Source organism: Camelus dromedarius, chromosome 18 (assembly GCF_036321535.1).
Source record: "Camelus dromedarius isolate mCamDro1 chromosome 18, mCamDro1.pat, whole genome shotgun sequence".
Taxonomy (NCBI): domain Eukaryota; kingdom Metazoa; phylum Chordata; class Mammalia; order Artiodactyla; family Camelidae; genus Camelus; species Camelus dromedarius.
This window is the reverse complement of record NC_087453.1, coordinates 12,009,174-12,147,473: the sequence shown is the minus strand read 5'-3', so window position 1 is coordinate 12,147,473 and position 138,300 is coordinate 12,009,174. Positions and strand designations below refer to the sequence as shown.

The 138,300-nt window shown below is 49.0% G+C and overlaps 9 protein-coding genes across 17 annotated transcripts in view; 4 read left to right on the top strand and 5 right to left on the bottom strand.

The window, feature by feature from the left end:
- Positions 1-9,387, bottom strand: part of MATN4 (matrilin 4) — a 13,360-nt gene extending 3,973 nt beyond the window's left edge. For 2 of the 3 annotated variants that reach the window (XM_064475638.1, XM_064475639.1), the window contains exons 1-8: positions 7,014-7,422; positions 6,740-6,853; positions 5,459-6,028; positions 4,607-4,729; positions 2,558-2,680; positions 2,337-2,459; positions 369-782; positions 115-267 (exon numbers count right to left, since the gene is read on the bottom strand). In XM_064475638.1, coding sequence (XP_064331708.1) covers positions 115-267; positions 369-782; positions 2,337-2,459; positions 2,558-2,680; positions 4,607-4,729; positions 5,459-6,028; positions 6,740-6,853; positions 7,014-7,221 — 1,828 coding nt within the window. In that variant the 5' untranslated portion in view covers positions 7,222-7,422. Of the gene's footprint in view, positions 1-114; positions 268-368; positions 783-2,336; positions 2,460-2,557; positions 2,681-4,606; positions 4,730-5,458; positions 6,029-6,739; positions 6,854-7,013; positions 7,423-9,045 lie in introns of those variants that run through there. The other variant, XM_064475640.1, reaches the window with a different exon arrangement.
- Positions 7,777-19,450, top strand: RBPJL (recombination signal binding protein for immunoglobulin kappa J region like). 2 transcript variants are annotated; one of them, XM_064475646.1, is made up of 12 exons: positions 7,777-7,803; positions 9,014-9,122; positions 10,414-10,539; positions 11,696-11,766; positions 11,937-12,052; positions 12,312-12,486; positions 14,265-14,402; positions 14,790-14,899; positions 15,175-15,327; positions 16,050-16,205; positions 16,342-16,445; positions 16,563-19,450. In XM_064475646.1, the coding sequence occupies exons 1-12, from the start codon at positions 7,785-7,787 to the stop codon at positions 16,834-16,836; spliced, it is 1,551 nt and encodes a 516-aa protein (XP_064331716.1). In that variant the 5' UTR covers positions 7,777-7,784; the 3' UTR covers positions 16,837-19,450. The 2 variants fall into 2 exon arrangements, with proteins under 2 accessions (XP_064331716.1, XP_064331717.1); XM_064475647.1 differs by having other exon boundaries at positions 16,342-16,458; positions 16,566-16,824.
- Positions 19,451-22,798: 3,348 nt separating this feature from the next.
- Positions 22,799-43,104, bottom strand: SDC4 (syndecan 4). Its single transcript, XM_031433737.2, has 5 exons — positions 43,009-43,104; positions 30,832-30,970; positions 29,652-29,698; positions 28,440-28,638; positions 22,799-24,888 (listed from the first exon to the last, which is right to left on the bottom strand). Exons 1-5 carry the CDS (start codon positions 43,075-43,077, stop codon positions 24,737-24,739), a joined length of 606 nt encoding a protein of 201 aa, XP_031289597.1. The 5' UTR covers positions 43,078-43,104; the 3' UTR covers positions 22,799-24,736.
- A 12,280-nt stretch (positions 43,105-55,384) lies between these two features.
- On the top strand, positions 55,385-81,027 carry SYS1 (SYS1 golgi trafficking protein). 4 transcript variants are annotated; one of them, XM_064475643.1, is made up of 4 exons: positions 55,385-55,522; positions 55,735-55,976; positions 57,586-57,653; positions 80,547-80,683. In XM_064475643.1, the coding sequence occupies exons 2-4, from the start codon at positions 55,815-55,817 to the stop codon at positions 80,551-80,553; spliced, it is 237 nt and encodes a 78-aa protein (XP_064331713.1). In that variant the 5' UTR covers positions 55,385-55,522; positions 55,735-55,814; the 3' UTR covers positions 80,554-80,683. The 4 variants fall into 4 exon arrangements, with proteins under 4 accessions (XP_064331713.1, XP_064331714.1, XP_010976887.1 ...); XM_064475644.1 differs by lacking the exon at positions 80,547-80,683 and adding an exon at positions 74,368-74,759; XM_010978585.3 differs by lacking the exon at positions 80,547-80,683 and adding an exon at positions 58,833-60,076.
- TP53TG5 (TP53 target 5) lies at positions 66,586-73,718 on the bottom strand. Its single transcript, XM_064475968.1, has 4 exons — positions 73,701-73,718; positions 68,844-68,939; positions 68,516-68,646; positions 66,586-67,063 (listed from the first exon to the last, which is right to left on the bottom strand). The coding sequence occupies exons 1-4, from the start codon at positions 73,716-73,718 to the stop codon at positions 66,586-66,588; spliced, it is 723 nt and encodes a 240-aa protein (XP_064332038.1).
- Positions 81,028-88,213: 7,186 nt separating the features above from the next.
- Positions 88,214-99,459, top strand: PIGT (phosphatidylinositol glycan anchor biosynthesis class T). 3 transcript variants are annotated; one of them, XM_010978587.3, is made up of 12 exons: positions 88,217-88,440; positions 89,015-89,192; positions 90,931-91,058; positions 91,348-91,448; positions 91,620-91,706; positions 92,227-92,314; positions 92,434-92,531; positions 92,624-92,789; positions 93,445-93,645; positions 97,576-97,741; positions 97,870-97,953; positions 98,644-99,459. In XM_010978587.3, the coding sequence occupies exons 1-12, from the start codon at positions 88,254-88,256 to the stop codon at positions 98,894-98,896; spliced, it is 1,737 nt and encodes a 578-aa protein (XP_010976889.1). In that variant the 5' UTR covers positions 88,217-88,253; the 3' UTR covers positions 98,897-99,459. The 3 variants fall into 3 exon arrangements, with proteins under 3 accessions (XP_031289591.1, XP_010976889.1, XP_064331711.1); XM_031433731.2 differs by lacking the exon at positions 90,931-91,058 and having other exon boundaries at positions 88,214-88,440; positions 89,015-89,152; XM_064475641.1 differs by lacking the exon at positions 88,217-88,440 and having other exon boundaries at positions 89,032-89,152.
- Positions 99,460-101,962: 2,503 nt separating this feature from the next.
- On the bottom strand, positions 101,963-104,717 carry LOC105087824 (early lactation protein). Its single transcript, XM_010978588.3, has 3 exons — positions 104,528-104,717; positions 102,724-102,939; positions 101,963-102,191 (listed from the first exon to the last, which is right to left on the bottom strand). Exons 1-3 carry the CDS (start codon positions 104,715-104,717, stop codon positions 102,169-102,171), a joined length of 429 nt encoding a protein of 142 aa, XP_010976890.2. The 3' UTR covers positions 101,963-102,168.
- A 9,496-nt stretch (positions 104,718-114,213) lies between these two features.
- Positions 114,214-118,894, bottom strand: LOC105087826 (serum basic protease inhibitor). The gene is made up of 3 exons (XM_010978589.3): positions 118,721-118,894; positions 115,256-115,448; positions 114,214-114,795 (listed from the first exon to the last, which is right to left on the bottom strand). Exons 1-3 carry the CDS (start codon positions 118,818-118,820, stop codon positions 114,777-114,779), a joined length of 312 nt encoding a protein of 103 aa, XP_010976891.1. The 5' UTR covers positions 118,821-118,894; the 3' UTR covers positions 114,214-114,776.
- Positions 118,895-134,848: 15,954 nt separating this feature from the next.
- Positions 134,849-138,300, top strand: part of LOC105087827 (serum basic protease inhibitor-like) — a 16,427-nt gene continuing 12,975 nt past the window's right edge. The window contains exon 1 of the mRNA XM_064475979.1: positions 134,849-134,990. The gene's annotated coding sequence lies outside the window, so the exon portion shown is untranslated. The remainder of the gene's footprint in view (positions 134,991-138,300) is intronic.

Genomic DNA, 138,300 nt, shown 5'->3' with positions numbered 1-138,300 from the left:
TGACAGGAGCCCATCCCCTGGCTGTCACTCAATAAAGGGGGCGGGAGCGAATAGGAAAGGGAGCTATGGGAGGTTGGGCAGTGAGAGGAGGGGTCCCGAGACAGATGTGCTCACCCGGGCAGATGCTGCCTTTGAGGTTCTCCAGCAGGTGCGTCATGGTGCTGAAGTCGGGGGAGTAGGACACGTGCAGCTCGGCTGGCTCTGAGGCGATCTCTCGCAGCTCCTCCTCCACCGCCTTCCCCACACCCACGGCGTACATGACGATGCCTACAGGGTCGAGGGACACAGGGGGCGCCCTAGGCCTCAGGAAAGCCGCCTCCCCCGCGTCCAGCCCAACCTCAGGCCAGTGCGGCCCGCGCCCAGCCCACCTTCCTCCTTGGCGCGTGCTGCCCACACTGAGATGTCATCCTGGGACCGGCCGTCGGTGAAGACCAGGCCGACGCGGGGCACGTTGAGGGCGCGAGGCCGTGCGCCCTGCGCCTCGGAGAAGCTGTGCTCCACCATGTGACGCAGCGCCAGCCCGGTCATGGTACCACGCTCCATGTACTCCACGGCCAGGACCGCCTGCTTCACCTCGGCCGCGGTGCCGTAGCGGCCCAGCGGGAACTCGGTGCGCACGCGGCTCGAGAACTGCACCAGCCCCACGCGCGTGCCCTCGGGGGACACGTCCAGGAAGTCCACGATCTGGTTCACGAAGCGCTTCACTAGCTCGAAGTTCTGAGGACGCACACTCTTGGAGCCGTCGACGAGCAGAACCAGGTCCACGTGGCCTTCCCGGCACCCTAGGCGGTGAGCAGAGCTGGGATTGAGGGACCAGATTCTTGGCTGGCAGGAGCCAACTGCTCATCTATTTATTCACATTTATTATGTAACAGATACTTTGTGTGAAGTCCTTCCTATGCCAAGCTATGCTAAATAATAATAATGTTATCATCAGCAGCATCATTATAACTTTTGCCATTTATTGAGTGCTTAGCACAAGTCAACTTGCTAACAGCATCTTTTAAATCATCATTATCATCATCATCATCATCATCATAGCTACCATTTATTGATCATCTACTACATATCAGACAGAATTCTAAACACTTGACCACTACTGACAGTAATAAATAAAAGCACAAACCTTACTATTTGACAGCTTACCATGTGCCAGGCACTGAGCTAGATGATTTATATATTTTTTCTCAGTCCTCCTAATAACCTTGGGTATTATCCACATTTTCTAATAATCTGAGGTTCTGAAAGATAGGCATTTATTTGTTCCAGATTCCACTAGTAGTGGCTGAGCAAGGATGTGAAGCCAGGTCTACCTGACCCCAAAACTCAAGGTCCTAGTCATGCTATAAGGATGCCTCCCCTATTCTGAGCTAGGGACTTTGCTAGACCCTGAAGGAGGTTCAACAATAAATGAAACAGAATCCTGATCCACAAAGAAATCAGGATAGAACAGAGCAATCAGATATGCCATGGCTACCCTCAAGGAGAGTGCTAGAATAGAGGGGGGTGCAGGGAGCAAAGTAGGAATAATTCATTCTTCCTGGAGTTGGTGAGGAAGGCTGCATGGAGGTGGTGACATTCGATTTAGTCTTCAGGGATGAGTAGGAGTTCTCCAAGGCAGGAAGGGACATTCCAGATGGTGAGGGCAGCATGTGCGGAGGCACAGAAGCTGGGAGCTTTTGACAGGTTCAGAAATGGGCAGGCCAGCATGGCTAAAACGTACAAGTTTGGCAGGAGACAGGTTGATGGGGTTGGCTGACACTACTAAACTGTGATGACTTAAGGTGGTGGTTTCAAAATTGTGACCACAACCCACAGTAAAATAATAATGATAACAGTAATAACAACAACAATAATAACAATAATACATCATGATGCACTTATATATAATTAACATTAAGTTTCATGAACAATACTTGCTCTTTCTACATGCAGTGAACTCTATTTTCTCTCTCTCTCTCTTTAAAATTCTGAATTTTAACCCACTAATTTGATTTCACTGTCCACTGTGGTTACACCCATCATTTGTGCTTCAAATGCAGTTCCATTCACCATTTGAAAAACTTAGGGGTAAGACATTTGATCTTTATTTTGTAAGCACTGGTGAGCCACAGAAGGCTTTCAAGCAAGGAGAAGTGTGATCAAATATGTATTTTTTAAATTAACCTTGGCAGCAGGGTAGAAGATTGAGGGAAAGAGATGGAGGCAGGGCAATGCCACCAATACACACACATTCATACCACACCCTTAGACCATGGCAAGGACAAAGTCAAGGATGCTCAGAATGTGGGCAGTGGGGCAGAGGCAGACAGCACCCCCTCCCACCCATAACTCACGGTTGCAGCTCTTGCCATCTGCCTGGAGCTGCCGCCCCTCAGGGCATAGGCAGCGGTAGGAGAGGCCCTCGCTCACGCACTGGAACTCGCATCCGTGGTCTACACCATTGCAGAGGTCCCGGGCTTAAAGGAGAGACAAGTCAGGATGAGATGAGTCAGGGTGGACTCCACCGGCTAAGATCCCTTGCTCCTCTGCACAAACGCAGGAGACCCCTCCTCACCCTGACAGCTCCTCCCATCGGGCAGCAAGTCGTGGCCCTCTCTGCAGCGGCACCGTGGCCCACCAAAGGTGCTAACACACTCATGCTGGCAGCTGTGGTTCCCGAAGCTGCAGTGGTCAACGGCTGGTGGGAAGAACAGATAGCAAGATGGCACTTCGGATTGGAACCATCAGAGCTCTTGGTCCAGCGTGCTCACTGGGGGGCTCTCTCACCCCTGCAGCTCCTCTGGACCTGCTGGAGTACAAACCCTGCCCGACAGCGACAGAAATAGGAGCCCGGGGAGCTGACACAGTAATGCTCACAGCCATGGGTCCCTTCAGTGCACAGGTCGATGGCTGAGAAAGAGGTGAGGTCAGCATATGCCTGGGGATGCACTTCTCAGCCCTGACAGCACAGCCCCCTGGGGAGCTTTTTAAAAACACCTATGCCTGGACCCCAACCCCCACAGATCCTGACCTAATTAGCCTGGGCTTTACCCAGGCATCTCTGATTTCTCTAAGTGTACACCTTCCCACTGGGCCAACTCAAGCCCCAGATGTATCCCAGCATGCCTGTTACTAAGCCATGCATGAAAACGGGAATCTACAGTTGTAGAAGACAAGACTCCTGCCCTCCAGATGCTCACTAACTCACAGGGAAGGAGAAGGCTCTGCCACTTTACCTGTCTGAGCCTCCATTTCCCCATCTGTAAAATGGATATATAATGGAAGAGAGCAATTGCTGTTTACAACTGCCTTCTGAGGAGACAGAACTATTGCCCTGTTGAGGATCTTGATGGTTTAGATGTGCATATATGGCCAAGAGCTGAGCTGGGGAATAGGGACTGAGGAGAGGTGAGTTGTCCTGCACAAGGTGTGAGAATTTAGGGTTCTTAGAAAAGAGACGGTGTGAAGGTGAGTAATTGTGGACTGAGTTTGCCAGTGAAAAGTTCCCTGTAGCAGGGTGACTAAGGACTTTCAGGATCAAGGGTGTCTAATATTCAGTTATACATAACGGGCGTTTCTTTTTCTGTGTGTGCGTTTGACTTCACTCAAAGTGTCAACTCACACCCCTTTCCACCCTCATCTTTAGTAAAATAGGCATATGTGCAATTTACATACACACACATGCTTTTGCGTGCACAAGTGTGGAAACCAAGGAAGAGACTAATTTACAGGCATGAATGAGAATAGTGGGGACTGAGAAATTGAGAAATTTACGGGGCCCGTAAATTAAACAAGTTCAGCAGAAGCCACAGATGTAAGCACTTGAGGAATGCTCAGAGTTATTGGGGAGGGTTTTGAATGTTCACAGGTCATCAAATGGGGCTTCCAGCCAGCCTCTTCTAGGCTCCAGAAATAAGAAGACCCCAGCTGACATCTGGGTTATTAGAAACACAGGACCTATTTTTCCAGAATGTTGTAAGGTTGCGAGATGATGTTATGTAACACTCCTAGGGCAATGTCTGACACTAACTTGGCATTCAATAAACAGTAGCTGCCATTATGATCAAAGGATTGAGCACACATATACATGAGAAAAAAAAAAAAATCCCAATGGCTTTAGCAAGGCACTGTGTGTGACAGCTTTTCAGAAGGCAAAAATGAAAAACCAGGCCTTGTGAGATTTGCAGGTGCAGAAAGGAACAGCAAAGGCAGCCCAGGTGAGCAGCCCAGAAAGAACTGAGATGCAGAAGCAGCATATACGGAGGTGGGGAATGTAAGGGATATATGGAGACCCCAACTGAAGACCCCAACAGTGTCTAAGTAACAGAAACAGTAAAGATGTGCCTATGAAAAGACACAAGTTTGGGAGGTGTATTCGAGTCAGATAGAAGGCAAATCTGAAAGAGTGAGGAGAGAAGGCCGTAGAAAGCACACTTAACTGTGGGGTCAAGATTTCTAGCCCTGGTGCCACCAAGGACTTGTGTGGTCCCAGGCAATACCTTCCCTTTCTTAGACCTGTAAAGTGTGGGAGTTGGACTTTTACTTCATTGGATTGATGCCGAGCCAATAGGGAGCCACAGAAGGCTCAGGATCAGTGAGACTGCAGGGCAGGTATAGCTCTCACCTGAACAGCTCTTGTTATCTGCTGCTAGCTGGTAGCCAGGGTTGCAGGCACAATGAAATGTGCCCGGGGCGCTGACACATTGGTGCTGGCAGCCGTGTCCCCCCTCAGCACACAGGTCCTTTCCTGAGGACATGCAAGAGTAGAATCAGCAGGGGACAAATGGGCAGAACCCTCCACAAGAGAGCTGAATGGGGTCAGAGGGAGCTACCATGCTTAAGGATGTCTTTAGATGGAATATGACTCGTTTCAGAGGGGCCAATCCAGGCGGGAGGGCTTAGGGAAAGTATAGGGTCTCTGTAGTCCCTGTGAATAGGCTCAGAAGACCAGGGCACCGGGCCAGATGTGTCAGTGGGATAAGGGAGGACTACATGGAGTAAGGCATAGGAGGTGGAGAGATGCTAAATCAAGGTGAAGAGAGTAACTCAAGGTGTGATCGAACAGCTCTTGGAGCACTGTGGGAGGAGCTAAAATGAGAGTGGGCTGAGTAATGTTCAGGTGGGCGGGGTGTTCGGAGTGGGCGATTGCTCTCAGCTTTGAAGGGCAGTGCTCCGTGCATAGAGGGGCGGTTTTGGAGTTAGACATTAAGCCTGTGGCAAACCAAAACAGCTCATCAAGGTGGGCGGGGGCACTCTAAACTTTGCTCCTTGAGAGCGAAGCCTTAAGCAAAAGTGGGCAGAGCTGGATGGAATTCGACAGAGCCTGCGGTAGGCCAGGGAAACGCAACGGCCTGGTGGGCGGGGCTAAAGATAAAACGAGCAAGGCCACCAGGGATGGGATGGATTCCCTGTGGTGGGAATAGAAATCTAAGCAGTTGGAGAATTCGAGACTAGCTCCAACGCTCCCCTCACTCACGACACAGCCGGCCCTGGAACTGCAGGCCAAACTCCCGGATAAGGTCGAAGGACTCAACGAGGAAGACGTGCTCGTCCAGCGGGGGAGACGCCATGGCGCGCAGGGAACCCACGTCGGCGCGCTGCACCCCCACCGCGTAGATCTCGATGCCGCGGGCGCGCGCCTGCGCCGCCACCTCGGCCACACGGTCCTGGGGCCGCCCATCGGTCACGATGACGGCGACGCGCGGCACGCGTTCCTCAGGCGGGCGGGCGCCCTCGCCCACGCTGAAGGCCACATTCATGGCGTACTGGATTGCCAGTCCGGTCATGGTGCCCTGCGCCAGCGGTACTAAAGCCCAGATGGCGCGCTCCATATCCTCGCGGCGCGAGAAGGCGCCGAGCGGGAAAACCCTCTGCACTTGACTCGAATACTGGATCACGCCGACGCGCGTGGCGTTGGGCCCCACGTCCAAGCTGCGGAGGAGGCCCACCAGGAACTGCCGCATCGTCTCGAACTCGAAGGGGCGCACACTGCGCGAGCTGTCAACCACGAACACCAAATCCAGGGGCCCAGTACGGCACCTGGGACCTGTGAGGAAATCAGGGAGGACTTTCCTAGGTTAGCAAAGCCTAACTTCCCATTAGACACCTCTGCCGCCACCAGGGAAACCGAGGGCATAACAGCGCCCAGCACAGAATTAATCTAGCAAATGCAGGTTAGATCCATTCACTACCCCATCATTTGCTGAGGGCCTGGGCTGTCAGACTACCAAATCTCTATCCTACAGCTCTGAGGGCTATTCTCAGGAGGTATTTATCCATTCAGGAGGGGGCGAGGGGATGTCACAAACTCAAATGCCTATAGGAGCCATGCAGGCAACATGAATGAGTGAACGGGCTGGTTAGGATGATGGACACCCAGAGAGCCCGTATCCCTCCTAAAGTGGGTGGCTGCAGCCAAATGTTGCCTTGCAGCCGTGAGGACCTCATGTTAGCAGATCTTTGGACTTTTCAAGAGAACCCCCAAGAGTTTTTATGTGACATCTGCTTTTTTTTTCAATGATTTTTTTTTAATTAAACACCGACTGGGCAGTTCTACATGAGCCCAACTTGCTTACATCCAAGTCACATTCTTTCGATGGGGACACTGAGGCCCAGAGAAGTGAAGCAGTGAACTGGAACTCTGCCCCTTATGGTTCCAAAGCTCTTGCTTTTCTCTCCCTAGCAGGCAGTTGGCTGTAGATGGAGAATTGGCTTTTGCTTCCCTCCCCCTGCTGGTGAAGGCTGGACTCTGGCTCACCTGCGAACTGGAACTGGGTTTCCCAGGGCTGGAGAAGGAGCAGCAACGTGGGCAGCAGCGAACGTAGGAGCCCCCTCATGGCGCTTGGGGAACGGTGAACGGAGGTATCAGAGCCTGAAGGGAGGAAGGAAAAATAGCAAAGCAATGGTATTTACAGAGTTCTTATTCTAGGTGATGGGCGTTTTGAGGGAGAGGTGGGTCATGGATTTATTTTATTAATCTCTCTACTTTTGTACATGTTTGAAATTTTTCATAGTAAAAAAAATTTCATTACGGCGAGATTGCTGGAGACACAAGGAACTCCACTTTGCAGAACTGCAAAATAGTAAACAAACAGAAAGTAGATTAAAAAATATACAAAATTTAAAAAGCAAAAAGCCTTTCCTAAATGCCAGGCACGGTGTAAAACGCTTTTTATGCTTTGCGGCAGTCACTGAATCCTCTCCACAATTCTGTGAGTCTAAGACTGTTGCTGTTTCCATTGCACAGATGAGGAAACAAGCTCAGAAAAGTTCAGCGCTGGTAAGAAAGTGACTGCGCCAGGAGTCAGTCCTATGCCGGTGAGATTCCGAGGACTAGCCCAGGTGAACCTTTGCAGACTGAAGCCATTTCCCACCTCCGCTCCTCCCTTTGTACACAAGGCGCCTCTGTGCGGCTGTCCTCCCTCCTACAGCGACCCACCGCATTCAGACAGGCACCGCCCCAACTTCAGGTCCGCATCACATTGGCCAAAACCCACCACTCAGATGAACTCGGAATTTGGTACCGCCCTTCCCGGCTGCTCTCAGGAAAGGCCGCCAGGGGGCGCCTTCCCGAGTATGGCTGTGTAGGCTAGGTGGCCGTGGGAAGCCCACATCTGCCCAGCAGGTGCCCCTGCCCAGAGCAAACATGGGGCCGGGAGCCCCAGGGCCTTGGAGATAAGGCTTGGGCAGGATATATCTGGCGCTAGGGCCGAGGAGCAGAAGTGCGCAGGGTTCCCGGGACATTGGCATTGGACGCGCCTTGAAGGCGGCGAGCGAGCCGTCCAGGGCCTCAGAGAGCGATCATGGACCCTGTAGGGGCAGGTGAGCACTCATCCTCCCGCGGCCCTTGGCGACGCCCTTTGAGAATCACGAAGGATTCCCATTGTACAGGTGGGAAAAGTGAGGCCCAAGATGGTGGCCCACAGAGCTGCAAAGGAACCTAGGATTCCTGGCTGCCCTTCTCCCTTCTGAGCTGCCTGGCAACTTCGCGTTTAGGCGTCACCTCTTTTCCTTCCATTCACTCCCTTGGCTCCCTACCCCACCCCATCGCGCCTCCCCCCTCCCCCCCCCCCCGCGCCTTTTGCTGAAGCTGCATTAGCCATTTTTCTGTTTCTGTTTCTTGGCAGAGGGGGCCTGCTGCCCCTAATCCAACCGCAGCCCCGCCCCCCTCCCCAATTCCGTGAATGGTCCTATTCTGAGCAAGATATGGTGCCTGTCGCTCCCTCCAGGAGCCCTTCCCATCCCGGATCCCCACTGCCTTCGCCTTCCAGGCCTGGTAGAGGAGCAAAAATCCCTCCGGCAGGGCCAGTCGTGGGAGAGTGACCAAGCCATATGTGCTGGGGGTGGGAGGTGCAGAATGCCACAGTCGAGGGAGGCCAGCACCCCTGGAGAGCATGGGGGTAAAGGCACAGGGGGCCTTCGCCGCCTCGCTTCCTTTCCTACCTTCAGAAGCCCTGGGGCTCCTAAATCTTGATCAAGGTCCCCCCTATCCTGCTCTTGGCCTGAGCCAACATCTCGCCTGGAGCCCCACCTCCACCCAGTCCTAGAAAGTCAAAATAGCACTTGCTTCCAAGTTCATCGCCTTTTCAATCCCTCATTCTGCAGAGGAAGGAACCAGGTCCAGAGAGGGGAATGTCTTGCCCAGGTCACACAGCAACGTGGCAACGTGACCGGGCTGACGCTAGAACCCGGAGCTCCTCAGAGGGGTTAATCCTTGCATTAAAAAGAAAGATTCGGAAAAGCCCTTAGGGCAGGGAAAGTGGACCCTCGAGGGAGGAGAACGAATAATTCCTCAAAAGTTGGCTGAAGAACAAACACCTGGAGGACATTCCTGGGGGTTCCTGGAGAGGGGAGATTAGGGGGAAAGTCCCCCCTCTCTATTTTGGAGACCGTGCTAGTGGGGGCTTAATTTGGAAGGGACCCTGCAGAGGTGGGGAAGGGCACTGCAGGTCAGATGGGGGCACCGTAGGCGGTGCAGCCTTGGTTAAATACCGTCGGTAGCCTGGTCTGGCTAGATGCCTGCTCCCTGCAGACCCCTCAGCACCCCCAGGCCCTTTGACTCACCTGAGCCTGCCGGAGAGCTCGGAGGCGCGACCGCAGAGCGGAGCCGACGGGCGGAGCCTCCCGGGCAGTTGGACCAGGTAACGGCGCGGGCGGCTTGCCCGAGGTGGGGACGGCCAGGCAGCTGGAACGAGCAGCGGCGGCGGCCGCATTTAACCCGGAGGGGGCTGGAGGGTGGGGAGGGGGAGGCCGGCCAGGACCCCTCCCACTAGCAGGGAGTGATCTCCCCTTCCTCCGAGGGCTGGGGCGGGGCCAGAGCGGCGCCCCCCGCTCCCACCACCCCTGGAGCCGCAGGCTTGGGCTGCGGGGCCGGAATCCGGCAACAGCGGGAGGCTGGGCGGCTACGCTCTCCGCAGCCGGAATGCGTTGGAAGCCTCCGAGGCACTTCCCCGAGGAGAGCCCCAAGGGGCGGAGCGGGGCCTGGCTCGGCCGCCGGCTGCCTGGCCCGGCTTCCGAGGGCGCGGCCGGGCTCTTGCCCCCCGCCGCCCCCTCCAGGGATGGGGAGAGGGCTCGGACTCTGGTCCTGAGAAGAGGGTAAAGGGTTCAGACGGGCAGCCTCAGAGGTTCATGGCACTCCCCAGGCCCCATCTGATGATGCCTCAAATCTCTCCCATCACAGATGCCATTTCCCTGTTGTCTGTAGTTACTTAGGTCTTGGGCCCTCCCACCCTCACCCATCAAAACGCCAAGGCGGAGAACCACCAGGCCCCTAGGCTCTCACTGGCCCACTACACAGGGCCGGTGGAGGCCTTGTAATCAGGGCAGGGAAAGCTCAGATAGCAACAGGCCCCTTCTCTGGGAGAGAAGGGGTTGGGAGTGTCTCTTTGACCCAGAAAAGACTCAGATGTTCCCCCAGGATCCTGGGGACACGGTTTGGGGGCCCTTCCATGTTTCCAGGCATCTGCAGGCAGGCAAGAGAGAAGTCTGGTCCAGGGGTCCAGCAAAAGCTCTTCCCCTCTGGCATCAAGACTTTGCTGGGGTGGGTCCCCTCAGGGTGCAGGGAAGCCATGCGCCCTCACAAACTCTGTCTCTATCCCGAGGCTGGCACAAGCACGGCCTTTGTGCCGCTGGGGCCTCTCCCCAATGCCCCAGGCTGCAATGGGCGTAGAGCCAGACCTGCGGAGTGGCACCTGGGTGGTCCTGGTGGGCTCCCTATAGGCCTTATTGAGCACCCCGCAGCCCAAATATTTAACCCATGGCTTGAACCCAAGTCCCTTCCCTTCTTTATCACTTCTCTTTGACTGCGAGCTGGTAGAACTAGAACGGCCCCTTCCTTCAGTTCATTTCATTCAACCTGCCCTGCTTTGGGCTCTTTACTACCTTGCCCCTTAACACTCCCTGCTGTGGGGACCGGCCTGTCCCCACTCCCAGGTCATCCCCAGAGCCGGCTGCAGTCCTGAGGGAAGGTGTGCGCAGGTGCCTGCAGCAACAGTGCGAGCAGACGGTGCGGATCCTGCACGCCAAGGTGGCCCAGAAATCCTACGGAAATGAGAAGCGGTAGGTCCCTCAGCGGCCCCTCCAAGGTTGCTGCAGCCCAACCTTCAGCCCTATGTGCCTGTTTAGTGCCTTTTAGAACCTGGGGAGGACTCAGGGCTCAGATATAGGCCAATCAGGGCCTTTTCCTTCAGGGGCCATTGGCCCCAACTTTGATCTATAGCAGAACTTCCTTGTAAATCTATGGTCCCCACTCATTCACTCATTCATTCATTCTTTCATTCCTCAACTGCCTACTGAGTGCTTATCATGTGCTGGGCTCTCTGGCACTGCTGGGCACCAGACATTCGGCTGAACAAGACAGATACAGTCCCTGCCCTCATGGCATCTTCACTCTAGTGTGGCACAGTGAAGTCCGCACAAAATCAGTGAACAAGATGCTTCCAGAATGTGATGAGAGCTAGAAGGAAACAGAACAGGGAATGGGACAGAAAGTGAGGAGTGAGGGTGTACTTCAGCTAGCAAGGTAAGGTGGTAGAAAGGCCTTTTAAGGAGGTGACATCTGAACTGAGACTTGAATGTGAAAATGGAGCCAGACATCAGAAAATCTGGGGGAAGCGTGTTCCCATTAGAAGGAACAGAAAATGCAAAGACATAGGCACTGGACTAACTTGGCCTGTTCCAGGACAAAAGAAGTCAGAGTGGCTGGAATAAGAGAAGGAGAGGGGACATCATAGGAAATAAATTTGGAGAGGTAAGCGGGGGCCAGATCATGTGAGGACTTTGAATTTAAACCACTGGAGAATTTTAAGATGAGTAACATATGTTAAAAAAATTTTTTTAAATGAAAACATTCTGGCTGCTGTGTGAAAAACAGGTTGAAGGGGGTAGGAGTGGAAGCAGAGAAGCCAGTTGGAAGGCTGATGCAGTGGTCCAGGAAAAGAGATGGCAGCTGAGACTAAGGTGGAGGTGGTAAGAAGCCAATGGATTCTGGATGTGTTTTAAAGGTGGTGGATAGGACTTACTAATGGATTGAATGAGGAATGTGAGAAAGGGACGATTCGGATGTTAATGGGGTTCACAGAGAAGCCTAGGGAGGGCAGTGAGAAATGTGGAGGGGGAATCAAAAATTCTGTCGGGTTTTTGCTACCTTTGAGATGCCTACAGGACAGTCAAGTGGAGATGGATATACGAGCTCAGCGCTTACGTGTCTCCGCAGGTTCTTCTGCCCCCCACCCTGTGTCTACCTCGCAGGTCCTGGCTGGAGGGTGAAGTCGGCGCAGGGCCAAGGTGAGGGTGGACTCCAGGGCTGCCGGATGCCTCCCTCTGTAGGGGGACCATTCAGTAGGGCCAGGGAGCGGGGCGGTTCTTCAATGCAGTCTCGCCGCGCCCTCTGGCGGCGAGAACTAGGCTTGCCTGACACTCGAGTCGGTCCAGAGCCTGCTCGCGTCCCTTTCCAGCCCACCAGGCAGGGGAGACCGGGCCCACGGTGTGTGGTTACATGGGACTGGATGGCGCATCCAGCAGCGCCGCCGAGACGCAGAAGTTGAATTTCGAGGAGCAGCAGGACTCCAGGGTGAGAGCATGGGAGTGGGTCCGATTCCTGCTCCGATCCTTGCCTCTCCCTTGGAGAGTTGGGGCTCCTTTACTGCCCTGCCAAAAGATAGGTGGGGATGCCGAGAGACCGGGGTTCTGCCTTGAGGGTGAGCCAAGAGCTTGGGCATGCGGCTTCATGTCACATCCGACGGGGCGGACGTCAGATAACTAGGGGAGGTGGGTTCATCTGGGGGCGGGGGGCTGGTATGAGAGGACCCCCATCCCCGGGAACCCCGTAGGAATTCGGTTGCGCCAAGACCCTGTACATCTCGGACGCAGACAAGAGGAAGCACTTCCGGCTGGTGCTGCGGCTAGTGCTCCGAGGGGGCCGGGAGCTGGGCACTTTCCATAGTCGCCTCATCAAGGTCATCTCGAAGCCGTCGCAGAAGAAGCAGTCGTTGAAAAACACCGACCGTGAGTGGGGCGGGGCCCGGCCGCGGGGCAGGTTGGGGAGGTGCCAGCAGGTCTGGAGCTGCTAGATTTGGGGGTGGGTGGGGGCCTGGATTGTAAGGGTGGGGTCAGAGTGAGAGAGGTGGAGTCTGAGCCGAAAGAGGGGCGGAGTCTGGGTGAGTAGATCCGGCTTAAGTCTGGGAATGAGAAGGGTTAGGCAGGAGCAGAGAAAAAGGGCAGATACCCGACTTGAGGTTGGGGGCTCCAAAACGGCCGGCAGGTGCTGAACTGAAGACAGATTAAAAATGAGAATAAAAGGGCAGAAGAAATTCAGTTAAAAATATGTATTCAGTGCCTAATGTATATGCAAGTGACTGTTGGAGGAACGCACAGCCCAGCAGAGAGAAACACACAGAGCTGATCAAAGAGACAGTTTGAGAAAAGTACTGCCCTGGATGTTAAGTGACAAATCTCAGAGCTGGTGGCTTTGAAAATATCAGGGGAAAAAAAGCCTGAATGAGAATGACAATGCCACCGCTACCCTCGCTGGAAGTGGGGAAGAAGAAGTAGGGCAAGGGGGGCTTTCTCGGCAGGTGTGTACATACATCACCCTATCTGATGCTCACCAACCTTGTGAGGTGGGTGCTGTCATTGTTACTCATAGATGAGGAAAATGAGGTTTGGAATATTCATCCATTCACTTAAGAAACATTTGGGCCCCTTAGATTCCAGATGCCTTGCCTAAGAGTGCCCAGTTAGGAAGTGGCCCAGCCAGGATTTGAACTTGAGTCAATGTGAATTCGGAGCCCAGCTCCCACCCCTACACCATACTTACTTTCTGTCTGTTAAGAACCCTGAAGGGTGTCTCAGATCCAGGCAGTGCTCTGGCTGGCCTTGGTATCAGGAAAGAGCCAGGTAGGGGTAAGTAGCATAGTGTGATGGTTTTGAGTGCAGATTCTGAAACCAGGTGGCCTGGGTTGGAATCCTGGCTCTGCCATTGGCTAGCTGTGTGATCTTGAGCCAGTTGCTCCTTTGAGTAGAGATAATATTATCTACCTCAGAGGGTTGAGAGAAGCAAAAGAACTAAGACACGTAAAGCATTTAAAACAGTCCCTGAAACACAATCCCCATTAACTATCATCATCATGTAATGGATGGGAACTTGGGGCATACATTGAGCCCTACAGTGTGGCCTGCACTGTAAGGGGAGAGAGGGCAGGAACCCAGTGCGTTCTCCCCAGGGGGTCAAAGTCCACTTAGAAAACGAAATGGTGGCTCTGAGTCTGCACTACAGGCTGGGAGAGGTCAGTGTCAAGCCCTAGGAATGTTACACTGCTGCTTCACACCACGGGGCCTCTGCTTATGCAGCCCCCTGAGGAACCCCTACCTACTTCCTGCTCCCCCGTGGAGGGTATAACCTCCTCCAGGAAGCCCTCCCGAGGCCAGCCCTCACCACATCATGTTGAAATTTTATACGTATTCCCTCTCTCCCCTCTGAGACTGTGAACTCCCTCCAGAGTGAAACTGGCTCTAACTTTTGGTACCCAGTACCCAGCTCAGTGCCAGCCACCAAGTAGGCACTTAGTGACTACTTGATAAAAGTCTGTTTATTGGGCTGCCCAGGCAGCAAAAAAGGACAAAGGTACAGAAGCAGGACTATAGCTGTGACGTATACGTGCCCAGTGTGTCTAGGCCAGTGGGTATTTGAGCCAGACCGTCTCAGGGGGCAGAGGATGGGAACTTCTCTGGCACGTCCAAGGGACCAAGCCAGGCAGGGGCACTGATTCTGCCTCCTCTCACAGTGTGCATATCCTCGGGCTCAAAGGTCTCCCTCTTCAACCGCCTGCGATCCCAGACGGTCTCCACGCGCTACCTCTCTGTGGAGGACGGGGACTTTGTGGCCAGCGCGCGCCAGTGGGCTGCCTTCACTCTCCACCTGGGTAATCCCATCGGGAGGCCAGGGGCTGGGCCTCATGTGCATTCACTTGTTTCATCTTCACCACAACTCCTCGAGGAAAATCAATTTTGCCCCATGGCACTAAGGCTCAGAAACAAAAACATTTGCAAAGGTCCCAGTGAGTCAGTGACTGATCCTAAACTAATCTGACTCCAGTCTCCAGCCCTGTCCTCATGCCAGGGGACAGACATTTGCAAGGATGGTCACAAGTGACTTCTCCGCTGAGAATCTACAGCCTTAACTGCCTTCCTGCATGCCAGCCCTGCCCATAAGACCCATGTGTGATGTGAGGAGCCAAAGGCAAGAAGGGTGGGATTTGGGCAGATGCTTGGGATGCCTGAAGCCTTCGCTTCCTTCTTTTTACCTCCAGCTGATGAACACTGTTCTCAGGGGGACTTCCCGCCTCGAGAGGGCTACGTCCGCTATGGCTCCCTGGTGCAGCTTGTCTGCACTGTCACGGGCCTCACACTACCTCCGATGGTATGGGAAGGGAAGGTACACCTGGGGGGGGCCCAGGTCCTCCATGCAGAAGGTGTGACCCACGAGGGCAGGGCTGGAGGGTGAGAGCCCAAAGCATAATGACACCTATCCTTACTCGGGAAACTCAGTGCTTTGTGGGGCTGGATGGAGGTCAAGGGCTGGCATGGGGAGGGGATATGCCAATGTCCCGCATGGCTGTTGGAGTAGCAGAAAGCTGGCGGAGGGCAGCCTGTGAGCACCCAGGCACCTTGCTGCCACACTTCCTTCCGCTGTAGATCATCCGCAAAGTAGCCAAACAGTGCGCACTCCTCGACGTGGACGAGCCCATCTCCCAACTGCACAAGTGTGCATTCCAGTTTCCGGGTGGTCCTCCAGGAGGGGGTGGCACATACTTATGTCTCGCCACAGAGAAGGTGGTGCAGTTTCAGGTGAGAAGCAGAGAATTCCTGTCCCAAGCATCCCAGAAAGTCAGAATGCAGAGAACCCTAGACTGTAGGATCCTCATCGTGGCTGCTACTTACTGAGCAATGCTGCCTCACACAGAATGTTAGAACCATAGACTATCAAGACAAATGGGAACAAATACTAGTAATAGTATTGATCAATACTCCTTCTCAAAGAATATTAAAGTCAGAATATGCTGGGATATAAGATTGTAGAATGTAAATAAAAATAATAATAAGTAATAGTATTGTGTTGTTGAACAAAGACTATTAGAATCATAGAATCTGAAGACAGAATTATAGAAGGTGGAAAATTATCATTATTAAGCAATACTACCCCCCAGAGAATATTATCATAGGATGTTGAGATAAAATCATAACATGTAGAAAATAGCATTGTTATTGAGCAATAATCCCTTCCAAAGAATTTTACAATGATGGAATGTTAGAGCATAGAATTGCACAATGTTTAAGGGGGAAAAAAAAAGAATTCTAAGAAGATAGACCTTTAGAAACCAGCTAGTCCAGCGAGCTTATTTAACTCTAAATAGGAGAACTTAAGGATCTTGTTCGAGCTCACCAGGCAGGTAAACTTCAGAGCTAGGACTGGAACGCTAGGAATGCGGAAGCCCCGGCCCTGTGCGGGCTGGTCCCGCTGATGGCCACCATCAGTAGCTTCTGTCTCATTCCCTCGGGTCTCCTCCCAGGCCTCCCCCTGCCCCAAGGAGGCGAACAGGGCGCTGCTCAATGACAGCTCCTGCTGGACCATCATCGGCACGGAGTCGGTGGAATTCTCCTTCAGCACCAGCCTGGCCTGCACCCGGGAGCCTGTCACTCCAGTGCCTCTCATTAGCACCCTCGAGGTGAATCCAGGCTCTATGGGGCGCTGGCGGGCGTGGCTCCTGATTGCGCTGGCCCGGGGTGGGGGTGCCGGTGAGGGCGGGCTGCAGGTGCTCGGCCACCGCTTCTCCCACACCCTCTGGTCTCACCCTCCCCCAGCTGAGTGGCGGGGGCGATGTGGCCACGCTGGAGCTCCACGGTGAGAACTTCCACGCCGGGCTCAAGGTGTGGTTCGGGGACGTGGAAGCCGAAACCATGTACAGGTATGGGGTGGGGGTGGGGGGCGCTTCCACGGATTCCAGGGAACAGAGAGGGTGCGGGGGGTGGGGTATACAGGCTATCAGCGTCCCTGCAGCCCTAACCTCGATGCCCGCCCCCAGGAGCCCGCGGTCCCTGGTGTGCGTGGTACCCGACGTGGCCGCCTTCGGCAGCGACTGGCGCTGGCTGCGCACACCCATCACCATACCCGTGAGCCTCGTGCGCGCCGACGGCCTCTTCTACCCCAGCGCCTTCTCCTTCACCTACACCCCCGAGTACAACGCGCGGCCCGGTCCCCCGGGCGTCCCCGCGCCGGCCGCGGACGCTGACGCGCTCCTGGAGAGCATCCACCACGAGTTCACGCGCACCAACTTCCACCTCTTCATCCAGACGTAGTCAGCGCGGCCTGGACGCTGAGGCTGCCGCCGCTGAGGGGCGTGCCGGGGCCTAGCACCAGGGCCGGTTTTCTGGGTCCTAGGCCCTGCCCCCTGCCACTTTGCTGCGGAAGTGAAGCATGCAGCCAGAGCAGCAGCAGGCGCTCACCCTAGAAACCCAGCCCTGCGGATCTTACAGGTCTTTTTCAGCCTAAGAAGACACGACCTGAGTGATGCTCCCTTTGTGACCAGTTAGGAATGTGGCTTTCCCTGTCTTTGCCTCTGTTTCATTCTCTAAATCAATCACACACTCTCTCTCTCCCTCTAACTTTGTAGATCTCTCTTATTCCTGCATCCCTATCCCTCCATCTTTCTCTTTCTCCTTCCATGTGTCTTGCATGCAGTTTCACACACCATGAAAAGCCAAGCCCAGCGCATCTACCCTCCAGGCAGCTGTGTCTCCCCTTGAAGAGAAAACACACAGTTTCACACACCCAAGTGTGGGGCACAGGCTCATGAGGTGTGGCCTGCTTGCTCTGAAGCACCAGGTCCTGCCCGGAATATGAGGTATGACCTACTGTGCCGGGTTCCACCTGGAGCACCAGGTCCCTTCTGGAACACTGGATCCCACCCAAAGCACTGAGTACCCCCTGGAGTGTGGAGGGCTTGCCCTGGAGTACTGGGTTCCACCCTGGAATACAAAGCCCTAACCCCTCCTTGGACTTCCTGTGGCTGCTGTGAAGCCCAGGACCTGCACTGGCGTTTGCTTTCCTGCCCATAACTTTGGTGGCTGGGCAGGTGCCTGGGGCCGTGGCCAGGTCTTTCCATCTTAACTGAACGGAGCCAAATCTCTGGAAGGCCCAGTAAGATGCAGTCCTGAGGGTCTGAGATTGCTCTCTTGTGCTAGCATCAACCTCTGTCCAAGGCAGCGCCTGATCTGTATGATGCAACTCACCACCGAGGGAGGTTACCCAGGGTACTTCTACCCAGACACACAGAGAAAAGACCACATGAGTGATGGAGCAGGGAGCTTACATTTCTGACCTCTTCTGGAGGAGGAACGGGATTCAGACGCAGCCAGCATCCCTGAGCCCCCGTCCTTGCCCTGGAAGCCACCTGTTGCCTCTGAGGACTTTACCCTACTAGGCTTCTCTCCACCTGAAGCAAAGATGCACCTGAGGCCCGGGGCAACCACAGGATGCAAAACAAAACTTTCCCAGGACAACTCCAGGCAGAATTCTTGGGGCTGACTGGGCGATAACCCAGCAGAGAGAGGAGCTTTGCATGGTGCTCAGGGACCAAATCCTAACCATCCCTGGCCGGCCTTCCCACCCTCAGCTAAATCCGTGCTCTACAGGGAGGGTCCTGGCTCTGGCTGTTGGAACTGTGGGCACAGATATTATAGGTGCCATGTCCCTGTACCAGCCCCTTGGGGTGCCAAATGGGGAAACCTGGTCTGAAGAGTGAGTTCAGAGTTCTCATCCCTCTGGGCCCGTCTTTGTACTCTTGAGTAAGTTCATTTCCTGTGAAACTCCTCCCCTAGCAGGTGGGAACCACGACTCCCCACAGTGAGAAAGAAGAAAGTGACATTTCCCAAGGGAACGAAAAGGGGTTTGCTCTTTAAGCTCCCCAAAGTCTTGACTAAGTTCTGCCCTCAGCAGCCCAAAACCCACAATGATGGGAAAAGAGAAGCTTGTTCAAAGCCGGTCATGACTCCTGAGAGTGGCTCCTGGCTGAGGAAGGCAGGGAACAAGTTGATGGGAAATGTCTCCGACAAGAGTGCCCCCCACCAGGAGAGTTTGAGCTCACTGCCCCATGACGCTGTTGAAGCGAGAAGCCACTTGTAAAGCGGCTGAGAGGAGTTTCATAACATGAGGAGTTGGGGGCTCAAGGGCCCTTCCTGCCCTCAAGAACTTCCTCCGCCACTCCACAAGGCAGCAGTCCCAGAAGCCAAGGACCCAGGTTGGCCAGAAAGCCCAACCATGCAGCTCTTTTTTTTTTTTTTTTTTTCCCCCACACCCCTCAGGGCATCCCAGGACCCTTCATCTCACCTACATACCCACCTGAAAGTCTATGTCTTCTGATTTCCAGCTGCTGGGTTGGAGGTCTTCCCAGCCCCCAGGCTGAATCCATCCAACATCAAACTCCCCTCCTCCCTCCCTCCCTCCCTCTCTCCTTCCTCCTCTCCTCTTCCTCCACTACTGCTCTGCTCTCCAAACCCAGCTCTCCAAACCTTCTTCGAGATTTCCCCCAAGAAAATCTGGCTGCATAATTTGTGGGGCCCAGGGCTAAAAGGAAATGTATGACCCCCTTGTTAAAAAATCATTATGAATTTCAAGACAGCGATAGCAGAGCATGAAATCAAGGCAGGGCCCCGCTAAGCACGGGGCTTTGTGTGACTGCCCAGATCACAAGGCCAAGAAGCCAGCCCTGGCCCCAGGATTCCCACCTCATGTTCCCATAGAACCCCACCATGTACTGCCCACCGTGGATCAAAGGGCTTTATGTACATGCCAGTTGTCCCATCTAGACTGTGAGTTTTGGGTGGAAAGGAGCTCGTCGCTGCGTGCCCTAGGAGGTGCATTACAATGCTCTGAACCTTGGTTGGCGCTCAATAAACAGCAAATTGCCTTGCACTGCCTTGGCAGGTATTTGGATTTTGCAAGTGCAAAGTGAAACCAGCAGGTGGCACTGTTCTCCTTCAAGAATTGGCGTTTTCATTTATAGTTGAACAGCTAGGGTCCTTAAAGATAATCTTAACTTTTTCATGCTCTCAGCATCAGAACCCTATTGGGTTGAGAATCATTGCTCTAGTCCATATTTCCTCCTCATTTTACAGATGGGGAAACAGGCTCTGAGAGAGAAGGTCCATGAAGCACTGAGAGCAGGTTGATGGCAGAGCCAGATTTGAATGCTGTACTTTTAATGCTGTCTGGGGGCTCTGAGATTCTTTTAATCTACATTATACTCTTTAACACTCTTCTTTCAGTTCCTTGCTAGGTGTAGGTAGAGTGTGTGTGGACTGAGGAAAAGCTGGTCTTCTGGTTTAAACATTGACTTTTGGGTTTCTCTCTCTCTCTTCTGTTGAGTTTTCTCAACTTAAAAGAAACCCGTTATAACCACAGTGTGGCTAAAATTCTCAGACATCTTACTCTCTGGGGAGGATGCTGAGGGCACAGACCGTGAAGATGGCAGGGGAGAGGAAGTGGCTTTAAGTGTAATGAAACTAGTAAGACATATATACTAAGTTCTGCTAGGGTCAGCCTGACCATATACACCCAGAAACGCCCCCACCAGTTAGACTTGGCTCTGTTCCAGACCCCAAGGGACAAAGGCAGGTAGGGCAGCTGAGCCACAATAACACTTTCAGTGGTAAAGTGGTAAACACCTGTTACAGCCAGCTGCTCGCCTCCCGGTTGGATAGGAGGGGCAGGTGACGTTCAGGAGGGAAGGCAGAGCCTTGTGACCAAGTTCTTTATGGACTCACTCTGGTTATAGAGTGTTAAGGTGGGGCTCACTCTGCCAAGCTCATCGCCAAGCCCCCATCTGGTTCAAAACATCCTCCTTCTGACCCTGCATCACTAGCGCCTTATCCAGGGTCGGAATCTCTGTGTGTGGCTGGTTTTGTCCATATACCCACAGACAGATGGTCCCCAAATGACCATAGTTCAACTTACGATTTTCCCACTTCACGCTGGTGCGAAAGCGATGTGCGTTCAGTGGAAACCGTACTTGGAATTTTGAATTTTGATATTTTTCCCGGGCCAGTGATATGCCGTCTGACCCTCCCTCCCGATCCTGGGCAGCGGTGGGGAGCCTCAGTTCCCGGCCAGCAGCCAACCACCCGACTGATCGTGAGGGTGAAGAGTTGACACCCTTACAACCCTGCTGTGCCCAGACAACCACTCTGCTTCTCACTCTCAGTACAGCATCAATAAATTACACGAGATGTTCAGCACTTCATTACAAACTAAGCTTTGTGTTAACGACTGCCTGACTGTAGGCGAACGTCAGTGTTCTGAGGACATTTAAGGTGGGCAGGGCTAGGCAATGATGTTCGGGAGGTTAGGCGTATTAAATGCGTTTTCAAGCTAACTATGTTTTCAACTTATGGTGGGTTTATCTGGACATATCCCTATTGTAAGTCAAGAAAGATCCAGATATACATACACTGTATACATGTACATACATTCCCTTCTCCTCACACTCATATGTATTTTCAGAAGGGTCACCTTTAAATGAAGGAATGCGGATCGAATGGTGGCTTTTCAGACAACAGCCAAGCTGTACGGACTAGCTGGGTGAGTTCGGCAAGCTCAGGTCACCTAACCTCTCTGGGCCTCAGCTTCCTCTTCTGTAAGTGGGAAAAATAGTGTTTGTTTCATAAGATGCCATTAAGAATAAAATAATATATGTAAAGAAAGCACTTTCAACACTGGCCCAGAGTTAGCCAATCTCTATGGGCTGCTTGCCGCCACTGTTACTCCAGAAGCGCTTTCAGAGGTGATCCGGTACCGCAGTCTTCCTCCCATTTCAATGAGGAATTTGATGGCCCAGCGGAGGTACGTGGCCCTCCTGTATTGGTTTTCTATGTTACATAACTAATTGCCACAAACATAGCAGGTTAAAACAACACCGTTTATTGTCCCAAAGTTTCCGTGGGTTAGGAGTCCACACACAGTTTAGCTGGGTCTTCTGCTGAGGGGCTCCCAAGATTGTCATCAAGGTGTAAGCCAGGGATGGCTGCAGTCTCCCTTGAGCACAGGGTCCTTTGCCAACTTCATGAGGGTGTTGGCAAAATCCATGTCCTTGTAGCTGCAGAACTCATGGCAGCTTGTGTCTTCAGGGCCAACAGGAGAGCATCACTCTTATCAGGAAGGTTCCAGATCCCTGTCTCCATATTTTCAACTGATTAAGCCTGGCCCACCCAGGATACTCTCCCTTGTTATTAGTTCAAAACCCAGCTAATGTGGGACCTTGATTACCTCTGCAAAATTCCTTCAACTGTGCTGTCCCAGGTAACCTTACCATGGGAGTGACATCCATTCATCATACTGACAAGTCCCATTCACAATCAAGGGGACGGAATATATGGGATGCCTGCACCATGGGGCAGACATCTTGGGGGCCATCTTAGAATTCTGACTATCCCACTCTCCGAAACCACATAGCAAACTATTGGCAAGGAGGACATCTCTTTGGCCTGTAGGCATCCCCGTGCTCAATGGAGGAATTGCCCCATATAGGGGACAGTGCTTCTGCTGCCTCAGAATTGGCAGGATCATGAAAAAAACTGTCATTGCGACTAGTTCCCATTGGTCACACTAGTCAGTCTTCATTGTGAGGGAGGACTACAGAAGGGCAGGAGTCCCCGGGGGCAAGACTCCTTAGAAGCCATCTTAAAGGCTGGTTACTGTCACCCCATTGCTGGTCAACTCTGAACAGGGGTTAATGTATCTGGAGAGCTAACTCCGAGTGGAACTTGGGATAACATTATTTCTGAGAATTGGGCAGGGGATGCAAAGTGGTTTTGGACAATACTGGTCCAGCAGGTGACATGAGTGAAGCAGGTGGACAAACTGTGGCAAAGCAGAGAACTTGCCTCCTGATGGGGACCCGCCTGTCTGCAACTCCCAGTGGTTGCCATGCAGCCTGAGAGCTGTCAGAGCTTGACTCCACCCCTCTTAAGAAAAGTGGGGAATCCAGATTTTTGTGGGAAACATCCTTATTTCCATAGCTGGCAACGAATCCAAGGATTTTTGTTTGTTTTCGAAACACAGTGCCGCCTAAACAAAACTCCGAGGTGGTCACGACATGCCCCACAGGCCACCGTGTGCATGTCCTGACTTTCCTTCCTCCTTCCCGGGCTCTTTCTTGGCTTCTGACATCTCTATCTCCATCTGGCAGCAATTATCTCAGGCTCCACTAAGATCAAGGGAAAAGATGACATCTTACGAACTTTGAAATGATAGAGGCAGGCGATCTAGAAAGTACCAGATTTTATTGCTTTTATCAAAAAATCAGTAACAGACAACAGTGTGAGGTGCTCGCTCCCAACATGGCCAGAGGAACAGGACACTGGGGGAGGAGGAGGACCCAGCCAGCTGGGACCCTGGGTTGCGGTAGTAAAAGGTGAAGGAAGCAAGGGTAGGTTCCCCCAACCCCCACCCCAACGAATGGGATCAGGAAGAGACGTGGCCTGCCCAGGCTAAGCCCCTAGGCCTCTCCTCTCTGGAGAGGAAGGGTCGCAGATAAGAGGCTTCAGAGCCAGGGCCTGATCAGCCCTCCCCCATCCCCCTTTGTCCAAGGAGACAAAGGTTGTCCCAGCAAAGCTGGGGCTGTGACTTGTTAAACCAGTTTAGTTTTCTGGCTATGCTGTCCAACAGAGGCCAGTGGGCTCCACCTGCATGTTTGGTACAGCAGCCACCAGCTACACGTGGCCGCCGAGCAGTTGAAATGTAGTTAGCATAACTGAGGAATGATCGGTTCAATTTGTGTAATTTTAATTGATTTCAATAGCCCCACATGGCTAGGGGTCACTGTATTGGAGAGCACAGCTCTCCAATTTTCTCTTCAATTTGGAGACAGCAAATGAAGGAACCCCAGCTGAGCTCAAAGCAAAAGCTAGAAAGGTTTCCGGCCCAATCAGAAGAAGGCACCAGGAATAGGACATGAGAAAGAGGTAAAGATCCACTCAGTCACACGAAAATCCACTCACTCAACCATCCAGCTTGACTTCAAACGGGAATATCATATCACACTATTTCCTGAAAAAATATATTTATCTATTTTTCTAGAACCAAGGAAGAATAATAATATATTACATGAAAAGAGACACAAATATCCCACCATCCCCTAACTTATATTTTGGGATCTGCTAGAAAACTATGTTTCAGCAAAAGCTTCTTAGAGGAAGCAGCTTCAGAAAGGGCCAAGGTCATGAGCACGGGAGTAGGAAGAATAAAAAGGAACCCCCCAAAATGGGGAGAGGATTTAAAGAAAAAGAGGCAAGAAGGAAGGAGAGGCCCTGTCTGAAGCTATAAATAGTAAAAAAAAAAAAAAAAAAAAAAAAATTAATAAAAATTGTATCTCCAACTCTTCTCTCATTTTCGAGTAACAAAACAAACAAACAAAAAACCCATTAAATACAAACCTAGCAGGTTACTGTGGAAATGTGCAAGAGAACAGAGAACGCCTTGGTATCTGTGCACCCTTGCCCAGGTAGAGAGGCTCTGTACAAAGGAATGAACCCTTAAAAAAAAATACCCTACTAAAAATAGACTTATGAATATTCTACAAATCTCTTTCACGATGAACTTTCAGCTCTTCTCCCCACCTCCCCGAATAAAAAAGGCTGATTTCCATAAGTCACTTGGAAGAGCCTAGAATGGCCCAAGGGTGTACAAGAGACTCCCACAGTGTGGTTGCAGGTGCCCTGTGACGGACACATCTCAAGGTGCAGATAGATAGTTCTGGTTCCTTTTCCCAGCTCCTGGCAGAGAGGCAGGCTGTAGAGGGGAGGGAGGGAAGAAGGGAGGGAGGGTCCTCTGGAGCCCAGCCTCCAGCAGGATTCATACAATAGCTTAGAAAGGCTCTGGGTGAGGCCTGCCTGTTCAGTATAGACTCTAAGCTGGACCTTGATTCTAAACTGGAAGATGAAGAAACAATCCAATCCCAGACTTGCCTTCAGAAAGGCCAAGTTTAACCCCATTTTTCTGCTGGGACAATGGAGGCCCAGAGACTATCAAGAGGCAGGCAGGAAAAGTAGAAGATGATGTCTCTTCTGACACTGAGACCAGATCTGAGCTGGAGAGGCCGATAGGTCAGTATTGGGTTGCCCACCCCCTCCCTTAATGTCCACGCTTCAAAATCCTTCAGTGTTCCTCCCCCTCAAAGTCCAAGCAGGCGCTCCTGAGGAAGCTTCAGGCGTAGAACTCGTTGGTGGGGGCTTTTTTGTAGATGGGTTTCTTGCCCAGGTCGTAGCTGCCCTCGTCCTTCTTCTTCATGCGGTACACCAGCAGCAGGACCAGGAATATGGCAAAGAGGATGCCCACGACGCCGCCCACAATCAGAGCTGGAAGGAGAGAGGAGAGCGGAGAGGTGAGAGCTGCCGGTGGGACCTCGGGACATACCGGCCGCCTCCATCCCGGCGGTCCTCTTACAACTAGGCATCCTCGCCATCACCACCGCGGGGGTCAGGCACGCGAAGCTGATGCCAGCCTTAATTTGATTCTCACAGCCTCGTTAATGAGAAGGGGGTGACTGTAAGTCACTGAAGACCACAGAGCTAGAGTGACAGAGCCGACCTTTTCAACCCAAATCTGCTTGAGTCCAAAGCCAGGTTCTTTCCCAAACATCAGGCCAACTCCCCAGTGACAGCTTAGCACTGAGTCAGGAATAAGAAAAATTGCAGGCTGTGGAAATCCCCGAGACACCCTGACGCCCCCAGTCCCTAGTACAGCGTGCACTCTCCTTGACCCCGGGTGCACATACTTGCACGGGCCTACACTTCCACAGACAGGGACCCACTTGATACACACGGGCACATGCTACCATACACAGTCATGATCTACGAGTGTGTCCGCCCCACTGCTTTAAAGGTAATTGCACATGTGTTTTATGTTGGCACACACGTAGCTCAGTGGTTAAGGCCTAGGTTCCATTCCCACCTCTGCCACTTACAGGCTATGTGACCTAAAGTCCTTTCATCTCTCTCACTACAAAACGGAAATAAGAGTACTTTTCTTGCGGGAGGGTAGAGCTCAGTGGTAGAGCATGTGCTTAGCATGCACGTGGTCCTAAATTCAATCCCCAGTACCTCCATTAAAAACAAGTAAATAAATAAACCTAATTACTCCCCTGAATTTTTTTTATTAAAAAAGTATCTTTCTCATAGGTTTGTCCTAAGGATTAAATATATGAATCTACTCAAAGAGCTTAAAACAGTGCATAACATATGCTCGATACTCATTGTGAAACTTCATGGTTTATACCTGTGTCCCTAACACCCTGAACTGTTCTGGCACAACAGAACATGCTTGATTAAATGACACAGTTTGGCTGAGAGAGGAGCCCTGGCCGAGGGCACTGGGTTAGCGTCAGACAGACGTGGGTGTCCAGGCTCGGGTGAGCCTGTGTTCTCTGTGCTACGCCAGGCAGCCTGGATGGCTCCCTCCTGTTTGTTGAGGGGGCCAGGATATCTCACAGAATCCTTTCTGTGGCAGATTGAGTCCCCTAATTCGGTTTTACTCAGCCTAAGAAGATTAATTTTCCGTCCCTGCACACACTCCAAATCTCTGCACAGAATGGGGACAGAGGAACCAAGGAAGATTCGTTATTGGCTAAAACCAGGAAAAAGCAGGAACCGAGTGCCCCCAGGAAATACCAGGAAAAGGACACGGACTGTCAGGTATCAACCCCATTCCTGTTTCTATTGCTTCTCCCTCTGATGACTTCTCTGTGAGACGCTTAGTCTGCGCTGGGATTTCTGCACAAGGTCAAGGCTCAAATACAGTCCCAGAAGTGACTGTGGTCATAGGTTCAAGTGCCACTGTCTGGTTTTGTGACTTTGGACAAGTGATTAGGCGTCTCCAAGCCTCAGTTTCCTTATCTGTAAGAGTATAGGTAACCATACGTGTTGGGTAGAGTTGTGGTGGAGACTCCAAGAGGGGAGTGCATGAATTACAGGGCAAGCACCTGCTAAACTCCCAGGTGCTGTCTAAAAGCTACTAGAATGCAGGGCCCCGCCTTAGCTAGCTCAACAACACAACTTTGCACGTGAGGACCTTACACTTGTGTAACTCTCAATCGGAAGTATTAAGAGGTGACTTGGTCTCCCTTGCTAGGTGACCCAAAGCGGGTGGTTTTCTTTCTCTGGGCTTCAGTCTCTCAGTGGATAAGAAACAGTTATTTGGACCAGATCAGTGGGTTTTTTTTAATTTTTCTTTAAAAGCAGTAGAACCCTTAGTAAAAGCAAAAACCTTCTGCTAATCCCACATCCACCAGCTAGAAGTGAAACTCTGTGGTTGAAGAAAGATGGGGGAGGTTTACCTCTAAAAGACTTCCGCCAGAGAAGTCTGAAATTTACAAGACTAAAAGATGTCTAAGGGCCCCTCTTGTCCTGAAAGCATCCCTCACCCCACCCACATCACACAGAAAGTAGAGAAGACAAAGTTAAAAGAATGTTGACTCAGGTACCCGGAGGCCAGTGTCAGGGCTGAGCTGGACCCAGTGTCACCAGGGTCATACTCCTAAAGATGCAGGCGAGATTTTTCATTATTCCTTTTTTTTTTTTTTGGTGTGGGGAGGTAATTAGGTTTACTTATTTAAGTATTCTTAAAGGAGGTACTGGGGATTGAACCCAGGACCTCATTCATGCTAAGCATGCCCTCTACCACTTAAGCTATACCCTTCCCCTGAGATTCTTTATCTGTATTGGATGGAGGCAGGACACAGGGCTTTTTCCTGGTACCTCCAGCCTCCTTGGGGCTGCTGGCCTGATTGGTTCCCAGGAGACAGGAGTGACCTAGCCTGAACCCGGGGTGCCCCCTCACCAGGCTGGTTCATCTAGACTGGCCCTTGGCCTCTAAAATCTGGCCAGATAGGGAGTTCCCTCTGACAAAGCCCCCCAACCCTCTCCAGTTTTGGAGACCCCCAGAGCTGCCAGAGAAGAAGAGAAGGAGCCAGTTACTGCCCTGGCTAAAGGCCCCATAGCTGGGCTTGACAGAGCCAGTCTTGAAATCTTACCCTGGGACATCACTTCCCCGACAACGGCACATTACAGCCAAGACTCCTGCGGCTCTTGCCTGAGGCCAAACGTGCACTCTCTCTAGGCCTTAGTTTCTTAAATCTGACACTGAAGTTTCCCTGTGTGCCTACTACCATACTATACCATACTGCACTGTCCCACTACCACTGTGACCTATACTAACACATCAGAACAGCCCCTTACAGTTTACTAAGTTATTTCAGATTCTATTTTTCACGGCATCATGACACCGACCCCAGGAGGAGGAAACTGAGGCTGCAAATCTTCTCAGCCAAGGTCACGAGGCTGCCAATGGACAGAGCAGGCCGGAAGGGAAACCAGCCCAAGCCAAACAAGCCTCTGGACTTTCAGGGGAAATTTTCAAGGGAAGTTAAACTTTCAATAATTAACTCCCTGGGTACCAAACCCAGGCTGTGGAAGTGCTTTGCAAATAAGAGAAGGGGGAGGACAAAGCTCAGTGGCTGAGCATGTGCTTAGCATACACGAGGTCCTGGGTTAAATCCCCAGTACTTCCATTAACAATGAATAAATAAACCTAATTACCTACCCACCACCATCAAAAAAAAAAAAAAAGGAAAAAAAGGAAAGAAGAGAAGGACTGAAGCCCAGTGAATGACTCAACAACTGTTATTTTAGCCTCTGACATGCAATTCTTCCTCTCCACCCACCAAGCTGCACACGCAGTCAAAGCCACCTCTTAGGGGAAGTGTCACCCTTCAAGGCCCCAGGGTACCCACTAGCTATAAGGAAGGGGTACCAAGGAGACTAATGGGCTAGAGGCATCCTTGTTGGTAGCCCTGTCCCCCACTGAGCCCCCTCCCACTTCAAAATATCTTGTGGAGAGCGTAGGACCTTACCTGCCAGAACCTCTGTCCTCTCAAAGATATTGCTGCCCTGGGCTGTGCTGGACATGGACACCTTGTTGGACACATCCTCATCCCCATCAAAGGGTGACATCCTCTTAGGAATGACCTCATTCTCCCCCAGTTCCTCAGGTTCGGTGGGGACCCGGTTCCCAGGCCCGGTCTTCTCAGGGATGTGGTTATCGAGAGGCACCTGGATGGGGAGAAGGAGAAGAGACCAACACTCAGCGTGGTTTGGGGAGGGGTCCCAGGGCAGGGGACAGGGACATTCAACCAGGTGGGGAATTTGGTTCTGCATCTTGCCAGCCAAACTATGGGGTCCTGGAGCAGAAATCAGTTAACAATCTCTTAACAATTATGCTGCCAAATCCTTACCCTCCAGTTTTTTAGGAGATCTATCCCAAGTGGGGAATGAATTATGTGACCAAGAGCACAGGGAAGCAGGTGTTCCCCCTCACTACTGGCCAGTGGCTGTTCTCGAGTAATACTCTGAAGGGCGGTTTGGCAAAACTGCAGAAACAGCTTGCCCTCAAAGGCAGCAGTTTCGCCTCTGGAACTCTCTTAAGGAGCTAATCAGAGATTTGTGTCAAAGATGCTGTGGTAGTGTTGTAATTTAAGAATATCAAAAAATCGTAAACCACTTTTCATCAATAAGGGCAACTGGGTGAACTATGATTATATAGGCTATAAAAATGGGTAGGTAGATGGGGAGGAGGGTATAGCTCAGTGGTGGAGCACATGCTTAGCATGCACAAGGTCCTGGGTTCAATTCCCGGTACCTCCACTAAAAAAAAATTAATAAATAAACCTAATTCCCCCCCGCCAAATAAAAATAAAATAATTAATAAAAATGGGTAGGAAAAACATTTAATTAGGTGATGAAATACTCATGATCACTCTAAGTGAAAAATGCAAAAACCCAGAAATGTGTATGTAATGCGATATTAACATTGGCAAATACCTAAAAATGCACCAAAAAAGAGGCTGGAAATACATCTAAGTGTTTATCACGACATCTAAGTGTTTTATCATGTAGTGATTATCCCTGCAGAAAGGATGGCCTACCATGGCCCACAGCTGTGCCCATCCTAAGAGTTCAGAGCCACAGACAAAAACCTCCTTGCAGAGTGAGGTCAGACCCTCACTCATTCCGCCCCTCTCAACAGGTGCTAAGAGCAGGAGAGGCAAAGGAGTGTAGCTACTTACCAAGGGGTGGGTCACATCGGGGGTGATCTTGATGTTCTCTGAGTCATCTGTAAGGTCAGAAAAGCCGTGTGAATGTGAGATCAGTTTTCCCCAGGTCAAGGACCCCTTCAGCCACGGCTGGTGGGAGTTTCTAATTCACAATCAGCCCGCAACTGCTCAATGTCCAGCAAGTGATCAATCCTGCCCTAGCCTCAGTCATCTCATCTGTAAAATGGGGCTCCTAAGACCTGCCTCCCTGACTCTTTCACAGGAATGCTGAGCTGATAGCTGGGCAGATTGTCTGTCAGCTCCAAACCCGTGCTTCATAAAGTAAATCCCAGAACCAACAGCCTCACCTGGGAGCCAGTTAGAAATGCAGAATTTCAGGGCCCACTAATTCAGATTCTGTATTTCAACAAGATCTCTGGGGGGTTCATTTGAGAAGACACTAGATTGCAATAGTAAATATTAGAAATTGCCATATTGAAGTATTTACCGAGTGCTTGGTTTAAGTGTCGAGGGCTTTAACTTAGTCCAATCTCCACAACAGTGACACTGATGTACTGTCATCTCTACTCCCATTTTACAGATTAAGAAACTAAGGCTCAGAGGTCACAGAGCAGCAATTTGAACTCAGGGTTCTGTGACTCCAAAGCTCAAGCTTCAAATCGTTACACCACCCTGCACGTAGAATGGATGCTTCCAGCAGTTCTGTCTAGCCCAGCAGCCAGGGCCAGAAGTCACAGAAGACCAGGAAAGTCCCTGACTCCTGGTCCAGACCCAAGAGGCTTGGGCCCCTTCACTTACTCTCACCCCCTCTGAAGCAAGGGTTTGTTCTCGGTTCCCACCCACACCTCTCCCCCCCCCTTCCCCCAGGCTTCTGAACTGCTCCTTTTCCCTCTCAAAGGAGGAAAAATACTCCATCAGTCCTCCTTCTCACCCCCACCCACCCCAAACCCTCATTCGAAGGTGGACAGGTTCAGACTGGTGCAAAGAAAACCAGGAACTCTAAATGAACTCAAAGCAACAAACAACTCGCCCACAGAGGGTGTCAGGAATGGGCTGATCCAGTTACTTTTGTTTCCTTTTTTAAGGGGGAGGGGCACAATAGGAAAATCCAAGCCTCAAGGTGGGGTCACCATCCTAGGAGGAGAGGACATATTCCCTCCAGCCCGGAGCCTGCCCACCCCGCCCTCCGTACCCAGATCTCCAGAGCCAGACAGCTCAAAGTCATCGAGGTCCTGCCCAGGGCCTCCCACATCCTCATCGTCTGGTAGGTCTCCGGAAAAGTATCGGCCTTCTAGGAGGTCTTGAGGATCAATGACTTCGGTTTCTCGGATCTAGGGTGAAAACAGGAGACACATCAGCCAATAGCCCCCCAGAGCTCTACAGCACCCCCTGAATCCTGAAAGGCAGTGGAATGGGCATTCAGGAAGGTGAGCTGGAGTACTTGCAAGAGGATCAGGCTGGAGACCTGGATCCTGGCCCCCTCCTGGCCCCTAACTTGCTGTGTGACCTTACACAAATCTCTTTCCCATTCTGGGCTAATCAAAATAATAAAGGTGGTAATAATCAGAATATAAATATACTAGGTACCATTGACTAAGCACTTGCTATGTGTCAGGCCCTGTTCTTAATAACTCCAAAGGCCTGTCTTTAACTCCATTTTACAACCAAGGAAACTGGGCGTTAAAGACATTAAATCATTTTCTTTTGGTGACACGAGTTGCAGATGGAGGAGTGAGGATTCCACATGGAGCTGCCCAACTTCAGAGCCAGCGCTCCCCACGCACACGGGCTAGCCAGAGGATCCCCTGTCCCGGGGCGCTATGATGCTGTCACAGCTGATTCACCCGTCTCAGGGAGAGGGCCGCTGGCTCTGGTCTGGCCCTGTCCAGTACACCTTTCCCAGCTGAGTCAGACTGGGCTGGGACAGTCAAGGCTGGCTCACCCACACCCCAGGACAACCTCAGGTCAGGGCGCTGCCCTGACCTGGTGACTCAAAAAGTACATCAACACAGCCTTGCGTGTTAAGCCTTTCAAACATCGCCCACTGAGCCCACCTGCGGCAGAGCGGAGCAGAGCCCCACCCCCCCTCTCCTGGACCGTCCACTCTAGCACCCAAGAGTGTCACTCAGCTGCCACCCATTAGGGCCCCAGCTGGTCACAGCAGAATCTTAAGTCCACCCTCAATGAGAAGGTTTCAAAAGGAAAGTATGAAAGATCAGGGGAGGCAAAGAACCTTCCCTAGGCCCTACAGAACATCAGCTACCCTGCTCCCATCCCCTAGAGATCAGCCGAGAGGGAAAAAAGGCTCAAGAGAGAAGGAAACACTCGAGATGCCCACCACCCTTTCCTTTAGCTTCTGGGCTCCGCCTTCCTCCACCCACAGAACAGCAGCTCTAGGCAAAGTTATTCTTTCACTAATGAATTCAAATATTAAAGTGCCTCCTATTTCCCAGGAGTCCGGGTTCTCATTAAGTTTGTTTCTTTAGTTAGTTATTATTTTTTAATGGAGGTACTGGGGATTGAACCCAAGACCTCGTGCATGCTAAGCATGCGCTCTACCACTGAGCTCTACCCACCATGCCCTCCATTAAGTTGAATACGAACCCCTGCCTAAGACAATCTTCTTTCCCCAACCCTCTAACTGTAGGAGGTGGGGGTTTGCTCAGAACCATGGGACACCAGCTAGAGAGGCCAGGGAGATCCTGTCCTCCCGTTTCACAGAATCTCAAGAGAATCTGAGCAGGGCAGTGACTTGCCCAATGTCACACAGCAACTTAGCTGCACAGCTCAGAGTGGAGAGAGGCCAGGGCTCCGTTTCTGACGGCCCCAGGCTGTCCTTCACCCAGCGGAGACTGCCAGAAACACGAAGGGGAGCCTGAGAAGGAATATCCGTTCCTAAGACAGGGTTAGCAACTGTAGGAGGGGCCCAGATTCCTCCTGGACTCTCTCCACTGGCTTCCGGGGAGAGGTGGGAGGAACCTGACTACCACCTCCTCTTCCGCCCCCCTCCAGGGCAGCTGGATTCCCGGAAGGGAGCAGGGTCAGGCTGGGAGGAAGGCAGTGGGCAGGCATCCCCCTCCTCCCACCGCCAAGGGAAGAATCTCTGCTGAATGCTCGGTACACATGGGGGTGGGGAGCCAGAAGGGGTTAAGCCCTGGTTAGGGATGACTTCATGACTCGGGAATCAGGAGCTGTTGAGCTGCTGGCGCTGGAATTCCAGCCCCCGCACAGCCCCGTGCTTGCGGCTTTAGTTTGGCAGCTCTGGAGGAAGACTCCTCTGTGGTTGCGCAAGCTGCCTGTACCTAGGGCAGGGTTCCTGTGCTCCTACCCCCATCTCCTGCTGCAAATTCCCCTGGGGCCCAGAATCGGAAATAGCAGGACCTTAGTGGCTTACCAAACTAAGCACTTGGCATCAAGTAGGTCCTCTTAATAGCTCTTATTTGCAGAAGTGTTTTAAGGGGGTAGGGGCGGGTGCTCAGAAAATTAAAGTCACTTGCCCAAGATCACACAGGCAGAAAGTGGCCACACTGGACCAGAACCCAGGCATGAGTCACCTGAGCCTTTAGCCACATAGACCTAAACACATGCATGAACACACGTATACAGCGAGTGCCCGCCTACCTTGGCTAGGAGGGAGCCCTGTTAAGTGGAGGTCATATCCAGCCCAGGAGGGAAAGAAGGTACTTTGGCCACTTGTTTACCTAGCCTGGAGACCAGACTGGCCACCGCAGAGTTCAAAGTCCTCAAGATGGGGGCTGGGGTCCCAACCCTGGGCTGTTTCAGGCTGAGACCCTCCCCTACCTCCTCATCCCCAGGAGCTGAGGCTTGTTATTTACGAAGCCTGCCGTCTGTTACTGTGTGAAAGTGCTAAGGAGTGTTTCAAAACAACCCCCGGCATTAGCACACTGATTGGTTGGTGGCAGCTACCTCTGTTTCACACAAAGATTAACAGGGAACGTGGCATGACCGTCTTGCTGCCAAGTCAGCAGCAAAACCGAGGCTGAAACCCAAACTGATCCCCTGTTCAGCCCTCTTGGTGGTCCCTAACCCTTCGTTTTGATACCAGGCTCCTGGAGAAAGGTAAGTGACTTCTCTAAGGTCATACCAGGGGTCAGCAGCGTGGCCAGGACTAGAACCTGTCAGATATCTGTCCTAGCTCTAAAAGGAAGGGGTCCCTAAAGGCTGCATCAGAAGAGCCCAGGTGCCCTCCTAAAGCAAGTTAAGAGGCGTGGGAAGAGCCCTGTGCTTCATACTGATGGAGGACACAGGAAATCAAATTCTTCTCCAACTCCAGAAGTGCCCTCTCTGCCCCTCTCTGGCCAAGATCCCTGACAAGAGGGAAACTCCCAAGTGGGCAGGAGCCCTAAGACTAGGCCAGCAAGATGGAACCATGCTCCTTGGGATTGTGGGCAATCACCCCTTTGTGTATATGTTGAGGAGGGGGTGGTGCCAACAGCACCCTCTTTTCAGGCAAGGCCCATCCAGTCTGGGATGGCTTTGAAGAACCAGACCACCCAGCAGCCAGGCCCACCCCTGACCAGAGAAAGACCCTCCCCTGCTCCTGGCTCACCCCATCCCTGCCCAGGGAGCGTGTGTTCACATGTGTGTGAACGCACAGGCATCCTTCTCTGGGCCCTCAGGTCTCCCTGTATCTTTGTCCTTCTCACAGACACACAGCAAAAATCACCAGCTGAATAAAGCAGTGGGCCTGGGTCTCCCAGACCCTGGTGGACACCTGGATTTGGTGCCTGGAGGTTTACAGATGCTGGATGCGTCCCAGACTCTCCCTAGAAAAGAAGAGGGGTAGGCGCTATCCTGTGCTATAGGGAATAACGCCTACCAACAAAGGTATCTGAGGCCAGAGCCCAATTGCCTCATTTTATTACCCAGCAAACAGATTAAAAGATAAGGTAGTTTGCCAAGGTCACCCAAGCAGAACTGGACTTAGAACCTAGGTCTCCTGGCTCCTGGGCTGGACTTGTCTTCCCTCCCCATTTCTAGGGTTTTGGCTGCCCTGAAAGGTCTCAGCAAATCCACAGGCAGCAGCTGTCACTCCAGATATACCCCCCATCCAGTCCTTAGGCAAAAGGCATGAATAGGAAAGTCACCAACCCTATCGCAAAGCCCGACAGCTTCAGCCACCCAGGAAGAGCACGGGGTGGGGTGAGACGCGACCAGCAAGAGTATCCACTACGTGCCGGGCCTCAAGCTGGCTTCTTTTCGGGATGAGCTCATGCTATTGACACAACAGCCTTGTAAGGTGCTCTCCCCACTTTGCCGGAAAATGAGCTTCAGTTGAGTCATTCATGTGAAGTCACACAGCTAGAAAGCAACAGAGCTGGATTTCAACCCAGATCTTTCTCAAGACCATGTCTCAGCCACACCAGACTTTTCACTGCCACCCACGCTTTACCTCTCCACCCCAACGCCACAGCCCAAAACACACACTGCCAGGCCAGGGCGCCAGGGCTCCCCTTCCCCTGGCCAGGGAGTAAACAAAGGTAAAAGTGAAATTGCTTAAACAAAAGAAACAGAAACGTGGCTGGGGCACCAGGGAGAAGTTCAGGGTCAGGGCTTGCTTTACTGTGAACTGGTGCGAGGAAAAGAGAGGAGAGTCTTCCCCCAACTGGCTCTTCCCCAGAGGAAGAAGCTACCCCCAGGGGTCAGGGACACACTTGACCCTTCTTTCAGAAGGTGAAAGGAGAAGGGCAATTGGGCAAGCCAAATTTGGGGAGAAGTGAGGATGCTGAATACTCTGGGTCCAACTGCTGAACCCACCAGAGTGATCCCAGGCGGAGATCCCCGGATGGGGCCACTGATAGTCACTCTCTCCCCCAATCTACACTGATTCTGATCCTGAAGGGTCAGATATTCCCCTGAACAAGCAAAAACTGTGTGCCACAATCAGGACTCTACCCCTTGGCAGAAACCAAGGATCCTCCAGCAGAATGGATATCTGTAAAGTCAGCTCTACCAGCAAACCACAGCCCTGCCACTCCCTAACTATACTAGCCTGGGTGTTTATTTCACATCTTGAAACTCAGTTTCCACTTTTTGTAGCCAGGGCTAGTAGAACCTTGCAGGATGGTGAGGATTTAGTGAAATGCATGAGCAAGGGACGCAGCAGTGGCCTGGTACACAGCAGGTGCTCAATGAGTAGTGGCTATTATTAATCCTCATCTACCTTCCTGCTGGCTAAGGGGATTAGTGCTCAAAGGGTCAGAGAGACCTGGGAAAAGTTGTAGAAGCAGTTGCACTGCTAGAAAGAAGGTGGCTGGTGGATAGAGAGGTGCTTTGCAAAGTATGAAGGGACATACATCCCCTTATATGGGTATTTATTTTGCTTCTGAGACCAGAGACTTTTCAACAACCAATCAAGCCCCTTAAGAATGTGGAAGATAAAAACGCCCAGAGATGGGTAGATACCTACACACACAAGGTCACACAGCTTGGAGTACCTGTCCTAAGCAGACAGAGGCAAGGAAAGACCAGTTGTATTTTGCCAAAAAGGAGCAAACAGCAGTGATCAGAGACACCTGAAATTCTACTTGGGCATCTCTATCCTCAGAGTATTTCCTGATCTGCTTTGGGGATGAAAAACATATCTGAAAGGCCAAAAGGGACCACACACCAATCCATGAACTGGTGCGCTGGTACCGGAAGGGTTAAGCCAGGTCTGGGGGTGGGGGTGAGGGTGAGGGTGGGGTTGGGGGTTCGAATGTCGGCCCAGCCCACTCCAAGGTCGGGTTACTCTGAACACAATCAGTCAGGAGCGAAGCCAGGCCTGGCACTGCCAGCAGCCTGCTTTTCACCAACCCCGGTAGCCCCCGCAGCCCACGGGGCGGCCCATTCCCACAGCAAGGGCTCCAGGATCTAAGGGTGCCAGCTAGGAATAGAGGCAGGAGGGGGATGGGCAGGGGGTAGCTTCTGGAACCTCTGGCTAGCCCTCTGCCAGGAGCTGATGCTGCACCCTTGTCACTAACTTCGCTGGTGATCATGGGAGTTCCCCTCCCTGGGCCTCTGTTTCCCCATCTATAAAAGACGCTTCTCAAAGAGACAAGCCGCCCTCTGTCTTGAGGCCTGGTAACCAAGACGGGCACTGCTCCGATTACCGGTGGAGACAGCCGGGAAGGGGCTGGCTCCCTCAGGGCCACAGAGACAGAGGTGCATTGAAGTCGGGGCTTGTAATCTAGGCAGCAGATCCGAGGTCCCTGCTGGATCCCGGGCTGGAGCTAAACAAGCCTCCCGTGTTCTCTGGGGCAGAGTTGATAGAGTCTTGTCTTGGCTGATTAGATCAGCCCTGGGTCCTGGCTTCCCGCCCCTTCCCAGCCTCCCCCGCCACTTGGGGAAGCCACTGCTCCAGACCAGGTCATTCTGTCCCACAGATGTCTCCTGGCCGGGCTTCCCCAGGGCAAGGAGTGTCCCAGCCCTTGGTCACCCCTGCCCCCATGCCCCGAGGTTCCAGTAGTACAGCCAGTCCCTGCAGGCCTGGCCGCGACCGGCTGGGCCCCACCAAGTCACTGTTTCCACACATACCAGCCTCGCCCTGCCTCCCCTTTCCATTACCCCAGGTGTCACCTGACTAGCAGCCTCTGCTACTGTGCCAGGGAAAACTGGGGCAGCCGAACTGCTGGGGGAGGGGGAGATGCAGGGTAAAGAGGGGGAGGGGGCTGAGTAGGAGGACCCAGCCTGGGGGATGGGGGTGGTAAGTCACAAGAGTGGGTAGGAGGGACCACAGAATACTGAAGCTGGAAAGAACTGTTAAGATCAGAGTGATCTTTGGGAGACTCCTGGAGGGCTAGAAAGTTCTGGACCCCAAGAACCATAACCAGTGGTTTATATTTTCAATGTGCACACAGACACCACCTCCCCAAGCCAACTTCTGGCCAGGTTAAGAACCCTTGTCTAATAATAAACTAAATTAATAATAATAAACTAAATTTAAGCCAGAACTTTACAAGTTTGCCAAACACCCATTATGACCCTGAAGTGACACAAGTGTTTTATGGAGGACACTGGGACTCACACTGGCCAGGTGACTAATTAACTAGCTGCGTGTCCCTGGCTAAGTACAGAGCTGGGGTGGGAACTCAGGTTTCTCTGACTGTGAAATGTACTGACTTTCCAGTCACCCAGCCTCCAGTGGACAGGGAGTGTGGGACTGTGCCCAGAGGTCACCAGTGAATTAATAACAAATCAGCCCAAGAAGGCAGGTTTCTTGCACTCTGAGGGTTAAATCAGGCCCTTAACTGTTGACACACACATCCCTCGATGAAAATTTAAGAAAACTGGCTTTTCATAACACTGTACCTTTTCCGTCCACCATTGCACCCCCTCCCCCAGAGCCCAGAACGCTTTTTGCAATTTCTTCAGCCAAGACCCGGACTAGAAACTCTGGTCCTCCTCCTACATAACTATAGAACACTGCTCCTCCAACAAGGAGGCTGACCCCTAGGCCTGGGCAGCATCCTGGTGGTCCAGTCCCCCTACCCCGGCTCCCTCCAGGCAGAAAACTATTCAGCAGGGGGTTCCCACAGATCCTCACAGGAGGGGTGGGGCTGCTGGGAACTGGTTCCTGTTTAAATATAAACCCATCCGATAATTAGCAGACTAGCAAACGGCCCACTTCTAAGACAAACAAATAGGAGCTTTGGGCTCAGTCAGCCCCACCCGAGACTCCTCCCTTCCCACCTTGCAGCTGTTGTGGGGAGGGGAGAGAGCTTTCCAGGGGCTTTGGGGGTGGGATCCTCAAAAGTAAAGGACCATCTGGCATCAAGGCGGCCTGGGCAAAGCCGTCACTAAGAAGGCCTCCTGCCTACCAGGCGGGATCTGAAAAGCTTCTCTTGCATCTTCTGGAAGCCTCCCCATAGTCCAGATCTGCCTACAGACCAGAAAGCTGAGGCTCGGAGCGGTCCAGTGGTCTGTCCAAAGCCATGGAGCTAGTAAGAGCAAGACTTCACAACTCTGGAGTCAGGTCTGCTGAACTCCAAACCAGTGTTCCAACGCCCTCCAGCCAGCCCCAAGAAACAAGGGAGGGCACCAGAAAAATCAGAATCCTGGGGCCAAATCAAATCTGGACCGTTACCAGCTTTGCTCTAGGAACTCAGACCAATTGCAACCTCACTTTTGTTTTAAGGGATTTAAAAAACAAACAAACAAAAAAACCCCACTACCTGCTTGCAGAGATCAATTTTGAGAACTGGCTGAACTCTACCCCGTCAAAGTCCACACACAAGCAAGGCACTGTGAAGGTTTCGGAGCTAGGACTAGTATTTCCTGTCTGTCCCTTTGGGACCCTGGACACTGAGAGGCTGACCATCCTTAATAGGCCCGCAAAGGTCAAGGTAAAACTCTGGACCCCATTCCAATATCCCCACTAGCCAAGAGGCTGAAAGGAACTGGGTGACTCAGGAAGGCCAGCTATCACTCTCCTCCAGTGACTCACTGAGCCCTGTCCAGCCCCTTCTCCCAAGTTTAAGCAATCTCTTGGAAATCACGTCCACCAGTCCAGGAGGCTGAGGACCACGAGAAGCCAACTCCTCCCAAAAGGGACCTGGGGCGGGAAGCCCAGCCTGGCACTCCCAGCCCCTCATTCATGCCGGCTCAAGCACTCCAAGTCCTTGGAAGAGCCCTCTGTTTCCAAGAGCCCAGGATGGCAGGAGCTGAATGTCTCTACCACCCACCTCCCCCAGCGTCCCTTCTTGTGTACCAAGGAGGCCTAGAAAGCTCCCCTCCCCCCAGCAGAAAGGACTCTTGAGAGGGCTTTGGTCCAACCTCCTCATTATAGACTTGGGGACACTGAGCCCCAGAGGGCATGTTTCCTTCAGGTCACCCAGCGATTCAGAAGGAGGACCCAAGGCATCTACCTTCAAACCCAGCCAATTTCCTCATTTGGAACATGCTCCAAGGACACTCAAAACAGACACCTCATGCTATCTGAGAGACCTGGGTCTGACCCTGGCAAGCCCCTCCATCCCTCTGGCCATCCTTTTCCTGTAAAGATGGATATAATAATACATTCCTCACCGTATCACTGGGAGGCATTCGTATTAGTACTAAATAATCTCAGTGCACCTTTTAGAATGAAGCTATACTCACACATTTATTTGTTCATTCATGCAAATATTTCCTGAGAACTAACTACAGGGACAGGTATTTTACTAAGAATGAACAGAGCGGAGTTCCTGCCCTGGTGTGTGTGGGTGGGAGGGCCGTGGGGGAGGAAGGCTCTGAATTTGATGGGGTGTGTTAATGCCTTCAACTTTCTTCCAGAGAGGGAATGCCTTAGATGTCTTTATGGTTTCCACAGCCCTTTCAAAGAGTAGGTACTTAATTATTAATAGAATATCTGAACTGGAAAGGGCTCTCTATTCAATTCAAACTCCTTTTCACAGACTGGGGCTGTCAACCCAGAGAGAGAAAGGGACCCAGTCTTACAGAGCCCTCCCAAGTGTGGCCCAAATATTTTCCTTTGGTAGTTCTCTGGGCTTCTAAGAATTCCAAAGAGCTCTTGCTGGATGCTCAAGGGTCCTAGACCCCCTAAGCTTCCGCCCCTGCCCCTACTTCTGTGCAATCAAGGAGAAAATTCTCCAGAAGACCAGAAACATCTCTTAGCACCAGCTGGGTGGGGGATATCTCCCCGGAACTGACTGGGCCTGGTGCCATGTCTGTGCCCCTGGGCAGCAACACCTCTGGGGGGGGGGGCTCCCCAAACAAGGCTGCCTTTAATTGGCCAGGGAGGGAGTGGCAGGAAGGCAGATCAGGGGGAATGTTTCCAGCTGGACAGGAAGAACTGCTTTTAAGATGGCAAGCCCCGCCAGACAGAGAAAGGTCTGGCTCAGCCTGGGTTCCCTTCCCAAAACCTGTGGCACCAAGAGAGCAGGGGCGCACCACCCAAGGGGAGGGCAGGCCTTTGGCTCAAACCTAAAATTTGGGGAAGGGCCCCAATAGCACTATTGGAGGGGGCCTACAGGACAGAGATTCTGATGGCCTGGAAACTCTCTGCTACCCCAAGATGGTATCGTTTTACCTCAGTTCCCTCATCTGTAAAGTGGGCATAGTATAATTCCCATATGCTAGGCTTTTTGTGAGATTAAAATGCACCAGACCTGGTATATGTAAAGCGCTCAGTAAATGACAACTGCTATTAGCAAAACCCTCCCTGAGTCTCAGTTTTCTCCACCTGCAAAAAGAAAAAGGCAGACCGGATCACCTCCATGATCGAATCCAATTGTGACTAGGTCTGATTTTTCCGGCCACAACCTTGGGAGGAAAGGGGTGGGGGTGGGGGGACAAAAGGGGAAGCCCTGTGGCCCAGTTAGAGGTGGAAGGTCTGTAACATTAGCCAGGAAGGGGAGCGCTGAGGTCAGGATGAGAGAGAAGGACACCTCTCTGAGGAAGCAGCTGCCCAGGGCTGACTTCTCCCCCAGCTGATGAGTCCCCACATGTCCTCCCCCAAACCACATCCTCCTGGTCACCTCCAGGGCACAGCTGCCTGCTGCTTCCCCTGAAGCACCTGCAGGCTCTGCAGCCCCGAGCCAAGACTGGCATGTGACTGTCCATGCAGTGACAGCACAACCTCCAGGGTCTTTCCCCTTTTCCCCACACTGCCCAAGCTGACAGGACACGCCATGCCATTTCTTCGGATGCCTCCACAACAGTGTGAATCCGACACATTCTTCAGGGCCAAGTTTAGAGCACTGCACAGGGAGCAGTAAGCAGCAGGCTTGAGTTCAAGCCCTGGCTCAGCCACTAACCTTTTGGCAAGGTTGCCCTTATTAGTTTGGGCAAGTCATCACCTCACTCTGGGCCTCAGTCTCCTTCTACCTCCGAATTCCTTGATTCCAATTCCAGCCCTAAGTCTTTAGATTCTAAACTAGCTTGAGGGGACCTGAGGATGGGACAAGACAGCAGTTGCTCAGAGTAGCATCAGACTACAAGTTAAGATATGTGCAGAAGAAAGATAAAAAAAAAAAGGGACTTGGAGGCTGGCCTGCTGAAATTTGCATCTGACTCAGCCCCTTATCTGCTGTGTGACCTTGGGCAGGTTAGTTAACCTCTCTAGCCTCAGGACCAGTTTAAAAACAGTAAACAGAGGGTTGAGCTAAGCTAGTTGATAGAGCCATTAGAACAGCTATTAGAAAGCTATTAGAACAGTGCTAAGTACTAAAAGACAGCCATCACCACTGCAGGGCTGCAACTGTGTGTGTGTGGAGGGTGGTACAGCCCAGGGTCTCACTCCTACCTCAACTGAAGTCTGCCAGGCAGAAACCACTTCCTCTAAGTAATCCCAGAGAAATAGGAGCCCCGTAAAGAACTGACATTAATGATTAAACTCCACTGGACTTGTTTCCTACCAATCTGAGGTTTAAGGCCACCAAGGGGGCACAAAATCCAGGCTCTTGGGGTGGGGTGGGGGCAGGCTGCCTTTCTTTGCAATTCTGCCACCCCAGCTTCCCAGATAAAATTGCCTACTCCTCCCCTGGGATGAATGGAGCTTCGGGTGGGCCCAGGGCTTTATAAACTACAGCACAAACCAGAGCTGGTGCAAAGGAGAGGCTTCTCAGGGCTCACTGAGACCTTCTCTTCCCCTGGCCCTCATTCATCCCAATTAAAGTAGGTGCTTCGGATTTCCCGAATACAGAGCAGTGGAAATCAACGCTCTTCTGGTGAAAAGCAGAGGCTCAACTCTTGGTAAAGTGCTGAGTCTAAACCATCCCTCCCGTCTGCCCTTGAAAGATCAATCTCAACTTTGTAGGAGCCCTAAAGAAGCACTGGTCACCTCCTGCCCCAGTCCCCCATCCGCTTTGTGCTGATGAGGAAACCGAGACTCAGAAGGGGCAAGGTCTTCCCCGGAGCCACAGGCCAGTGGCAGGGCTGCGGCCAGAACTGAGGTCAGGGCTCAGTCCTCTCCCCCCGTGTGTGAAACAAGGCCCCCGCAGAACCTTAAACCCCTCCCCCTTCCGAGAACACGCAGCCCCCTTCATCCCCAGGTCATCTCGGATTCTGGAGGGCTAGAAGTGGGGTCAGGGCTCCGGGCCTGCCCCAGGATCACCAGCGAAGGGGCGAGAGGGTGAGGGAAGAAGAGGTGACACTGGCTTAGTCACGTCCCAGCCTGGAGCCCGCAGGGGGACTGAGGCCAGGGGGAGGCGGGAAGCGCAACAGGCTGGGGGCGCACGACGCGCGGAGGAGCCACCCGAAGTCCCAGCCCCGGAGCCTCCGTGGGATCCCGAAACCAAGTTTCCAACAAAGTTTCTCTGGCCTCGGCATCTAGTTGGGGCGGCGCAGTACCCCCAACTGCCCCTCATTGCAGGATTCCAGGAACAAAGGAGGCACCGGTCCGCCCCCACGGGGATCCTCAAGCACCTACCGACTCCGCCGCGGCGGCGGGGGCGCCCACGAGGAGCAGCAGCAGCGCGAGCAGGCGAGCGGGGGCCATCGTGCGGCTGTCCGGAGAGGGCGCGCAGGCGGGTGGCCGGGCCAGGCGCGCGGCCTTTCTTATAGGCGGTGATCGGCCCCGCCCCGGGCCCGCCCCCGCTCGCCCCCGCCGCCCGTACCCGCCCGGAATTCCCCCGCGAATGCCGGGCCTCCGGGGCGCTGCGCCCGCCTGCCTGCCCGGCTGGAAACCTGAGGGACCCGCCCGGTGCGCGCGGGCCGCTCTGTCCACCCGAATTCCTGGCCTCCGGGAGCCCGGATCTCCGATCCTCTGCTAGGCAGGTGACTCGAGATCACACTGCCTAACCCCATTTTACAGTTGGGGAAACTGAGGCTCACAGACAAGAAGGACTTGCCCAGGGTTGTGAATTTATACCAACGCCCTTCCAACTCCGTACGCTCCCCTCTGAAGGACAGAAGACTTTCCAAATGGGAAGTGAATTCGAGTTGTTTTAAGGCAGGGTCAGCCATCATTTTCTGTAAAGAGCTAAACATTTTAGGCTTTGCGGGCCAGACAGTCTCTGTCGCAATTACTCAAACTCTAACGATGTAGCTCAGGCAGCCTTAAATACTTCAAAGAGAGTAGCTATGTCCTAATAAAACACTATTATGGAGCCTGGCATTTGAATTTAATATAATTTTCACGTGTCACAAGATGTCATTCTTCTTTGGCTTTTTTCTTTTTGAACCATTTTTAAATGTAAAACCATTCTTAGTGGGCTGAACATAATAAGCAAGCTACCGCAGACTTTGGTTTTAGAGTGGCTGCCCGCTGTTCTCCAAAGGGATTTGTTTTCCAGATTTTGAACTTCTTAAAAAGTTTGATCTCTTTGAGCTTATCTTAATTCTCAGACCTGCTTCCACCCTTTGTAAAAGACAGTTTCGTGTCCGCCCTACTCCATATCCTCTTGTAGTGCATGTACGTGTGTTGTTGGGGGAACTGATAAAATCCTCTGAGGCCCCAAGTACAAGTAATGTTGGAATTTTTAGGGGGGATAGTGTACTATGATATCAATCAAAGTGCCAAAAGTACCTCAAACTCATCTCTTCCTGATTTATATATTTAAAAATATATATTATATATTTCATATATTTATATATATTTTATTGTGGCATAAGGATAACAAACTTGGCTTCAGAACTAGAGTATTTGGCCTCTGTTGGCATATTATGAATTCATATACTTCGTGAAGAGTTTGGGAGTGACTTCTTTTTCCACCTCTTAATTATTATCAAAGGATGAAAATCTTTTGAGTCAGAGAGCCTTGACAGTAAGGCAAGCTTCAAACGCTAATCATGTTTTTTCCCTCCAGATTTAAAGGTAAGCAATTATTTTCAGCTATTCCCCAGTACTCTTCCTTAGGATTTAGAAATAAACCGAGAAAAGGAATGAATTTCATGTCCGAATAAGAAATCCTTTTGCAAGTCAGATGGTTTTTGCCATCTTTGGTTTCCACAGAATTGAAGGAGAACCTAATCGTGTTGTCAGTAGAAAGATCTTTAAAAATACTTTTGGATGATAGGTCACTAGGCAGTTTCAGTTATCTGTCATCACATTGCTATAACAACAGTCCTTTTGTTCCCATCAACTTCATTAAGTGAAGGAGGTTTCTCAGCACCTACAGCCAGCCAGCCCAGTGCTGGGAAATGTGTAACAATAGGTTGGGGGAGGCAGGAAGTGCTAATTTGTACCATTTGCCAATTTCTGTGGTGTAAATACTCCCCCATGGCTGAGTTCAAGCTACTAATGTGATGCCATTGAACATGGAGCTGGTTATAGATGAGCCACCACGCAAATACAAGAGTTGCAAATAGTATCAAGAGCATAGATAACAGTTAAATGTAGGGAAATAATTGGTAAGTGATAAGTTTTGAATATTTATTTCTTTGTTTCTAATATAGTTTATTTAATTGTAAGTTTATATAATTTAATTTTTATTAATTGTTATGTTTAACAATTACCCACAAAATTCCTAAAAATTGAGCCAGCACAAGCTAGCTTCAGCACACCACTGTTTTGACAGCAATAAAAAAGCAAAATGGGAATAAAATTATTGCTAAAAACCCATCTCATTCTAGCACAAGCAATATTCATCCAGGGATATATGACTTACTTGGGGAGGAAAAACCTTATTTTTTTACTTTTTCTGTATAATAATCTTAGTTTGTCAGACTGGTTTACCATACATATGTTAAATTGTATGCCTTATATATGTCATTTATTTTATGTTGGCTGTATCTCAATAAAGGGTTAAAAATTTTGGTAGGACTTAAAAAATTGAAATATATATTGTTTTGATCAACTGCAATTGTATGACAATTGTAATGATGGAAAATTTTAATGCCTAGTGTTATGGTCACAGAAAGTTAAATATGGCAGAGAGTTATAGTAGAGTTATTGGTAAGCGGTTTAAGCATAAAAAAATACATTATGGTAAAATATTGTGGTGGGACATGGAGTGGAAATTTGAGTTCAAGTAGAAAAAGGAATGATGTGAAATTTCTGACTGTGAGGGAAGCCTATTCATTTATTTTTAAATTTTTTAAATTGAAGTATTGTCAGTTTACAATGTTGTGTCAATTTCTGGTGTACATATCAATTCAATTTCAGTCATACATATACTTACATATATTTGTTTTCATATTCTTTGTCATTATAGGTTACTACAAGATATTGAATATAGTTCCCTGTGCTATACAGAAGAAACTTGTTGTATAGCTATTTTATATATAGTAGTTAGTATCTGCAAATCTCGAAATCCCAATTTATCCCTTCCTAACCCCTTTCCCCCATGGTAACCAGAAGTTTGTTTTCTATGTCTGTGAGTCTGTTTCTGTTCATGTATTTTTTAAATGGCTAGTTGTAGGTTTCAAATTGCTAGGGTACTTAACTAAACTGGATACATTTAGAAGAATAATATAACCATTTACTTTTAAGTGTATGAATTAAAACATGTTAGAAATTACAACCTTTGTAGCTATTTAAACTTTTGATGAAAATGGTTAGCCATCAACTAAAAAATATGCCAGGAATTACATGGTTTCTCAATAATGATTAGAGAGTACACTAACAAACAATATTGAAGACTGCTAAATTGAGACAGTGGAACTATCTTCTGAAATTAAGGAATTAATTTCCCCTTCTCCAAGTTCTGAGAATCTCTCTAAAGGCATGAAAGATGTTTGAATATAGTTATTTCTGAATCAGTGGAGTTTTAACCTGTGCTCCTTGGATTGAGGGTAAGGGTACATGGACAGCCACCACTTCGGTTGGGTATATGTCTCCATGTAAAGTTTTCTGAGTCATGAAACTTCAGAGTCTCTCTTCAGATCCACAAAGAAGTACTGACCCCCAAAGGGTTAAAATCAACTTGATCAGACCCTGAGACCCTTTAAAAAGTTCTAATAGATCTTTTTTTTTTTTTTTTTTTTTGGCTCCCACAAAATAAAATACAGTAGTCCAAGTTTTGTAGAACTGAATTGAAGTCCCCAGTTCCCTGCCCCGGACTGAGACACCAAGCCCAAGAAGCTACAACCAATCCTGTCCTTGATGGCCCACTTCAAATGCCTCCTCCTCCAGGAAGCCTTCTCAGATCCCTCGTTCTCTCATTCTAGCTTTCATCTCTCCTTCCCCTGAGACCTCTTGTATTCCATCTGTCTATCTCCTTGGGCAGACATTTCTTTCTCTTATGTTAGAGTTAGATATTAAGAGTACAGGCTCAGGTTGAGAGAGACCTGAGCTGTAATCCTGGCTGTGTAACCTGGGGCAGAACACTCTCCCTCTCTGTGTCACAGTTTCCTCATTTATAACTTGGGAGTCATTAGAATTCTTATATCCTGAGTGTTGAGAGTATGGTTCTCAGCACATACTTTGCACATAAATGCTATCCGTTTTTGTGTTCACAGAGGTCTCCCTCTAAGAAATGTCCTCCGCAGCAACACACAGTAGATAATGGGTAATCATGTCACTATTTTCAGAACAGCTGACAGAGTGAGCCCTGGGGCCTTCTCTCTCCCAGAATGGCCACCAACCATCTCTAGTCTTTGCTCCATGCAAATTTCTCTTCAGTTCCAGATAATGACAGCCTGGAGTTTCCAGAAGCTGTGGAATGTCCAACCACTGCCTTGCATAACCACAGAAACCGGGAACACTGGGCTTAGAAGGACCCTCCCAGTTCATTCAATCCAACAGCACCCCCAATGTAAGATAGGCAAACCAAGGCTCACACAGTGAGTCAACATCCTCAAGGTATTTGAAAGAATTCTAAAAACTGTACTCACCTCTTCCAATCATTCTTTTTGCTTTATTTTTTGTTATAACACTTTCCTTACCTGATACCATATATTGGTTATTTTACTTGTTTATCATCTGCTTCTCCACCAGATACAAGCTCCAGGGGAGCAGGGACACTGTCTTGTGTGTAGATAGATCCCTAACACCTTGCCCAAGACCTGGCACAAGCAGATGTTCAGTAAATCCTTGTTATATGGATAAATGGATGTATGCCATTTGGATGCTTTTCCACAGGGGCTCAGACATAGAAATTCACTCATTTGGTCATTTATCCAATAAACATTTGATGAACATCTTCTATGTGAGAGGACTTCTGAAAAATCATGGTGGATGAGATCCCATCCCTGCTCTTAAGCAGCTCCCTGATTAGTGAACAAACCACTGGGGGCTAAGGACCTACTATATGCCAAGCTCTGGGCTGGCAACTGTATATGCATCTTCTCTGTGTTAGCGCAGTGTTTCCAAGTGCAAGGAGCAATGTCTCATTCAGTTCTCCTTAAGGAAAAAGGATGTGGGGGTTATTAGAAGGATATAGGTGGTTAAAGACTAAAACTGAGAGGAAGGTATCAATTGCTATGATAATTCCAAGAGCTGGGAGGCTTATCTCCAGCTCTTGAAGCTGCTTGGTCTTTATTTGAGGATATTTCTTCTTTCTGGATGTGTGCCTCTATCTCTTTTACTGACTTACTGGCTCTCTCTCTTCTAGTCTAAATTTGGGGGACAGCCAGTCTGATTGGTTTGGCCAATGGCCTTCATTGTCTCCTAGACTGAGAGCTTTCAGGTCAGACCACTTCTTGGATTACTAGTTGGCCTAGAGGGTGAACATCATCTAACTTCTAACATATCCTGAGCAGAGGGTATGTTTAGTTAAAAGGGAGTGTTGGACATCAGCCTCACTCTGACCCTGTGAACTATATTCTATTTTACAGATGAGAAAACAGGGTCAGAGAGGAGAAATAACAACAAAGCGGTGGCAAATCTGCCCTGGCTGACCTGCAAACACACAACTGAGAAATACATGATATTACTGTTTGCCACTGGGATTTGGAGGTTGGTTGTTATTCAGCAACAGCTGACTAATACAGGATTCAAATCAGGTTCCTTTGATTTTGTCTCTTGGTGTTGTCCCACTAAGTCTTCACCTCTCATTCTTGTTCTCCCCCCAAAAACATTTTGGAGTATCCTGTTTCCAAAGGAACAGTGAGGAAGATGCTGGAAAAGAGGTTGAGAGATTGGTCCCCAAGAAATTACTACATACTAAGTTTGTGCTTCCCCTGAGGTTTCCCATTCTGATAGCTGGAGAAAGACAGATATTAACAATTCCAACCATTCACAGAGTGCTATGTAGTTCTTCAAAGAGATTTTGTCTCAGTATTGCATTTATACATCCCACAGTCCCAGAGGGTAGCCGGGGCTAGTGTTATTGAAACCATTCTGTAGTTGAGAAAAATGAAAGCTCAGAGAGATGAAATTAGTTGCTCAGATTCCAAAGTTTAATTTAAACCCAGATCCCTTGGTTTCTAACCCTGGGCTCTTTCCACAACACCCTACTGCCTCTGAGTCTTGATAGAGGGCATCATCTGAGCACTTATACACGGTCCACATAGTGCCTGGGATTTGCATGCTGTGGAGCCAAAGGCTGAAGTGCAGCGCATGGGGCAGGGCACTTGGAAACTCAGCCCATCACCTCACTTCACTGATCATTCAGCTCAGCTTTCATTTTCCTACCAGCTTTCCTTGCTCCCTTGAGGTCCTTTTCCCCAGCCTCTAGCCACATCTGGTCAAGGTGGACATAGCACAATTCTTTTCTTTTTAACTTTTTTTTCCAACTATTTTTTTTAAAATTTTTTGGGGGGAGGTAACTAGGCTTATTCATTCATTTATTATTTTTTTAATGGAGGTACTGGGGATTGAATCCAGGACCTCAGGCATGCTAAGCACACACTCCACCACTAAGCTATATCCTTTCCCTCCCATAGGGCAATTATTTTCAAAATGCCACAGCAACCAGAAACTGCTCTTTGCAAATAGCAAAAGCTATTTGTTACTTTCTGTTACATTTTCTGGTTGCAACAGAAAATAACAGGGCCATGAGGTAAAAAACCTGGGTTGAAGCCTGGCTTGGCCGTTTGATTTATGTCATGGGTGAGTCACATTCCACATCTGGGGTCCGTTTTCTCCTTCAATAAATGAGAATCGTTGTGTGATGACACCAGGACTGTTATAAACGTGCTGACACATCCTTGCCCTGGCTAACTCCGCTCATCTTTCAGGTCTGCTACTTTCACTCTGCTTCCTCAAACAGACCTTCCCCTGAGGCCAAATTGTGTTCCTGCCCATATTCTTTTACTTCGTTTCCTTCATAGCATTCACTGCAATTTCTGTTTGTACAATTATTTCTTGATTTTCGTTCTTTATTGTGTATCTCTCCTGTTAGATCAGAAGCTCCCTGAAGAGAGGGGATATGTCCATTTTGGATACCCAGAGGCTAGCACAGTGCCTACTACATAGTAAAGCACTCAACAAATATTTGTGAATGAGTGAATCTGCACCCCCCCTCCTCTTCCCATCCCTCCCACCTACTCCCACCCAGCCACCCTCTCACCTCCCGGGGTGTTGTCAGGGATAATGAACTGTAAGCTGGCAATTCTTGGGCAGGGGTTGATGGTGCAGGCTCTTTTCTTCCTTCTCTTCTCAATTCCTACCACACTGGTTTCCTTGTCAGCCTGCGAATGTGCCAGTCTCATTCCTGCTTCGGGAATTTGCATTCAAGTTCTTTCTATCTGGAATATCCTCCCCAGACATCCAGTTGGCGTCATCCTTTGCTTCAGTCAGCTCTCTGCTTAAAAGCCACCTCTTCAGGGAGGTCTCTGCTGACTGCCACTTCTGAAGTGATTGCTCTCACCCTCCATCCTCTGTTAATGTCTTCCCCCGTCCCCATTTTTCTTCATAGCATTTCTCACTGCTTGATGTTAATTTTTACATTACTGGTTGACTTGTTTATCATCTGTCTCCTCCATGAGAAAATAAATCCTACAAGGTCAGAGATTTCCTCTTTATTCCCTTTATTCATTTGTATCTTTGCCACCCAGGCCAGTTCCTGGCACATAGTAAATGCTCGATGAATATTTATCAATTGAATGAATCAATGAAGATAAAAAGGAAGGCAAAGAAAACATCGTTTCTTCTTAAAATCAAAGTCCTGAATCCTCCAGGGTCAGAGAAAGGAGTAATTTCTAGGGAGAGGGCAGAGAGTACAGTGCCTGGTGGGGTCAGAAAACCTGAAGGGTCAGGGCAACTGTTTCAGAAAATCTCACTTCTCTCCAGAGTGTCTTTGACCTGGGTAGCCAATCCCTGAAAGAGTTCCTGATTCAAGAGAAACAACACTCTCTACTCAGAGACCCAGCCACCCGCTGGAATGCCTGGCATCATCCGCCCTCCACAGAGAGGCGATTTGTAGAAACCACTGAGCACTGAGCACAGAACACAGAACACCAGTTCCTCAACCCACCGTGGTGTAAAGAAGTGGGAGGCTGGCGTGGAAAGATGAAAGTTCCAGAGGGTTCCTAGCTCTGATCGTTCCAACTGACAAGACCAGCCACACCCCAGCTGTGTATTGAGTGGAGTTACTTCTTTATCTGAGCCTCAGTTTCCTTATCTGTAAAATGGGGGAAATACATGTACCTACATTCCCAGGGATGCTGGGATGATAAGATCATATAGGTGAAAGCTCTATGTAAACTGAAATGTCCAGTATAGTTTCTGCTGTGCACTGGGAAGAGGTCTGTGTGGAGTCAGACCGACCTGGGTTAGAGGTGGAGCTCTCATATACCACCACTCACTGGCAGAGTGGCCTTGGGTAAACAGTGTTCTTTCTCTCAGCCTCAGGCTCTTCATCTATTAAGTGGGACTGTTCATTTCACAAGCTTGTTTTAGAAAATAAATAAAGCCTAAATGAGATGGGAGGAGGGTATAGCTCAGTGGTAAAGCGCATGCTTAGCGTGCACTATGTATTGGGTTCAATCCCCAGTACCTCCATTAAAAATAAATAAGTAAGTAAGTAAATAAATAAAATTACCCCCCCGAATAAATAAAAATATTAAATGAGATAATAGAAGGGTCTGACACATAGTAGGTGCCCAGCAAACATCCTTCCCCCCAAACAGAAGCACACACAGCGCTTAAAACACTGGAGGTAACAAAGGGTTCTCAGTCCGGAGGAAAAAACAAGCAGGCAATAAAGGAACTCTCTCCGGTTTCCCTTCTAAGAGAGTGACTAACTGGCCAGAGCCCAGGATGATCACCGAGGCAGAGGACAGGCAGCCAAAAGCTAGCCTCCCACATGGAGTTTCCAAAAAATGTGAGCGCAGAGTTGCATAACCTGTCCCTGAGACACGTGTCTCCCTGAAGCGTTTTTCAGCAAACATTCCCTGAAAAAGATCACGTGAGCGAGCCTAGGCTGTAGGGCAGCTGAGGGGAGGAAGAAGGGAGAAAGCAAGGGGGTTGGAGAACTCAGGGAAGGGAGGGTGGGGGTGAGGTGGAATGAGGAAAAGAAAGTGCCACATTCGCTGTGCTCCTACTACGTGCCAGGCACCGGGCTCACTCTGATATCTACTGAGATTCTTGCTGTAAATCTGAGAGAACAGCTGTTACCACTCCCACATTCCAAGGGGAGAAATAACAAAAATAATTAATATTGCTAATGTTTACATAACACTGACATATCCTACATATCCAGCAGTGAGGTAAGCACACATTTGATTCTCAGGACAGCCCATGACACGGGTACTCTCTGACCGCCAGAGGAGGAAACTGAGACTCAGAAATATACAGTAACTTCTCCAAGGTCACCCAGCAAGACATTAGTATTCAAAGACAAGCAGGTTCCCAAAGTCCTTAGCCCTCTACGAGGGCATTTCCCAAGGGACTTATGGTGCTGGATCTGGAAAATGACCCTGGCCAGAGTTGTCCTTATATGCCCACAGTGGGAGCCCAGCATGGGAATGACGTAAATGACCAAGTGACCAGAGGCACTGCCCTCCTCTGCACTCAGAGGACAGTTTGTCCCAGCGTGTGGTTGTTTGTCATTCTGTCTCCGACCTAAAGTTTAAAATTTCATTCATAAGTTTGGGAACTACAAACTTGGCAGCGTGGGAAAGGTCCTTGGAGATCAGTTATTCTAGTCCAATCCCCACATATTACAAACGGGAGGGACAAAAACAAAAAACAAAAAACCCTGAGGTCCAAAGAGAGCCATGTGATATGGCAAGGTCACAGAGCAATTTTCTGTTAGGAGTTGGTTTGAGGTCAATTACAGATCATCTTGTTCTGTAATTACCCAATGTGGGTGTATGTACCTCTGAATCACTCAAGGAGCTCTTGAAATTTACACATCTCTGCACTCTGCTTCTGAGGATTCAGACTTCAGTTTGCAGCAAGTCTTGGGAATATGTACACGTTCCTCAAGTGATTCAGATGCATCTGGAAGTTGGAGTCCAATACCCATCTTTCGTTTTATAGTTTGGGATCCTAAGACCCAGCATGGGACTTGCCCAAGGTCACATGGCATGTCACTGGGTTCCTAGCACAGGCTTTGTGGTCTGAGCTCAAAGCTCATTCTTCTCTTCTAGGCTGCCGGTTGTCAAATTCTCAAAATGGGCCAAGAAGGCTGGGCAAGGAAGATTCTGTGGTTTTCCCCAGCTCTTAGTTTACTTCTTGTTCCCAAATTAAGACACAGGGTGGTGTCCATTTCTGGGGCTTGGAAAGGTAGGAATTCAAGAGCTGAAACTCTACAGGGAAAAGGAAACTGCAATAAGCTGTCCCGCAGGTCTGGGGGGGTTTCCCAAAGGCGAGCTCCAGGATCCAAGGATGACTCAGATGCTAGCTATCCTCTTGGCCCCAATGCCTCAGGCAATACCTGCGTTTTCCATTTTAGGAGAAAGGGGAGGGAACACTTCCCTCTTTGGGAGGAGATGGGGTAGAGAAGGCCCAGCTGTGACTTCAGGGGGTCTGACTCAGGAAAAGCCACACATCCCAGCACCTGGAAGGAAGAGGAAGCTGTCTGCCAAAAGTAAATTGAACCTCTCAAGCACTTTTCCTGAGCCTCTCCTCCAGCCACTCCTTCATCCTCCAGCCCAGAACTACTCTAGCCTAGGAATTCACTGCTCCTTTTTTACTTCCCACTATCCCACCATTTATTTCACTATCTCCTTCCTTCCTTCCTTCCTTCCTTCCTTCCTTCCTTCCTTCCTTCCTTCCTTCCTTCCTTCTTTCCTTCCTTCCTTCCTTTTTTTTTAAATTCTGGAATTGTATCTTGGTGTTTGGAGTCAGACATCCTGGGTTTGAATCCCAGCTCAGCTTCCTATGAGATCTCTGAACTAAGTAGAATCACATCCCCTCTCTGAGCCTCAGTTTCCTCACCTTTAAGAAATGTGTGGCAGTGGGTATAGTTCAGCAGTAGAGTGCATGCTTAGCATGCATGAGGTCCTGAGATCAATCCCCAGTACCTCCGTTTAAAAATAAATAAATAAATACAAAATAAATAAAAGGAGGGATGATATCTACCTTCTCAGATTGTGAGGATGAAACAAGATCACGTAGATACAATAAACAGATGTTTTCTCAGAAACATTAGATCCTGTGAGTCATCAATGGACCAGAGAGATTTGCTGAGCTGAACTGAGGGGCCTAAAAGAACAGTTGAACTGGAAATCACCTCAGAAATTTTGAAGGCCTTAATGACTTCCAAACTGGAGAACAAGTGAGTTGTTTACAATATTTCCCAATGATAAGGGAAATCACATACTTACTCTTGATAGAGTCTCAAGTTTCTTTACTTTTGTCTGGAACTGTATCAACTCAAAGGTGAACATGGTTATCACATACTGTTTAGAAATTTTGATTGACAAGTTACATGGATTTTTGATAGTTTTTTTTTTTTAATGGGAAGATAATTAGTGGAGGGCAAACTGAATGATGGAAAATGTTCATCTTGTCTAACTCCTCATTTTATAAACAGGGAAGCTGAGGTTTAAAGAAGGAAGTGTCTTGCTTGTCACACAACTGGAAGAGCAGGCTCTAAAACCTAGATTCTTTTACTGGAATTAGTTACTTCCCTTCCTTCCATTCCAGAGAAGGGGAACCTAGAATCAATGAAGTTGAGGAGTCTTGGTCGGCTGAGGCAGGAATGAAGTGACGCATCGATTTGCTGTTGCCCTTTCTCTATTCTTGACTCATTCAGCAAATATTTACTGACTGTCCACACTATTTCAACTCAGAAGAGAAGGCAGAGAGAAAACAGTTATGGCAGCAGGCAGAGTCAGGATCTGCTTCTAGGTAAGACTTCCAAATTATGAATATATAAATAAAAATGGACACACACATTACAAAACACCACTTAGTCAGCCTTCTAATATAGTTAGGTTGTGTGTGAGAGCAGGGACTGCCTCATTCGCACGTGTCCAGATCTGCCCGGCACTCAGCAGCCTCGAAATCAAGGCTGTGGTGTTGGAAACACCTGAATTCTAATTCTGACTGCCACCGACTCTATGTCTTTGAGACAGTATGTTGCTTTCCTTCTCTAGCCCTTAGCTTTATCATCTGTAAACCGGAAACTGACGGAAAATCATGTGTGGGATTGCTCACCGGTTCATTTCAAGTTATCCCAGACTAGGAAAAAGAAAACGCTGGGAATCTAGGCTGAAAACAGAGTCAACATGATCACCTCGTTAACTCCCAAACATCCTTCCTGCACTTTTGGCCACCTCTCTATCTTGTGCCCTAGCCACTCTCCTTTTCTTCAAGATTCCCCTCTAGAGGGCACGCAAGCTCTAGCGCTCTCATGCCTCACTTCCGTTCGCCTTCATTCTTCATTGTGCGCATGTGTGCACTTCGCTTCCGGGCTGTCCTACCCAGGTTTAAGTGGCTCCACCGACGATTGCACCCACTACGCCTGCGCACTCTCAGCCCCGCCCTTCCACCTCTGTCCCCGGAATCATTTCTTCCTACGCAGGCGCTACAGCCGCTGCAGCCGCTGGAGCTTTGCCTCTCTAGGCCGGTAGGGCCTCTCCTCCATGGTCCTGCCTGTCACCGTTTCGGGGGCCAGCGGGTGAGGCTGGGCCACGCTCGGACGCTTCGATCCTCGAGTCCGTCACCGGTGAGTGAACCCCAAAGGAGCTCTAGTACGAGCGGGACCCGCGCAGCCCGATTGGGCATGATTTCCCCTCACCCCGGGAATGGGTCTGTCCTCCCCGCCACCCCCAACTCCCGGAATGGGCTCGCCCCATCCGTCCCAGTCCCTCCTCCCGGGCGGGGCGACGTTGTCATAGTGACGGCCTGCTGGCTGAGGCCCGGCATGTGTCCTCGCAGGTGCCGGTGTGGCCCGGGGCCCATGGCGCGGCCGCGGCGCTGACCCAGGCCCGGGCGGTGGCCGGGCCGCGCGGGCCGGCATGGCGGGCCAGTTCCGCAGCTACGTGTGGGACCCGTTGCTGATCCTGTCGCAGATCGTCCTCATGCAGACCGTCTATTACGGCTCGCTGGGCCTTTGGCTGGCGCTGGTGGACGGGCTGGTGCGCAGCAGCCCCTCGCTGGACCAGATGTTCGACGCCGAGGTAGGGTCCCCTGGCCGGCGCGAGCGGGGTCTCGGCCTCACGGAGTGATATGACACTACTGGGCTCTAGGCCCAGCTGGGCCACCTTCTTGCGTTATGGTCCTGGAAAAGGGTATCACCTTTCTGAGTCTCGGCTGCCTCATCCACAAAACGGAATGACTGGTAACAGGGAGGCAGATTAGTACAAACAGGGTGTTGTAACAAACAGGCCTGCGTTCTAGGGAACCTAAAACACCTCCTTTCTGATACTGAGTAAGTGACTTCACTTCTCTGAGCCCCAGATTCTCAGGTGCCACACTGGGGAGAGGGGGATGGATAAAAGAGCATTCACGAAGGTATAATGGAGAATGCCTGGATTTTGGAGTCAGGCCTCTGTTTAATTTCCATGTACTAGCTGTGTGACCTGGTGCAAGTGTTGTCACCTCTGTGCACCTCAGTTTTCCTGTCTGCAAAATCACGACGAGATCAGTGGCGGAGAGGTCGTGGACTGCAACACACAGAACCTGTACTTTGGATTCAGAGACGCTTAGTGTCCAGTCGAGGCCCAAATATACTAGCTATGGGACTTTGGGCAAGTTGCTTCACCTTTCTGAGCCTGTTTTCTCTTCTGGAATAGAATAATTGTCCTCAGCAAAATGTTATGAGTCCCAGAGGGGCCCAGGAATAAGAAAGTGCTTTACAGAGTGTAAGGGAAGGCTCAGAGGTGATTGCTTCTCAGAGGCAGATGTGGTATATGGTAATGAACATAGATTTTGGAGCCAGGAGATCTGGGATGGAATCTTTCCTCCTGCTGCTCATTCTGTATGTATTATTTTTGGATAATAACTGCATAGCAAGTTATTAACCAAAAAGGGGTAAGAATAACGATAATAGTAATAGCTCTATGAGGTTGTTGTGAGGATGAGATTATGGATGTCAGCGGTCTCTGCAGGCTGAAAATGTACAGGTGTTTGGTGTTTGATAGTATTTTATTGTGGAAGTTGCACACCCACCAGGTGCCTAGCAGTACCCTCGTAGGTGCCTCTCTCCTTCTAGGAGGGACATGTGAGAATCCTGGGCTTTGTTGAGGAGCCATGTCATGCACACTACCTGAATTCTAAATCAGGGGCTGTAAACCTTTTCTTAAAGGGCAAGATCATAAAGATCTTAGGTCACGATGACTCAGTTCTGCCATTGTAGCACAAAAGCAGCCAGAGACAATACTAGGTGAATAGATGCTGCTGTGTTTCAATAAAACTTTATTTACAAAAATAAATGCCTGGCCCCTGGGGCCATAGTTCGCTGAACCCTATTCTAAACCTTATTCTTGTCATTTAGTTACTGTATCACTCTGGGCAAGTTTCTTAACTTCTCTGAGCTTTTATTCCTCTGTTGCAAACTGAGAATAATGATCCCTTCCTGGCTGCTGTGAGGGGTCAGATGAAATCCAGTGATGGATGTCTGTGAAAGCACCTTGTTGAAGCCAGTCCACCATGTAGGTGAAGGAGGCGTATTGGTTTCTGTTCCCCAGAGAAGAACACTTGTTCCTTAGGAGGGCTGCCTGGGTCCTGGAGCCTGGGTCTCTGCCAAGTCACTTCTCCAGCATATTTCCATTTGTGATTCCCCCTCAGATCCTGGGCTTTTCCACCCCTCCTGGCCGGCTTTCCACGATGTCCTTCGTCCTCAACGCCCTCACCTGGTGAGTATCACCAGTTTTGCTCTCCAGCTTTTGGGGTCTTAGCACTGGAACTAACTTCCAAAATTCGGGCATGAAACAGGCTGGTGCTTGTTTCTGGGGAGTGGTGGACTAACGTGGGTGACAGAAGCCAGTTCTGGGACCCGCTCCATCACAGGGCTTCTTCTGTCACGATTTTGACTTAGCTGGAAAGCTCTTGTGTCACTCTGTGCATGCTGCCTTGGGACAGCTTCCATCTCAGATCCCTTCCCTGGTGTGGAATGAAGTGAGGAGAGGATTGGAATGGGAATCAGGAGAACTGGGTTCTATTCTCAGCCCATATGCCTTTGGCCAAGTTCCTTCCTTTCTCTCTAGACCTGAGGTCCCCATCTGTACCCTAAGGGCTTTGACTGAGAGGCAGTTTAGTATAGTGATTAAGAGCTTAGGCTCTGGAGGCCGACTCACTTGGCTTTGAATCTCAGCTTTTCCACAAGTCTAGTGACTGTGGACAAGTTAATCTGTCTAAGCCCCAGTTTCCTCCTCATCAGTAAAGTGAGGCTGATCATACCACCCACTTCATAATTGTCAGGGTTATGTGACTTAATTCACAGGAGGTTCTTAGAACAGTGCCTTGCACGTTGCTGTTCTTGATCTCACGTTGGAGGTCGAAAACTGGTGGGGTAACTTTGACCTCAGTTTGGCTCCCAGATATCTGCTTGGTTTACACGGTTGTCAGCCCACATAGGATGTTTAAGATTTTTTTCACTTAGTTGGAAATCAGGATATTTTATGTTAAAAATCCAGATTTCTGGCTTCTCTTAAAAAAAAATGGGATGTGGGATGATCTTTTAACTCCAGGTCCACCTTCTAGCATGATGACTTGTCTAGCTGCAGGCCCTACTTCAGATGGAACCTGTATGCTTCTTGGTGCCACAAATCCCTGCCAATCTCTAGGCTCCCCTTGAGTGACATTTGCATCTGTCATCAAGTTCGTACTTTTGTTTTCCTTCTCCCCAGACTGATCCACTCTCAACATTACCTGCCAGGTTCCTCTAGGCATCTAATATTGTAACCCTCGCTTCCCACTTACCTCGCTCGCTTGTGACCACTATGCTGTCAGCCTCATTGTCCCCCACTCCCCAAATAATCAAATCTAAGGCCAGGACAACCCAGTGACAACTCACTGCTGTCCTCTCCCCACAGTGCCCTGGGCTTGCTGTACTTCATCCGGCGAGGGAAGCAGTGTCTGGATTTCACTGTCACTGTCCATTTCTTTCACCTCCTGGGCTGCTGGTTCTACAGCTCCCGTTTCCCCTCGGCGTTGACCTGGTGGTTGGTCCAGGCCGTGTGCATTGCGCTCATGGCTGTCATCGGGGAGTACCTGTGCATGCGGTCGGAGCTCAAGGAGATCCCTCTCAACTCAGCCCCTAAGTCCAATGTCTAGAGTTGGGTCCTTTGGACACCCTGGTGGGCACTTGACACCCCCCTGCCCCAACACCTTGGTCTCCTCAGACCATCCAGATGAGGTCCAGCCCAGGTCTGAGAGGAACCCGGGAAATGGGAAGCCTCTGTTGGTGTGGGAGAGAGAGTGAGGCCCTGTTAAGAAGGCGGGTAGCAGTCAAGATCACAGCTACAAGAAGGGCCTCTGTCTGCTGAAACCTTGGTTTCTGGGAGGTCAGCGAGGGGACCTCTTTCAGAGTAATAACAGAATCGAAACCATGTTACTCTTGAGCCATCATACCTGTCACCAGCCTGTTATTTTAAAAAGGAAAAAAAAAAATCAAGGATATCTGATTGGAGCAAACCACTCTTGTAGTCATCTGTCGTTCCTCCCTGGGACAGCTGCTACCTGGGCCATGTTGCTGAACTGCAGCTATTCTGTCTGGAGAAACACTTGGCTTCCGGACCCAGAGCCACAGTTAGAGAGACTTCGGCGCAAAGTAGCAGACTGCCGACAGGGAGAGGACGGCAGATGGAGGCATCAAGCACAAGGAGAACGCACAACCTGTGCCCTGCCACACGCCTGTGCGCGCGCACCCATGAACTCATGACAGACCGTCTTCTGGTTCTCTGCTGGGTCCCCACCCTGCTGCCAGCTTTCAACTCGCGGGCTGTAGGACCCAGAGAAGAATCCCAGCATCGCTCCCCATCAGACCCTCGCACTAGAGTCACTGCCTGTTCTCTAGGGATGACCAGGCACCCTGCCTCCCAATGACCCTCAGTTCAGGCAAGAGTTCCCTTCTGCTGCCTAATTTGGAATTCCATGGTGAGGAGGGAACGGTGGGTGCCCAGACACTGGAAGCCCAGCCTTCCAGCTTGAGGTGCACTGATTGTGCCACGGGAGACAGGAATTAGCTACTAAGATTTTTCTTTGGGGTGAAGTGTTCTCCATGGGGGGCTTGTAGCTGCCCTACCTGTGCACATAAATACAGTATTTTCCATGGTTCTGCCTGTGTTTACTTTGTAATGCCATGACTGGGGCTAGGAGAGGTTAGCACAGCCAGACAAAGGAGCTGCAAAGAATTATTAGGCCGCCTTCTTCTTTCCGAACCCCAGAGTGTTCCTCCATTTGGTTGAAACACTAAGTGCAGGGAATTCCTGTGTTCCACCCCTCCACCTGCAGCCTTCCCTGCTATGCCTTGGGTGAACCACCATGACTCTCAGGATTCCTTCCCCACTTGCCAGTGACTTTTGAATGTGCTCAGTGGAACCTGCTGGTCTAGACCCACTTCTGCCTTGAAGCCATTGCTGTTCCCCTTTGGGTCCTCCAGAGCCTGCCCAGAAGAGCTGTCAGTTTTCAGCTTTCAGTGTCAGGGCTACACAGATGAGGAGTTTTGCTATCTCCCCAGGAAGCCTTTCTAGCCTCCTGGCTCCCAGCCCTGTAGAACAGGGAGTTGAGGCCGACAGGATGAAGGTTTAAGAGTCGACTTGCCTGGACAGAGGCTGGGAACATGTTCAGTGAGGCATCTCAGTAACTCAGAGGGCTCTGGCCCAGTTGGAGGGAAGCGGGTTGTTGATGGGCCCCGGATCCTGGCTGCAGGGTCCAGGAGGTAAGACCAGCTGAGATAACTTCCCCTGGGTTGGTGGAGTCCCCCCGTAGACACCACAAACTCCAAAGTCATGGCCCTTTCTTTTGAGAAAAGCTTTGGGGCACACAAGTCCCATGTCTGTGGCCTCCCTCAGGCCTCCAGCTGCGTTGGCGCCCCTCTTTGGGAGTTTCCCCCAAGGGCTGGTGCCATTCTTCTGCACGTCTTCTCTGATGACAGATCTCTGCCCCATGAGTCTCAGTTGGGTTTTTGGAAACTGCCGAAGTTCAGGGGAGCCAAGTTTTTTCCTGTAGTGGGTAGTGACTAAGCTGAATGACAGTTGGGGGTCAAAAATTATGTGACTTGACTGAGACTTTTTGACTTTTAAAAGAACAAAGCAGTGTCTTGAGGCAAGTTGCAGCGAGGACTGGGCAATGGTGGTGACAAGGTTGTCATTTTAGTGCTGAATAACACCCACTGAGTGCTTGTGGACAGATGTCCAGCAGTAGACTAAGTGTTTTACACTCCCGTGCTCACTTGATCTTCACAGCAACCCCTGAAGTGGGGATATCATCACGTGTGTCTTACAGACAAGGAGGCTGTAAGGCCCTTGCCCAAGGTTCCATGACAGGAGTTGGCAGAGCCAAGATTTGGGTTCTGGTAGTGACATTAATAAACTCATTCTGAAGAAATTACTAGTTAAGGATGTTTACGTTCTTATTGGTTAAACAGTCTGCACCTTATAATCATACCTTCTCATCCTACTGTATTGTTTTAAATACTAAGGATGTACATAGTGCTTTATAAATATTACTAGTTTTCTAAGAAAGACTGATAGTACATTAATTGTGGCCACAGATTTCCAAGTGAACATAAGAATGTAGGAAATGTTTTTATTTCCAAAGGGTAAAGAAGAGTACCTAGGTGAGAAAGTTACCTCTACCCTACCACTGGGTTGGCATAGGGGTCTGAAATCCAGGCCCCGCCTTCATCCCATCCACTACCTGAACTCCAGCCATTTGGAGAGAGAGGTGGGGACTGGGGGATAGCTGGTGCTCAGAATAGTTTATAACCCGCAGACGGACGGGAAAGGCGAAAGGGATGTCTGGCTCACAGGGTTTCTCTAACCCCTAGTTCTAGGCAGGTCTGTCCAGATCAGAGCCAAATAGGGGCCAAGATGGCAGCCAGCATATACCAGTGGGGCAGCGCAGGAAACTCCGGGGGGCCAAGGATGGAGAGTGGGCACAGCTCAAACAGGTTCTTTGGAAGCAGTCTTAGACTCTAAAGTGACTTCCAGATCAGGGTAGCTTCCTTCTGGCAGTCCCAGAGAGTAGTCAGCTTGCAGGCTTGGAACTCCTCCCTGTGTCTGTAGCCCAGGGACCACAGAGCCTCAGGGGCAGGGGAGGTAGTGCCCGATTCTGGGCACAAGAGAGATCCTCGGTGGAGAGGGGATTAAAAGCCAGTCTTGCTTGAGATTTTCTGTAGGAAAGTAGCAGAGGGGGATGTAAAGAACTTTGAGACAAGAGGGGTTGGAGGGAGCTGAGAATTTTAATCCCTGTCCAGCCTACCTGGCCAAGCCAGTAAGAATTCTAGGGGTCCAGTGTTGGAGGGCTTCAGAGAGTTGCAGTGGAGTGCACGGTTAAGTCCTGGAGTCACGTTACTAGCTCTGAGACCTTGGATAAGCTACTTCACTGTCCCTGGGTTGAACTTACCTGTGTTGCTGTGAAGATTCAGTGAGATGTCATGTGTAAAGCACTTAGCGCTGTGCCTGGCACACAGGAAGTGATCCATGAATCTAAGCAGTTGTAGTTTTGGGGCCACCGCCCCCTCCCCATCTTACAGAGGAGACACCTTTCTTTGAAGCCTCAGCTGTTAGATGGGAGACAGGCTTGCCTGTGGTCCAGGTACAGCCATAGCTTCCATGTGCCACGCACTGCAAAGTGATTTAGATGGTTCTCACTTAATCAGTCAGATAGGCATCTTTATTTTCCCTATTTTGCAGACAAAGAAACTGAGGATTGGGAGTAAACAGCCTTCCCCAGCATCACCCAGCTGATAAGAAACTAGACCTGTCTGCTTCAACAACCTCACCTGCTTTTCATGTTCCAGTCATGTTTGAGTCAGAATGACTGAGGGACAGTCTTGGGGATCTAGCTTTTTTAGCAAAAGGTTGTGAATGTGACACTAAGATTGGTTTTTTTTTTTTTAAACAAGCAGCTGTTCCCCTAAAGGTGGGCAGTTAGGCAACTGCTCATAAGTGAGAAACAGGACTGGTACTGGCCTTAGAGCTTTATTATAGTGAGGAGGCCTGGAAAAAAGGTCAAACATGTCTGTTCAACACCCAACAAACTGGCTTCAACTATACCAAACCTGATTAGCTCAAAGCCCTCTGGAATGGCTGTTTTATAAACAATGAAATAGGGTCAGAGAGGTCATGTGACTTGTTAAAATCCACTCACACACTAAAATTTCTCCCAGTTAACTGTTCGGGAGCCATTTCTCTGGTGGTCCCTGATCCCCGATATCTGTTGCAGCATCCTGCCCTAATCAGGATCTAACTGTGCCCTGAAGAGGAGCCTCAGGCTGAAGTGGTAAAATGAAGGGAGAGTGGTTGTGGGCAGAACCCAGTTCTGGGATTATGAGAGGCAGGTTACCCTGAGCCTAAATGCCAGCAGGAGGGGATAAGGCTGGAAGGAGTGCCCTGCTGGGAATCATTCACATGGGTCCTGCATCTTTACTCCTCCAGCTGCATCCTTACTCCTCCAGTGGCACCCTGGCCTTGCTGGGTCCCAGTCTAGGCACACAGGCTCCTGTCTACTCACTTGATGGCATTGCCCGTGGGCAGCTGGGGCCCAGCTCTGGCTTCCAGTGGGACAAAGCGGAAATTGCCAATCTTACCAGGCTAACGCCTTTTTGGCCTCCACCTGGGGGTCCCCCTCCCCGCAGGTTCCCATGAAAACTAGTGCAGGGAGGGCCCTCACTTCACCCCACAGAGTTTGGTTTTGGGGTTGGGAGCGCGCTGCCCAGACAGTCCGCTGATAGAGTGTGCAGAACAGTTCACTTGAAGGTTGATGGAATGGAAGATGCTTGGGAGGAAAGGTCGAGTAGAGGTTATTTTATAAGGCTGATGGAATTAATGGGGTCTAGAAAGGGAATAGAAATGCAGACTACCCAGGAAATGGGCAGGAGTGCAAGATGAGCCGGAAGACAACGGCTTGAGGTGAAGGTTACAGGGTGGATGGAGGTTGCGCGAAGGAGGCAGGGGTGGGGTGCACCGGAGGGGAGCGCCGCACCTGGACGGAGGCTGGCGGCGGCAGGTAGGGAGCCCGCCGCCGAAGTGCCCAGCTGCCTTTCCCTGGCTGAGCAGCGCGGTGCAGCCCTCAGGCTATTGGCGCTGCCCCAAGGGAAGCGCGTTCCATTTTCCGCCGGCGCCCGCCCTGCGGATGCTCAGTCACGGTGCTGAGCCCCAGTGGGGAGGAGGGGTGCAAGCGGGAGGGTTCAGCGGGAGCCCCACCCATCCTTCTCCCTCGCTCCTAATCTGAGGATCTCTGTCACTGCCCTGGCTGGGGTGAGGGTGGGGGGACTCTGCGCCCCTCCGAGGCTCTGATGGCTTCCCTGTTTTCCCGAGGGCACCCACTGCCCCGCAGCTTGCCTCTAGGGGAATATGGAGGATTATAGTCTTTTTTTAAATTTTAATTTTATTGAAGTATAACTGATATACAATGTTGTGTTAGTTTCAGGGATACAGCAATGTGATACAGATACATATATATTTGTATATATTCTCTTTCAGATTCTTTTCCATCATACGTTATTATAAGATATTGAATATAGTTCCCTGTGCTATACCGTAGGTCCTTCTTGTTTATTTTATATATAGTTGTATGTATATGTTAACCCCAAACTCCTAATTTATCCTTCCCCACCACCCCTTTCCTCTTTGGTAACCATAGTTTGTTTTCTATGCCTATGAGTCTATTTCTGGTTTGTAAATAAGTTCATTTGTATCATTTTTTCTGGATTCCAGATATCAGTGATATCATATATTTGTCTTTGTCTGAATCACTTCACTTAATATGATAATCTCTAGGTCTATCCATTGGTACAAATGGCATTATTTCATTCTTATGGCTGAGTAATATTCCATTTATATATATATATATGTGTGTACACACACACACACACACACACACACACACACACACACATCTTTACTTATTCATCTGTTGATGGACGTTTAGGTTGCTTCCATGTCTTGGCTGTTGGAAATAGCCAAGGGGTGCATGTATCTTTTCAAATTAGAGTTTTCTCTGGATATATGCCCAGGAGTGGGATTGCTGGTTCATATGGTAACTATTGTTCATTTTTAAAGGAAGGATTGTAGTCTTTATCTGGAGAACGTTCTCGGTTTTCCTCTCCCCATGTGCACATTTCAGGACTCTGTGGCTCCTACCTACAGAAGGTGACCTCAGCCGGACTTGGGGTTGGAGGGTGGTTGTGCCTTGTCACCCGGGAGCGGGAGGACGAAGTACCAATTCCCTGCCTGACTCTGTGCTTTCGGTGACCCAGGAGGGGCACATTTCACATTCACAGCTAACATGTGTTGACAGCCGGCGCTGTGATAATCAGGGCGCAGCGCACGTGCGTGGCAGGCTGAGTGCTGCTTTGCGTCTGTTTCCTTTCTCCGGGAAATCAAACGGGGAGCAGCCAGGAGACCCAGATGAGAGTTCTTGCTGTGCCACTTCCTAGCGGTGTGAGCCTGTGCATGTCCTTCGTGCGGTTTCCTCCTTTCCTTGGCTTGCAGGGCTGTTGCAAGGCACCTGGCACCCAGGAAGCACACAACAAGCTTTCTCCTTCTATGACTTCATAGAGTGCACCCCTCAGGAGGCCGGCCTGTAGAGGTGGGGGAGAGGGGCAGCTCTCTGGCTTCTTTGTTTTGGGTTCCAGACTGACCTCAGGGGCCTGGGGATGGGGTGGAATTAGCCTGAAGCCGTGACTCCCACTCTCCCCCCTTACCTCCGCAGAGGGCCTCTTTCCTTCATCCTTCCCAGCCTCGGACAAACAGGCAGGGCCAGCGGTGGTATTCTTCAGTGCCATATGAGAGATTTTATTTGTAGACTCGCAAATTTCCCGCCCATCCCTCCCGTTCAGATGATTGCGCGATCTCCGCGGTAGCTTCACACCTCTGGCTTCCATCCAAGGTCACACCTGCGAGCAGAGACCTCATTGTCAGTTAGGAGCTAAGACTGCCCCCAGGGGGCTCTGCTGTCCGAGGAGAGGGCTCACAGACCAAGGCGCTGCAGCGTCTGGCTGGTTGGAGATGCTGGTTTTGCTGAAAGGGCAGCCACCCTTTCAGCTGGGCCCCTAGGCCCACCACCCCCTTCCTTTCTTGGGACTTCAGTGGAGGGGCTGGAGTATTTTGTTGTTGTTCTTCTTCCCCTACCCACCTAAGGAAGTTTTTGTTCATAATAAATGTTATTTGAAGCATGAGTAAATAAAACAAATGGAGAAATGACCTAAGAGGGGATGGGATGTGGCAGAGCCCTACTTGACCACTCTCCCTCCCCCCACATTTGGAAATCCCTAAACTCACTTTTACTTCTAACTGTGAGAGTCTGAGCCATAGCAGTGGTGGCCCCTCCTAAGGTGTCCAGGCAATGGGATGACCAACCTCAGAACCCACGCTCCCACTTGGACCCAGAGCTCCTACTTGGGTCCTGAGAGGTCCCAGACTAGCCCCTGCCCTGCTGTATGACCTTGGTCAATGGCTTCTGCCTCTCTGGGGTTCCCTGTCTGGACACAAAGATGCAGCCTCCCAGCACTGCCAGCCACAGCCCTGGGGACTCTGGATCCTAAGCCCTCCAACTCTGGGGCCCAGCTCAGGGCCTGGCTTGGGGCCTGCCTCTCACCCTGGCCTGGCAGTGGCATTGTCACACCTTGTATGGATGGACCATGGGCAGCTCAAGTGATGCTGAGCAGAAGCGGGTGCAGCAGCGCTTGACCCAGCGCAGGGCGGATGATCTGCACATCACCCGGGGCCCTGGGAGGTGGACTCGTGTGGGCAGCCCCTCAAACCAGATGCACTGGTCAGCTGCTTCCAGCTGCTTCTTGTCCCTCATGGGACCTCTGTACTGGTGGATCTTCAGGAAGATGACTCGGTTCCCAGTGGGTGGTTGCCTCCCCCGGGCTCCAGGGCCAGTGGTCAGGCCACAGCCCCTCGATGTCATTGGGACCTCAGGCTCTATCTGCTCCTCTTTCTGTGACACTGCTTCCTGTGCCGTGTGCTTCTCCCCTAATCCTGCCTTCGGTTTCAGTGACTCCCCTGTGGGCTCCAATTTCTTGTAGGGGCACCTAGCCTCCTGGAGCTCTTCGTCATTCTGTTCCACTTTATTCTGGATGCCGTCGTTTCTGGCAGGGAGAGGAATGGCTGTCAGCAGAGCGGGACTCAGGCCCTGGGCCTCCTGCCAGCCCCAAGATAGCTGCTGCGGCCAGTCCAGGGGAGCCTGTCAGGAAAGCTAGAGAGAGCCTGAAAAGAAGCTTCTCTACCACCCTTGTGCCTGGGGCAGGGGACGGATGAGTATTGGCAGAAGGGATGTGAGAGGTTGGAAGGCGTAAGGCAGTGTCTAGTAGTTAGGACACCTAGAGATATGTATTGTCTACATCGGCCGCTCAGTTAGGGTTCTGCCCCTCTGGGTTTCAGATGATGGGGTGGACTAGTCCAGTGTTGTTGTTTCAATTTATGTTCCAAGAAACCTTAGGGTTCTGAGGGACTAGCTCAAATCCCCCCAACCCACACACACACCTGGAAGGGCAGGGTGTGGGGCAGGATAAATTTTTGCCCCAACAACACAACTGGGGCTTGGGGACAGAGATTTGAAGAGAGGTCCTACTGCTTTGAAAAGGGTTAGAAAACTCTGGGACTAGGTGATCCTGACCCTTCTGGCTCAGTGTCTTCTGACTGCTTGCATCCAGAAGGGCAACTCTGAGAGAGGAGCCAGAGGGCTGGAGTTACGCAGAGGTGTTATGAGACTTCTCAAAGGGTGTCTCTTATAGGCTGAGTCCCCGCAGCGGGCAGCCCCATCCTAGTTGAGCGTGTGTACAGAGGGAGAGGCCTCAGGCTCGAGATGATCACCATCCTGAGGATAATAATGGCACCGCTGACTGGGTGCTGCTGTGTGTCTGGCCCAGGACCCTCACAACAGTCCTGCACAGCAGGATTTTCAAGACAAGCTGAGGTTCAAATTTGCCTCTGCCGCTTACCAGTCTGTGTGATTTAGGGCAGGAAATGTAACCTCTCAGAGCCTTAGCTTCCTCATCTGCAAAACTGGGAGAATTCTGTCTACCTAATAGGATTATTGCAAAGAATAAGGTAAATGGTGAGGGCTTTGCATAGTACCTGGCACTCAGCAGGTGCCTCAAATGTCAGCTTTCTTAATAACCTGATGTGACTTGTGGGGAAACTGAGCCTCAGCAAGAAGACTAGTCTGTAGGTGGGTCTCTGAGTGGTGTTGACCTGAGAGGGGCAGGAGGAGTGGCCCTTGCTGCTCAGAGCCCCAAGGGCGGGGGTTACTCTCATGATTAGATGATGATGACCATGATTATGATCAGAGCTCTGATATTAGCTGGGCACGGCTTCAAATCCTCTCTCTGCCACTTACCAGCTTTAACTGCAATTAACCAGACAAGTCACTCCATTTCTGAGCCTCAGCTCCCCATCAGTAACATAGGGCTAACGGATAAATACCTTTCTCACAGAGCCTTCATGAAAATGTGGTTTTCCAAATTCCTTAACACAGTGCCTGTTCCTAGTGGGGATAGCTATTGGGCCCACGGTGGGGGCCACGGGCAGGCTGAGCTCACCCAGAGGAGATCCTGAGCATCTTCGGAACTCTGAGCAGTGAATTCCAGCACCTTTTGGCTAGGTTATGCAGTTCTTGGATCCGAGGGTTCGAGCACTTGAGCAGCTTCAAGAGTGACAAGTTTTTTAACACCTGATGGGGCAAGAAGCCAGAAGAACAGAAGCTTTGGCTTTTTTGGGATAACCTCCCACCCCTCACCTGGACTTTGGCTCAGCTCAGCTCAGGGCTGGGTCGGGTGACTCCCTCTGGGTCCCTCAACCTGGCAGCCAGGAGCAGCTCTGCGTGGTGCTCAGGCTCTCCAAAGCAGGGACCAAAATGGGGCATCTCACCATTTTAAGTCGGTTCCGCTCAATTACTTTGCTGACAGGCTGCTGTATCTTGTCCTGTGGTTCCTCATCTTGTGTCTGACAGAGAGAAAGAGAGCGCTAACACAGGAGCATCCCCTGAATGCCTCCAATTGCCTTTCCATTTGTCTGAGCATGATTTGACCAACCCTAGACTGGGATTTGTCACCTTGGTTTGGGGGCCAAAATGGGGAGCCCATTCTAACTCTCCTGACCTCCCTTCACCCCTCACTTTTCCTTTCCCTCCCAGGCTGGAAGGCGCCTGCCCTGGGTGTGGTTGGGCTCTTTGTTGAGATCCCCATTAGGTCCAATCCTAAGTCCAACCTTGGAAACCACTCTATACTTGGGCCTCTTCTTTGCTGATGGACTCATGCTGGGGCTGTGAGGCCTCAGAGACAGATGGAGCAAGACTGGCACGAGGCACTGCCTACACCCTGCCCCTCTCAGCTCAGCCAGCACTCAGGCTGGGCATCAGGAGGGCTGTGCTGGAGCTCCCAGGGAGGGGGGCTGTGACATCACTGAAATGTGTGACAGCAGCAGGGCTGGGTCTCCAAGGGGTGTGTGAGTGTGGCGGGGGAGAGGGTGAGGAAACTCCTGTCTGTGGAGAAACCCAGTAGGTGCCAGACAGAGGCACATATTGTCACCACCTCCCGGTGCGGTAGGAGGATTATCCTCTCTTTTTTAACGGAGAAGCCAAGGTTCAAAGAAATTAAGTAATTTAATCAAGACCACACAGCTGGATGGATAATGGTGGAGCTGGAAATGTAACATCTGACAGCCAACCCAGGAAACCCGGGATGCCAGTTATGCTCATCTGTCTATTCATTCATGTCACATATGTTGACGGTGCACCTGCTACGTGCCAGGTGTTGTTCTAAGTGCTGGAATAAAGGAAAATTCCTACCGTCGAGGAACTTACATTCTAGTGGAGGGGAAACAAAACAGTGTGTGCGTCTGTAAATGTTTAATAATTGGCTCTCTGAAACAAAGTGTATAGGTATGTATGTTTATTATGCATTTTACTGATAGAAATCTAACATAATAAAATTATACAATACTCTTTTTGTAAGTTCTGTAAAGCCAGTTTATTCTTATAGCATACTTTTCTTGAATTTTGCCTAACTCTTGCATCCATAGTCAACCTCTCGTTGTAACTGATGAACACGTGTAGTTCCAACATGAATGCTGATATTTTCATTTACACTATAAAGAGTAAGAAGAAAGTGAAAAAGTGAAAATACAAAGATACTGGAATTCAGCTCATTTCTCAATGACCTGTTCGATTTATTTGCTGTACTGGATCATAGTTTTCAAATACCAGAAGTGTATTTTCTCCACTTTTTTCAGTATGTGTTATTTACAATGTACAGGCGTACTTTGGAGATATGGCAGGTTGGGTTCCAGACCACCGCAATAAAGTGAGTTACCCGAATCTTCTGGTTTCCCAGTGCGTATAAAAGTTATGTTTACACCTTACTGTAGTCCTTTCAGTGTGCAACAATAGCATTATGTCTAAAAGAATGTACATACCTTAATAACAAAACAGTTGCCAAAAAATGCTAATTATCATCTGAGCCTTCAGCAAGTCATAGTAAAAACATCAAAGGTCACAGATCACAGATCACCACAACTAGTATAATAATGAAAAAGCTTGAAATACTGCAAGAATTACCAAAATGTGACACAGAGACATGAAGTGAACACATGCTGTTAGAAAAATGGCTCCGGGAGACTTGTTTGACACAGGGTTTACACAAACATGCGGTTTGTAAAAAACACAGTATCTGTGAAGCACAGTAGAGCGAAGTGCAATAAAATGCGGTCTGCCTGGAACAGCTGTGGACGGGGCACAATCACAGTTCATCTGCATTATTGACAGTTCCTCCACTACATTCTTAAGACTAGACCAGGGGTTGGCAAATTTCTTCTGTAAAGGGTGAGATAGTGAACATGTTAGGATTTGCAGGCCACATAGTTGCAACTACTCAGCTGTTCCTGGGGTGAGAGAGCAGCCCGAGATACGTAAATGAGCGGGCCTGGCTGTGTTACAATTAAAGTTTATTTACAAAAATAGTTGGTGGGCTGGATTTAGCCAACTCCTGGTCTAGACAATCAACAAAATAATAAAGCGAAACCTGATTTTTCACGTTTACCTATCTCTGTGGTGTACATACTCCTATCGTGGCTGATTTCAAGCTACCAAGGTGACGCCTCTGAATGCAGAGTTGAACGGAAGCACACAGTAGCATACCATTATAGATTTCTACCATATTTCTACAGTTGTAAAGAGTCTCAAGAACACAGATAATAGCAAAAGGTAGTCAAAAATTAGAAAGTGATGAGTTTGAGCATTTTTCACCTTTGTTTTTAAAATCATTAACTTAATTAAGTTTGTATACTTTACTTGTTAATGATGGTGATGCTTAACAACCAGCCAGCAGAGTTCCTAAACATGTAATTGGCTTTTGTGGGCCCTGATGAGTCAGTTCCAGCACACCACTGTTAATGTTAGATGGAAATAAGTGTGTGGAGAAAAGTCAACAGGGCAGATGGGAAAGGGAGAATCAAGGTAGAAGATTTGCCATATTAAAAAGTGTGGAATGGGAACCATTCACCAACAAGATGAGATTTGAGGAGATGGTAGAGGAGGTTTGGGAAGGGGAGTGTGGCGGTGGCTGGAGATGAGGGCAGAGAGGGGTCATGCTGAAGGGTTGGGACAGATCACCGGAGACCTGAACAACTCAGGCTGCTCTGAGTAACCTGCTCAGCTGGCTGCCTCAGAATAATCAGAAGAGCTTGTGAAGAACAGCTTCTAGGGCACCACCCCATTCATTTGGCCAATCTGATACCCAACCGAGTGTGGGAACCAAATCCACATCATTCTGCTTCCAGGGCAGAGAGGTGTGCGTGCATCAGGAGGGCTGAGCTCTGCCTTTTAGGAGTGACCAAGCCCAGGCTGCTGAACAGCTTCTTACCTGTACATGCCCTTTGTTATTAGGGTGAAGATGAGGTGGGTGGTTAAACATGCTGTGGACCAGGGAAGAAACCGAGGCAGTGACTTGGGAGGGAGGACACGGAGGACACTCCCTCCCCTCTCTCCCTCTGTCTGCCCCAGGACTCCGTGGCTCCTCCATCTGCTCAGCCATCCCTCTCCTTGTCATGATGATTTCAGCTCCTCCTGGACTCTGCTGGACTCTGGTGGCTGCATCTGGAGCATCTACACCCACCACTGGGCCCCTGGGCACCAAGGGCTGGGGCCCTACCCTGTGCTAGGAACTGAAAACAGCACAGGCCCAGAGGAGACTTCCCTCTAGAGTTGAAAAGTGTTCCATCCTATTCCATTTTCTGAAAGAGATTGTATAGATAATTCCAGCACCACTGTGATCCACTGGCATCAGCTGATTGTCTTTTGTTGTCCAAGTTGAGACCTTCCTGGTTCTTGGTATGATGAATTATTTTCACTTATAACCTTGACATTTCAGAAATTATGTTACAAGACTGAATCTCATTTAAATCTTATTTTTTGTTTGTTTGTTGGAGAGTGGGAGGTAATTAGACTGATTGATCGATTCATTCATTCATTCAGGCTACCCACATGGCCCCACTGACCCCACTCTGCAGGGGAAGCGGAGGGTCAGTTGCCTCACTACAGCTAGGCAGAGGTGAACACTGAGGCTCCACACTTGGCCTCCTTTACATTGAGGGAAGGGAGTGTGGTGCCTCACTATTGTTGGATGGGGATGGCAGCCTAGGCCTCCACTGACTTCATGGAAATTGAGGGGCAGGGGTTCCCTGCGACTGCCAGGTAGTGATGACATCCAGGCTCTCTGTTCTGCCTCCTCTAACACCACCTAGAGGTGAGGGGGAGAGGTGCCTTGTTCTCAGGAGACAAAAATTAAAGTCTGGGCTTTCCCTTCTGTTTCTGCTAGTGGAGGTTGGGAGTGAGGTTTTTCCTCTAGTACTTTGCTGGAGGGGGCATTTAACGTCACAAGATTTCTGTCTTGTTCGGGTGCCTCTTTCTCAATCTTTTGACAAGAGAGAACAGGCTTTTCAAGGGCGCAATTTTTGTCTGGGCCTGTTTGGCATTTCCAGGTTGCAGGCTTCCTCTGCACCCCAGCAAAAGAAAACCCAGGAACTCACTGCTGTATCATTTGAGCCCTGGGGTTCACAGTTGGTCTGCCTTTTGATGTTTGTTTTATACATAATGCCCAGCATTTTAAGCTGCACTTAGTGGAAGGGATAGAGAGGAATGCACCTACTCTAACTTGTTCAGAACCAGAAATCCTTTTTTTTTTTTTTAATTTTATACTCTCTCTACCCCTCTAAGTCCAAGTGGAGATCTTTCTGGACATATAATCCTTTTAAAAACTTGTGGGTCACTCTGAATCTTGTTCAGGTCCACTCTGTTAGACCAAAGCCATGCCCACAACTTCTTTGAGATCAGCCCTTCTCTCCATGGGGCTTCTGCTGAAATGGGCAACAGCCTTAAGCTTTCGAGATGCCTTCCTGCTTCATTCAGAGGATCTGTGAGGCACACCTATCATTTCTTTATAGGTCTTTTATCTGACTGAAGACTAGTCTGATGCACTGTCTTAAATCTTTCTGTGATGCAAACGAAAGATTTGATAGTCACACTCTCAGTTTCATCTTGGAACTGGTTTTTTTGTTTGTTTGTTTGTTTTGTTTTGTTTTTTCTGGCAATGCCCTGGATTTGAGCTTTGCTAGGAAACCAGTTTTTAACTTTACTATCATTTGCCATTTAAGGAGGCTTAAAATTTTCTCCCATGAAGTCCTGGCTCCTTCTTATTTAACAGTCCTTCCTTTTAGTTCAGGGTTTCTCACCCTCAGCACTATTGACATTTTGGGCAGGATAATTCTTTGTTGTTGGGGGAGGAGGTGGTGGTGAGAGGGGTTTGTCTTGCACATTATAGGATGTTTTGCAGCATCTCTGGCTTCTACTGACGAGATGCCAGTAGCAACGTCTCCAGTTTTGATAACCAGGAATGTCTCCAAGACCTTGCCAGATGTCCCCTCAGGAGGCGACATCACTCTCACTTGAGAAATGCCACTTTAGTTTCACTCCCTCCTCTTGCGTTTTACTGTCAGCAGCAAGAAGACACCAGGTGGCACCTTCCAACTTGATTTGGAAATATCCTTAGCCAGATCCCAGCTCATTAGGCACGTTTTCTGCTTTCCTCTTTACCGCAGGCAACAGGGCTGCTAACCTTTGTGCCACAACATAACAAAAATTCCTCTTCCCTAGTGTTTACTTCACTTTCCTATGTACATATACACAATCTTATCAAAGGCCTGAGGCTTCTGTTAACAGTTTTTCCAAGGCACTTTGGGCTTTCAGTACACTCTTCCCGAGTCTGTTGCCAGTTTAATGCCACTCCCACATTTTAGATACGAAATACCCGATACCAGAATCTCTGTGTTATCTAGTGCTGCATAGCAAATCATCCCCACACAGAGCAGTTTAAAACAAGAAGTATTTATTATCTCAAAGGTTTTGAGCATCAGGAATCCAAGACTGCTCTCAGCTGGATGGTTTGGCCCGAGTCTCTCCCAAGATCGCAACCAAACTGCTGGTCAGGGCTGCCATCATCTCAAGGCTGTTTCCACGCTCGCGCATGGAGTTGCTGGCTGGCCTCTGTTCTTCACTGGCTGTTGGCTGGATTCTTCAGTTCCTTGCCACGTGGGCCTCTCTGTAGGGCTGTTGACAACATAGTCGCTTGCTTCCTCCAAAGTGAAGATCTCAAGCAACAGAGAGCACACCACACCCAAGATGGAAGCTGTGGTGTTTGTTTTTTTTTCAATCCTAATTTTGGACGTGATGTACCGTCATCTGCCATGTCCTATTGGCCACACAGATTCAGTGCTGAAGAAGACTAGACAAAGGTATGAATAAACAGAAGGGCAGGAACATTGGGAGCTTTTTCGGCGGCTGCTTGCTACATTTCAATTCTATTCAATCCAGGCGTTTTTCTAATTGCCTTTGGACCTCATCACTGATTCCTGGGTTACTTTGAAGTGTTGTCTTTTATTTCTGAGTATTGGGGTGTTTTCCAGCTCTTTTTCTGTTATTATTTGTATTTGAATTATTTTACAGTCATTAAACATGCTTTGTATGATTTAAATTCTTCTTAAATTTGTTGAGGTTTGGTTCACTTTCTTGAGGCCCAGAAGATGATGTATCCTAGTGAATGTTTTATACGCAGTTGAAAAGAGTGTTTATTCTGCTGGTAAAGTATTACAAACGTATCAGTCAGAAAAAGTTAGTTGATAGTGTTCGGAGTTTCTGTATCTTTGCTTTTTGTTTCTGTCTACTTGTTTTATTGATTACTGAGAGAGACATGCTGAAGTCTCTAACTGTATGATAGATTTTTCGCTTTATTTTAGGTCTATTGGTTTTTTTACCTCGTGTATTTTTGAAGCTCTGTTATTAGGTGTACATATACACATTCATGACTGTTAAGTCTTCTTGGTGAATTGAACAGCCTTTTATCATTATGTAATATCTCTCTTCATCCTTGGTAATAGTCTTTCTTTTGAAGCCTACTTTTTCTTATATTAATATCACTACTACAATTTACTTTAGTGTTTGCATGGTATACCTTATTCTAGCCTTTTACTTTTTAAAAAATATTTATTTATTTATTTATTTACTTATTTATTTATTTATTTATTTAAAGTATAGTCAGTTGTATCAATGACCATGTTGTATCAATTTCTGGTGTACAGCATAATGTTTCAGTCATAGATATACATACGTATATTCACTTTCATGTTCTTTTTCATTATAGGTTACTACAAAATATTGAATATAGTTCCCTGTGCTAATACGGAAGAAACTTGTTGTTTATCTATTTTATATATAGTAGTTAGTGTCTACAAATCTTGAACTCCCAATTAATCCCTTCCCACCCACTTCTCCCCGGTAACCGTAAGTTTGTTTTCTATGTCTGTGAGTCTGTTTCTGTCTTGTAAATAAGTTCATTTGTGTCTTTTTTTTTTTTTAGATTCCACATATAAGTGATATCATATGGTATTTTTCTTTCTCTTTCTGGCTTACTTCACTTAGAATGCCAGTCTCCAGGTCCATCCATGTTGCTGCAATTGGCATTATTTTATTCTTTTTTATGGCTGAGTAGTATTCCATTGTATAAATATATCACAACTTCTTTATCTAGTCATCTGTCAGTGAGCATCTAGGTTGTTTCCATGTCTTGGCTATTGTAAATAGTGCTGCTATGAACATTGGGGTGCATGTATCTTTTCAAATTAGGGTTCCCTCCAGATATATGCCCAGGAGTGGGATTGCTGGATCATACAAGTCTATTTTTAGTTTTTTGAGGAATTTCCGTACTGTTTTCCATAATGGCTGCACCAAACTACATCCCCACCAGCAGTATAGGAGGGTCCATCCTTTTACTTGTAACTCACTGTTCCTTTCAACTCCTTTGGCCATTCACTTGTGGGTCTTCTGCCTGGGTCTTTCTCTTATCTGACACCCTTCCAGCTTAGCCCCCTGAATTATTTCTAACTTGGATGCTCTTTCCCCCACCACCCTTATATGTAGCAAATATCTGGCAGAGAGAAGGGACAGAGAGGCTCCTGACTTGTCACCATCTTGAGGACAGCTCAGAATAATCCATGGAGTCCTGTTCTCACGGAGAAACCTGAAAAGGGAGAGGAGACTTTGGGATCTGAGCTCCCATCCACTGGCCTCTCTCCTCAGTGCTAGAACATGGGATTAAGTATCTGCTTTGCCCATTAATGATGAATAAGAATCAAACCAATCAAAACATTTCTTGGAAGATGAAAACTGCAACAGGATAAAAGGGAAATAGGCTGGGAGTAGTGGTTACAAGCACAGTCTCTGGAAGCAGCCTATCTTATCTGGGTTTGAATTTCTGCTCCATCCCTTAGTTGCTGTATGGCCTTGGACAAGTCCCTTCACCTCTCTGTATCTCAGTTTCTGTATCTATAAAATGGAAATAAAAATAGTCTTTATCTCACAGGATTGTTAAGAGCATTAAAAGAATTAACACATGCAAAGCACTTATAATAGTGACAAGCACATAATAAGCTCTGTAGAAGTATTAACTATTAGGGTGTATTTCCTATAATTGCAGAAATTTGTGGAAGAAAGCAGTTTCCTCCCTTTATCAGAACCCATTACAATCAAATCAGCTGATGTTTATTGAGCATCTCCAGAAAGCCCGAGTCCTGTACTAAGCATTTTATACGAATTATCTCATAGGAGGTAGGAATTAATTATTCCTACCGAACAGACAAAGAAACCAAGGATCAGCTGGCTAGGCACGGAGCTAGGTTTACAGCCCAAGAGGGTCTGACTCCCATGCCCATGCTCCTAACCACTGCACTTGTCACCTCCCACGAACTAGTTTCCTTGCTTGTAAAATAGTGGGAAAGCTGCTTGCTCTATTTATCTCACAGGATTGTTTTAAGATCTCAGTGACAATAGAAGAGGCAGAGCTTTAGGTATTTGTACACAGTGCAGGTCCCCTGACAGGGAAACATGGATATGTCACGACTTTTCACACCTCCATCCCTCTGTACCTGCCCTTCCCCCTCTTCTCTGCTAGTTGAACTCATTTCTTTAAGACTCAGCTCAGATCTCAGCACCCGGATTTCATTCTAACAATGGAGAGATTTAAGCGGGGGGGGGGGGGCACATCAGACTTGCGTTTTGAAATGACTGATGTGGGGTTCCATGCTTAGCACTCTCGACTCTGAAATGACTAACTGCTGTGGGCAATGGAGCCTAGCAGGACCAGGGTACAGAAAAGCCACATAGAAGGTTCTGTAGGAGCAAAGGGAGAGACGGTGATGGAAACGGGGAGGAACTGTGGATTGGAAAGATATTTAGGGTGATGTATTTTAATGTGAGCAGCGGAGAACAGTTAGGTGCCAAAGATGACTCCTAGTTCCTGGCTTGCTCGAGGATGTTTAATGAATGATTGAGTGGCCCTACGGCAGAATCGTCTCCGACAGATGCCCCCGACCCCAACTCCTTGGCTTCCGAAGCTACATACCGGCACAGGGTGGAAGGGAGGAGGAGGAGAACGGGCACAGGGTCTCGGTCCAGGAGACTCTTCTTTTGGGGCCGGGGGACGTTTCCTCTCACGGCCCACAGTTTCCGCCTTGCTCCTCCACCCCCGCCAGCCGGGATGCGCAGCTCCCCTCTTGGCACCCTGGAGGAGTTGGCTCCTCGCCAGCGTCCGGGGGCGCGGCGCAGCGGCCCACCCCTCCACCCGCAACCCGCCTGGTTCCGGCGCCCACCCCGCCCAGTGCGCTAGAAGGCTGGGCGGCGGCTCTGTCCGTCCCGGAGCCAGGAACCGGGGGCTGCTGGGTGAGTCCTAGGGTCGGGGGCCCCCAGCCGCAGTGCACCTGCCCCGATGGACGGCAGCGGGTCCCCAGCCTCTCTTCCCCGGCGTGCGCCTTCTCGAGAGGTGCGCGTCTAAGCGTGCCAAGCGTGGCCGAGGGTGCCGGGGAGTCAAAGTGCGGGTGCTTGTAGATTGCATCCGGGCTGCTCCGGAGTCGAGGAGTACCTGGGGTGCGGGGACCGAGAGCCTGCGTGTCCCCGCGGCGGGTCCGCGCGGGTCAGCAGGGCGCAGCAAGTGTAAGGGAGCGCGCGGAGCCCGGCGAAGCGCCGAGGGGCCGGGCGGGTCGCGGGAAGGAAGGATGCGCGCCGGGAACTTTTTGCCCGCCCTGGAAGTCCGAGCGATCGCGCCCGCAGGGACTCCCGGTCGCCGCCGGGCGACCGGAGAGGAGCGCGTGTGCCCGCTGCCGCCCCTCCCCCACTTCCGCCTCCCGCCTCTTCCTCGTCCCCGGCTCCCAGGGCCCGTTCGTCCCGAGGGAGACCCGGCGGCGCAGCCCCACCCCAGCCAGCGCGGCCCGCTCCCACGCCCCCGCCGCCGTCTCGCCGGAGCGGACAGACTGAGTCAGCCGGGGCGCCGGGCGCGGCAGGTAGGGGCTCGGCGGCGGCGGGCGCAGGTGCCGCGGGAGGGCGTGGGGACCGGAGCACGAGTGGGACCGCCGGGGGGGGCCCTCCGCCTCCCTCCCTTCCCCTGCGGTCGCGGCGTGTCCCCTTTTAGGGAATTCTTTCGCTCTCGCTGACTCCAGTGCGGGTGGGGCAGAGACTGAGAGGGAGCTCTCCATTCCACTAGCCCCGGCTGGCCGGGCCCCTGGCCGCCTCCTAAACCCCCACATCTCTTCAGATCTCTTCACCCCTCTTCCCTGCACCTTCAGTTACATAAACAACTCCCTTCTCTCCCCCGCACTCGGCTCCGCGGCTTCCCTGGGGGCAACCCCTTCAGTCGGGTGAGGTTGACGGGGTGAGGTGGGAGGAAAAGCGGTGTCCCGGAGCCCCTGGTCTCCTCCAACTCCCGAACCCTCTTTCTCGCCCTTCCCTGCCCCCTCTGCTAGAGCAGACAGCCTCAGGGGCCCTGGGTATTTTTAGCGTTGTGACCTGGGCGGCAGCACTAAAAGCCTTTCCCAGGAATCGGCGTCAGTGCCTCCCTCCTCCGCTGCCAGCCCCAGCCACATGGTTTCCCCACACTTCCTTGGCCCTGCCTGGCCCACTTGGGTCTAGGTCCCTTGCCGCCTGCCCCAGCACTGGTGGAGCTGGCCTGAGTGTCCCATACGCCGAATCCAGCGGAGGTGGGGAAGGCAGTCTGCGGAGGATGATGATCTGGTCCTCAAGCTAGATAGTCCCTTGACTCCAGTGATGGGCTCAGGAAAGGGATTGAGCGAATCCAGAATCCATCATGTTCTGGAAAGCTCCCAGCACAGGGGGCTAGGAGGCCTGGTCTGGATTGCACCCTTCCAATTGCTCCTTACTGACTACTAGGGAGATAAGACAGTGAGATGTATCAGAGGAGAGGAGCTCAAATAAAGAGCTGTGGGAGGCAGAGAAGAGATATGTCCTCTAAATAGCCCAGGGACCAGAGTTTTCCATTTTATAGAGCACCTTCACAAACAGTGTCTTGTGTTGGAGGCAGGTAGGAGGATTACGCCATTTTCAAATGGGGAGATTGAGGCTAGAAAGATGACTTCCTTAGAGGCAGAGCCAAGTCAATGGCTTCAGGGCAGGGTTAGGAGGGGATGGTGGTGATTGTGTGTGTATGTGTGTCTGTGTGTCTGTGTGTGTCTGTGTGTGTAGAGAGTAGGGGAGAGGGTGCTTTAGCCTTTGTGTGGGTTTTGAAGGATGGGCAGGAACCAGAGTTGCAACGCTGGAGGAAGGAGACTTTCCTTTCTGAGATTTCTATCCTGTCCTCCCCCCCCCCCCGCCCCCTGCCGTTTGAGGGGAGGATGGGTCCTCCCCATTTAAGCTGAACCAGTCCCTCCAACCCCTCTCAGAAGGGCATGATACTGAGACTTGGCCATTGGCTGCATTCCCTGAATACAGAGGAGCCTCTTTTGCTGTGCCTGGAACTGGCATCCCCTTTGTGGAGCTAGGGTCAGCCCTGCCTCTGTGTGAGACTTGAAGTTTGTGGTAAAGGACTTTGTTTCAGGGAAAGGAAGGAGGTAGTCAAGTCCAGAAGCCTCCAGGCAGCAACCAGAGGCCCCACTGCTGGGATGCTGGCTGCAGTGGAGCTCCCCAAGCCCAGGCCCCCCCAGTGCCCCCTCTTACCTTCATAGCTGTGCTTGCTCTTCCAGGAGCTGACATGGACCCAAATCCTCGGGCAGCCCTGGAGCGCCAGCAGCTCCGCCTTCGGGAGCGGCAGAAATTCTTTGAGGACATTTTACAGCCTGAGACAGAGTTTGTCTTCCCCTTATCCCACCTGCATCTCGAGTCGCACAGACGTAAGTTCTAAGTCCTGGGGAGAGGGACTCGGGTAGGGTAGGGAGGAAGTCCTGTAGGTCCTGAATCTTGGGAGGCCCCTCCCCTGTTGTTTTCTTGGCCCTCCAAACATCCACCTCCGGGCCTGACAGATATATCTGACCATCCTATCGGCTCCAGCCTGACTCCCTGACTTGCCCCTTCTTGATCTGCAGCCCCTATAGGCAGTATCTCGTCCATGGAAGTGAATGTGGATACGCTTGAGCAAGTGGAACTTATTGACCTTGGGGATCAGGATGGAGCAGATGTGTTCTTGCCTTGTGAAGATCCTCCCCCAACCCCCCAGACATCTGGTATGCCCCTCTGCTTCGGGCACTTGGGCCCCAGTGAGCCAGGGTTCTGCAGTGCGGCCGCAAGGTTGGACTGGGGAAGTGGACATGTCGGGGCTGGGAGCGGGCATTTCTACCAACAAAACAGCTGTCGATTCTGCTTTTAGGGAAGTTGACCTTGAGGGAAGCTGGGTTACAGATCCCTAATTCGAAACTCTCAGAATGCACAACCCCACTTAGCCTTTGTTAATTTTGCATGTGTGAAATTAAGGTAATTAATGAATATAATTGAATTAATGTGAAAAATACGATTTTTATACCAGACAGCTTAAGCAGTTTTAGTCATCTTGATATTAATGTTTATTTAGCACTTTGTTAGGTTTTAATACTGTGCTAAAGCATTTTACTTTACTGCTCTCTCAATCCCTACATGTCCTATTATGACAGGGGATATTAATATCATTTTATAAAGAAGGACATTAGACTCAGAGAAGTTGTCACATAGCCAGAAAGGGGAAAAGTTGGCTCTGAACCATGGGTGTCCAACTCCAAAGCCTATGTGCTTAATTTATAAGGTAGATATTCTCTTATTTAAAACTGCTACTATTTTTTGATGGCCTATTATGTGCTACACATTTTATAAGCATTCTCAGATATCATCCTCGAAACCCTTCTGGAATATAGGTGTCCCTTTTTTACAGAGGAGGAGCAAAGTTCCTGAGAGGGCAAAGCGACTTGCCCAAAGATGCTCAATAGCAAGGAAGTGATGTAGGTAGAACTTGAACTCTTGACTGATTGACTTGACTCTAGAGCCCAGATGTGGTGTAGTGAAGTGGGAGGAACTGGGAGTCAGGAGGCTGGCTGAGTGACTGGTCAAGTCCCTGCCCCTTTCTGGGCTTCAGTGTCTCCTGGCCAGATCATCTCTGTGGATCCTCTGAAGCCCTGTTTGTGGCTCTGACCAGCTCTTCTCTCCGGGCAGGGGTAGACGACCACCCAGAGGAGCTGAGCCTGCCAATGCCCACGCCAGACAGGACCACATCCCGCACTTCCTCCTCGTCTTCTGACTCCTCCATCAACCCGCACAGCCCAAATCCCAGTGACGGTGGAGCAGACACGCCCTTGGCACAGTCTGACGAGGAGGAGGATGGGGGTGATGGCGGCGCAGAGCCTGGAGCCTGCAGCTAGCAGTGGGCCCCCACCTACAGACTGACTGAGCTGGCTGTTCTCCACTTGAGACCCTAGATCCAGCCAGAGCCCTTCGGAGAAGACCAGATTCTACTTGCAGTAGGCACCTGAGGGAGGAAAGGATGGTGGGATGGTGTATCTTTCTAGGACTTAACCCACTCCTGCTTTATTGCTAACTTTTTCCTGCTGCACTCCCTCCCGCCAGTTTTTGGCTTCCTCCTGAGGTAGGGCTTGCCAGTGAGGAGATGGAAGATGAGATAGTACAAGAGGCCACTGCTTTTCTTAGCACTCCTCCCTCCCCCAAACTGTCCTGCAGTCTCCTGCTAGAGTCTCCTAAGCCAGTGTCTCTAAATGGACGTGAACTCCTTAACACTCCCAGTGAGATGGTACTCCAGCCATCCTGCTTCCTTAGATCCTTTTTGGAACAGGGCATGGTATAAATAATAAATAGATAATAATATACCAACCATTCCACTTCATTTTTCACATTGTACAGATCTCACACCCACTGTATTTCTTTAGCTCCTACCCAATACCATATTCTCATCACTCATTTACTCCATTTATTCAATAAATAATTATTGAACCCCTGTGCTGGACATTTGGAATACAGTTTTGAACAAGAGGCTGTATCCCTGCCTTCGTGGAGGAGAAAACCACGTAAATACCACAGTTCACAGTGTGATATGTAGTGTGGTGAGGAGTCGTTCTGTTACAAAACAGAGGCATCTTAACCTAGCTTGTACGGTCATTGAAGAGCTGATTTCTAAGCTGGGGTCCAAAGGATGAGCAGGAGTTACCCAGGTGGGATCTGTAATCCAGGCAGAAAGAGCAGCTTGGAGAGACTTTAAATGGAGAGAAATGTCCTGCAGAACTGAAAAACATTCAGCTTGGCTGAATTTTTGAATTTGAGCAGGAAATGAGGGGACAGGTAAGACTGACAAAGGTCAGGTCAGGACATGCTTTGAAGCCTGTATCAAGTTTCAGTTTGACTGCTAGCAAAGTATCAGTGACTTCAGATACAAATTTTATTTCCTCATATGAAAGAAGTCCAAAGTACAGGGCTATGTGGTCGCTCCACAGTTACTGGGCACCCAGGTCCTTTTGGCTCTTTTTGCTCAGCCACCTAAGGCGCATGGCTGGGTTCTCATTGATATCTCATATCCAGTATGGTTGTTGAGGCCCCAGCCATCATGTGGTTGAAACCAGTGGAAAGCAGGAGAAGAAATTGGGGATGGGCCAAAAAGGCACCGCCAGCTGTCTATTCCCACTTTGAGAAGCATTTTTGGACGTTCTAACCAATAGTATCCACTTCCATCTTATCGGCCGGAACTTGGTAACATGAGGAATGTTTTCCGGACATTTCATAGACATAGGGACACAGCATTATCTAGAAGAAAGGAGATTCTGGTCAAAAGCCACTTCCAAAGATTCTTTGGAGAGATAATAACCCTTTTGATTTCAGCTACCAATGCATCTGACTTCTCTGCTTCCTGCCAAACCTCTCAGAAGCACCCTGGCTGCTGAGGAGGCTGGGACCATCCTTTAGTAGGGCACACTGCTGTCTTGATAAAATCAGCTACATTACTAAGAAACAAGAGAATAGTAGTGATTGGGTAGATAACTAGCAGTTTCCATGTTAACAAATTTGAACTTTATTGGAAGTAATAAAGGATTACAAGTGGTTGAGTTGCTTGTTATAAAGATAATTCTGGCTGCAGTGTAAAGATACTGGAAGAGGACAGGAGCAGGACAGACGTAATAATCCATGCGAGAGGTAACGGTGGCCCAGAAGACGGTGGGGATGGTTAGCCTAGCTGGGCTGAGGCAGGATATAAACGATTAAATGACATTCAATAAATACGAAATGTCAGTGTTTAACGTGTGTAAGACACTGAACTTGGCCTTGGGAATGTGGTAGTGTCAAAAACAAAAAAAGACAGTCCTGCTCTTTGGGAGTTTAGGGTCTACTGGGGGCCCAAATGTCAAATTGCAACTAGGACTAGTGCTAGGAAGGAGTTAATAGCTTATTCAGAGAGGTCACGAGGTGCTTCCCTGGAGGAAGTGGCTTTTGAGCTGAGATCTGAAGGATGAGTAGGAGTAGACTGGGGGAGACTGGCTGGAAGGATTCCTTGTAGGGAGTACTGATTGGAGGGGACCAGAGTGGATGCCTGGAAACCAGGAGACAACTGCAGCCATATAGATGAGAGGTAATGGAAGATGGTGGAGGTAGGGGGGTGTGTGTGTGCATGTGGAAAAATGGAAGGGATAAAGAGATATTTAGGAGGCAAATTCCAAAATAGTGGATAGGTGGGTGTGAGAGAGGAAGAGGTCAAGGGTGCCACCATTGCTCCTGCCTTGTACAACAGGATGGTTTGGAAGGTTCTTCCCCTAGATGGGGGGTTTAAGGAGAGAACCAGGTTTGGGAAGAAGGTCATAAATTGGGTTTTGGATATGTTGAGTTTGAGATGTTTTTGAGACCAAGAGGACATTTTGAGTAGGTACTTGGACCCATTAGTGTGGGATGTAGATGAGAGGATTGGGCTGGAAAAATAAATAGATGAGTTATCAGTGTATAGGTGGCAAGTGTAGCCATGGGTGTGAGTGAGCTTGCCCAGGGAGAGTGTGGAATGAAGGGAGCGGGGGTTAAAGGACCTAGCCTTAAGGAACATCAAGTCATTTTTCACATCAGAAAAAATAAATCATTCCACTTCCTTTCATACATCAAACCACCCATGGGATGAGTGCCCTTCAGCCTAAATCTCAAAGCTCTTTGTGCCATCCAGGCTGAATGACAGGGCTGCAGTCTTCCCAATAGTCCCACTTTGCTTCCAGCCCTGCAGGAGGCCATTGTACGTGACAGTTCTTAAGGGCTTTTTCTAGCACTACTGAGAAACTTGTGGGAGTTTTGTGCCCCCTTTTCCCTGAAAGCCTCTGTGTTGAAGTTGAGATCATCCACTAAGCTGGGCCAAAGCTCAGTCTCATGTAAAATTCGGTGGTTTTGCTGGGTTACCACTGACTTTGCTGCACACAGAAGACATGGTCTCTGTCCTCTTGTGCTTTCTCCCTTCCTTTGGAGTAGCAAGCTCAACCTCCTGTCTGACTGTGGCTGAGCCTTCTCCTGGGCTGCACCCCATCATATCCACAGCTCTGCTTCTCAGCTCTTGGGATCACCCCACTCCCCTCCAAGGTCAATGATGGGAAGCTGGACTAGTGTGGTTGCCGTCAACATATCAATAACTCCAGGCACACAATGCTAAGATCGGTGGGCTGTGGGGCAAGAGCTTGCCTGGGGAGCAGGATCGACAGCCCTCTGGAGGGGGGAATTGTTCAGGAGCCTACAGGGAGCCTTCAGTTCAGCTGCAATGAGCCCCAGCCCTGCCTGGGAAAGCCTAGGGTCTGCTGAGACCCCAGGACCACTTCCTGTTTGGACAATGACCTTTTCTTCTGCCAAACCACAGGGGCTTGGCTGGCCTTCAGAGCCAGCGTCTCCAGCTGACTGTTTTTTTGAGGTCACACAGGGCTCCTGGAGATGGGGGGATGATTTGGAGCCAACTTTGAGGCAAGCAGCCCAGCTTTCAGTCTCCAGGCCACAGTGTGGTGTCTTCTGTCTGTTGCGTGGACTTGTCATAGACTCTGGAAAGGATGGAAGAAGACATCCTGTAGAATCCTGTGCTGTGGAGGAGATAGGAGGGACCACATCTCAGGGGAAGATTCCCTAGACAGCTCACACTCTAGCAGTCCCCAGGGTGCACAGAACTTGATACTGTGAACAGCACTGCAGTGTGGGGACAACATGGAGCTGTACAATGATGTTGTCTTGTTTGCTCATTCAAACATTCTGAGAACCCACTATGTGCTAGCCTCCTTGCTAAGGCAACTAAAATACTAGGCTGGCCAAGAGTTCTCCCAGGAAGAGACATGGCCACAGATAATGGAAATATAATGTCGGCTGTAGCACACTAGAGAGGGAGAAGGCTCTAGTCCTGGCTCCATCACCCACTGTGATCTTAGGCAATTAGCTGAATTTCTGTACCTCAGTTTACTCATCTGTAAAATGGAGATAATAGTACCTACCTCATAGACTTGTTTGAGTAAATGTTATTACTCAGTAGATGTTATCAAGCACTTACTACATTCCAGATTCTACTGTACCTAATCTGTGATCCTTACAGCAACCCTGAGAGCAGGTTTATCCATTTTACAGAGCAGGAAAAGTGACACTCGGGTTGCTCATGCTCGTATGGATTAAAGGTTGGTGTGGGGATTTGAACCTGACATCTAAGCTCATGGCCTTCCTTCTATTCTGTGTCTAGAGAGGCAGGAACACTGGATGTAAGTAGAATCAGGGCATAATGAGATAAAGACACCTTTTTGACACTTCCTCTCTGGTTAGTTAGGGCATATCTTGGCAGACCTGCCAGACACCAAGTTTGGCTCTTCAGAGAAGTATCATGAGTTTTACCAAGAGACTGTGCAAAAAGTCCTTCATGAATGTGTTTCCCATTGGGCAGGTGGAAAAATCAAAACAGAAACTGTTTGGAACTCTTACAACTCAATAATAAAAAGGTAAGGAAGTACAAAAGAGGAGAGGTGGGAAAGATTTTAAGACACTTCACAAAAGAAAATATATGAATAGCCGATAAGCACATGAAAAGATGTTCAACATCACTAGGTACCAAGGAGCTGCAAATTAAAACCACGGTAAGATACTACTACATACACAGCCATGTGATGAAAACTAAAAAGCCTCCCAGATTAAAAACAAACGTTGTGGAGCAATGGGAGCGTGGGGCTCATACATAGTTGGTGCAAGTATGAAATGATACATTTTGGAGAAAGATCTAGCAGTTTCTTATAAAATTAAACTTCAGCCTACTCTGACCACTCTTAAACATTTACCCAAAGGATATAATAAGCATATGCTTACAAAGTAACTTGTGTAGCAGCCTAGCTCATGAGAACTAAAAGCTTGAAAGAGCTCAGGTGTATATGGACAGGAAAATGGATAAACTATGGTATATTCATCCAACGTAATACTACACAGAAATGAAAAGAAACAAATATGCAAGCAAATGAATGATTCTCAAAACATTCTTCCCAGGAAAGAAGTCTTGCACAAAATAAACTTACCATATGATGCTTTCATTTATACGAAACTCTGAAACAGATTAATCTATTCTGTGGAGGAAAATCAGAACGGCGGTTGCCTCTGGAAGGCAGGGGGCACAAGGACTGGCAAGGGGCATTAGCCAACTTTCAGGGGTTTTACGAATCTTCTGTAACCTGATATGAGTTGCACAAGGGTATCCATTTGTTGGACTCAGTGAATGTGCGGAATGAACTTCGGAGTTGTGCATCTCATTGTATGTAAATTTTACACCGAAAGAAAAATGTAAATATTGGACTCTAATGATATGCATGCTGAAATATATAAGGGGAAGTGTACTTATGCCTGAAATTTCTTTGAAATGCATCAAAACATTAGATGAATTGAGGGAGTTATAGACTGATATATGATAAATTAGAGTAAAATGTTAATGGTGGAATCTAGTGACGGGGAAACAGGTGTTCATTCTTTTAACATTCCTGTATGTTAGAAATTTTTTCATAATAAAAACGCCAGTTATTTGAGGGTTTTGCGGGAAAGCCCTGCACCAGAGGGGCTAGGCGAGGCTTAGGACTGAGCAAACAGAGCGCTAGAAGCGGAGGGAAGCAAGAGCCCGGCCGTGTGACCTCGCAAAAGGAACCTTTTTCAGTATGTTTCTTCATCTATCAGGGAGGCACAATGACATTGACGCGCTTGGTATTATTAAGCATTTTCCATGGGGAAGGCGGGGGTCCTCAGTCTCGGCCCCTCCCACGCCTGTGCCCACAGCCCTTCAAGGTCTCTCAGCGCCTCTTTAGATCCATCAGCCCTGAACTGAAGGGCCTACCCAGGCAGTCCCTCTGGTAGACACACCCCGGCTTCCGTGACGGTACCGGAAGTCACTGCTTATACGCTCTTCCTATTGGAGGGTGGCCCCTCGAGGGGGGCGGGATCGCTGGGAGGCGGAAGCAGCCGGAGGCATGGCGGCGGTCGTGCCGCTTTTTCTGCTGGTATTGCTGCTTCTGGGGCCGAGCGGCTGGGGCTATGCAGAGCCCCCACGCGACAGCCTGCGGGAGGAGTTGGTCATCACCCCTCTGCCTTCTGGGGACGTAGCCGCCACATTCCAGTTCCGCACTCGCTGGGATTCGGAGCTGCCACGGGAAGAAGGTGAGAAGAGGGGACTGACCGGAGAAAGGTGTCTGTGGTACCTGCTGGCAGTGGGGTGGAGGCAAGCAAGCCTTGGCGAGCGGGGACTGCTCCCTGGATGAGGTTCTGGTCCCTGGGCTTGGGGCCCGACAAAGATGGTTCATACGGAAGAATGGGATACTTATTGGAGAATCCCATTGTGTCCATGGAGAAATCGAGGTCCGAAGAGGAGCAGTGACTCCTCCTTGGTTATACTCCAGTGCTCTTTTCCGCAGCTCCAGGCTGCCACTCCAAACCTTTATTTAGAACCCTCTGTCAGCAACACTGATGATTGGGCTGTTGTTGATGGTTACCATTTATCCTGTGTGCTGGGCACAGTGCTAAGTTCTGTGAGCGATTACAAGGAAGAAATTGGAGGTGTACAGAGTTAAAGGTACGTCTCCAAGATCACATGGCTAGTTAGTGACCCATTCTGGGCTGGAATTTAGATTCCTCTGACCCCAGAGCTGGGGTGTATTTTTTTTTTTTTTTGGATTGGGGGGTGGCTGAGAACTCTCCCTCTAGGATCATCGTTCACTTGCTCCCCCTTCTCCAGTGTCTCATTATAGGCTCTTCCCCAAAGCCCTGGGACAGCTGATCTCCAAGTATTCTCTACGCGAGCTGCACCTGTCGCTCACCCAAGGCTTCTGGAGGACTCGATACTGGGGGACACCCTTCCTGCAGGCCCCCTCAGGTGCAGAGCTCTGGGTCTGGTTCCAAGACACCGTCACTGAGTGAGTGCCCACCTTGAGGCCTGTGGCAGGCCACAGTGGGAATGTGGTAGGGGCAGATGTTGCCATCCTGCCACTACCCTTGAGGACAGCAGTTCCAAGGGGAGTAAACCTGGCATTGGAAGTAAGAAATGTTACGACTTAGTGGCATTCTTTACTTTTCTGAATACATTTCCTTCCCCTAATACTTTCAGGCCTGAGGGAGCATATTCGTCCAACTATAGAGGCAAATATTTGAAGTTTACTTGAATGTAAGGTGATAGAAAGTTGTGGCAAATTGGATAAACTTGGAAAGGACATTCATTCACATAATAATAATAATAAAAATGCCACGAGGGCCAAACAAAATACATGTGGGCTAGAATTGGCCTACAAAATGCCAGATCTCTGTATTAGAGGAATTGCTTTTATTTGGGAAAGGGTGGGTCTAGGCAGTTGGACTACAACAGCCTCTGCATCCCACTATGAGATATCTGAAGCACGTGGGTGATAAAAAAGATTTTAGAGTAATAGTAGGGAGTGGTGGGGCCTGCGGCAGTCTGGAGATCTTGAGAGGACAGCTGCCACTCAGCCCCTGTGGATTGTTGCCACGTGGGAATAGAGGTCTGCTGTCGCCAGATACTCTCATTTTTCGAGAGTTACCAGAAATCTGGATTTTAATGTGAAAATTGCAAATTTAAATCACAGCAAGTCGTGAAGAAATTCAGGAAATGCTATGTGGGTTAATGTTGTGCCCATCAAATGAAACATGACCATGGTTTGGGTAGAACTTTTGGATTTCCAGTTTGTAGCCTTTATTTGAGGCTTAGGGATTGGAGCAATTGGAAAACTCGGGACAGATTATTGAAAAACTCCAGGACAGCTCTAAGGCAATTTCAATGAGGAGCAAGCCCCTAGACTTTCTCTCTTGCCTGAACTCCAATTTCCTTGCCTCTTATCCCAAATCCTCTGCTGTCACTGTCTCCCCTCATAACTGCCGATAATACGGAGCTGCTATTCAGATTTCTAGTTTTATTCTGTTATTCGTATAAAGAGCACATCTCTCTAAGAAAAAATGTCTAATTTAATTTGATGTTTTGTGGGGCCCTAGAATGGTTGTTTTTCCTTGTTCAGTGAACCTTTGTATATGTAAGACTTCCCACCCTGGGGACAGATCCAGGACTTACCCAGGGTATTCAGCGGGAAGCATGTAGTTTTGCCCAGCTGAGCACACCTCGGGGTGGATCAGTGAGCTGATCTCGGCCTCTGAGGTGTGGGGCACTTTACATAGTGCTGTGGGATGTTCATAGGTGACCCAGACTAGCTCCCTGTCTTCAGGTTGCTCACAGACTAGATGGGGAGAAAAGATGCTTAGGATGAGATGCTGCTGCTACGCAGCATTCCTAGAGGGGCTGAGTGAGAGGTCTGGGTGGTCAGAATGTCAGCAGCCCAGGGAGGAGGCTGTGGTTGAGGAGGGCAGGAAGGCTTCCTGGTGGAGGGAGCCTCCTTGAAGAGGGCAGAGAGGAGTGAGGAGGCATTCCCAGGCAGGAGGAAGAACCCTAAGGCAAGAGCTGTGGGAATGCAGGGAGGTCCAGCGGAGAGTGAGGAAGGGGCTGATGGGGGAGACCCAGGAAGCAGGCTGAGCAGGGACAGTCCCAGCTCCAGCAGTAGCCAGCCTGATGGTTTGGCAGCCCGCTGCAGCCTTTAAGGGAGGGAGCAGAGGTGGCCCCAGGACAGTGAGTGGGTTTGTGTCTCCATCTAGTGTGGATAAGTCTTGGAAGGAGCTCAGTAACGTCCTCTCAGGGATCTTCTGCGCCTCTCTCAACTTCATCGACTCCACCAACACGGTCACGCCCACCGCCTCCTTCAAACCCCTGGGGCTGGCCAATGGTGAGACAGCCCTGCGGCCCTTTCTTTCTTCCTGTCACCTCTGACCCAGACCTTTGCCTCCTTTCCCCTCTACTTCATCCTTCCTCAGTGGGGCCAGATCACAGATCCCCTGGGTGTGCGGGCCCCAGTGGAAGGCTTCCTGAGACCCTGCTGTCTCTGCATTGCCTTCTCCCAAAGGGAGGAGGATGTCCCACCTGCAGCTGGGACTGTTAAGGTGGTGGTGCTAGAGAGCGTGGGTCCCGAGGAGTGGGGCCCCAAGGCGCCCCCGACAGGCTTCTGTCTCCCTCAGGCACGGATCACTACTTCCTGCGCTATGCCGTGCTGCCGCGGGAGGTTGTCTGCACTGAGAACCTCACCCCATGGAAGAAGCTCTTGCCCTGCAGTTCCAAGGTGAGGCCAGAGGGGCCTGAACGTGAGTGGGAGCCCCTAAGAGTGGATGGAGTTGACCGATGCCTCCTCACTGCCTGACAGCCAGGGTGTGTTTGCCCATAACCTCTGCCTCCTGCCTGGGTGCCCCACTGTGCAGGGCTCTGACCTTTCCTCTCTCCCCACCTCCTCTAGGCAGGCCTCTCTGTGCTGCTGAAGGCTGATCGCCTGTTCCACACAAGCTACCACTCCCAGGCTGTGCACATCCGCCCTGTGTGCAGAGTAAGTCATGGGGATCAGGGCTGGGGACCCTCCAGGGGGCTCTGAGAGAAGGTGCAGGCAAGGCACGTAGCCCAGTGTCTGTCGAGGGCTGAGCCAGTGGTTGGTGCGAGATGCGATGATGATTATTCAGCGCGTTGGCCACACACCAGGGAAATTGAGTGATTGCCTGGCAAGCGTTCACTTAAGTCTCTGTCCCAGGGCATAGTGGTTAAGAGCCATAGCAGTGCGCATGTAGCTGTTGACTCAGCCACGCACCAGCTGGCATGACCCTGAGTGAGTCATTTTATTTCCCTGAGCCAGGTTTTCTCATCTGTCAAATGAGAATAATAGTAGCATCTGGTTGTTGGCGGTGGTTCATCCCACTGATGCACAGAAAGCTGCTGGCACAGGGTTAAGTGCTCAGTAGTGGTGGATGGGAGGTACGTAATAGACAAGGGATTGAGTCCCGGTAGTAGTCCCTGGGACCCTGCGGTTGGGGGAGTGGGACATCCTCACTGCTGCCCTCTGGCCCCTGTGGTAGAATGCACGCTGTACCAGCATCTCCTGGGAGCTGAGGCAGACCCTTTCCGTTGTATTTGACGCCTTCGTCACCGGGCAGGGGAAGAAAGGTGAGCTACCTTGGCAACTCAGCTCCACCCACCCATCGCTAGCCCTGCCCTTCCTATGTGGAGAGGGCCTAGTCCTGCTCCCCACCCCCACCCCGCTCAACCCCCACTCTGCTCCTCAGACTGGTCCCTCTTCAGGATGTTCTCGCGAACCCTCACTGAGCCCTGCCCCCTGGCTTCAGAAAGCCGAGTCTATGTGGACATCACCAGCTACAACCAGGTACTGAGGTTTCCAGCCACACACATCTGCCCCTCTCTCCCCACCCCATCCTCCCTCCTGCTCACTTCTCAGCCCTACCGATGTGTCCCCAGGACAATGAGACCTTGGAAGTGAACCCGCCGCCCTTTACCACATACCAGGACGTCATCCTGGGCACCCGGAAGACCTATGCCGTCTATGACTTGTTGGACACGGCCGTGATCAACAACTCGCGTAGCCTCAACCTCCAGCTTAAGTGGAAGAGACCCCCAGAGAATGGTGAGTGGGGGATGGGCCGCCAGACCACCGCTCGCAGCCCTGACTCTTCCCCATGAGACAACAAGTGTGTGTTTCGACCCAGATTCCTGGAGTCAGATGGCCTGGTTCTCACCCCACCTCTTCTAAGCTCTGTGACCCTGGGCAGGTTCCTGACCTTCCTGCCTCGTCTTGAAAATGGGAGCAGTAATACCCAGCAGATTGGACGCGATAATTAATGTAAAATATGGAGTTCATTCAAGCATTCATTCATTCAATCAACAAATATTTCTTTTTGAAAACAGGAATACCCTGCTTTTGAAGAAATATAACATCTAGTAGTTGAAGCATGCATTGAGCAATCAGTTAATTGTGATTGTGTTCAGTGTTACCAAGGACAGTTTTGGAATATCGTGAGCATACTTGGTTTGGGTTGAAGGGGTGCAGAACGTGGCACATCTAACTACTTAGTAAATAATAGTAATTCTGTTGTCATCGCTGTGGGTAGGGGAAGGCAGGGATGATTCCAGAATGCGAGTTTCCTAGTTCTGCTGGTAGAGCATTTCCCCTCCCCTCCCTGGCTTTGAGACTCTGAAGCTGGCCCAGGGAGTGGGGGTGGGGAGTGACCCACCCTTTTTTTTTTTAAAGAGTGGTTAACCGTTGACTTTTCTCCACACAGAGGCCCCACCCGTGCCCTTCCTGTACGCCCAGCGGTATGTGAGCGGCTATGGGCTGCAGAGCGGGGAGCTGAGCACGCTGCTGTACAACACCCACCCGTTCCGGGCTTTCCCTGTGCTGCTGCTGGACACCGTGCCCTGGTACCTGCGGCTGTACGTGCACACCCTCTCCATCACCTCCAAGGGCAAGGAGAACAAACCGAGTGAGTCCCCCGACCAGCCCCCAACCCCCACTCCCTCTCCCTCCAGGTCCCCCCAACCCTCATTTCTCAGGATAATTCCAGAAGTACCTTGGAAATCTACACAGCCATCAGGAGTTAGGAATGGTTTGACAGCTGGAAAGGATGGCCTCACCAATGCCAGATCTGCAAAGTGTTTATAAAGCAAAAATAAGTAAAGCACATAGGATGAGTGATTCTTTTTTTTTTCTTTCTTCAATTAAACTTTTAAAAAAAATTTTATTTTCATTGAAGTATAGTTGATTTACAATGTTATGTTAGTTTCAAGTGTACAGTAAAGCGATTCAGTTACACACATAATTCCTTTTCAGATTCTTTTCCGTTATAGGTTATTACACAATATTGACTATAACTCCCTGTGCTATACAGTAGGTCCTTGTTGTTTACTTTATATATAGTAGTGTGTATCTGTTAATCCCAAACTCCTAATTTACCCCCCAACCCTCCCCGCCATGATTCTTAATAGGACTTGATGAGGGCAGATGTTTCCTTATCTTTTCCACTTATTTTCTCCTTCTTCCTGGTGCCCTGGGCACATTTGTTTTGTTTTTCTGATGATTCATAGACTCTTTCAGGTGGAGAAAGGGTTAACAAGAAAAGCAGAGTGTTGGAAATGAAACAGATAACAGAGTAAATGGTTTTGCTTCCTTGGGAGAGGTAAAAGGGTGTAGTTTAAAAAATTTTTTTTTATTTGTTTTTATCTCCTGCTATTTTTCTAAGGAGGAGTTAGTATTTACTGAGTGCTTTCTGTGAGATGCCGGGCATAGCATTAAAGCACTTGTTTTCCTTTGGACTGGAGGAAGACTTAGTAACACAGAAGCAAACTTCTTAGGAATTTTCCCTAAGAAGAGGGGATAGCACACCCCAAACAGACAGACCGAAAATCACCTGTCAACCCCTCTGTTGTTTCCCGTATTTTCTAGCCTGTGGTTAATAGTTTCACTTATTTTCAGCATCACTGTCTGTACCACCTTCAGAATCTCTACTTCGAACATCCTACCTGTGTATTTTGTAGGTTTTTCTGTTTTGTGTTTCTACCTTTTGCTCTGGAAAATTTCAAGCACATACTCAAATGGGATGGTGCCGTGAACTGCCGTGTTCCCATCACCTGGCCTCAGCAGTCTCCAGCTCCATATCCTTTTTTTGTTTGTTTGCTGTTGTTGCTGTTGATTTTTTTCTTCCCGTTTTACTGAGATGTCATTGGCATAGAGGACATTGTAAGTTTAAGATATTCAGCATAATGATTTGACTTATGTGCATTGTGGATTGATGACCATGGTAAGTTTAGGGAACATCCAACATCTCATATGGATACAAAATTAAAGACATAGAAAAAAAAGTGTTTTTCCTTGTGATGAAAACCCTCAGGATTTACTGTCTTAGCAACTTCCATGTGTCACGTACAGCAGTATTAATTATATCTTTCATGTTGTACATTACACCCCTACTACTTGCTTGCCTTCTAACTGGAAGTTTGTACCTTTTGACTACCTTTATCCAGTTTCTCCTCCCCCCACTTCTAGGAACCACAAATCTGATTTCTTTTTCTATGAGTTTAAATATAATTGACCTATAACACTATGTGAGTTCCCAGTACACAGCATAGTGATTCAGTATTTCTTTGCCTTTCAAAATGATCATCATGATAGGTCTAGTTACCACCTGTCATTATACAAATATAATACATAATTATTGGCTATATTCCCTACACTGTACCTTTCATACCTGTGACTCATTTATTTTGCAGCTAAAATTTTGTACTTCTTAATCTCGCTCACCTATTTCTCTCCTTCCCCCTCCCCTTCCCCTCTGGCAACCACCTGTTTGTTCTCTGTATCTATGACTGTTTCTGTTTGGTTATGTTTGTTCATTTGTTTTACTTTCTAGAGTCCTCATATAAGTGGTATACAGTATTTGTCTCTGTCTGACTTATCTCACTTAGCATAATAGCTTCCAGGTCCATCCACGTTGTTGCAAATGTCCTTAAGATTTCCTTCTTTTTTTTTATGGCTGAGAAATATACACCATATCCTTTTTATCCTTTTATCTGTTAGTCGGCACGTAGGTTGTTTCCATATCTTGGCTATTGTAAACAATGCAGCAGTGAACATTGGGTGCATATGTCGTTTTGAGTTAATGTTTTTGTTTTATTTAGGAGTGAAATTGCTGTGTATAATAGTTCTATTTTTAATTTTCTGAGAAATCTCCACACTGTTTTCCGTAGTGGCTGTACCAATTTACATTCCCAACACAGTGCACAGGGGCTCCCTTTTCTTTACATCCTCACCAGCACTTGTTATTTGTTGTCTTTTTGATGACAGCCATTCTGACAGGTGTGAGGTGGTATCTCGTGGTTTTGATTTGCATTTCCCTGATGATTAGTGATGTTGAGCATTGTTTTCATGTGTCTGTTGGCCACCTGTATGTGATCTTTGGAAAAATGTCTATTCAGGTCCTCTGCCCATTTTTTAATCTTTTTTTTATGAAAAGTTGTATGAGTTCTTTGTATATTTTGTACATTAACCCTTTATTGGATATACTGTTTGCAAATATCTTCCCCCATTTAATAGGCTGCCTTTTCATTTATTGATAGTTTCCTTCACTGTGCAAAAGCTTTTTAGTTTGATGTAACCCCATTTGTTTATTTTTGCTTTTGTTTTCCTTGCTGGAGGAGGCATATTCAAAAAAATATTGCTAAGTCACAGAGCATTCTGCCAATGCTTTCTTCCAGAAGCAGTATTATTTTAGGTTCTACATTTAAGTCTTTAATCCATTTTAAGTTTATTTTTGTACATGGTTATATTTTGTATATGGTGAGAAAGTAGTCCAATTTGATTCTTTTGCATGTAACTGTCCAATTTTCTCAACACCATTTATTGAAGAGGCTGTGTTTCCCCCATTGTATATTCTTGCCTCCTTTGCCATAGATTAATTGCCCATATAAGTGTGGGTTCATTTCTGGGCTCTCTGTTCTGTTCCACAGTTTCCTATCATTTTTGCTTCATCTCTCCCTTTATTGATTTTTTTGGCTTGGTTGTTTTTTCTGCTAGTGTATCTTAAAACAAATCGTAGACATCGTATCAAATCACATTTAACTACTTCAGTGTGCATCTCTAAGAGGCTTTAAAAATATATAACCTGTCATATCACTCCTGTTTCCGTAAGTGATCTCGAAAATAACTTTATAATTGGTTTGTTTGAATTGGATCAAAATAAGGTCCTCAGGGTACATGCTTCTTGATATACTCTTAAGTTTTTCTTTTAAAGTAATAGACTTTATTTTTTTAGAGCAGTTTTAGATTTACAGAAAAGTTGAGCAGAAGGTACAGAGAGTTCCCGTATACAGTCCCCCATGCCCATTACCCCTGTTACGTCTAGATGAGGGTGATACTTTCAAGTCTCAAAAATCTGCAAAACAGTTCCCAGTCTTTTTTTTTTTTTTTTTAATTTATTTGTTGGCAAAACTGGGTCATTTGTTGTATAGGATGTTCTACATTCTGGATTTGCCCGTGTTTAACATGTTCCTTCGTTCTTAGTGTATTCTTGAGCATTGGATTTAGAAACTTGATAAGATTCAGATCTTATATTTTTGACAAGAAAACTTCCCAGGTGGTTCTGTGGACTTCTGTTGCATCATGTGAGGCACCTGATATCCCCAGTTTTCATGTTGTGAAGATGGATTAGATCGAACCTGTCCTGGAACGGCTGTCCTGGAAACATCTTTTCTCTTTTCTGAGATCCTCCTCCCTCTCAGGAGTCTGCCTGGCTTCTGTGCTCCAGAGCCCTCCTTCTAGGCATCCTGATCCAGATCCCAAGGCCTCGCTAGGTAGGGACGAGAGGTACAGTTGGTCTGACCCCAGGAAAGAGCTGTGGGTGACCATTGCCTGTCTCCAGGTTACATCCACTACCAGCCTGCCCAGGACCGGCTGCAGCCCCACCTCCTGGAGATGCTGATTCAGCTGCCGGCCAACTCGGTCACCAAGGTCTCCATCCAGTTTGAGCGGGCGCTGCTTAAGTGGACCGAGTACACCCCGGACCCCAACCATGGCTTCTATGTCAGGTGGGCACCCCATTTCCTGACCCATCCTCTCTCCCCATTTCCTGACCCATCCTCTCTGCCACTTCCCTGCCTCACTGGAGGAGCTGGGAGGGACATGGCTCATGGAGCATCTGTCTGCTTCTCTGCAGCCCATCTGTCCTTAGCGCCCTTGTGCCCAGTGTGGTGGCAGCCAAACCCATGGACTGGGAAGAGAGCCCTCTGTTCAACACCCTGTAAGTGTGACTTCAGCTGCCAGCTTCTGGGGACACTAACCCAGGCGGTCAGGTTCCTGCAGGATGGGTTGGGGCTAGATGTTGCCTCTTCCAAACTAATGTGTAGATTTAACTCAATCCTAGTTAAAATCCTGGTGGTCTAGAATATTTGCACAGTCATCATGAAATGATTCTAAAGTGCTTCTGGGAGAATCAGTAGGTGAGAGGAATAGTACTGTAGCCCACATGTACTCACTGATTCTCTTAAGTATTTAACTGAGCACTTGTCAGGGGCCGCATACTTGAGAGCACCGAGTGTACAACCATGAACAAAACACACTTGCCCCGCCTTGCTCCTGCTCACAGCCTAGAGAGGAGATGCTGTGCTAGAGGGTTGGGGGGGTGCTGGGGAGTAATCTAGGTGAGGGGAGGTAATCCAGGAAGACTTCCTTGAGGAGACGGCCTTTAGGCTGAGACTAGAAGGCTAAAGAAGAGGCATCTAAGCGAAAGCAGAGTCCCTTTCCTCTCCCTCAGAGCAGTGTAGCTCTCCCTTGATCAGATTTATGTACTGTGATTTAAAAGGCTTTGAGGCTAAGAAAGCTTTGAAAACCCCCACCGTTGTAATTGGCCCAGCGCAGCTGGAGAGAGGGGCTGGGGCTGAGATGGGGAGGAGCAGCCGGTCCTGCCTCACCGCCCCGTCCTGACCCCCAGGTTCCCAGTCTCTGACAGCTCCAACCATTTCGTGCGGCTCTACACGGAGCCACTGCTGGTGAGCCTGCCGACGCCGGACTTCAGCATGCCGTACAACGTGATCTGCCTGACGTGCACGGTGGTGGCTGTGTGCTACGGCTCCTTCTACAATCTCCTCACGCGGACCTTCCACATCGAGGAGCCCAGCACGGGCGGCCTGGCCAAGAGGCTGGCTAACCTCATCCGGCGGGCTCGCGGCGTCCCCCCGCTCTGAGGCTCGCCCCACCCCCAACAGCTGGGCAGCTGTTTCTCCCTGGAGAGGGGCAGTGATGGTGACCCTGAAGGCTCTTGCTGCCACTTGCTCTCCCCAGAGGTGGCTTTTGAACCAAACTGCCCCCTGGATGAGACTAGGGCCTAGAGTAGCTGGCAGCCAGATGTGGCGTTTGAATGGAAATTAATTTAAATTGAAAATGCATTTCCTCCGCTGTACTAGCCCCATGTCAAGTGTTCAGTAACCGAAAGTGATTAGTGGCTTCTGTAGTGGGCAGCGCGGAGAAATGTTTCCACTGTTGCAGAAACTTCTGTGGGACAGCCCTGGCCTGGCTAGCAGGGTGTGCTGAAGACTTTGTCGTTGGCTGGTAGATGGAGTTTACGGGTTGTGGAATTAGAAAGTGTCTGCCCCGTTGGTTCTTGGCCTCCTGTCCTTGAGGCCTGTGGAGAGCTGGGGACTCGGGCTTGCTTGCTCGGTGCCTGAACAGGACCTCCTAACCCATCCACCCCACTCCTGCAAAAGAACCCCAACCAACCAACCAAATAAAACCTCCCTACATCCTCCCACTCCTGCCAGAAATTCCTTCTCATCTGCTTCCCTCCTCCCCCGCCATCCTCATCTGACTGTGCTTCTCAGAACTCACTGGGCTTGGCCGGGAGTGTTTATGTCAGCATCTCCATGACAGTGAATCATCCTGTGTCTTTTAGGAGCCCTGAGAACCAGTCCCCTAGCACCAAGGGTGGGGCTGGAGAGACAGAAGAGTTCCGGGTGATGGTTTTCTAACCAGGCTGTGCATTGGAATCATTTGGGGCTCTTGTGAAATAATGTAGATTCCTTGAGTCCAGACCCTGTGAGTTCAGTTGGTCTGGGTGTTGCCCAGTCTTGAGTTCTTATCTGTCTCCTCGGGAGCTTGTGTGGTGGGTGGTCCAGGACCACCCACAGGCGTTGCAGGCTTTGGATGGGAGCCTGCCCCTGGGGCCCCTCTCCTGGTTATATGACCCCGGATTCCTATAAAACAAGTCCTGAGGCAGATGTCTCCCCCACATCATCTCTGTTGGCCTCTGACACATGTGGCATCAACTGTATGTTACTTGTGGTCCGTCCCTCCCTCCCCCAGTTCTTCCATCATAGTGGTTCGGTGGACTGTCCATCAAACAGAATGCCCTGTTCCACCAACCACACACCTGACTGCGAGGTTCACTCGGACTTACAAAACCAGAAGAGATGTTTTTTCCTCTAGGAAGTCTTCCCTGGTACACCAAGCTGCTGTGGGTGCCCCTCCCCTCCCTGGACTGAGCTTTCCTGTTTCTTACCACCCTGGTTGTTACTGGAAAGCTCCTCTTGGAGCTTAATGATGAACAAACAAGTAAGACCCTCAGCATGATAGATGGTGGTTAGAGCTACAGAGGAAAACAAGACAGGCAAGTGGTGAGCTTGTAGCTGGAGTAGCAATTTAAAGCTGGGGTGGCCAGGAAGACCTCATCGATAACTTGATCGCGGAGGTGGTGGAACGGAGTTGGAGTCTGGATTTATTCTGAAGGGAGAGCAAACAGATTTGCTAATAGGACACAATGGGGAATGAGAGAAAAGGATCAAGGCTGAGCCCAAGGTTTCTGGCTGCGGAGCTGGGAGGACGAGAGTGGCCGTTAGCAGAGATGAGTGACTGGATGAGCGTGTTAGGGGTCAGGGCAGAGATTGTCCCAAGCTTGGTTTGGAGATGCTGAATTTGAGATGCCTTTAGACATCCAAGTGGAGATGGCAAGTAGGCAACTGGGTAATGAACCTGGAGTTCAGGGAGGAGGTCTAGACCAGAGAGCTACAGGATCTTGTCTGCGTAGATCACACAGGACACGGTAGTGAAGGGCATTTCTAGGTACTGACTTGGCTGGGGCGTGAAAGACAGCCAGGCCACCACTTCGAGCTCTTCCGACTTGGCAGACACCCCATTCTATGCAGGCTGCCAAGATGACCTCACTTTAGATAATCCACCCACCTGCGTTCTTATCTCACATACCCCCTGCTTATTTACCACTTGGAGGTAAACTCAAGTAAAAGCATTTTGACCCAATTGCTTTTGCCCATGGTCTAGGTGTGGACTAGCTCACCCACACCACCTCCCTTCCTACAGACGCACACACATCACTTGTATGTTCCAGGAGCTCTTGGAGAACCTTCAGAGGTAACCTGCGCAGTCCCACCCATGTGGGCTGTACAGACAGGACCAGGACTGCTGTGTTAAACACCCTGCACTCACTGGTGGGGTTTCTAGAGAGCCCCTCGCCCTTGCCATCTCCACCTCTAGACCCTAGATCCCAAGCTGGAATAGCCCACACCCATTCATACATTTACTTTTGCTGACTGAGCACTTACAACTTGTCCAGAGCCAGTCAGGTCCAAATGGAGGATGGCCCCTGTGTCTCCGGGAAGCTCCAAGTCTAATGGAAGTTAAGTTCCGTAAGGGCCCAGATTTTTGCCTCTTGGAGCTGAGGCATCTGGAACTGTGCTTGGCATGTCATCAAGGCTGCCCTCACTCAATCTTTCAGCTCGACCTCTGGGTAATAGTAGAGAACTTGAAAGGGAGTGGGGAATAAAGGGAAAAGCATGCCCTTTCTCTCAAATATGTGTGTGTGTATAAATAGACACACATATATTCATGTCTAATTTATGCACTTAATGCCACCAAATTGTACACTTTGAAATGGTTAAAATGGGAAATTTCAGGTTGTATATATTATTACCACAATTAAAAAAGCATAAAATTCTCATTTTTCCAGTATCCCTCTGGGAGGAGAGGGGAGTGCCACCCTGGCTGACCAAGAGTCCCTGAGTTTCCACCCATCTCCACACTCCTCCAGGACATGGCCCTTGCTGGACAGGAAGAACCTTCCAGCTCGTCCTGGAGCCCCGAGCAGGAGAGAGCAGCCGGCCAAGTTCTGGGGACAGACATGCAAGGTCCCCAAATTTCCATTCAGCCTGGCTTCCATGAGGACCCTCTGGTGATAGAGGACCTTGTGTCCTTTGTCCTTTATTTTGGGGACACAGGACAGTGAGGGCTTGAAGGAGGTAGGGGTAGGGTAACACTGGTTTGATTGCCCTGGTGGCTGTGAGCAACTTTGGGGGACAGGCCCAGGTCCCCTGTAGGAAGGCTTCAGGCCATGTCATCTTTGAATGCTTTATTGACCCAGTCCTGGAGGGTCCCAGGATGGGCTCAGAACGGGGTCTCCTCGCAGGAGTGGCAGCTTTCCATCAAGGCCTGGGACTGTGTGCTGTCATCTTCAGCTGCTGTTCACTCGGGTCTCTGTGACAGAGATAATAGTCAGATCCCCTCTTGGCTGGCTGCTTGGTGGCCTAAAGCCAGAGCCATCAAGCTGGCCTCCTTACCCAACCCCTCCAACATCTGCCACCCCGAGGGCTTCCTCATTTCCACCACCTCCCACGGTGACCGCTGCTACAGTCACATTCATCTTCTCTGTTGACATGATCACCCTCTTCTCTGTTGACATGATCACCCTCGTGAAGGATGCATTGCTGTCTTCACCTTTGCCAGCCCCACCACATATTTTAAAAGGGCTTACTCCAATAAACAATGTTCCTTTCATCTTTACTATCTACACCACCACCACCCACAGCCCAGCTCTCCACGCCTCCAGCACCTCGTTACCGCCACCATCACCACCACCCCTCTCATTCCTGTTATCTCAGCATCACCAACTCCTGTATTAACATCACACTCGGCTTCACTACCACCATCCTCAACATCACCCTCTCCCCTCACACGTCCATCATCCTGTCACCTCCATTACTCTTCCTGTTTCTATCAGAGGACTCACCCGGGGGTTTGCAGACCCTCAGACAGATCTCCATGGTCTCAAAATTGTTGGCATTGCCCTGACAGCCACCATAGATGAAGCACTCACACTCACTGGATGTAGAGTTGTAGGAGTACCGGCGCAGGAAGGCTTTGCAGGGGCCCCTCTCTGGGGGAAGCTGGCACAGGGCAGGGAGAGTCTGGGACGACTCCTGCGAAGCCTCTTGCCTGAGACTGGCTGCAAGGGTAAGGAGCATCGGTCACTTATGTGTCCTTTGTACAAACCGGTATTTCTTTTCTGAACACCTCTTCTACACCAAGCGCACTCCTCAATGTTTGCTATATGTGGCATTATTTAAACAACCTAATGGGAGGGTATTACTGTCCTCATTCACAAATGAAAAAACCGAGGCTCAGCTTTGATAATTTTCCAAAAATCCTAAAACCTATATGTTAAGGCCTGGGATTTAAACCCAGATCCAATTTCAAATCCAAAGCTCTGTATCCTACAGCCTCTCATGACTTGATACCAAGATGTTAGTTGTACCTTGCTTATAATTGCAGAACATTATAATTTGTAAAAAAACATTAACATTCACCAACAGGGGATTGACTGGCTGTTACGCAGTCACTACAAATCACAGAGCTGATCTACAAGCATCAACATGGAGAGAAGCCCATACTTTTGTCAAATAAAAAAATCAGATTACAAAGTAGGAGCCCTAGTGTGGCCCCGGGGAAGTAAAACATACATATAAATCCCCAGAGTGATGACATGAAGGTTGTTCCTCAATATATTTAGAGCAGTTCTCTCTGGGTAGTGGAATTTCAAGCGATGTTTATTTCCTAAAAATTCTTTTGCATATCATTTGAATGCCAATGACCAAGTGCCATTTTGCATAACTAGGAAAAAGATATTTACATGAAATAGTTTATAGTATCCATGAGTAATCAGCAGATAAAGAAACTGGCGTCTTCTACACGCACACACGCACATACATCTATCTCAACTATTAGCCTTGGACACTCAGGACCTCAGCGTATCTATTCACGGGCTGCAACAAACACCACTTTGATAATTACACTTCCCCTAAGAAGGGCAGCATCCCTCAGACAAATGAGCACATGGGGCAACTCAGTTGTATGGTACCATTTTGTGAACCCTCAATGTATATGACCCTGGCCAAGCTGAATATACTTGGGAGAAGCTTAACCTAGAATAGAGAAGAGGCCATTCTCGGAAGGAACTTCAAAGTCGTCTATTAGGGCAGCAGTTCTCCATCTTGGTTAGAATATTAGAACCTCTTGGGGGAACTATTGAAAAAATCATCCCAGACATCATCCCAGACCAATTAAATCAGGATTTCTGAGTGTGGGAACCAGAGAGTCCTCAGGGGACTCCAGTGTGCAGCTAAACTTGAGAAATATGGCCTCATTTTGAAAGCGGTATGAACATTTCTTTCCTTGCTTAGGAATTCGAGGGAGTAGGATGCTGGAGAGTAAGACTGTGGAAACTGTGTAAAATAGGGGACCCACTTTTCCACTTCACACATTTGCAGACTATCTTTTTAAGACAAAAGCGTATTGCTTTTTAATAAAAATTTAAATTTGGTGGAGATGTCAAATAGACACCTGGGAGGTCAGGCCCCAGATTTTCCCGAGACCAGATGGTGACCACAGGAGAGGTCCCTCCCAGAGCTGGGCCCTGGTCTCCCCCTGAGGTGGAAGTTACCAGATGGCCCGTAGGATCCAGCCCCCTCTCCCAACCACCCCACAGGCTACAGGTTACAGGTCTCAGGGCTCCTTTCCCCAACCCCTCAGCTCACCTGAGGCCTTTCCTGAGCTGGCCGTGCCCAACAGGCAGAGGGTGAGGCAAAGGGTAAGGAGGCGGCTGAACCTCATGGTGTGAGAAGCTGCGTGTTCTGGGCTGAGGCTGGGAGGCTGGAACTTATACCAGCGGTTGAAGGACAAGGGGCCCTCTTCCTCCAGGGCTGAGGGAAGTATCTCACTCCTCATTACTTGGAATAGGAAGCACCCTGGGCCAGGAATGTGGGCCCCGGAGGACGTGGCCTTCTTACCTGGAGGCAGTGCCACTGGCCTTGGAGGGGGTCTTGCTAGCTATTGAGCAAGTCCCCTAAGACGGTGCTCCTGCCACATCTGGGATGCAGTTCCCAGCCTCATCTCCTGCAGACTTGAGTCCCTGTGACCTTGAACTGGTCAGTGACCTTGTGGGGCCTCCGTTTCCCTGTCTGTAAAACAAGTGGGCAGGACAACGTGGTCCCTTGGGGGCCAGCACGGCTGTTCCCCACTTCTGTTATTATTGGTTCCCATCCAGAGCCTCCCAGCTACTCGCCTCAACATCCCGGGAGAGAGAACACAGCTCTTTGTTCATTGGCTTATTTATTTAATTTTGGAATAACGGGTTTATTGTTTCATATAAATCATCATACTTAGTTTTAAAAGTTTAAGCTACACTGAAGAGTCTAAACAAAAGGCAAAAATCACACCCCCCGCAAATACTACCATAGTGTTGTGCAACAGAAACATAATGCAAGCCCCAAATAGAATTTGCACTTTCCTAGTAGCTGCGTTTTTAAAAAGCAAAAGGAGGCAAAATTAGTTTTCGTAATAGTTTAACTCAATATATCCAAAATATTAGAATTTCAACATCAAATCAACATGTAATAAAAAAGATTAGTGCAATATTTAACTTTTATTCATACAAAGTCTTTGAAATCTGAGTGTATTTTGCACTTATGGTACCTCCCAAGTCAGACTAGCCACGTTTCCTGTGCTCAGTAGTCACGTGTTGGGGGGAGGGTATAGCTCAGTGGCAGAGTATGTGCTCAGCACACACGTGGTCCTGGGTTCAATCCCCCGTAACTCATTTAAGTAAATAAATAAATACCTAATTACCTATCTCCCATCTCCAAAAAAATTAAAAAATAAAAAAGCCACATGTGGCTAGTGGCTACCATATTGGATGGTGAATTTCCACCACATGAAGTAAATATCTTTACTTCAGGTTATCCTCATAAACATTTTGTTAGGTAGAGTAACAAAAATAATTCTACAAAAACAAAGGGTTCACAGGCACTATTTCCTCTGAATCTTTTCATATTGTGTTTCTACTTGAAGGACAATTTGATGGGATAAAAAATCCTGGATCAGATTTTCTTTTCCCAGAACAATTGTGGACCCGCTCCACTGAATTCTGCCATGGAGTACCCCCCTAGAGTGACCTGAATGTTTTTCATTAGAGGTGACTTTTTTTCCTACCTGAATGCCTAAAGACCTCTTTGCTTATCCTTGAGATAATTTATATTTCGGTATCATTCTGCATCACTGTTTGTGCTGGAGCATGGAGTGCTTTTCCAATCTATCAGATCTTTTTAGGGAAATTTTCTTGTGTTACATCTTGAAATGCATTTTCTTTTCCAATTGTTGAGTTTTCTATACGAGATAGCAATTATCGTAGATTATTTTCACTTGCTTATCAGGAGTTGTTAGACTCACAACGGAGGAATTTAAATTCTAGCTTCGCCATTCACTATCTGTGCGACCTCAGACAAATTATTTAGCTTCCATGGATATAGTTTCTCTTTGGAGAGAACAATGGAAACTACTGGTGTTTGGAGTCCCCGAGTCCACGCTCAGATTTAATTCGTAAAACGACTCACAGGACTCAGAAGTTGATACACTTACGTTAATAGCAAATGGATACAGAGTAAAATCAAAAAGGGGAAAAATGCATGGAGTGAAGACAGGAACACAGGCCCAGGTGTTGCCAGCACATGGGAATTGAATCATCACGTCATCCCTGTGGGGGTGGGAAGGGACTCGTGTTTATTTTAGCAAACGAAGTCTGTTCATATGCTACCAGCCTGTGATCATTTCAGAGAAGTAAGGTGAAGGCAGAGAATTAGGAAGAGGGCAGGTTAATGGGAAAGAATTCAGGGTTTTCTGAGATTCACCTCTTCCTGGACTTGGATCCTCTGCCACTTCCCCAAGGTGTGTGGGAAAAGCAGCTTTTCTCTTTGCCTGCTCCTCCGCCCCAGTGAGGCATCCTCCAGGCTCGCTGTCAAAGTGTGGTTCTGGGGACCATCTTACAGGAGTGGAAACTGGGGCTGGGGATGCAGCTGTAACAGGGGGTCTATAAAAATGTAGATTCTCAGGCTTCACCCAGACCTGGGGAGTCAGAATATGTATTTATTCCCACAAGATGCACAGGCAGACAGAAGTTTGAGAAGTGCCATTACTGAGCATTTGGCCCCAGCAGCAGAAGCAGGAAGCCTGGTTAGGTGGGGAGTTAAGCAATAAACAGGATTGACCCCGGCTCCTCCCTTCCCTCCTCATCGCCTGTTCCCACCCCTCAGTGGGGATGTGAAAAGCTCTGTCAGCCCCCAGCCCTCCTCAGAAGCCCTCTCACAAGGCCATGAAGATGAGCCGCCTCTGCCTCCCAGCAGCCCTCTTGGTCCTCCTGGGCACCCTGGTGCTCAGCGCCCAGCGGGGTGGAAGCCGCTCCCCTGCCCATGGTAAGTCCCTGCTCCTGTCTCCTCTACAGGCAGGCAGGGAAGGAGGGCAAGTCCAGGGAAGGGGCTGGGAGCTGGGGTGGGGGACTGCCAAGCCTCTCTGGGTTTCTTCTGGGCAGTTGGGCAGTTTTAACTGCAGAGACATTTCATGACTCTCAAAAGGAAATCATCATGTTTTCATCCTTAAAACAGATTATGCCACCTAACTCTACCAGATCAGGGACCTCATTTCTGAGACTCTCTGCTCCTGGTCTCTGCCTTGTCCTTGAACCTCACTGTAGTGTAATAGGAAGATCAGTATTTGATCCTTGTTCTGGTTCCTGGTCCCAGACCACTCGAAACCCTTGGAATTTACTGTCTTTTGCATGGTAATGAGGTGGCTCTGTAAGAGGTCAGTAGACAGCTTCAGGATGGCACTGGTCTCCCGAAAAACCAATCAGGTGATTCTAGGGTTAGAACTTTCAACAACAACCCCCCCTCCCCCCTCTGCCACACACCCCTGCAGGGAGAGGGGTGGGTGATGAGACTAAGTTCAATCACCGATGGCCAATAGTTCAATCACTCTGCTGACCTACTGAAACCTCAATATAAACCCCTAAACACTGGGGTTTCAGAGAGCTTTTTGGGTGGTGAGCACATCGAGGTGCTGTGAGGGGATGTCTCGAGAAAGCAGAGAACTCTGACTGAGTTTTATCTTATATAATAAATGGGAACAGTATTTACTTACTTTACTATGCTTTCCTGAGTTCTGTGAGTTGTTTTAGTGAACTATTGAGTGTGGGAGGTGGGGTATGGAACCCCTGAATTCATAGCAAGTTGGTCAAAATGTTGGTGACCCTGGGGACTTCTGACTGGAGTTTGAAGTGAGGGCAGTTTTGGGGGGACTGAGCCCTCAGACTGTGCGGTCTGTGCTCACTCTTCCTCCCCTGCCCATGGACACTCATGTGGCTCCTTCCCTCCCTCCACTTGGAACCACCTGCCTTCCCTGGCTCCTCCGTGCCCTGGACCCTCCGTGATTGTCTACCGAGCGGTGACCACTGTCTGAAATGTATCTTGCTCGTCGTCATTGACTGTGTATTCCCCCAGCTCCAATGTCAGGTCCAAGAGAGCAGGGAGCTGTGCGATGGTCACTGCTGTGACCCAGAGCCTAGGACAGTGCCTGGCACACACCGTGGGCACTCAAATATGCCATGGCTACAGAGTCCTTCCTGGGTGCAGGCACTATTCCCAAATCTTTATCTTTCCATGGAGTCACCCTCTCGGGCCTCACTAGTGTCCAAAGATGGAGGTGCTGTTATTAGCACTGCCTTGTGCAGAGAAGTCAGGGGACGACAGAAGTGAAGTGACTTGGCCACACACTATAGTAAGATGGCAGTTGCAAAACTGGAAGCTCTGGAGTCTGGTCTGAACTTTCCATCATCATATGTTCTGTCCCTAATCAACGTTTGCTGAACGAGTGACTGGATGACTCAGTGTAGACTCAACATGTTCACCTGCGTGCTCTATAGGCACCGTCGACTCAACTTTGACCAAACTGAATGCATCCCGCGTCCTGCAGGTGTGTCTCTCCTCCCTTCTCCCAGAAAGCTGACCACATCCTTGCTTCTTCCTTTTCCTCACCCCACTGAGCAATCTCTTAGCAAAGCCTGTTGGCTGTCCCTCCTCACTGTCTCCCCTGCAGCCGCTGCTCTCTGCTGAGTCCATTTCCCCTGGACAATTGTCATGACCCGACTGTCTCGGTCCTGCCCCTCCTCTCCATCCTCCACCAGGTTCTCCTAAGATGTCCAGGTCCTTCCTCTGGCCTCAGATGAAGCCCCAAACTCTGAGCTTGTCTTACAAGGCTCCTCAGGTCTGGTGCCTGCTTGTACACCCAGGACCATCTTGTCCCTTCTGCCCTCTCGTTCTCACACACCTTCTCCTCTTGTCTTCCTCTTCCATCTTGTGCTTTTCCATGTACCGAGGACACTCTCCCCACCTTGCTCTCAGTGACTCCTGCTCGCCCCTCAGGTTTCACTTCCTAGGGGCACCCCCCCCCCCCCCATCCCGACTCCCACTACCCCTACACTTGTCCAGGTCCTCTGACGACTCTCCCATCGCGCTCTTCGCACTAACAGATAGCACTTTTCTCATTAATCACTTATTCCGTGTCTCACAGAATTTCCTGCTGGGAAATGCACTACAGGAGAGCAGAGGTCGTATCTGTCCTGAATATTTCAGATTCTCAGTAAATATATTGGTTGTTCACATTATCTGATGACTTATAAATTCACTTTCTACACACACATACAAAGTCTTAAAATGCAGGTACCACAGTTCAATTTTCCAGATTTCACAGGGGAGGGGCTGTGTGCGGGATCGGGGAGAGCGCGCACTTCCTCCTTCTGCCACCAGGGGGTAGGCAGTGCCTTCCTTAAAGATTCCTGATGGCTAAGGAACAGGTGACTGATTCCAGAGACCCAGCAGAAACCCCCACCTCCCCAGGCCGACTTTAGAGAGACCAGACTGTCAAATTAGGGGCAGGGTAGTATGGGCAACGGACTGGCCCTGGGTGAGACCTATCACGCAAGCAAGAGGGCTTTAGCTTTACACGGGGGAAGAAAGGGACCTAGTGGGACAAATAGACTTTAACCCTCCCTGGGTTCTGCAGCAACTTCCTGAGGACAGACTTCTAGAAGGTGACCCCACACAAAATACTGTTTGTTCCTTTCTCTACTGGAATAAACAACACATTTGAAAAGCAGTCGAATAGAAAACAAACTTATGGTTACCGGAGAGGGGCAGAATGGAGGTGGAAGGGATAAATTGGGAGTTCGAGATCTGCAGATACTAACTACTATATACAAAATAGATAAACAACAAGTTTCTACTTTATAGCACAGGGAACATAGTCAATATCTTGTCGTAACCTATAATGAAAAAGAATATGAAAACGAATATATGTATGTATGTGTATGACTGAAACATTATGCTGTCCACCAGAAACTGACACAACATTGTAAACTGACTATACTTTAAAAAAAAGAAGAACAGAATAGATGGTCAAAAGTCAATAAAAATAAAACTGATCATGAAAAGCAGTCAAGATACAAGAAAACTAAAACTATATGTGTTTTTAGACAATTTGCTGTTGTCTGGGTGTTCAAAGCACTTTAGCACCATTATCAGTGTAGTCCTCGATAATATCCAAGTTCATGGATTTCTTAAGGCAGAAACTGTCACCCTGTTTTACCAAGAAGGACAGAAACTGTGATCCAGAGAGGTGAAGAAATTTATCCAAGATCACACAGCAACATCCAGAATTACTGAAGCCAAACTCTTCTAATTAACACCAAGTCCTTTTCCATTACACTGTAATAAATTAACAATTACTACTAATAATTAAAATATATTTATTAATATATTATGATTACCGTTATCAGAACTGCCATGCATTGAGGGGTTACTGTGCCAACACTTACACAAAGCCTTTTACTAATAGCACATCATTTTAATTCTCACCATAATTCTATGAGAATGATAGGCAAAGAGAAAAGCAACTTCTGACTTCTGGGAACTGACCTGGTTCCGCAGTGGGCCATATGTTCTCCTGCTGAACATAAACATTTCATAAAACTTCAACATCAGACAAGGCTATTCCAGTCCATGATGGATCAAGACAGAAAATGGACACACCATAATCATGTCTGAATATGGACAAAACCAGCTAAAATCTACAAGCCACCAAAATGACCAAGCATCCCCCAATCCTGCCTCATGGGAGTGACTGAGGCTTCTTTACCAAATACAGCTCTAATGTCTGTCTAGTCTTCCCTTCTTAGAGTTAAGATGCAGATGCCCAACCAGAGAACTGCCCCGTTTCCTGACAGCATCCATCCAGAGTAAAGCCAGCTTCCTGAAACTGTCCCCATAATCACCTAACACAAGCCCACTCCTATAAGTACTTTCTAACATCCTTTTAATGAGATGCCATGTGGTTCCCAGGGGGTACGTTCGCCCTTGCTGCAGTGAGTAATAAACCAAACTGGTTCAACTAGGAAAAGGAGTGTTTCTGACGATCTATAACTGGAGACACTGACATGTACACACATTATCCTTATTTTATACATAAAGAAAGGGAAATGCAGAGATTTTGAGAGCTTTGCCCAAGACCACAAGGTAGAGGACAGAGCCAGCTCCACCTATTTTCTTGTTTATTTAAAGACCCTGCTGTGTGAGGTCTCCACCTCCAGTGCAGGGCACAAGCCCATTTCCTCTGCTCCTGCGTCTGGAAGGCGGAGGGTCAGTCGGGGACTGGAGCTCCAGTCCCAGAGAACGCCCTCCTCCTGCCCTAAGTCCCCAAATCTCAATCTTTGAAGGATTCTTAGTCTCTGGCCCTGGGTGTCACCTTACAGCCTTCACAGAGCACCCCTCCGGGCATGGGGTCCCTACACCCCACACAGAAGTGACCTAACCCTTGGCCTCAGAGCCCTCAATCATGAGGGGACCCCACACAGCTGAGCTTCCAGGAGCTTCCAGTGTCTAGGCGGAGGGTCCCCCCTCCTGCCACTGAGCCTCCACCTTCAGCACAGAGCCTCCCCACAAATGTCAGCCTTCAGGGGTCGCCCCACCTCCAGGACCCCACACCCGAAAAAGGTACAAGGGTCAAAAATTTTAGGCACCAGGGATCCCAAAAGTTTACTCTTCATGGGTCTCCCCACTTCCACGCCCGAGAAATCCTCAATTCTTCGTCCCCAGAGCTAAGCCTCTGCCCTGCTCGGTCCTGGTGCTCCTGGCTCTGCCCCTCGGGGTGCCAAGCCTTTCCCCGCCCCACTCACCTGTGATCTGGGCTGAGGCCCGGCAGCAGGCCAAGGAGGAGGCCAGTGGCTAGGGGACCAGGGAGGCAGGTAGGTAAGCTGCTTGCTTGGATGAGATGCTGGAGTGAGTGCTGCTCAGGTGGGCGTTTTAACTGTTGGCCTTGAGGGCAGGTTGGGCCTGATTCAGCTTGAGAAGGGGGCTCAGCAGGAACCTGGAGCAGGCTGCCACCTCCTGTATTTTCACAATCCCCCAGGATCAGGTGTCGCTCTGGCCCCAGGGGGAACCAGGAACCTAAGCTGCTTTCAGGCAGGGCCCTTGTCCACTCCTCCCACCCCACATTCCTCCTGGGGCCTGAGGACAGAGCAGCAGCGGGCCACAGGCTCAGCACAGGGCTCCTGGGTTCCCATTCCAAGATTCAGGGGTCTCTTGTGAAAGTCTTACCCCAGTCCCATGCAAAGCTGTAAAGACAAGGTTTTGATGCCAGGTCTCCATCTCTCCAAGCCTTTGTTTTTTCCACTCCATCCTAAATATCGCCTAGGTACCTTCTCCATGACACAAAGAGGGCGCAGAGTTGGTGCCAAGAAAGAAATTAAAGGAGCCCTCAGCACTGGCCTTGGGGTGACAGGGTCTGGATTTGACTCCCACCTCCATCACCTCCCAGCTGAGGGACTTTGAATGAATCACTTCCCTTTTCTGACCTGCCATTTTGTCATCTACAAAGATCTGTGAGCGGCCCATAAATGTCCACCGTTACTACGGAGACTGATCAATATGTACTGAACCCCTAAAATCCAGGCTGGCAAATGGCAAAATACAGTCATGCAGGGAAGAGTGTCCTCAAGCAGCCTTCCTGCTCTAACTGTCTCGGGTGTGTGAGCTCCCGGAGATCTTTGCTGCTGGACATAGAGGGAGTTGGCTGCAGTGACCAGTGTGATGACAGGTGAGTAGGACTCGGTGACAGCAGGACATGCAGCGAGTGTCCCCACAGATGTGTCCTGGGGGAAATATGGCACCTGATGCCCAAAGAAAGTGAGCCCCCCATAGGAGGAGGTAGAAAAACTGAGGCTGCTTAACTAGCTACCTTCTATGAAATTCTACCATTTATTTAATCAGAACCTTTCTCCAGATTTTTTCCAACTCCTAATTCCTCCATGATTCAAATAGCCAAACACCTATGTCTTTCAGCTCTGATGGGTCTGTTCCTTAAAGATGGTAAAGGAGGCTCCCTGACTCTCCTCAGGAGCTGGGACTGGCAGAAGGGAGCAGGACACTCAGACTCTGGGGCCAGGACTCTCAGGACTCCAAGGTTCTTTCCCCATCCCTCCTGGTAACTAATTTTCCCAAATTCTGTACCCAAGGGGCACCTAGGTTCATCTGTATTCAGGGTTGGGTGGACTTTGAGGGACAAGTTGGGGTCTCCTCATGATGCTCAAATAGCTAATTGGAGACAATACAGACTCTGACCTGGGAAATGGGTGGAAGTGGGACCCCTGTTCTCATCGCCACCTCTTTGTCCTGCCCCCAAAGCTCCTGTTTCTCCTCTTCTCTCTCCCTGATAGAATCCAACTCGCCCTTCCACACTCAGCTCACACGCTGCCTCTTTTGGGAAGCTGGACTTGACCTCCTCCGCTGAGAGTCAGGACCTCCACCTCGGCTCCCGCACCAGCTACATGACACCCTCATGCTTCCATTTCCTCCCTTAAAGGATTCTTAGGAGATTCAATGAAATCACACAGGCAGATCGCTAAACACAGAATCTGGCACGTAGCAGGTGCCCCCTAAATGGGTGGTTGATCTTCCTTAACTGGTTTAGGAAGTCCCCTGCCACCCCCACAGGATCTCAGGGAAGAGGTTCCTTGGGCAAGTGGAGAAAGGAGCCTCATGCTCCTTCCCTCTCCTTCTGAGAGTCCAGAAAAACAACCTGCCCCCAGATTTGACCTGGTCCCAAAAGTAAAGAACAAAAGCATGTATGCTGAGGTGTCCAGGTTTTCCTGTAGGTTGGGCGGGCCACGAAGAGGTAGCTGGCGCTGTAAAGTGTTTGCTTCGTATACTTGGTAGGGCTCAGTCTGAAGGCAGGAAAAGGGGAGGTCCTGGCTGCTCTGCAGAAGAATGGAAAGTAACTCCATCTCCATGGACCCTATTAGCTAAGGTTCTTAGCTGCAAACAACAGAATCCACTCCAGTCAGTTTAATGAGAAATATTTCTATTTAAATATAAAGCAAGACTGTTTGAAGCAAAAGAAAGGAAAATACGTGATGTCACTGTTGGGGAAAGAGGCTTCTTTAGTGAGAAGACCTCTGCCACAAGTGATGCTGAGAAACGGATGCCAGAAGCTTCACCCTGGCCACCTACAAGGAGAGCCTTTAGGGTGGGCGGGGGGATGAGGATGCGGATGCAGTGAGAGCGAGGGGTAGGCACAAGCGTCTTGGTTTCAAGTCCCAAGCTCTGTGGTCCCTTGAGTGGTGAGGAGCTGTGCTCCTGTCTTCATCCTTCACTTCTTCAAACATTTATGGACGGTCTCCTCTGTGCCAGGAACTGGGCTAAGTGTTCGGGATAAAAGGATGATTTTCTCTCATGGTGCTGAGAGCCTACTGGATGAGACGGAGCTAAAGGAAGTAGACCCTTGGTGGGAAGGGAAGGGGCAGGGCTCTGCTGAGGAGGGAGGGGTTGAGAAGGGAGCAGAGGAAGCTGAACTGTTTCAGATGCAGCCACAGCCCAGCCCTGGTCGGCCTCCTCGGACTTCAGCACCTCAGGGGAAGACACGTCTTCTGCAAAAAGAAAAGAGTTTGCTGATTGACATCTCTGAAGCCCCGGTCCTTGGCACTGTACATCCTAACACATCCTAGACCTTCCCAGTAGTGAGCAACCACAGTCCTCCCAGGACTGGGATGACCAACAAGGAGGAAGTGAGTTCCCAAGCCTAGGTGGGGCGTTCAGAAGCACTGCAGACCTGCCCTGGAAGATGGCTGCCTCAGTGTTCCTGTCTGAGAAAGGGGAGCATGTGAGGAGGCTCAGATTCTGATGATGGGGTTTCTAGCAGTGACCTTCTGCCAGGCTGGCCTGTGGGGGATGTACTCAGTGTGTGGTTTCACAGGACACTGCTGCCACTTCTCTAGGGAGGCATCAAGGAGGAAGGTCCCTGTGCAAGTGTGAGGGGTGTGGGGCCCCCTGAGTGCCACCTCTTTCCCCAGCGCTTGCCCACCTACCCTGCCCTGCCCCCTGTCTTACCTCAGAGGCGTCACAGCACCACCGCAGGTCCTCATGCAGTCATCTTCACTCAGGAAGTTGTTCCTCCTCGCATCACAGCCGCCATATATGAAGGTCTGGCAGAGCCTGGTCATGGGGTTGTAGAAGTACCTGATCTTCCGGGCCTTGCAGCGACCCGTGTACGGAGGCTCCAAGCAGAACGCAGGCTGCAGGCCTGCAGGGGTGCAACGGGCTCTGGGTCAGTTACGAGGATGGCCATCACAAGGTCAACAAATGCAGTTACCAATTTTGGGGGGTTTTTGGCCATAGGGAACGAACGGTGGGAGTGAGGGGAACAGTCAAATTGAAAAGGCCATTTTACAGCCTCCTTTCTGGGACATTATTATTCATGTCTCTAGGTCTGACAATGATACAGTAATCATGTAAAAATTTAAATATCCTTTAAGAAGAATTTATGGATTAATTGGTATGTTGCCTTTGATTAGCTCCAAAAAACTCTAGCAAAGAAAAGGAGGGCGCAGGTGAGAACACATTCGCCGTATGCTGATCATTATTGAAGCTGCATGAGGGATCCATGGGTTTTATACTATTCTCTGCGCTTATGTGTATGGTAGGAAATTTCTACTGTCAATAAATAATGTAAAGGAATCATGCTGGAACTGAGGAAGGCGTGAAGGAAACATACCAGTGTGTTCACTTTGGTTACCTCATGAGGACAGTATAAATTGAATATTGACACCATAATGTTATTGTGGTTTATAATAAGAAATATATATTTGTTCTTCACCCTATTTCTGGCACTAAGATCCTTAAAACCTTGGTGTTTCTTAAGTGCTGAGAGCAATAAAGGTATTTTTCGTTATGTGAAATAGGTGAGTTTCAGACAGCCCCTAGTAACCCAAGAACGGGAGCTGGTTACCAGGGGAAACCACTGCCAGATGAGAGGGTTGGCACTTTCATTCCCACCCTCCCTGGGGCCTTACGCCAGCTTCCACAACCTCAGAGAGGGGAGAGGGGCTGGAGGTTGAACAATCGTCAATGGCTAATGATTTAATGAATCATGACTAGATAGTGAAGCGTCCATAGAAACCTCAATAGAGCAAGTCATTCATGTTACTCAGAAGAACTGGGATGGACCCAGGGAACAGCATAGGCACACACTGCCATGCTGCTCACCTGGGTCGCAGCAGTAGCCGGCTCCCTGGGCCTCTGTCTCTGCCCTTGACTCCCCCCTAGCGGCCATTCTCCACACTGCAGCTGCAGGGATCCTGTTACAGCTGGAGTCCTATCCCACTGCTCCCCTGCCCAAAGCCTCAGTGACTCCCCATCTTCCTGAGTCAAATTCTGATTCTTAGAAAGTCCAACAAGGCTCCTCCGGATACCCCCTTGGCCTCTCTGTCTCATAACCTTCCTCTCCCCTGCCCTCCCACCACTCAACTCCAGAATGTGGCCACTGGGTTGCTGCTCAAACACACCAAGCACTTTCTTCCTGCAGCCTCTGCTCAACACCTCCTTATCACCGAGGGTTTCCCTGACCATCTACAGAAAGCGCAGAGCCCCCTTTATCCCCATCACTCTCTACTTTCAAAAAACTCACGATGACCTGGCCAGTATGTCCCCCTTTTCCTAATGCCTGTCTCCCTCCTAGAAGTCAGGTTATTTTGCTATATTTTGTTCACAGCTGTTTCCCACACCAAGAACAAGTGCTTTGTAAGGACTTAATAAATATTTGTCAGGGGGATGAATCTCCTATTTCTTGCTCACACAAGGTGCACAGACATTGAATAGAGTGGATATAATTGAATTCCTGTTAGTGAAAAGTCTACTTGATAGTGGGCCACGCCTATTTATCAGTCTACCTCTAACATTCTGTATCCTGATAGGATAATAAAATAATAGTCAAAGAAGGGACAAGGGGAAGGGCCTTGAGACTTGACTAATATTCACCAGCCTGGGAAAAAAACAGCCTTGGCCCCACGAGCAAACTCACAGAAGCACTGCATTTCCTGCCCTCCCTGCAGTTACTCTGCTCAGCTGTCCCACGTCTTTCTGATTAATTTTAATAATGGAGGAATCATCATTCTTCGACACCTAAATATTTTTTCTTGGGCAAAGGCGGTAGGTAGAAATTTTTTTTTCAGAATTAACACATCTTGGTGGAAAATGGACAAAATTGGCCATGAAATGTGATTAAATTTAGGATTGGTAATCTTTTCAAAGACCCCACGTGAACATGTTGCCTCTGCTCAGGTGAAGGAACCCGCAGATGACCTGCCCCATGTCACACCGTGTGTGTAGTAGGGTCAGGACAAGGTATTATGTCACAATCCATTTGATAAATTACCTGATTCTACCAGTTATTCTTAAAATGCAAATAACTGGCAAGAGTTTCTGGGAACACTGTCCCACATTGTCCCCTGTCCCCAAGCTTCACCCAACCCACCAAATCACAGGGAAGAGTGAGTCTGGGTTCTTCCCTGACAAGATATATATGGTGGCTCTACCAACACCAACCAGTTCTCCAGACCAGCTGGGCATCCTGCTAGTCAGTTCACTTCTGATTCTAAATCTGTGGAGTTAGTGCGGATCCCACAGGCTGAGGGCTCAAGTCTGCCCTCAGTTCAAACCCCAGCTACATGGTCCAGAGTCACTCATGCTTGTGACCAGTTGGCTAGAAATGGGAGGTGCCATGACCCCACCACCATGTTGAATAATTCAATAGAACATGTGGCAGAACTCAGGAAACCGCTTACTTACTCTTCCCACTTTATTATAAAGGATAAAACTCAGGGACAGCCAAACAGAGAAGATGTGTATGGCAGGGGAGTGCTGAGGGGTGGGGAGCCTCCATGCCCTAGCAGAGCACACGCCCTCACAGCACCTCCATGTGTTCGCTGCCCCGAAAGCTCTCTGAACCACAATATTAATGGATTTTTATTGAGGTTTCACTGAATAGGCAAACTAATTGAAGCATTGGCCATTAGTGATTGATCTCAATCTCAGTACCCTCCCCTCTCCCCAGAGGTGCGGGGTTGTGGGGGGTTGGGGGGCTTGTGAGTGAGGAATTGAAAGCTCTAAGCCTCTAGGTGTGGAGAAAACGGAACACTTCTACACTGCTGGTGGAAATGTAGTTTGGTGCAGCCACTATGGAAAACAGTATGGAGATTCCTTAAAAAACTAAAAATAGATTTACCATATGATCCAGCAACCCCACTCCTAGGAATATACCCAGAGGCAGAGACCAGGAGCAGAGAGTCTCAGAGATGAGGTCCCTGATCTGATAGAGTTAGGTGGGATAATTTGTTTTAAGGATGAAAATATGATTTCCTTTTGAGAGTCATGAAATGTCTCTGCAGTTAAAACTGCCCAACTGCCCAGAAGAAACACAGAGAGGCTTGGCAGTCCCCCACCCCAGCTCCCAGCCCCTTCCCTGGACTTGCCCTCCTTCCCTGCCTGCCTGTAGAGGAGACAGGAGCAGGGACTTACCACGGGCAGGGGAGCGGCTTCCACCCCGTTGGGCGCTGAGCACCAGGGTGCCCAGGAGGACCAGGAGGGCTGCTGAGAGGCAGAGGCGGCTCATCTTCATGGCCTTGTGGGAGGGCTTCTGAGGAGGGCTGGGGGCTGACAGAGCTTTTCACATCCCCGCTGAGGGGTGGGAACAGGCGATGAGGAGGGAAGGGAGGAGCCAGGGTCAGTCCTGTTTATTGCTTAACTCCCCACCTAACCAGGCTTCCTGCTTCTGCTGCTGGGGCCAAATGCTCAGTAATGGCACTTCTCAAACTTCCGTCTGCCTGTGGATCTTGTGGCAATACAGGTTTTGAGTCCACAAGTGGAATCTTTGTCTGATTGCTTCACTCCGAGAGCATCCCAGTACCAGGAGCAGTCCACGGCACCTGGTAGATTCTCAGGGGAAATCTGTTGAGTGGATGAGAGTAAATCAATGGACAGATAAGGGAACAGCAGTGTGGTCTCTCAGGTCCTCCTTTTCAACCTCCTGCAAGTGTTATCATACCTGGCATCAATGCACTTCACATCCCCCACCCCATCCCTGAACGCACATGTGACACAGGACACCTTCCTGCAACCACTGAGGCTGCATTGAAACTGGCTGGACAAGAGCTCTGTACCAGGCACTGGTCCAGGCAGAAGCTGAGCTGGGGGTAAGCGATGTCCACCTGGGGCACAAACTGTGCTTTTCTGGGTAGAAAAAGGAGTAAGGCGCATGGGCAGAAGGGAAGCAGGGAGATGAACGCATCACACGACAACCTCCCACCTCCTCCCCACCTGGTTTCACAAGCAGGAGAGCTGCATGTCTGAGTAGGTCTCAGAGGGTTGGACTGGATCTCAGGGGAGCTTGGAAGATCACCTGCAACCCCTGCCCCCACTGTTCTCTCCACCAGTGGTATTGGGATCATAGGACCTCAGTTTGGGCACCAACTCTGCCTTTTTTAACCTATTCCCCTGGACTTAAAATCCCCAGAGACCCAGTGTCTTCAGATGTCACATGAGATCAGTGCTGCCCTATCATAAGGTTCTTGCGAAAGCAATGGAGGCAACATACACGTAGATCTTCTCCCTGCGAAGTCCAAGCCCTCTGTAATAACAATAGCAGTGAATAATTACAGCCATTAACACTTAGCTCCTTCTATGTGCCAGGCATTATCCTAAGCACTTAGCATGTATTAACTCATCCAGTCTTTACAGTTACCCTAAAAGAAAGGGAAAAGGACCGTTACCATTACCCCATGTTGCAGATGAGGAAACTGAAGCCTGAGAGATGAAGCAATTTATCTAAGATCATTACAGGGTAGAGAGAGGCTTTGAACCCAGGAATCTGCTGCTTCGTATACTGTAAAGTGCAGTGCATGTGTGAGGAGTTCCACACCCACAGTCTCTTCACTCACTCCTGTTTACTCACTCCCAGTAACAACCACGTAGCACCAAGACCCTGCATCACTCATCCACCGCAGACAAGCATCCTTCTCTAACACACACACACACACACGCACCTCACACTGCAGAGATGTGCCAATTACAATGCTCTTTGTGTAAATCCATAACTCCTTTAATCTCCACATCAAATCTCTCGGGATATTTCTATCCCAGTCCTACCACAGAGGAGGAAAATGAGGCCTAGTGAGGTGAAGGCATCACTGAACATCACACTGCTGATCAGGAGTAAAACCAAGACCTGAGCCCAGCTTTCCAATGTCCACACACACACACACACACACCCCACACACACAGACTATGTTCCACTTTCTGGGCCAATGAGAAGGGAGCAGGGCTCCATTCCCAGAAGCCCTGGGAGCAAGCCCAACCAAATGTCAAACAGGCACAGAACTGGGTGATGAGCTGCAGAGGACACGGGCGCTGCCCTCCTGGCACACAGACATCGTGTCCCTTGAGAAGGGCAGGAGCGCTCAATGCTGAGCTGCCCCAGGACAGCAGGGTATCGGGGGCAGGTTACTGACAGAACAAGCCACTGTGTATGGAGGGTCTTCTCTCTCCTAAGGCATTTCATGTGTGTGATTTCATTTAGCCTCGTGTCGATCCTACCACATCTGAGATTCTATCCCATTTTGCCAGAGAGAAAGCAGAGAGGTAAAGTGACTTGCTCAGGACCCACAGCTAGGATTCGAGTTCAGGAGGCCACCTGGCCCTGTCCCTCTTCCTGCCTCAGTCTGTCCATCTCAGACCAGGGAACATCAGAGACTCCCCGGAAGAGCAGAGACTCCTCTCTCTCCCTCCTCCTCTCTCATCTGTCTGTCTGTCTCCTGCTTTCCCTCCCAGCGTCCACCTCTGCTTCTGGTCCTCCTCTGTCTGGTCCAGGTTAGAGGCCTCCAGACCCGGAAGCTGCCCCTGATGGACCCGTACTCCCTCCATCCCCACCTCCTTACTTGTTAGTGTCTCAGGTCTCTTTCACCCTCTGAGTTCCCAGGACAGCAGGGCATCGGGGGCACCTTCTCTGAGCCTCAGATTCCTCCTATGTAAATGGGAGGATGACGCCCTCTCTGTGCACACCGTTCAAGGTCTGTGTTCACAGCTGTAAATCACTAGTAAATTGACTAGGCCACATGGCCAGTAAGTGGGCAGAGCCAGAGTCTGAAGCCAGAGAGTCTGATCAAAGGTCATCACATATTTTATCCCTAATAAACGTTTCACGAACAAGTGAATGAATGGATCAGTGTCTACTCAACATCTTTGCTGAAGTGTTCTTCAGGTACCATGGACTCAACATTGACCAAAATGAATTCATTGTCCTTCCCGCCAAAGACTTGCTTCTCCTCCCTTCCCCCAGAAAGCTGACTGTCATCCTCACCCCCGTGATCAATCTCTTGGCAAAGTCTGTTGGATACACTTCCTCAGCTCTCAGCTGAAAGTTCACTTCAGAGTTAGATTAAGGCACCCAATGGTAGAATGGCCCCTCTTCCTGAGAGCATCCATCCAGAGCAAAGCCAGCTTCCTGAAACCATCCCCCAAAGAAACCAACAGAAGCCCACATCCTGTAAGTCCTCCCTAACATCCTCTTAATGAGATGCTGTATCATTTCCCAAGCTGACTGTTGTCCTTTGCTGCGGTGAATAATAAACCCAACTCATTCAACTTGGAAGGGGTCTGTTTCCAGAGGTCTGTGTTTGAAAACATTGACAGGTAAAAGCATTCTCCTTATTTCATAATTAAAGAATGTAAAAATCAGCGAGGTTGAGATGTTGGCTCAAGGCTACAAAGCATTGGGTAACAGAACCAGCCCCATCTGTGTTCTGGTTTATTACACTACTCTGTTTTTTGAGGTTTCTGTGCCTCCATTTCCTCATCTGGAGTAAAACAGTTAAGCTTTGCTCTCCAAAGTTTCCTCCAGCTCACTTTTTCCCAGAGACAGGAGCATGAAAATGTTGTCAACTCATTCCCACAATGCCTTGCAGCTAGGAAGGTCTAAAAGTGAACTTAAAGTGTAGTGCATCCTGGAATATGTTCAATGAGTTTTGGATTCCTGCCCATCATCCACCTCTTACCCACTCCTCTCAACCATCCCCATTCTGTTGCATAAATTTCCACATTATCTGATTGCCACAGCTCTTTCCCAACAAGGGCAAGCAAGTTGGGAGGGTAACTTGGGAGCACTGACCCTACTGACCATCCTCCTCTTCTTACGCTAAATTCTTGCCGCCAACCCAGTGAAGGGGCACCTAGAGAGGGTGCCAACAATTCTGGAAGCTTCAGCATAAAATGTAGAAAGCAGTAAATGAGGGATGCCCCCAATTTTCAGTTTTGAGAATCCGAAGCTGGTGGTGGGAACTCAGTAAATGTTTTCCGAGAGCCTAAAAGATGTTTGGTGGGAGGGGTGGGGATCCTTCCTTGATTCCCATCCCCCAGTGCCTGTAGGACTTTCTTAGGACAAAGACAGAAGAATTGATCAATAGGTTTCAGGACCAATGTGGAAAGGCAGGGCCAGAGGGGAGGGGGGCCCTTACTGGTTCAATGGAACAGAAGAGTGTTCTGTTGATGAATGCTGCCAGGTGGAACTTGATGCTCAAGAGAAAGTGAGCTTCCCTTAGGAGGAGGTGTGAAAACTGAGGCTGGAAGAATCTATAGGAAAGGGAAAATCACAATAAGAAAAGCAAATATATAGAAGAGTTGAAGATCATTTAAATAAGTGAGTACATAGATTTAAAAACAATAAAAATTGTAAAAGGGATCGTAATGCAATAAACAGTAAAAGGATCAGCACGAAGATGTCAACTAGGACAGCAAAATCACAAAATGTAGGGGGTGGGAGTACAAAAACGTAGATCTTTTAGAATGTGTCTGAACTTGAATGATGTTCAGTTTAAAGCAAGTAGCTGTAGTTATGGGTCAACTTACTTGAACTGCTTGGTTACCACAAATCAAAAACATACAATAGAGTCATAAAAATTAAAAAGAAAGGAACTCAAGCACACTAAAAGAAAATTATCAAACCACAAAAGGAAAAACAAAAAGAAGAAATGAACAAAGAAGAACTATAAAAGCACTGAAAAACAAGGATTAAAATGACAGAGCCTATCAAAATACACAAGAAATTTTTCACATATCTAGAACAAATAATCCTAAAATTTATATGGAACCACAAAAAGACCGAGAATTGTTAAAGTAATCCTGAGGAGGGGTGGAGGAAAAAAAGCTGAGGCATAACCCGTCCAGACTTCAGACTATACTATAAAGCTGTTAGTAATCAAAACAGTGTGATATTGGCCCATAAACAGACTTATAGATCAATGGAACAGAATAGAAAACCTGGAAATAAACCCACACACCCCTAGTCAATCTACAACAAAGGAGGCAAGAATATGCAATGAAGATAGTCTCTTCAAGCAAGGGTTAGAGAAAGTATTAGATGCCAAATGAGGAAATCTCACCTAGTAATATTATTAGGGGCCTGAACAAAATTCTGCTCTCTTTCCTCTAGAATAAATTTCTTAAAGACCTACCAATTAGATCCTTAGAGTGGAGAAAATCCAAGGTAACCCCAAAGTACAGGAGCTCGGTGGTTGACCATAAACCTAACAACTGGATTAACTTTAGCTCTACATAAGATTGTGAGATACAGTTATTTCCCAAGCAAAGGTATGAGCAATTATCAAAGTAATTGGTACAACAGGCCTGGGCTGGTGTCCTGGGTCAACTGTCTGCCTCAGATGTCATCTTCCTCTCATCCTGGTCTGGTAGCTTTTTCTCTGTCTGAGCATTGCTTTAAGGTGAGTGGTCCTCTACAGGCTAGTCCAGTGCAGGGGCTCTTTCTGACTGGAAATTAATCCAAAAGTCAATTTCCTTCAGCTTTTGCTGTGCTTGGTCTACTTAAGAGTACCTGATAAAGAGTCCTTCTGTCCAGGTTGAAAATAGGTCTTTAAATCATGTCTGTTCCAGTATGTGTAATCCCCTGGTTGCAGGTCATGGGGCATCTGATCTTCATCCAAGGATAGATTACTGAGCTTCAGAAACAAACCTAGAGTGTCCTTTTAATAATTCAATTGAACTTCGCAACAATATAACATAACAGCAAAGAATGATCTGGGAAGTGAGTCTTGGTAAATATAGACTTCAATTAGCAAAACTAGAATTTAATATCCACTGAAATACGATCTTTTTCTCTCTAAGGTTACCCTCATTTTTATCAAATATAGCCAAATCAAGATTAATTGATCATATGGGCTCTTTTAAATTAGCTGTGTTGGAATTCCTCAGAAAGAGTCTCAAAACAATTTCCAAAAGGCCTCTAAAGGCCAGGAAAGCCACATCAAGGACCTGTCACAGGTCTTTGTCTCATAGATTTAGGTAAATTTCTCCCCTTTTGAGGTCCCCCCAGATACTTTTGAAATGTCTGCTCTTGTTAGGAGATGACCTTCCTAAAATTTATCTAGTAAAGCTGTTGGGAAGATTTTCCAATCCCTGGAGGGATCAGGTAGATAGAAAAAGATAAATGCTTTAATTCTACTTACAAATGTATAGTTTATGGAAGTCATAATTAGCTTGAGGAGAAGGGCTTCTGGAGGACACAGTTTAGAAGCCAGTAATATTTCAACACAGGGTGGCATGGCCAGATCTTATGTTTTCTTCAGGAGAATCTAGAAATTTAGATTTTTACATTAAATCTTCTGTTCTGTAAAATATTGCTGATTTGTTCAGAATTTTTTTTCAAAAAACTTGGGTGTTGGTCAAACAAAACACTTTACATAAGCCAAATTTGATCCAGACCTATGATTTTGCATCCTCTTGAGATTTTTTAGTAAAAATTGTTGTGCCTTCCCCATGATGGCCCTAAGAAGTAGGGAGGTGGAATTAGGAATTAAATGTCTGTCCACAGTAGGCTAGTTAAAAAATTGATACCACCAGATAGGGGAGTACTATACAGCTGTATCAAGAATGAGGTTCTGAGCACTGATTTGGAACAAGCTCCCAGACAAACATGAGAAAAGCAAGGACAGGTGTCTAATAAGCTGATAATTTTTGTGCAAACAATTAGATGGTTCCCTCGGAATAGAAACTGTGTTGTTGGGGCACAAGGTGGGAAGGGAAGGTCATGTTGCTGTTGTATTACATACTGCATATTTTAAAATAAAAAAGTAAGATAAAAGTAAAAAAAAAAAAAAGCCAGTAATATTGCAGACAAAACCAAAAATTATAACCATTATTCACCGGTTCACTCACCACTTCACTGAGTCCTATGTAACTAATCCTTTTTGTTAACAGTTTTATGAAGCCATCAGGTTTTCCATTAGAATTTTTTTTAATTTTATACCCAGTTCAACATTATGGTCTGAAAGTTATCAGAAACCTGTATTTACCAAAGAAGTCTTTTCTATAAACCTTCTTGAAGAGGAGGCATTTTGCAAAAGCATCAGAGTAAACTGTCACTCTCTATGAATGGTAAAAGACTTAAGGCACAGTTAAAAACTTGACTACAATGCAGTTGACAAGAAACTTGGGTACTGCTGAGACATACAACATTTTAAGATAACTAGAATTATGACTAATAGCATTTTACCAGGATATACCAGATTTTTAAGAGTTCTATATAATTTCTAGAATATCTATATTAACAACATTTTCTCATACAATATAACCAAAGAAGATTTATTATTCATTTGGCAATACTTCCCATGTAATTTAACATACCAAAGGAAACTTACTAGTTTTAAGTCTCTCTTTGGGATGCTTCAGGGGCCCTCTGAAGCATCCCAAGATTAGCTGGAGATCAAAAGAACTCTGATTAAAAGTTGATATTTGGAAGCTTGTGAAAAAGTTTCAAAACACATGGTCAGATAAAAGCATAGGTCATTGTGAAACAATAATTATTTCCAAGATAACAACAAAATATTTCAAAGGCAAATACAGAACAGATCACTTAAGGGGTAAAAGAAATTTTACTATCTGTTACTAAAGGCAGATTAGCGTTTAAAGAAAACTTTGTCCTCCTAACAGAGAGAAAACCAAATCTAGTCTTGTACCAGCTTACTTCTAAGATTCATTTACTCAATTAAATTTATTTTAAATTTAGCCAATCCTGACCATATACAAAACTCATTTCTCAAGGTTTCTCTTCCACGAACCTTTCATAAGTTTCTGTATCCATATTATTTTGTCCCTTATTTTCTTTTCCATTAAGAAGCAGCCAGCTCTAGGACAAAATCACTCTTTTTCCACTAACAAAATGTAATCCCATTCTTCATACCTTCTTTTACTAAAAACACTCATCTTACTTTCCTAGCATACTGAGATGCTTCCCTTAATAAGAGAGACTATTTCAGGATGGCACCAAACATTTGTTAATATTTCTAAATACCTTTAGTTTCTCTGTGAGAGGAAGTCAATGTTCAGTAAGTAATGTTTCAATATCTCATTTTACCTCAAAACGACCCAGCTATTTAATAAACTTTCAACATTTAACTTAACTTAGCACAACTCTAAATTTTCAAGTTACCAAACATCTGGGAGATCATTTGAACAGACATTCCTGAAATAATTATTCCTAGAGTGTTTACCCAAAGGCTCTTTCTTATTTGCACTTAAGTTACTTATAAGAATATTATACCAAGCTATTTTTCTTGCTGACAAATTTGTAGCAGATATGACAAGGTCGTATTGGACTTCTATTAAATCTAAGTACAATAAAAGTTTTATGCTTAACATTAATGAATCTAAAGACATATCTATATTAATCAAAGCAATAAGCTTAAGCTAGCTTCAAATACCAGGTACCGATTCAGTACTGAATATTTTCTAGATCACATGAACCCGATTTTCATTCTGGCCCATTTCTTTTGTATTCCTGAGTATTTATATAAGCATTTACTTTTGTTTAAGCCAATTAGGTAGAACTCTTTTACAAATTAATTTTGGCAATGCCACATATCTGCAACACACATACAGGTACATACAAACACACAAACACAGAGACCTCATAGTTTCCATTCCAAAATTTTAGCCATGAGTCATATATAACAATGTAAGACTCATCAGTTACAAGAGGTTGGATTCAAACTGGGTTTCTGGCAGATGGAACAAATCAAAGTTGCCTGTCTAGATAGCTAAACATTTTTACTAACTTCTATGGAAGGCATTTAAGATTTCTATTTGTCCTTGACAAGCCAAGTTCCAAATTACTTTCTCCCTTTCTCAAAATTTGCATTCCAGTGGTTGTAACAGCAGCTGAGTTATTAGCACCCCCATACTTCCCATTACTGGGGCAGAAGTTTCTGATAGTGTCCCCAGTTTACAGTTCAGAAATGAGTATGCCACTCCAGTATCCACTAGAAAGCCCACGAGTTGAGACCCCACCTGACAACTGTCAGTTGTACCTGAGGCTGTTGTATGGGGCAATTGTATGGGGGTCTTTAACAGGGCTAAGAACCCAGGCCCTGTCAGTCATTGCCTTCCTCGTCTATGGTTCCTTGGGTGACCATTACGCTGGAGGGTGCTTGTTCTTCGCTTTTTCTATTTTCTTTTTTTTTTTAATTTTAGTTTTGGGCAATCGTTTATCTAGTGCCCCTCCTCTTTGTGATCGACACCCTGGTTAACAGTCACAGTTGGCTTCTTCTGATCTCCCCTTTGCCCTTTGGGCTTTTGTTTACTAAAGGCCCCTGGGGTGAGTTGCTATCATGACATTCACTGGCTTTCAGTTTCTCTCTTCCCCAACATCATAAACCTCAAAGGCCATTTCCAGCAATTGGCTACTGCTCCTTCAATATTGTTTAATTTACGCCTTATAGCATCTGAGCTTTGGCTTATGAAAGTCATACTTACCACACGCACATTTTCAGGCTCATCAGGGTTAAGGGTGGTGTACTTTCTATAAGCCTGCTGGCTCCGTCCCAGAGAAGTGGGTGGGTTTCTGCTGGTTCTTGTTTTAAGGGCTTGTACTTTGTCAGGCTAGTCTGTTTTGGAGAGGCGTTTCTGAGGCCAGCTGGGATACATTGTCCGTAATGATTTAGCATCATCAGACCTTCGGTGGTACTGGGGTCCTAGTTTGGCTCCGCAGCCCGAACGGCTAAGTCTACCTTGGGCATTTGTGGGTTCTGTTAATTTAGACATTGGGCCTCCTTCTAAGTGGCCTCGAAAACCAATCTTTTTCTTAGTCATAGGTGGATAACTATAATTAAGTCATTCAAGATCTTACCCAATGGGTTATTGTATTCAATAGACGGTGCACCCCCCATAGTAACTTATTTCAAATACAAAAAAATACAAATACAGATTTCAGATTATAATATCAAGACTTTGTTGGTAAATGGAAGCACAAACTTACAAATGACAGGCTAAGACAAATTCAAATTCCAAACTTACAAATAATTCAAATTTTACTTTCACTTCCAAGTTCTCTTAGCCCGAGATGTCCATTCCAGGTGGGCATCATTGTTCAGACTCAGCCGGGAGTTCTCCATCTGTCTAATTAGAGAACTCCCAATGGTAGATCAAGGGGCCTCAGGCCTCACTGGGAAATTAACCTAGACCTGCTGATCAGATGCAATGCTTCAGAAGAAACAGAGCCGTCTTTTCTTCCTCCAAGGGGGCAGTTCCTGTGACTGCGGTCCCTTGAAAGGTGGAAGGGCAAGGGATGAAAGGATCCCCAGAGCTGCTGGGCTCCATTCTCCGTTGCTTCTCCCATCAGCACGGAGGGGCAGTCATTCGAGCCTTGTTGGCCCGGCAACGTGCTGGAACCTGAAGCCCCTCTTAGAAACGAGGGCGGTCTTGCACCTCACATGGGACGCTCAGCGCGAGAGAGGTTTCCATCGAGAGAAGGGAGTTTGAATGGGTCCAAAGTCCAAATGGACAAAGCCCTATTGTATGGTAACAACCCTGCTTGTTCCTGGGAATTCCTCAAATCTTCAACGTTGACTTGATTACAGTCACCTTAGAGTGGGCATATCTACAGCTGAATAATATCACCTCCTATGATAAAACTTTCTTTCTTCCTTTTCTATTTCCCTTCCTCCCTTTCTTCCTGATAAATATGATCTTACATTCTTGAAGTCACGTTCAGAACGTTTGATGCGTTATCTATGCTAACCTCAGATAAATTTGTGTGTGTGTGTGTGAAAACATTGAAATGCCTGGGAGCACACGACTTGCTTTGGCAAGGCCTTTCTTCTAATTTTGTGCTGTGTTTCCTCCAGCAAGTCACTTTGCCTTAGTTGAACTTCAGTTTCTTCATCCGTAAAAAGGGAATAATAATTCCTAACTCATTAGATTGTTAAATAATAACAAATTATCTTTTACTGAACACTTACTATGAGCCCACTCCAGGGGTCACAATTTTAAATGTCCTCCAGGCCAGGCAAGTAAGGTGGATGGAAGGAACTGGAGTGGGGGTGGGGGAAGGGGAGACAGTAGGGAATGGGGGCGCGGGAGGAGGAGGGATGTTGGAAACTGGAGAGAACGCTCCCCTCATAATAGGAGAACAGCTCTACTCAGCTTAATTCCTGGGTTTCAAAGTGTGGTCCCTTGAGCAGCGCCAACAGCATCACGGGAAACCTGTTAGATGCAGATAGTCAGGTCCCACCCCAGTCCTACATTATCAAATCTCAGAGGTAGAGATCAGGCCCTTGAAGTGATACTGATACTGGCTGAAGTCTGAGACCCACTGCTCTGTTGGGTCTTAGTTGGTGGTCGCCATGAAATTTTGCAATGCTGTGTTCCCAGATTTTTTTTTTTCCAGAAAGATACTAGAATTTTACTTTTATGTGAAATCGCCTAATCTTAAGTCTTGGCAACTCTTTCACACTTTTAAAATGTACTATGTGGGCTAACATCACAATCTCTAGGCGGATTTCTACCCTCTGGTTTATGCTTTTCCCTTTAACCTTTGAAGTAAGCTTACAAAACAGTTACCATTGTGAACAAAAAATACCTCAAACCCTATCAGTAAACAATGCTGAAGCCATCAAGTCATCAGCCCCAGCCCCCATGGTGAGCTCAGCATAGACAAGCCAGCAGCCTGGCCTCTGCAGCCACCCAGAGTGTGCACTCTGAGGGGACTCAGGATAAGAAAGGACATGACACTGGCCCTAGATAGCTAGGTGCTTCTCAAAGGTAATTTCACTGAGCCCAGACATTTGCTCCCTCCCATACATAGAAAAGTGCTAAATTCCTTAACTTGAGCTGTCTGGTTTTCTTTAACAGTAATCTTAATGTTCCGACTACCTGGCCTTTGCTGTAAAACTCCTATATATCCTGGCTCCTCCCCTACCTCTTCAGAGCAGTCCCTCAGAGCCATCTGGGCTCGAAGGGGTTCGAGTCCTCAGAAATGTACACTGAATAAAACATCACTCTTAGCTTTCAGGCTGTGCGTTCATTTCAGTCGACATCCTGATACTCCTGTTAAGGAAGAAGATGCAGGTCCAAAAAGTGAGGTGTGGCTCCAGGTCACACAGAAGCAGCCAATTGGAAGAATTCGCTTCCAGGATTGGAACTAGCCAATCGCTGATTTGAATCTGAATGTATTTGGTTTTAAAGCCTCTGCCCTTTTTACTTTTTGGAGCAAAGATATATGAATATGCCTAGTACAGAGCTGAGCATCACAAAAACCTAAACGACTTTTGCTTGCCCCAGGCCATTGACCTGTTAAACTTCCCTCTCCAGCCTTCTGCCCCATCCAGCCTCTGAACTCAGACTAATCCACATTCCTGTAAGATAGAGTTAGCCTGCAGGGGGCTCCAAGAGGGTTGGGGAGGGGTGAGGCCAAAGGTGAGCCAGGGAAGGTTCCTGACCTGGCTTGACCAGAAAAGAGCTGTGGGCAGCAGTGCCTGAGGCTGCATGTCCAGTAGCCAGCTGGGTCCCCACACTAAAACTGGCTGCTCCTTGAAGCATCCTCTGCGTGCCATAGACTTTGAGTTCCAGAAGCCCACCCTGTGCTGGGCCCCCACCTGGCTCCTGCCTATTGCTGTTGACTTATCTTTGTGCTCAGATAAAACAGCTCTGTCCCCTCCCGACGAGGAGTCTCCAGTCCCCATGCTGGACGTGGGAAGTGAGGAGGGGTAGGCATTCCTAGCCTCTTTGACCTGGATCCATCTGTCAGGAGAGTGGCTTTATGTACTTGTGTAATCAAGTCTACTCAACTGTCATCACAAAGGTCACTGCCTAAGATCCCCTTAGCCTCCAGCAGCAAAGACCTCCTGTGGCTTACAAACCTCAGATTGTTGGAGCAGGAAGGGTGCTTGAAGGCACTTTCTGCTGGGTAACTGTGTTTTGGCTTTACCAGCCGGGATGTTAAACCTGCTGTATCATGATAGTCTCCATATCAGCAGGAGACTCCATTTTCCGAGTACTCCCAGCCATTGAGCTGCCCCCCGTTCTGTGCCAGGGCTGGGGTTCCTGTGTGGGTCAGTGTGGAACTGGTCCTGAAGGAGGACACAGTGATCCCACGGCAGGAAACTGCCATTCATCTTCTCACTGATCTCCTACATTATCCTCATCTTTGTAGATGACGACTGGCAATTCAGAATAAGAAAAGTTGTGGGCCACAGCGGGACACGGTGATGTGGGTTCGGTAAAATAATTTACCAGATAAAGTATGGGACTAGAAAGGAGTTTATGAGGCACATTGCTGCAGGCAACAGCAGGCCACCCTGGCGAGGGGTGCCTGCATGAGCACCAAGGGCCTGTTGTTGGGGTCTTTGATAAGGTCGGATCACAAGGTGCCTGATCGGCTTGTGTACAAGTCTCTGGTTGGCTGCAGTTGAGGTAAGAGGTTTACGGTCTGTGAAGCGTGGTGGGGTTTGACTCTGATAAGGCAGGCATTACCTGTGGCTATTAGTTTGTTAGGGGAAACATGCTCGATAAAGAATATACTTTATCTGAAAGCCCAGAAATGGGAGTTGTTGAATTTCCAATGATGTCAGTTGGCCCAACAGGAGTGATCATTCAAGGTCCCTCAGCTGAGAGGTGGTGGAGGTGGGAGTCAACCCAGACCTTGTCACTCCAAGGCCAGTGCCGGAGGACTCCCTTAATTACTTTCTCTGCATCAAATATGTGCTCTACCTGTGTCATGAAGAAGGCACCCAGGAGAAATTTAGGATGGAGCAGAAAAAACCAGGGCTTGGAGGGATGGAGAACTGGGATCAAACCTTGTCTCTGCAGCTTCTCATGGGACCTTGGGTGGGAGGGTCTTAACCTCTGCACATCCACTCATTGTCATACACAGCTGGTGGCAATATCTCTCTGTTCATCAGCATCTGGGAAGATCCATGACTCCACGAGACATTGAACACAGAGCCTGCACAAGGTCAGCCCGGAAGAGTGTTGGTGTGGAAAGGAGAAACACACATCCAATGGGTAGAGACTGTAAATAGGTCTTTCACTTCCATGAGCCTCTTTCTTGTGTCAAATTGGGTTCATTTAGTAATAACAACTGGCTTTCTGTAGGTCTTTGTATGTGCTCCATATCACTACACCACAGCTCCAGCATTAACCCCAGAGAGGCTCTGCGCTCGGCTCTGGCTGACCCCAAATCCAACCATCTAATGGGCAGGCTCCTCCCTGTGGGTCCTGCTCTTCCCCACTCCTTTACGGGCAGTGGGCTTTATAGGGAGACCCCTGAGACTTGGAATATGAAACCCAGGACGGGTGGAGCCAGGAGCACCAGGCTGAGTTGGGCAGAGGCTCAGCCTGTCAGGGGACACAGAAGTGGAGATTCCTGGGGTGGAAATGGGGAGACCCACGAAGGCTAAAATTTAGGGATCCCTGGTGCCTAGAGGTGATGATCCTTGAAATTTAGGATGTGGGGCTGTTGCCAAAAAAAAAAAAAAAACAGCCTCTGTACCCTGATAGCTGAATGAGACTCAGAGGCAGAATTTTGGGAGAATTAGAAAATAGCTTAGTGGGGGAGGGTACAGTTCCAATGGTAGAGTGCATGCCCAGCCTGCACAAGGCCCTGGGTTCAATCCTCAATATCTTTGTAAAAAATAAATAAACAAATAAACCTAATTACCTCCAACCCCCTTCCCCCCCCCCCCCCGCAAAAAGAATAGAACTTTAAATAAAAAATTGCTTTATTGCTCTGCCAGGCAAAGGAGAGTCACAGAAGGCTAGTGACTTAGAGACTGTGAATCCATCTTGGGGTTGGGGTCCTGAGGTTTTATAGAAAAACTGGACAGAACAGGAAGGTGACAGCAATGAGGGCATTTTCCAGGGTGCTGTATTCTTCTTGATTTTGATGAATCCACCTGGCATCACGGAGAAACTCCAGAGAGTCTGTTCATTATTCTGAGACTATTAGCCTGTGACCAACTTCCTGGAACATAGCTTCTGGGTTAAAAGATAAGCTATTCTGGGTAAAGAACAAATAGGCAGTGGAGAGTGTAATGGAAATGATACAGGAAAAAATGGGGCGCGAGAGGATGGCTGTGTCCTTGTCTCATTTGATTCCCTGGGACACGCCCCTCCAGATAAGGGTCCTTGGCTTCGCACAGGAAAGAGTTCAAGAATGAGCCATAGTAGAGTGAAGGCAGATTTATTCAGAGAGAAATACACTCCACCGACAGAGTGCAGGCCATCTCAGAAGGCAAGAGAACAGACCTAGGAGATACACATTCCATAGGCAGAATTTGGGCCATCTTACTCAGAAGGGAGAGCGGTGGCCTCAGAGAATGGGGTCTGCTAGGAAAAATGAGATTGGCCACAAGGTGTGGGGGTTATCAGTTTTTACGGGCTCAGTAACTCCATATGCTAACAAATGGAAGGATTATTCCAACTACTTTGGGGAAGTGATTGGGATTCCCAGGAACTGGGCCATCAACCACTTTTCGACCTTTTACCATCAGCCTTGAAACTGTCATGGTGCCTATGGGAGAACCATTTAACATGCTATTGTATTACAATGAACATATAGTGACGCTCAAGGTCTACTGGAAATTGAATCTTGAACCATCTTGGTGCTAATTGTTGTGTCGTTCATTTTTCTTTTTCTTTTTTTTTTTTTTGAGTTATAGTCAGTTTACAATGCTGTGTCAATTTCTGGTGCACAGCACAGTTTTTGTTGTGTCATTCTTTTAATGGCTGTGCCCTGCTCCCTTCCCTCCCGTCTTAGAAAGGTTGGGGGCTGTTTAACACAAAAGCAGTAAGCAAGTGAAGCAGAGATGGGGGTTTGTCACAGAAAAGGGAAAAAACAAGTTGCAAAAATCTTAGGTCAGAATGAATCAGCTAACAGCTTTAGCATCAGGGAAGCCATTTGTTTAATTTCCTACTCTTTCAGGGTCTGATGTACTGGAAGTGGGGAGTACATTGAAGTACATTGGAAGTACATGGAAATACACTGAAGATTGGAATTTGGGGAGATGCTCTGTGCTAAAGGTGGAAACACAGTGGCAGGAGTGGGGGACACTGCCAGACATCAGAAGCTCAGCTGTGTGGGTTTCCCCTAAGGACTGAGGTCTCTGAAGCCAAGGGTTAGGTCACTCCAGCCCTACAAGTATCAGGGACCCCTAGCCTAGAGGTGAGGCTCTCTCAAGGCTGTAGGGAGCACCCAGGGCTAGAGACTGAGATTTTCTGGGAGTCTGAGATTTGGGGCCCTTAGACAGAGAGGTGGGGTTCCTCTGGGAGCAGGACTGGATTTCCCCCACTGACGGTCCACCTCCCAGGCTCAGGCGCAGAGAAAACAGGCGTGTGCCCTGCGCTAGAGGCGGATGTGAACTGTATGAAGAAGAGCCTGACAGATGTGGAATGCGCTGACAACCTCAAGTGCTGCCGGCCAGCTGCTCTACCGTCTGCCAGATGCCCAGCGGTAAACCCAGGGGACCCACGTGGGGTGGAGCGGGGCGGGAGTGGGAAGTGGCTGGAGCTCCTGGTTCTGGAACAGGGGCACTCCCCACCCAGGAGTCCCTGGCCAGGTTGAGGCGGATGGAGCCAGATCGGCCTGTGCTCTCCCTCCCAGGGCCTCATAAGACCAAGGCGTCTCTGAAGCTCAGCCCAGGGTAAAGAGAGGACCCCTCACCCCAGCCGGATTCAATGGTCTCGAGCAGGACCGACTTGCCTGACATTCCACGGGGAACATTGTTCTCAGAGGTCAGGGGACCTATTCAAGTTTCCTCCCCGTCCAGCTGGAGTCGCAGGGCAGTCCGAGGCTGGCAGGCTGGCGAGAGAGGAGGGTACCAAAGCCTGGGGGGCTCATCCTTATTGAGTTTTTACCCTGGGCCCCCACTTCCCCCTCCCGCCAGCCCTGGGGGAGGGACTTAAGGTGCCTGGCCAAGCAAGAGTTCCCTGCATCTCTGTCCAGATGGAAATAGACTTTACAGCTTTAGGAGAGCGCCCAGCCCATCTTAAAGATGTGGAGTGACCATCTGAGAATGAAAGGTTGTCGCCCCAAATCACATTGACATCCCTGGCTGCACAGGAGTCCAAGCAAGGAGGTTCAGCTTTTGCCTGAGTGGTTTGAAAAAATCAGGCCCCCTCCCTGGACACCTCTCCTCCTTCTTTAAAACACTGTCTTCCACTCTGAGAATTGAGTGAGAGAGAGAAAGGGTATGAAGCTTGGGTGTCATAAAAAGTACCTGCTGGAGCTCAAGACTCTCCAGCAAGCCATGGGGGCTCCCATCAAAGCAGGAAGCAGCCTTAGACAGCACGGCTTCCAACTGCCTCATTTTTCAGAATGAAAAAAAGGCTGGGATGTGACCTGGGGTGCCAAGGTGTTGGGATTACTGTTCTTTATCCAAACACAACCCCTGTGGTTTTCCCTCCTTGCTATTTGTCTGAAGCTGCCCACAAGGGGTGAGAAGGTTTGTAATTAGGGAGCTGAGACACTCACCAGCAGGGATGTGGGGGATGGGGAGATGGAGGGAGTACGGGCCCATCAGGGGCAGCTTCTGGGTCTGGAGGCCTCTAACCTAGACCAGACAGAGGAGGACCAGAAGCAGAGGTGGACGCTGGGAGGGAAAGCAGGAGACAGACAATCAGATGAGAGAGGAGGAGGGAGAGAGAGGCGTCTCTGCTGTTCCGGGGAGTCTTTGCTGTTCCCTGGTCTCAGATGGACAGACTGAGGTAGGAAGAGGGCCAGGGCCAGGTGGCCTCCTGAACTCGAATCCTAGCTGTGGGTCCTGAGCAAGTCGCTTTACCTCTCTGAACCTCTGCTTTCTCTCTGGCAAAATGGGATAGAATCCTAGATGTGGTAGGATTGACACGAGGCTAAATGAAATCACACACGTGAAATGTCTTAGGAGACAGAAGACCCTCCATACACAGTGGCTTGTTCTGTCAGTAACCTGCCCCCGATGCCCTGCTGTCCTGGGGCAGCTCGGCATTGAGCGCTCCTGCCCTTCTCAAGGGACACGATGTCTGTGTGCCAGGAGGTCACCACCCGTGTCCTCTGCAGCTCATCACCCAGTTCTGTGCCTGTTTGACATTTGGTTGGGCTTGCTCCCAGGGCTTCTGGGAATGGAGCCCCGCTCCCTTCTCCTTGACCCACGAAGTGGAACATAGTCTGTGTGTGGGGGGTGTGTGTGTGTGTGTGTTAGTGGAAGAAGGCTTGTCTGTGTGTGGATGAGTAAATGAGTCTGTTTGGGGGGGCCTTGACGCTACAAGTTTATAACTGGTAGTGAGTATATGGGAGTCTGTAACGGGATTGTGGATGTGGAACCCCTCACTTGTGCACTGCACTTTACAGCCTACAAAGCAGCAGAGTGCATGGTGCACAGACTCTGAAACCAGTTTCCTGGGATCACATCCTGTCTCTAGCCTGTATGACCTTAGACAAATTACTTAACCTCTTAGTGCCTCAGTTTTCTCATCTGTAACATGAGGAAATAGCGACAGTTTCCCTCCCCTTCTTTTAGGATTATTGTGAGGATTAGATGAGTTAATACATGTCAAGTGCTTAGAATAATGCCTGGCACATAGGAGCAGCTAAGTATTAACTGTTGGAATTACTCATTATTATTATTACAAAGGACTTGGCCTTCTCAGGGAGAAGTACTGGACGTATGTTGCCTCCATTGCTTTCACAACAACCCCGTGATGTGGGCAGCACAGACCTCATGTGATCCCTGAAGACACTGAGGCTCTGAGAGATTTCTGGCCCCAGATCACAAAGGTAGGAAAAGGCAGAGCTAGGAATCAAACTGGGGTCCTATGATCCCAGTACCACAGGTGGAGAGAGACCAGGGAAGAGGTTTGCAGGCGATGTTCGAAGGTTCCCTGAGATCTACGCAGGTAGACAGCCCTCCTGTTTGTGAAACCAGGTGAGCGGTGGTGGGAGGTCATGGTTTGAGACGTGATCATCTCCCTGCTTCCCCTCTGCCCACAGCCCTTACTCCTTTTTCTACCCAGAAAAGCAGGGTTCTGGCTCCAAGCTGAACATCACCTGCCCCCCGCTCAGCCTCTGCCCAGACCAGTGCCAGCCAGAGGGCTGGCTTACTTTTCCCAGAACAATGGTGGATGTGACTCCACTGGACATTAAATCGACAAAAGAAAGATGAACATGACAGAAACGATATTCGTACGGACCACATCCCCACAGACACGGGACCCAAAATGGTCATGGAATTGAGCACATATGCTAACCCAAGTGAAGGAGGAGGGCGTGGGGATCAGGGTTCAAAGGGGAGGAGGATAAATTCCAGGAAGATGGGAAAAGCAGATATTCGGTGAACAAAAGTTGCCATGCCATGCAGATAAGTCTTCCTGATACTAAAAGTCATCTTTGGGATCAGCTGTCTTCCTGGTACAGGCTGTCTATCTAAATCCTTTAGGCAGTGAAGGGAACAGTAATCAGCTCTTTCTGAGTCCTTTGGGCCTTGATTATCGTCAGCTCAAAGTAACCCATACGCTAAGGTGGCATATTTCCAGGGGAGCAAACACGTAATACGCATACGATAACGTGGCATATTTCCGTGGGAGCAAGTAATCTGCTCCCCCTCACTGTGAAACGTGCAGCCTTAACCCTATGGGTCCTACATGCCAGGTGAGTTTGTCTCCACCATAAGGCAGGAATCGAGGATTTCCTCTCCTAAGGGTGTTTGCCGCTGGTTTGTGGGTCCTGGCAACTCACTCACATCCAGACCTGAAGGTGTCCGTAGTAACTGGGTGGGGGCCACATGGTA

What these genes read in the sequence shown, in the direction of transcription:
- SDC4 (XM_031433737.2), bottom strand. Translation starts at nt 43,077, where the DNA reads ATGGCCCCCGCTCGCCTGCTCGCGCTGCTGCTGCTCCTCGTGGGCGCC. An exon ending in GTCTGGCTCTGGAGATCTGG is followed by an intron (nt 29,699 to 30,831) that starts GTACGGAGGGCG and finishes CTGACCTTACAG; the next exon opens with ATGACTCAGAGAACATCAAG. An exon ending in GAGGACAGAGGTTCTGGCAG is followed by an intron (nt 24,889 to 28,439) that starts GTAAGGTCCTAC and finishes CTCTCCTTCCAG; the next exon opens with CTCTGATTGTGGGCGGCGTC.
- PIGT (XM_010978587.3), top strand. Translation starts at nt 88,254, where the DNA reads ATGGCGGCGGTCGTGCCGCTTTTTCTGCTGGTATTGCTGCTTCTGGGG. An exon ending in ACATCCGCCCTGTGTGCAGA is followed by an intron (nt 91,707 to 92,226) that starts GTAAGTCATGGG and finishes CCCCTGTGGTAG; the next exon opens with AATGCACGCTGTACCAGCAT. An exon ending in AACCATGGCTTCTATGTCAG is followed by an intron (nt 97,742 to 97,869) that starts GTGGGCACCCCA and finishes GCTTCTCTGCAG; the next exon opens with CCCATCTGTCCTTAGCGCCC.
- RBPJL (XM_064475646.1), top strand. An exon ending in CTCCCGGGCAGTTGGACCAG is followed by an intron (nt 9,123 to 10,413) that starts GTAACGGCGCGG and finishes CCCCACTCCCAG; the next exon opens with GTCATCCCCAGAGCCGGCTG. An exon ending in AGAAGGTGGTGCAGTTTCAG is followed by an intron (nt 15,328 to 16,049) that starts GTGAGAAGCAGA and finishes GTCTCCTCCCAG; the next exon opens with GCCTCCCCCTGCCCCAAGGA.
- SYS1 (XM_010978585.3), top strand. Translation starts at nt 55,815, where the DNA reads ATGGCGGGCCAGTTCCGCAGCTACGTGTGGGACCCGTTGCTGATCCTG. An exon ending in ACCAGATGTTCGACGCCGAG is followed by an intron (nt 55,977 to 57,585) that starts GTAGGGTCCCCT and finishes ATTCCCCCTCAG; the next exon opens with ATCCTGGGCTTTTCCACCCC. An exon ending in GTCCTCAACGCCCTCACCTG is followed by an intron (nt 57,654 to 58,832) that starts GTGAGTATCACC and finishes CTCTCCCCACAG; the next exon opens with TGCCCTGGGCTTGCTGTACT.
- LOC105087826 (XM_010978589.3), bottom strand. Translation starts at nt 118,820, where the DNA reads ATGAAGATGAGCCGCCTCTGCCTCTCAGCAGCCCTCCTGGTCCTCCTG. An exon ending in AAGCCGCTCCCCTGCCCGTG is followed by an intron (nt 115,449 to 118,720) that starts GTAAGTCCCTGC and finishes GCACCCCTGCAG; the next exon opens with GCCTGCAGCCTGCGTTCTGC.
- TP53TG5 (XM_064475968.1), bottom strand. An exon ending in AGCGGAACCGACTTAAAATG is followed by an intron (nt 68,647 to 68,843) that starts GTGAGATGCCCC and finishes TTGCCCCATCAG; the next exon opens with GTGTTAAAAAACTTGTCACT. An exon ending in ATGCTCAGGATCTCCTCTGG is followed by an intron (nt 67,064 to 68,515) that starts GTGAGCTCAGCC and finishes TCTCCCTGCCAG; the next exon opens with AAACGACGGCATCCAGAATA.
- LOC105087824 (XM_010978588.3), bottom strand. Translation starts at nt 104,717, where the DNA reads ATGAGGAGTGAGATACTTCCCTCAGCCCTGGAGGAAGAGGGCCCCTTG. An exon ending in CAGCTCAGGAAAGGCCTCAG is followed by an intron (nt 102,940 to 104,527) that starts GTGAGCTGAGGG and finishes TTACCCTTGCAG; the next exon opens with CCAGTCTCAGGCAAGAGGCT. An exon ending in GAGGGTCTGCAAACCCCCGG is followed by an intron (nt 102,192 to 102,723) that starts GTGAGTCCTCTG and finishes TCTCTGTCACAG; the next exon opens with AGACCCGAGTGAACAGCAGC.